The sequence below is a fragment of the Hemiscyllium ocellatum genome, chromosome 24 (genome assembly GCF_020745735.1).
Source record: "Hemiscyllium ocellatum isolate sHemOce1 chromosome 24, sHemOce1.pat.X.cur, whole genome shotgun sequence".
Taxonomy (NCBI): Eukaryota; Metazoa; Chordata; class Chondrichthyes; order Orectolobiformes; family Hemiscylliidae; genus Hemiscyllium; species Hemiscyllium ocellatum.
The window spans coordinates 22,782,065-22,926,243 of record NC_083424.1 but is presented as its reverse complement, the minus strand read 5'-3'; the positions used below and the strand labels follow the sequence as shown (position 1 = coordinate 22,926,243).

The 144,179-nt window shown below is 43.1% G+C and overlaps 1 protein-coding gene across 1 annotated transcript; it reads right to left on the bottom strand.

The window, feature by feature from the left end:
- Positions 1-70,597: 70,597 nt before the first annotated feature.
- On the bottom strand, positions 70,598-119,319 carry prodhb (proline dehydrogenase (oxidase) 1b). Its single transcript, XM_060843581.1, has 14 exons — positions 118,943-119,319; positions 117,236-117,444; positions 94,413-94,447; positions 92,777-92,929; positions 92,392-92,456; positions 91,696-91,812; positions 90,391-90,470; positions 87,826-87,907; positions 80,918-81,010; positions 80,460-80,606; positions 79,373-79,548; positions 78,467-78,565; positions 74,527-74,615; positions 70,598-73,737 (listed from the first exon to the last, which is right to left on the bottom strand). Exons 1-14 carry the CDS (start codon positions 119,240-119,242, stop codon positions 73,550-73,552), a joined length of 1,833 nt encoding a protein of 610 aa, XP_060699564.1. The 5' UTR covers positions 119,243-119,319; the 3' UTR covers positions 70,598-73,549.
- Between the last annotated feature and the right edge of the window lie 24,860 nt (positions 119,320-144,179).

Genomic DNA, 144,179 nt, shown 5'->3' with positions numbered 1-144,179 from the left:
AGGCCTTGGTAGATAGATTTTTAAACAGTAAGAGGATCATGGGGTATGAAGAAATATCAGGAAGGTGGAGTTGAGGATTATCAGACAGAGATAATCTCATTGAATGATGGAGCAGACTTGAGGGGTCAGATGATGTACTTCTGCATCTATTTCATGTTTCTTGGGAGAATGACAATGCCAGGATTATTCTCAAAGTAGTGATAATGTCAGTGTCAATCCTAGCATAGTAACCGTGTCAGTATAATCATCCTGAGGCTGGTGGCAGTATCAGTATTATTGTCAGAGTCTTGACAGGACTAGTACATTCTCAGGCTGGTGGCAGTGTCAATCCTAGGATTGTGACAAGAGTCTGTGAGATTATTCACAAGGTAGTGACAGTGTGAGTATTATTTATACACTGATAGAATTATTTGAAAGTTGCAATTAGCACCTTGGAACATGCCAGAGTCTATCCAAAGGGTGATACCCCTCCACACCAGCAGACTGCTGTAATGCACACAGATTCAGGGCTGGCATGGTGGCTCAGCAGTTAGCACTGCTGCCTCACACCGTCAGGGACCCAGGTTCAATGCCCACTTTGGGAGACTGCCTGTGTGGAGTTTGCACATTCTCCCCGTGTCTGCGTAGGTTTCCTTTGGGTGCTCTGGGTTCCTCCCACAGTCCAAAGATATGCAGGTCAGGTGAATTGGCCATGCTAAATTGTCCATAATGTTAGGTGCACTACTCAGAGGGAAATGAGTCTGGGTGAGTTACTCTTTGGAGGGTTGGTGTGGACTTGTTGGGCCAAAGGGCCTGTTCTGAAAATGTGTTGCTGGTTAAAGCACAGCAGGTCAGGCAGCATCCAAGGAACAGGAAATTCGACGTTTCGGGCCAGAGCCCTTCATCAGGAATGAGGAAAGTGTGTCCAGCAGGCTAAGATAAAAGGTAGGGAGGAGGGACTTGGGGGAGGGGCGATGGAGATGTGATAGGTGGAAGGAGGTCAAGGTGAGGGTGATAGACCGGAGTGGGGTGGGGGCGGAGAGGTCAGGTAGAGGATTGCAGGTTAGGAGGGCGGTGCTGTGTTCGAGGGAATCGACTGAGACAAGGTGGGGGGAGGGGAAATGAGGAAACTGGAGAAATCTGAGTTCATCCCTTGTGGTTGGAGGGTTCCCAGGCGGAGGATGAGGCGCTCTTCCTCCAACCGTCGTGTTGTTATGTTCTGGCGATGGAGGTGTCCAAATACCTACATGTCTTCGGTGGAGTGGGAGGGAGAGTTAAAGTGTTGAGCCACGGGGTGGTTGGGTTGGTTGGTCCGGGCGTCCCAGAGGTGTTCCCTGAAGCGTTCTGCAAGTAGGCGGCCCGTCTCCCCAATATAGAGGAGGCCACATCGGGACTCTCCCTCCCACTCCACCGAAGAAACGCTGCACCCAATGTGGTCTCCTCTACATTGGGGAGACGGGCCGCCTACTTGCAGAACGCTTCAGGGAACACCTCTGGGACGCCCGGACCAACCAACCCAACCACCCCGTGGCTCAACACTTTAACTTTCCCTCCCACTCCACCGAAGACATGTAGGTCCTTAGACTCCTCCATCGCCAGAACATAACAACACGACGGTTGGAGGAAGAGCGCCTCATCTTCCGCCTGGGAACCCTCCAACCACAAGGGATGAACTCAGATTTCTCCAGTTTCCTCATTTCCCCTCCCCCCACCTTGTCTCAGTCGATTCCCTCGAACACAGCACCGCCCTCCTAACCTGCAATCCTCTTCCTGACCTCTCCGCCCCCACCTCTCTCCGGCCTATCACCCTCACCTTGACCTCCTTCCACCTATCACATCTCCATCGCCCCTCCCCCAAGTCCCTCCTCCCTACCTTTCACCTTAGCCTGCCTGGCACCCTCTCCTCATTCCTGATGAAGGGCTCTGGCCCGAAATGTCGAATTTCCTGGTCCTTGGATGCTGCCTGACCTGCTGTGCTTTAACCAGCAACACATTTTCAGCTCTGATCTCCAGCATCTGCAGACCTCACTTTTTACCCAAAGGGCCTGTTTCCATATTGTAGGGAATCTAATCTAAACTGCAATCTCCTCTCCCTCCTGAATGTGTACAATCCTCTCTATCCTTCCGGAGGATAGTCATTGATGTGCTCTCCCAGACACTATTATCTCCTGCTTGCAACTGCACAATTCCCTCCTTGCATTCTGAGTTTATCTTCTGTCTTTAATCTCCAAATTAGTGCAATTTATCATCACTAGAACAAGAATATCATGAGGGAAAGTTTTTTGACTGAGCCTGCCACCCAGGTCACCAGCCTGTGGCAGGAACACAGAACAGCGATAAGAAACAGCAGAGTCAGACAGGTCGGGAGCTTCTGAGCACTTGTCCCTCCAAACAAGCGATGTAACAGGACAGGAAAACACCGCCATCAGCCTGGCTTGAGAGATGAATTACTCCAACCCTCACACTAGTTGAAGCCAAGTAATCAATTGCTGTAATTTTCTCTGCAACAAAAAGGTTTCTGAAGGTAGTGGCTTCATTTATCAGGATCATCCGATGCACGAGGTAAAAAAAAAGACTCAAGTTGCTGCCAAAGAGCTTAATCATTGTGTGTTTTACAGCTACAACACAGGAGCCTCCAACAACCCTGGCTGTGACTTCCCAACACTGCCTCCGTTCTATTCCATATGGCACCTTCTTTTCACAAAGAGAGAAGCCATTGCAGACACTTCCTTTCACAAGGCTCAGGGAGCAGCATTGTACATCGCAGTCTCATATTAAGGCCAAAGTTTAAATATACAAATAAAAAAAACAAAAAGGTGACAGAAAAACTCATTCGCTCAGTGTCTGTGGGAAGAGAAATGGAATTAACATTTCGAGTTCAATGTGACCCTTTCAAAGAGTCATACTGAACTCAAAGCATTAACTCTGATCCCAGATGCTGCCACACCTGCTGGGTTTCTCCAGCATTTTCTGTTTTTATTTCAGATCTCCAACATCCACTGAAACATTCTGATCTGGGCATGTGCTGAACCCGTTCCTATCTCCCTTCTTGGTGCTGGATCATTCCAAAGCTGAACAACTCCATTTTTATCCCACATTCGGTTCACAAAGCAACAGAAGAGTTGTCTTTAAACTTTCAATAATGGTCTAAGTATTAGCATCAATTAAAAAAAATGCTGAAAAAATTGATGGATCTAAGATGAAACAAATCCAGATAATTTATGAGCCAGAACAGTAAAGCAGGTGGCCAGGAAAATAGTGGATGATGCTTTTTGCCATCTTCAAAAATTGTGTAGATTGTGGAACAGTTGTAGCAGATTGGAAAATGGTAAATGTAATTTCATTATTTAAAATTTAGAAAGTAGAGGAGGGAGAAAACAGGACTTACAGTTAATCTCAAATCAGTAGTCAAGAAAATGCTGGATCTATTATAAAGGGCATGATAGCAGGACACTTTGACTATAAAATGGATCTGTGTAAGGTCAACTTGAAATCATGTTTGAAAAATCCTTTACGTTCTTTGAATATGTAACCACTAGAATAGATAAGGAAAGGCCAGTGGATATAGTGTTTTTTGATATTTAGAAAGGTTTTAAGAAAGTCCCATGTAAGGGGTGAAAGTGCAAAGTCAAAGCACATACAATTGGTGGTGATATATGGCATTGATTGAGCATTAGTTAGCAGACAGGAAGCAAAATGCAGGGATAAATAGGTTGGGTTCAAAATAAAAGGTTAGGTCAAATGTCATGCACAGGGATGAGTGCTTGGGCTCAGTTAGTCATAAGATAGCTCAACAAATTGGATGGAAGAATCAAATATAATGTTTCCACTTCGCTGATGACACAAAACCAGGTGGAATTGTGAGTGGTGAAGAGATATAAAGAGGTTTACGGTGATTTAGACAAGTTGAATGAGTTGGCAAATGCCTGGCAGATTGGTATAACTTGGGCAAAAGTGAAAATGTTCACTTCAGAATGGCAGAATACTATTTAAATGGAGATAAATTGGAAAATATTCTGGATAAAGGATGCCCTTGTATAGCAGTCACTGAAAGCATGCATAAAGTGCAGCAATACATTAGGAAGGTGAATGATTGCTGGAGGGATTGAGTGCTGGAGCAAGAAAGCCATAGTAAAGCTGAACAACGCCATGGTGAGAAATGACATAAAGTATTGTGTCATTGCTGCTCTCATTATCAGCGAGAAAGAGAGAGAAAGAGAGAGAGAGAGAGAGAGAGAGAGATGACAGAATAAGTTCACCAGGCTGATTCCTGTGATCAAAAACAGAAATTGCTTGGAAAACTCAGCAGGTCAGGCAGAATCTGTGAAGAGAAATCAGAGTTTCTGTTTCTGGTTTACAGCATCCCCAATTCTTTTGATGATCCTAGGGATAGCAGGTTGAATGAGAGGAGGTTTCATTGAATAATATAAAATTCTGATAGGGCTGAATAGACTGGACGCAGATAGATGAAGGGAAATGTCTTCACTGAGAGAGTGGTGACCCTGCAGAATTTCCTACCACAGAAGGCTGTGGAGGTGAAATCACTGAATATAGTTAAGAAAGGTATTGATGGATTTCTAGAAATTAAAGCTATCAAAGGGAAAGAAAGGGAGGACTTCATTGAGATAGACAATCAGCCATGATTATGTTGGATGCAGAGTTGAGCTGAATAGTCTATGCCTATTCTCTTATGTTCTAAGCGTACCCAGGCAAGAGATAGAGAAAATAATTCAGCCTGTGTTCCTGATCTCAGTGATGAAAGACCAGCCAGATGAGAGGGTTAGTTTGGATTAAATCATCTGGCCCATTGATTATATATTATGCAGACTCACACTTGAAATGGAATGATTTGGGTGAGGTATCAGAGGGACTAACACAAGACAGTGAATAAAACATCAAAATTAAAGGAAGCAACCTCCTCCAGAAATAGGGATGAGTGCTAAAACTATTTTAGCATACGTAAACGCACAGATGGGATTCTCTCCATAACCAGGTTTCTCAAGATAGAATAGTCATCTCTTAGTGGTATTTTCTTTTGACTAGTGAACAGAAGTCAGGATATGTTGTGTTTCCATATATATATGTATGTTATCTGAAATGCCAAATGCTATGCCTACCATATGCCATAAACTCCTGTGTCGCAAACCATACCCATAACAAGTTTGTTACTAAAATTCTCATTCATACCTCAGTTCTACCAGGCTCAATGGCTTCAACACTTTTCTGGCTTCTTCTACATATCATAAACTTGAGCTTATTCAAAATATTGTTTTCGCCACTACCTATGATTTAGATAACCTACACCAAGAATGATCACATTGATCATTGACAATATGTTCTTGTCATTCCACTAAGGATGCAAAGGTCACGCTGCAGTCATACAAAATCCTGGTTCGACCCCACTTGGAGTACCATGAGTAGACCTGGGCACATCACTTTCAGGAGGGTTTATTACCCTTGGCAGCAGTAAAATGTAGGTTTACAAAAATGATACCTGGACTTCGGAGGTTATGTTCTGAGGAGAGATTACACAAACTAGTTCTGTTTTCTCTACAACTGAGAAGGTTTAAAAGGATGATCTGATCAAAGGCTTTAGGATACTAACAAGAAAGTTATAGATAAACTATTTCCATTGGTTAGGATTGAAGAACTAGGAGCATTAGTGAGTTTTGAGAAGATTTGTAGCTCAGGTTGAGGTTCTGGATGTAGGTTTGCTCGATGATTTGGAAGGTTCATTTCCAGATATTTTGTCACCCTACTAGGTAACATTTTCAGAGGGCCTCAGGCGAAGCACTGTTGATAATTCCTGCTTTCTATTTATATGTTTGGGTTTCTTTGGGTTGGTGATGTCATTTCCTATGGAGAAGTCATTTCCTGTGGTGAAGTCACTTCCTGTTCTTTTTCACAGGGGGTGGTAGATGGGATCTAACTTGATGTGTTTGTTGATAGAGTTCCAGTTGGAATGCCATGCTTCTAGGAATTCTCGCACATGTCTTTGTTTGGCTAGAATTATCAGCAGTGCTTCGCCTGAGGTCCACTGAAGATGTTACCTAGCAGGGTGACAAAACGTCTAGAAATGAACGTTTAATTCAGTGAGCAAACCTACTTCCAGAACTAAGGGCAGTGTTTGAGAATTAGGAACAGACTGTTCAGGAGAGATGCTAGGATTCACTTCTACGCACAAAGGGTGATAGAAGTTTGGAATTCTGTTCTACACAAGGCATCCGATGCTGGATCAGTTGTTAATTTTAAATCTGAGATAGATAAAATTTTTGCTAATCAGTTGAATTAAGAGATATGGGCCAAAGGCAAGTTATGGAGTTAGGCCATAGATCAGCCATGATTACACTGAATGGTAGAACAAGCTTGAAGCGCTGAATGGCTTACTCCTGTTCCTAAGTCCTAATTTTAAAATTCTCATTCCTACATACAAATTATTCTTTGACTTTTCCCTTTCTCTTCTCTGTAACCCTCCTCCTGCCATACAACCCTCCAAGAATCTATGTTCCTCTAACTCCGACTGTGTCCAACCATCTAGGCACAAATTCCCTTCCTAAAGATTTTCACCATATTCTCTGTCTTTACAATGCTGCTTAAAAATTATTCCTTAAATATCTATTCCTCTGTCTGAATATGTCCTACATCAGATCAGTATCAATTTTTTGTCTGGCTATATTGCTGTGAAGAACCTTTCGATGTTTTACCATGTGAAAGGTGTTATATAAATGCAATTACTGCTAAATATTAACATTATCTGTTATTGGTATGGCTCATTTCACAGTCTGCCCTATTACTAAGACTAATAATGTAATAGTTGGATATTCTGAGGAGTGGCTGTCATAGTCAAATTGTTACGCTACGACTATTTACTTCCATTAGGATTGAGCTCTGTATTTCTACCTGGGAATTCCAAATTCGGCTCCATTAGTATTGTACCTGAAATCAAACAGTTCCCTCATGCTTTTGGGGAGTTGGGACATGTCAAACTACACAACCTATTTTATGGCAGTCAGTGTGCTGCGTTCTGCTATTTTAATGTCCAGCTCACACTTTGACAGCTGATGTGAAAGGGTAAGCATGCATGGTCGACATGGAGTTTGGATGGTGGCTCATTAAGGGGTTAGTGTGCCAGGTGGGTAGCATGCCAGGGTGTAGAGAGTGTGTTGCTAGAAAAGCACAGCAGGTCAAGCAGCATCTGAGGAGCAGGATAATTGATGTTTCAGGGCGGACCGCTTCATCAAGAAACGTGCCAGGGTGTGTAGTGTGCCAGGATGGGTAACATGTCAGGGTATGTATTGTGCCAGGTGCATAATATGCCAAGGTATGTAGTGTGTCAGGTGGATAACATGCCAGGGTGTGTAGTGTGCCAGGTTGGGTAACATGCCAGAGTGTGTAGTGTGCCAGGGTAGGTAATATGCCATGTGGGTAACATGCCAGAGTGTGTAGTGTGCCAGGGTGGGTAACATGCCAGGGTGTGTAGTGTGCCAGGTTGGGTAACATGCCAGAGTGTGTAGTGTGCCAGGGTAGGTAACATGCCAGGGTGTGTAGTGTGCCAGGGTGGATAACATGCCAGGGTGTGTAGTGTGCCAGGTTGGGTAACATGCCAGAGTGTGTAGTGTGCCAGGGTAGGTAGTATGCCATGTGGGTAACATGCCAGAGTGTGTAGTGTGCCAGGGTGGGTAACATGCCAGGGTGTGTAGTGTGCCAGGTTGGATAACATGCTAGGGTTTGTAGTGTGCCAGGTGAGCGGAGTCTCAGGTGGGTGATGTGTTGAGTCTGTAGGGTAGCAATTTAGTCAGGTGCTAAGTGGATGGTGGAAGCTGTACTCTCAAACTCTAATTCAATTTCCTATGGATTTTGCTGTATCTGGGATTCCAGATGGTGCTGCTCCTTCACCCCAAACTACATGATTCCTGAAGAAGGGCTCATGCCCGAAACGTTGATTCTCCTGCTCTTTGGATGCTGCCTGACCTGCTGCGCTTTTCCAGCAACACATTTTCAGATCAAAATATTGGGACCAATATTCTCTATTCGGTTTTTTTACATTATCTCACTACCAATGTTGCTGGAGCATGAGCTGATAACAATGTTGTGAGGAAACAAGTGCAAATGGGGACTTGTAGTATGTCTAGTAAACATATATCCTTCACCAAAGAGTCTTAAGGATTGAGAATGAATAGACTGAGGAAGAGTTGAAATGCAGTCAGAGGATTCTTTGTCCTATCAAGTACAGAAAGAAAAATACAAAGGGGAAAGTAAGAGTCAGTAAAGAAAACTATGAAATCAAATTTACTTTTAAAGATCTAAAATAATTTTTAACCTGAAAGAATGAGACTCCACACTTAGAATTTCTCACTCAAGAAGTTGAGTGGCAGTCATTAACAGGCATCACATTGTTAAAACAGAATTATAGTGCTATTTAGACTTGCTGTGCCAAATTTAATGCAATTAATGTGGAAATGCAAAAGTATCATAAAAGTCACAGGGTTGTTAAAAACAGAATGCTATTTTTATTGAATAAACAGTGGAGAGGCAGAATCCAGCAGTAATTTGTGGTCATTCATATTGAATATTCTCTCTCAACAAGCTATGGGTCAATTTACACATAATTAATGACCTGTGTCATTCAGATCCCATAATTCTTTATGGGATAATTTGGTTGTATATTAGAATACGATTGAACAATGTAGGGTATCTGTACACAATTGAAAATAAACCGTAAGCTGCTGATTTATTCATAATTCTATAATAAGTATGCTATTTTACACAAATCTGAATTTTGTCTACACTTGAACCTATTTTGTTCTCAATCATGTGCTATTCATCATAAAAAAGGCTGACACACGTTTTGCAAATGTCTTCTGAGTATATACAAGATTTGTTCCACAGCCTGTGCTATTGCATCCAATTTGCACATCGGCAAGAGTGGACCTCCGAATCTCGGAGGTATGGAGGGAAGTCATCAATGTTTTTTGATACTGATCACTATTAAGTGCTGATTTCTGGAGCAAGCCTTTGTGGATATTAGTGTTTGATTTGATTTAATTTGATTTATTTATTTTCACATCATGTACCTAAGTACAGTGAAAGGCTTTGTTTACGAGCAGTACAGGCAGATGGTAGTAAGAAAGGAAAGACAGATTCATAGGGTGAAACAAAAAACTTAGACAGAGGCATAAGGTTACGTTCCACAAGGCATGCGCTGGGCAAGATCAATATTGCCAAGGTCAGCATTAGTTGAGGTTAGAGAGTCCATTCATCGGTCTAATAATGGCCAGGAAGAAGCTGTTCTTGGACTTGGTGGCGTGTTCAAGCTTCTGTATCTTCTGCCTGACAAAAGAGGTTGTAGAAGAGCACTACCGGGATGTGGTGGGTTTTGGTGAAGTTGGCAGCCTTTTTGCGGCAGCGATCCATATAAATGGAGTCCATGGATGGGAGGTTGGCTTCTGTGATGGTCTGGGCTGTGCACACAACCTTCTGTAGTTTCTTATGCTCCTTGGCAGAGCAATTGCCATACCAGGCCGTTATGCACCCAGACAGTGTGCTTTCAAAGGTGCATTTATAAAAGTGTAGCGCAGGATTTAAATTATTCCATTTCAAAAGATGGGTTGTATATAAATGTAGTAACAGTAATGCTTCTCGACAACATCCTTCCCAACCTCTGTTTGGTGCAACTGAACTGGTTACAATCTCTCCCATTGTACAAATTGTCCCCCATTTTCACAATCGTTATGTTAACTTTTCTTTCAATCACGAGTCTAGCAATAGTCCTGAGTTCAAGAGAACCACATATGTGGTGACCAGCATTCTCAGTTGCAAAAACTGTCCATCTATGTGTTTATTTTGAGGCTTATGACTACAATTGTAAATTCATCTTGAGCTACCTTGCTCTCTCCCAGTTAAATTTTAAATTTAATTGTTTTCACGCAAGCTTTGGGACAATGCCAGGTTCAGACATGTCTGTTATGGCCCATGCTGTCATTTAATAGAATTGTTACACACTTTACACGCATTACATGAAGCACTCCAGGTACAAAAATAAATTGGATTGCAACAAAATTAATCATAATGCATTTGGAGAATTTGTCATCTCACAGTATTCATGTTTAAATCTGTTGAAGTGCCAGGGTGAGTCATGGTGAGTTATTAAAAATGCCTTTAATTAGATTACAGGATTATGGAATAAAAGATTAATCTCTGTGGTGGTATGGGTGTTATAATAAGCCTTGGCAGCCTTGGGCTAGAAAGGGGAAATCAGTTCATGTCTCTTCCTGGTCAGTGATATTTTTTCTGGAAAGTGTTGAAGTAAAGTGGAGCGTCAGGCCTAGGAAGGTCTTAACATTAACAGTAGGAATGAAAGTTAAAAGATAGTAAGTGAAAATGCAGCTGTTTGGATCTCCTCTGACCCTCCATTTCCCACTGTCTTCAGCTGACAGAAAACTGCAATGACCTTCTGTACTCAGGTCATCTATTAAAATTGCAGTCAGGACCTGATGGTCTGGTCTTTATGGGAGGGCCTTACTGGCTTCAAGTAAATGTCATTGCTGGCTGCTCATAAAAGTAAATTAATATTCTGGAAGGCAGGATGAGAGCTGGATGCAGTGGGTAGGTCATGCTGCTGATTTAACTGTCCTTCTGCCCGAACCTACCATGTAGCTAGGTTTATAATCACCTCTTTATTGTGGTGAAAGCATTTCAAACTGACTTCGCACAATGGAGTAAAGGGAGAAGCTTTCTACATGAAGGAAGCTGATGCACACTTTTCCTGTCTGTCATTTTTATATGTTCCTCTGAAGAGATTGAAGAAATACACGTGCAAATGAAACAAAGATCTGGTCCAGATCAAAAGGATCTTGTTTCATCCTTGGGCTGTTATCATACAAACACACAAATGTATGTGCGAATCAATTAACAAATAAGTAACCTGTCTTTATTGTGTGCAGGAGCACTGAACCTGCAAAGAGATTTAGGTCAGGCCCAAATTAATAATAATTATGGTGAATCCAGAACAAGACTGATGCAATCTCTCTATCCACATAATGCTCCTGACAGCCTCCATTATATCTGAGTGTGTTCAATAAAAGTAGTTTCGGTTCTGTCAGAGATGCTAGAATGTTGCTCCTGAGGGTGGTAAATCTTATAGAAATTCTGTCTCAAACTCATTCACTGGGGTTATGCTCAATATGGTACAAGGGGGGAGGACCAAGCAGAGCAACAAAGCTTCCTGAGTGGGGAAACTTCACAGTCCAGCTCCAGAGACAGACTTGTGTGGTCCAGAATGAATTAGTAAACTTACAAAACATGCCACAGACAGCTAGAGATCTGGCAACTATGTGGCTCTTGTGTTGAACCTATAACTGCAGCAAGCTTCTTGGACACCATAATTCTCTTGATACATTAATCTTCAAGTGGTGAGACAGCAACACCATGAGGGGCATAGATGAGGCAAATAGCAAAGGTCTTTCCCTGTGGACAGGGGAGTTTAAACTAGAGGGTACATTTTTAACATGAGAGCAGAAAGGTTAAAAAGGGCAACTTTTTCACACAGAGGATAGTTCATATTTGGAATGAACTGCCAGAGGAAATGGTAGATGCAGGTACAGTGACAATACTTAAAAGACATTTGAACATGTACATAAACAAGAAATGTTTAGAGGGATATGGGCCAAATGCAGGCAGGTGGACTGGTTTAATTTGGGAAACTTGGTTGGTATGGATGAGTTGAACTAGAGTCATAGAATCATAGAGATGTACAGCATAGAAACAGACCCTTTGGTCCAACCCGTCCATGCTGACCAGATATCCCAACCCAATCTAGTTTGACCTGCCAGCACCCAGCCCATATCCCTCCAAATCCTTCCTATTCATAAACCCATCCAAATGCCTCTTAAATGTTGCAATTGTACCAGCCTCCAAACCTTCCTCTGGCAGCTCATTCCATACACGTACCACCCTCTGCATAAAAAAACTTGCCCCTTCGGTCTCTTTTATATCTTTCCCCTCTCACCCTAAACCTATGCCCTCTAGTTCTGGACTCCCCGACCCCAGGAAAAAGACTTTGTCTATTTATCCTATCTATGCCCCTCATAATTTTGTAAACCTCTATAAGGTCACCTCTCAGCCTCTGACGCTCCAGGGAAAACAGCCCCAGGCTGAACAGGCTGTAGCTCAGATTCCCCCATCCCTGGCAACATCCTTGCAAATCTTTTCTGAACCCTTTCAAGTTTCACAACATCCTTCCGATAGGAAGGAGACCAGAATTGCATGCAATATTCCAACAGTGGCCTAACCAATGTCCTGTACAGCCGCAACATGACCTCCCAACTCCTGTACTCAATCCTTTGACCAATAAAGGAAAATATACCAAACGCCTTCTTCACTATCCCACCTGCCTGCGACTCCACTTTCAAGGAGCTATGAACCTGCACTCCAAGGTCTCTTTGTTCAGCAACACTCCCTATGACCTTACCATTAAGTGTATAAGTTCTGCTAAAATTTGCTTTCCCAAAATGCAGCACCCCACATTTATCTGAATTAAACTCCATCTGCCACTTCTCAGCAACTTGGCCCATCTGGTCCAGATCCTGTTGTAATCTGAGGTAACCCTCTTCGCTGTCCACTACACCTCCAATTTTGATGTCATCTGCAAACTTACTAACTGTACCTCTTATGCTCACATCCAAATCATTTATGTAAATGACAAAAGTAGAGGGTCCAGCACCGATCCTTGTGGCACTTCACTGGTTACAGGCCTCCAGTCTGATTAACAATCCTCCACCACCACCCTCTGTCTTCTACCTTTCAGCCAGTTCTGTATCCAAATGACTAGTTCTCCCTGTATTCCATGAGATCTAACCTTGCTCATCAGTCTTCCATGGGGAACCTTGTTGAACGCCTTACTGAAGTCCATATAGATCACATCTACCACTCTGCTCTCACCAATCTTCTTTGTTACTTCTTCAAAAAACTCAATCAAGTTTGTGAGACATGATTTCCCACGCACAAAGCCATGTTGACTATCCCGAATCAGTCCTCGCCTTTCCAAATACATGTACATCCTGTCCCTCAGGATTCCCTCCAACAACTTGCCCACCACCGAGGTCAGGCTCACCGGTCTATAGTTCCCTGGCTTGTCTTTACTGCCCTTCTTAAACAGTGGCACCACATTTGCCAACTTCCAGTCTTCTGGCACCTCACCTGTGACTATCGATGATACAAATATCTCAGCAAGAGGCCCAGCAATCACTTCTCTAGCTTCCCACAGAGTTCTCAGGTACACCTGATCAGGTCCTGGGGATTTATCCACCTTTAATCTTTTCAAGCACTTCCTCCTCTGTAATCTGGACATTTTGCAAGATGTCACCATTTATTTCCCTGCAGTCTATATCTTCCATATCCTTTTCCACAGTAAATACTGATGCAAAATATTCATTTAGTATCTCCCTCATTTTCTGTGGCTCCACACAAAGGCTGCCTTGCTGACCTTTGAGGGGCCCTATTCTCTCCCTAGTTACCCTTTTGTCCTTAATATATTTGTAAAAACCCTTTGGATTCTCCTTAATTCTATTTGCCAAAACTATCTCATATCCCCGTTTTGACCTCCTGATTTCCTTCTTAAGTATACTCCTACTTCCTTTATACTCTTCTAAGGATTCACTCGATCTATCCTGTCTATACTCGACATATGCTTCCTTCTTTTTCTTAACCAAACCCTCAATTTCTTTAGTCATACAGCATTCCCTATACTTACCAGCCTTCCCTCTCACCCTGACAGAATTATACTTTCTCTGGATTCTTGTTATCTCGTTTCTGAAGGCTTCCCATTTTCCAGCCATCCCTTTACTGCGAACATCTGCCTCCAATCAGTTTTTGAAAGTTCTTGCCTAATACCGTCAAAATTGGCCTTTTTCCAATTTAGAATTTCAACTTTTAGATCTGGTCTCTTCTTTTCCATCACTATTTTAAAACAAATGGAATTATGATCGCTGGCCCAAAGTGCTCCTCCACTGACACCTCAGTCACCTGCCCTGCCTTATTTCCCAAGTTTTGCACCTTCTTTGAATCAGAAAATTGTCTTGTACGCACTTAAGAAATTCCTCTCCATCTAAACCTTTAACACTATGGCAGTCCCAGTATTTGGACTGTTTGGAAAGTTAAAATTCCCTACTATAACTAGCCTATTATTCTTACAGATAACTGAGATCTCCTTACAAGTTTGTTTCTCAATTTCCTTCTGACTATTGGGGATCTATAATACAATCCCAATAAGGTGATCATCCCTTTCTTATTTCTAAGTTCCACCCAAATAACTTGCCTCAATGTATTTCTGGGAATATCCTCCCTCAGCACAGCTGTAATGCTATGCCTGATCAAAAATGCCACTCCCCCTTCTCTCTTGCCTCCCTTTCTATCCTTCTTGTCACATTTGTATCCTGGAACATTAAGCTGCCAGTCCTGCCCATCTCTGAGCCATGTTTCCGTAATTGCTATGATATCCCAGTCCCATGTTGCTAACCATGCCCTGAGTTCATCTGCCTTCCCTGTTAGGCCCCTTGCATTGAAATAAATGCAGTTTAATTTATTAGTCCTACCTTGTCCCTGCCTGCCCTGACTGTTTGACTCACTTCTGTTCTCAGCTGGACCCATCTCAGATCGACCTCTTTCCTCAATATCTCCCTGGGTCCCACCCCCCACCTCCACCTTACTAGTTTAAATCCTCCCAAGCAAATTTCCCTGCCAGTATTTTATTCCCCTTCCAATTTAGGTGCAATCCGTCCTTCTTGTGCAGGTCACTTCTACCCCAAACTAAAAGGTCTGTTTCTGTGCTGTATGATTCTATGACTCTATGGAAGCTGGGAGACACTCAAGGACAGAGTCAATGTACAACACTTTATAACAGCTGACAAAGTTCCTGGTTTCAACAGCTTGAAAGAAATATGCAATGTTATTCATTGAAAGAAAGGCTGGATTAATGTTAAGAGTCCTTAATCTGGAAATTTTAGGACTCATAGAATCATAATCATTATGGTGCAGAAAGAGGCAATTCAGCCCAGTGAATCCACACCAGATCTATTATACAGACAGAAGTCAATATTACATGAAGTTGTCAAACTTATGAAGTGACATGACAAATTGATTAACATGTTCACTCGTTTCAACACCAACAGATACATGTATTAAAAACAAAACGAGTGAAAAGGAGAGCAAGTCAAGAAAATGTTTCCATCCAAATTATAATCGAGGAATTTGAAGTAGGCAACAGAAATGGATCCAACAGGCAATTAAATACTTTCTGCAGAGAGATGGTGTTAAAGCATATGGTGAGAGGGTGTTAAATGCGATTGACCTATCATGAAGGATTGAGTTTGGGTGAAGCCAACAGCCTTTGCCTGTTCTTAAGAAATCTTGTTTTATGAACTGCCCTTAAGTGGCTATTTTTAAAAAACAATTATAACCCACAACAATTCCATTTGGAAACTAAAGAAGAGAGGAGAGAGCTATTTTTCACCTTCCTGAAATATTCAACTGGTGATTTGGAGAGGTGCACCTTGGTGCACCACACTTGTAATTTTATTTTATTTAGCTGTAAATAGTTAGCCAATCCCTGCATGATTCAATCTATTTTGTTTGTTGTACAGATGCTGTACTAGCTTGGGATGCTATTTCTTCAATAAAAAAATCACAAGCAAGAAGTGTAATGCATGTCTAATTATAGAGTAGCCATGAGGACTAATACACAAATTGCTCTCAAACTATTTCTGCGGTCACTTCTGGCCTTCGACATTTCATAATGATGGCTTGTCGATTTAAATCCATAAAATGGCTTACGATCATTCGTGAATAAATGAAGATATAATGTGGGAAGAAATTAAATAATGATTGGAAAAGCAGAAAACATCCTGACACTTAATCTTCCATGAATTGGAGAAATTGATTCATGCAGCCCAGAGCCAATGTTACTTATGTTGCCATTGAACACGACCTAAAGATTTCATAAATCAATTCATTTGAGAAATGACTTAATATCCATTAAATGTCACATAACCAGAGAGGAAGCATTTTACAGGCAGGCTATACTAACTGTTCCATATAAAATGAGTGTACGCTGGGGACTGCAATTGGCTGGATCATAAACCAATTGAGCAGTGTAGTCACTGGCACGAATAAAACATTCATTTACAAGTTAAGTAGAAATGAAAAAAGAGAGAGTTACGGTAGAGGACGGGAAAGAGGATGAAGATATGCTGCTGTGATTGACATTGAAAATACCAGCTGCTTCTGGCATGATCTGTATGGAGCTTCATCATGAAAAGAGATTGTTGACATGGTGTCTGAACATGTGATTAAATGTTTTGACCTGAGGCTATTATGATGCCCCTGGCTCTTCTAGTTGGTTTGATGCTCATTCTCCTCATTTGGATCAGGTACATCCAGCGTCATCTTTGTCTATCATTATTGGTTAGGCATTGGAATGTATCCTGAATCAAAGCACTTGGCTGAGGGGGAAAGGAGGTGTTTGTGATTCATTTTAGTCTTTGTGCAAGCAGTGTGGTGTATCTTTGGAATTGTTCTTTTGACAATCATTACTTACAGCCAGCAGTGAATCATCCCTGACCCAGGTATGTGTACTGTGGTATGTGGAGGAGGTGGAGAAGAGGAGGACAGTCCTACCTAACAAGAGTTTTCAGGCATCATTTCTCCTACCTTCACTTGGCTCTGGATAAGTGACTGAGGTGACTCAGGTTCAGCAAGAGCACTGATCTATGACTGTTACTTCACCACCAGCTGGAACTTCACAACAGGGAGAGAATCACCCTGTCAGTGGCTGACAAGATCATCATCACCCTCAAACATTTACATCTCCATGTCCTTCATTGCAGCAACTGGAGACAGTGGACGTGCATTGCAACAGAAACCATATGCTAGTGGGACAAATAGGGTGAACAATGAATATAGGAAGAGTGGAGCCAGCTTCACTACTCAACAAGATCATGGCTGCTCTGCCCCCACACCTCAACCACTCTTTCATACTAACTACTCATCATGGCTGCAATCCTCATAGTTCAAAAATTTATTACAACCTCTTTAAAGACCTTTAGTGATCTAACCTCCTCAACCCTTTGACAAAGAGAATTCTAGACATTCACTACTTTCTGAGAGAAGAAATTACTTCACTTCTCAGTATTAAATTAGTGTCTCCTTGCACTCTAGTTTGAGATCCCCTATTCAAAGAAACCTTTTCTCAACAGCTGCCCTGTCAAGCCTCCTCAGTATTTTGTATGCTTCATTAAATGCACCCATTATTGTTCCAAACTTTACTGAATAAAGAGCTGATTTGCTTAAGTGTTCTTGATAGTCAATCCCTTTGTCCCAGTAATTAGCCTTATGATTTTTTTTCAGAATTGCTTCCAATGCTAATATATCCCTTCTTAAATACAGCATTCAGAACTGTACACAGCACTCCAGATGCAGCCTTACAGACACACTGCACAGTTGTAAGAACATTTCTCTATTTACCTATAAACTTCAATCTCTGAGCAAAAAAGTCCCCAGTTCCACTTGCCTTCTCATTACTTGCTGCACCTTCATGGTAACATTTTCTGTTTCATGCATAAGAATCCCACTGTTTTGGAGTTTCTCTCCATTTAGATAACAGTTGGCTGGGGCTAGCATCAATCTCTACATCTGGTTACATTGAGTGAAGTTGGTGTCTACTTGAGAGCAATCAGTCTTGAAGAAGGGGGTTCTCAGACAGGGCTGAAGCTGCTTACTTGCACACTCAGAGAACCTGACACCTTTTTCATACATTGACAAGAGATGCGTAGATTTTATTCTTAAACAAGATAGCAAGCAGTGCGTTACAGGCCAGAAATGGATGCACACTTCCTGCCTATTATATTTGGGCCTTAAGTCTGTAAACCTAGTGCTGTGCAGACCAGTTTCTAAGCTGCTTTCAATAACAGCAAGTTACAGAAGATCTTTTTTTTATAAAATGGAAGCAGATGACAAACGGACCACTCGGCATCAAAACTTGCAAATATTATTTTTTTCACTCAGGCCCAACATTGTATCTGTTTCCCAGTGTTTATCCTGTCTGGCACAGATTTAGTGATCCAAATTTTAGCATTTTGTAAGTTTTGGATATGATTTCAGTAGTTGCAGCCTTAAAGGTTTCTTTTTAAAGAGATCTGAAATCTTTCCTTTGGCAGATGTGTTATGTTATTCAATTCAAATTATTCAAATAAATTCCAAATTGTCTATAGCTTGTTTGAGAAACTGTAAAATAAAGAAAGCAAGTGTTGAAAAGGCATTCAAAGAAATAAGATAAGATGAAACTGGTGAGGTTAGAAGATTGGAGTTTAGAAGATTAAGGGGAGACTTAATAGAAACTTATAAGATAATACATGGCTTGGAAAGGGTGGACGCTAGGAAATTTTTTCCGTTAGGCGAGGAGACTAGGAACCGTGGACACAGCCTTAAAATTAGAGGGAGTCAATTCAAAACAGAAATGCGGAGACATTTCTTTAGCCAGAGAGTGGTGAGCCTGTGAAATTCATTGCCGCAGAGTGCAGTGGAGGCCGGGACGCTAAATGTCTTCAAGGCAGAGATTGATAAATTCTTGATGTCACAAGGAATTAAGGGCTATGGGAAGAATGCGGGTAAGTGGAGTTGAAATGCCCATCAGCCATGATTGAATGGCGGAGTGGACTCAATGGGCGGAATGGCCTTACTTCCACTCCTATGTCTTATGGTCTTAAGGTGGACCTCAAGAAAATTTCTCAATTTCTGGGGTGGTACCTGGGATCTTTCGGATGGTTCTTATAATGATCATATCAAAAAAGGGAAAAAGTGAGGACTGCAGATGCTGGAGACCGGAGTTGAAAAATGTGATGTTGGAAAAACACAGCTGCTGTATTTTTACCAGCATCACATTTTTCATATCAAAAAAGGGGTCAAGACTCAAGGAATAAATGAACTGTTGGTCTGATATCAGTAATGAGGAAATGCTGAGAGCACAGAGAACACAAAGGGCAGTCACCATGGAGTTAGAAATGACCTGTCATGTTTCAGCGACCTGTTGCAATTCTTTGAAGCAGTATTTAATGCAATTGGTGAGGGCTCTGCATCCAATGGATATAATTGGATATTCAGAAGACATTTGAAATTTGTCTGCCTGAGGCTTCTAAAGGTTAAGGTTTTTGGAATTAATGGTAAATTAGCTGCTGGACTGAAAACTGGCTGAGCAATAGAAATCAGAAGATGATGACAAATTAGCACCCTCCAGGGAAGTGACTAGACAGACTTCCACAAGGGCTGTTCTTGGTCACCTATTGTTCAGACTGTTTCACAAAGGCAGTGCGGAATGCGACTTCTCATTTTTTAAAAAATTATATTTCGTTATGAGGTCAGGCAGCTAGGGGAGATGCTACAAATCAAGAAGATTCAAGCAAATTAAATCATGGGGTCTGGAATGGGCATGAATAAAAGCTGGAGTCTTGCAATATCAAGGGGAAGTGTGGGGTGTCTGACAGTATTAATAGCGATGACAGGAGTTAAGAGACAGTTTAATGTGAATAAATATGAGAAGTGCAATAAGGCAGAAAAGATGTACAGCATAAGGTCAGGTTTTGCAAATGGGAGGAGTAGGATTGAGAAGATTCAATTATTGATCATTCATTAAAACATCTAGCCATTGTGAGGTTGATATCAAAAGATGAAATTACAGTCTCTAACACTTAGTTATCAATTCAAGAAGTGTGTTTGAACTCATTATCTGAGCAACACGTTTCTACCAGAGAAAATACATGACAATCACAGATCTCAGAATTCCAATTTCAGATTCTAATCCGCACTCAGAGTGCTGCTCACCATGGTCCCAGGCTCTTTAACATATCTCAGTTTTCTGCTTATTCTTAGTAATGAATGAACAACTGGCAATAGGGCAACAAAGCAAGTCCGCAGCCACAATATGAAGATAAGGAATAAGAGCAGAAGTAGACTATTCAGCCCTTCAAATCTGCTCCACCATTCAATAAGAAAACGACTGATATGTTTGGTTTCGAATTCCATAATCGCATCTACCCCAATTATATTTGCTTTCTTTGTCTAATAAGGATCAACTGACCTTAGTCTTAAAAATATTTCATGATCCCCCCACCTCCACTGCCTTCTGAGGCAGAGAATTGAAAAGTTACACAACTCCTTGAAAGAAAAGAAATTCTCTTCAATTTTGTCTGAAATGGGTGATCTCCAATTTGAAAACAATCCTCTTGAGTTCTGGACCTGTCCACAAGAGGAAACATCCTCTCGGTGTTCACCTTCTCAAGATCATTCAGGATCTCATATATATTAATCAGGCATCCCTCACTCTTCTCAACTTCAGTGGAAACCAACCCAACCTGCCCAATATACTCTGACAGGACAAGCCACTCATTCCAGACATTAATGCAGTAAATCACCTCTGAACGGTCTCCAATTCCTTAAATTAGGAGATGAAAGCTGCTTTCACTTACTTTAGCAAGGATGTCGACGTTGTGAAGACTATGTAGAGACGACTCAGTAAAGTGATTGCATGGATGAGAGGCTAAAGAAGCTGGGAACTTTTCCATTAGCAACAGAAAAGTTGAGTAAATGATTGAGGTCTTCAAAATTCAAAGTCAAGATTTGTTGGAGCACAGCATGTGAGGCAGCGCTGGAAGTAGAATTCAGTTTTATTTTCCAAAAGGAAGTGGCTAGAGAATCATAAAAGTAAATAAGTTTCAATGATGTTGGAAGTGAGCACAGGAGTCTGGCTTAATCCACCAGACCAAACAGTCTCCTGCTGTGCTGTAACCATGATTTGATGTGCATCCTTTCCACTTCAAGCATCACAGCTCAGGCCTCAGATTTAGCATGTTCGGTATGTGTCATACCTGCAATCAATTGGCTCAAATGTCACCTTCATAAAACACCTTCTAGTCAGAGCTGAGAAGTCAAATCTTACTCAAGTACGATAAAGCAATAACGTCATTTCAGATTTTTAAAAGCTATCAATTATGTGATAATTAGTAATAGCAAAGAGAAAATGCTCTTGTATGTCACTTGTTTCCTTTTGCATTCACCTCCAATTGAGCAGTTTTGAGCATTTATAACACAATGTCAAATAACTTGCAACGGAAAATGCAAATTTTCCATAAAATTGCTCACTTTCTGTTGGAAATTAACCTATTAAGCTAACCTCGGTCAGGAGACAGAACCTTGAGTTTAGCCTTAAAGCTGCTGTTTGTGTTCTGGGTCCCAGATGCAGCAAACGCACTTAGTCCAGCTTCTCCATTTATCTACTGCTTCCTACACACTAACTTCTGAAGAAAAGCTGGTTAGACTTTCCATTGGAGGATTCAGAATAATGAGAGGTGACTTCATCGAGACAAAGGACTCTGAGGGGGTTGACAGGGTGAATGCGGAAAGGATGATTCCCCTGGTGGAAGGGACTAAAACTAGAAAAAATAATTTAAAAATTAGGAGTCTCTCATTTAGAATTGAATTTAAGAGAATTTTCTGTCAGAAGGCCATGAATCTTTGGAACACTTCCTCAGAGCGCTTGGAGATGGGGTCATTGAGTAGTTTTAAGGCAGGAAGTTGGTAGATTCTTGATTAACAAGAAAGACAATGGTTATTTTTGGAGTCAAGGCAGTGGAGTTAAGTCATGGTCAGATCTTGTCAAAGGCAGAGAAATCTGTTGGAGTTTTTTTGGCACGAAGCATGTCCTATGTATAAAGAAAACCAGCAGATGCACTGCACTTAGATTTTCAAAAGGTATTTTGTCAGGTGTCACTTGAAAAGTTATTGTAGAAAATGGAAGGTCATGGTGTCGGGGATAGCATATGGGTGGGGATAGAAAATGATTAGCTAACAGGAAAAAGAGAGTATGCACAAATAGGTCTGTTTCAGCTTCACTCGATGTGTCAACTGATATGTCAGACATCAGTGCTGAGACCTCATCTGTTTACAACTTATATAAAATGATTTAAATGAAGAGACAGAATGTATGATGTCAATTTTTTTAATGACACAAAAGTAAGTAGGAAGTAAGTTGTGAAGGGAACATATGTTGCAAAGAGATATTAGTAGGTCAAGCAAGTGGATAAACACTTGGCAAATGGAGTATAATGTGGGAAATTTTCCATTATGGCAAGAAGCATTTTAAAAAATGCATATTATCCAAATAATGAGGGATTGCAGAGCTCTGACATGTAGTGGATGTCCTTGTGTATGAACCATAAAAGGTTAGCATGTAGACACAGCAAGTGTTTTGCAAAGCCAATAGAATGCCACCATTTATTGCAAAGAAAATTGAATTCAAAGGTAGTGATGTTATGCTTCAGTTCTACTCGGTGAGACTGCATCAGGATGACTGTGCACAGTATTAGTGATCCTGGTGATTGGATGTCAGTGCATTGGAAACATTTTAGAGAAGGTTTACTGGACTAATGCTCAGAATGGGGGAAAATGTTATATGAGATTATGTTAGACAGGAGTTACAAAGAATAAGAGCTGACTTGATTGAAACTTAAAAGATATTGTACAGTTTTGACACAGAACCTTTGGTGGGGATGATTTCCACTATGGGAGAATGTGGAACTTGACATCACTGTTCAAAAATCAACAATGAAGAGGATTTTTTTTCTTTCCCTCAGAGAATCCTGAGTATTTAGAACTCTCTTGCTGATAACATAGTGGAAACAAGAATCCTCGAATATTTTTAAGGCAGGGTCAGATAAATTCTTTTTAAAGGCGTAACAAGTTATCAACAGTAGTTGGGAAGGCAGATTTGAGGTTGTAATCAGATCAGCCAAGAACTGATGGAATGGCAGAGCAGAATCAAGAGGCAGAATGGCCTTATCCAATTCCTAGATCATATCTTTCTATGTTGATTGCTGATTCATGTCCTGGTTTGTTCAGAGAAAAGTGTATGGAAGACTTAGATTAGCTGATGATTAGATTACTTACAGTGTGGAAACAGGCCCTTCGGCCCAACAAGTACACACCGATCCGCCAAAGCGCAACCTTCGCAGATCCATTCCCCTACATTTACCCCTTCTACTAACACTACGGGCAATTTAGCATGGCCAATTCACCTAACCTGCACATTTTTGGACTGTGGGAGGAAACCAGAGGACTCGGAGGAAACTCAGACAGACACGGGGAGAATGTGCAAACTCCACACAGTCAGTCGCCTGAGGCGGGAATTGAACCCAGTCTCTGGCGCTGTGAGGCAGCAGTGCTAACCACTGTGCCACCGTGCCGCCCATCTTTGGTGCCATTTTGCATCCGAAAGAAACCTTGCACATTGGTTCTTGAAGCTGAATATGTGACACAATGAGGCTGAAACAAAACTAAGATTCAAAAGGGAGTAATATTTTAAATGAAATAAGTTATGATGATCTGGAATGCACTGCCTGAAAGAGTGGTAAAACAAATTCAATGTTAATTTTCAACAGGGAATTGTAAGCACTTTTGAAAAGGGAACATTTACAGGGCTGGAAAGAAAAAGCAGGGAAATAAGACTTGTTGGTTGGATAGATCTGGTGCAAGCACAATGGGCCAATGGCTTCTTTCTTGGCTGTATGATTCAGTGAAATACAAAGATTCTGAGCTAGCATGCCTCACTTATCCTTCATAGGAAACAACATCTCTGAATAACAACATGATCTATTTATTGTTGTACAAGTTTTACTGGCAGAATATGCTTCTAGTACTTTCAGGTCAGCTAACAGATCCTCTTAGATTATAAACTTCTATTACTAATTGGTCTCCAGATGATGTCCAATTTAACACATCAAAACATTATAAAAATTATATACTTTGATCAAAACCTTCAAGATTCTATTCTGCCTTCAGTTGTCCATTCTCTATCAAGAAACATCTTCACAATTTCTTCAGCTATACTTCATCTTCCGAGAGCCTCTCCCCTGCTGCCTAAACTTTGCCAGTATGTCTGCCATAATCCAGTTGGCTTTACTTGTTTTCCTGGACAATGCTTTTGCTGCTGCCTTGCGTTTGTCATTTTCCAGATCTGGTCTTGGGTATGTGTGAGGCCAACATTGAGACAATTCCATCCTTATGCACTATCTTCCCAAACCCAGTCTCATGTATTGGTGTTAATTCACCTCAACTATTCCTTAAGTGTTGCCTTTCAGTCTCATCCCCATTCTAGGTTTTCCTAGTCTCTATTCCTTTTGTCCCTCTCAGTGTCCTTTGCTTGTGCCTTGGTCCTTTTATTATTCTGTGTCCCTATTTGTCATACTCTCTCTTGTATTTCCTACCACAAGCCACCACATTCTTTCCCCATTCAGCAACCCATCGAGGTTCCATATAGAATCAAAAATCCCTGTAAAAATAGAAATTGCTGGAAAAGCTCAGCAGGTCTGACAGCAACTGTGGAGATAAATCAGAATGAACATTTTGGGTCGAGTGACCCTTCCTCAGAACTTCCGTAGAATTTCTATATTGTGGAAATAAGCCATTTGGCCAATTAGGTCTACACCAACCCTCCTACATCATATCCCCCAAACCTATCCCTGTAGGCCTGCAGTTACCATGACTAGGCCATCTAGCCTGCACATCCCTGGACATTATAGACAATTTCCCATGGCCAATCCACCTAACCTGCATATCTTTGGACTCTGAGCAAAAACCAGAGCACCCAGTGGAAACTCAATGTACAAACTCCACACAGATTTCGCCCAAGGGTGAAATCAAACCCAGGTCCCTGGCACTGTGAGTCAGCAGTGCTAATCACTGAGCCATTATTCTGCACTAAGGAACCTTTCTTTCTGTTGCCAGCATTTAAATTCGTCCTGTGAATGCTGAAAGGTCCACATATATTCATTAGATGTTTAATTGCATTCAAGTGGCGTGCATTAACTTGCCAATTACAGTCCTATAAACAAGATCAGACTAGGTTTTGGTTTTGAAGGTGATTGGTTGTAATGTGTGAGTGAAAGCTTTTAAAAGGGAAAAAATAAGATAATAGTTTTATATTTCACCACTTAGTTATCTTCATTGTAACAGTCCATACTCAAAATATTAACTTAAATTCTCATATCCAGGTACTGTTTTGTTCTTATTGCTAAATTGTCTGTTTCTACGTGTCCAAAAAACAAACATGTGTGGAAGGGGTAGGTTTCTATAACAAGAGAATGGAGGGTATTTGTAGCTGATAGTTCCATATGGTTGTATCTGTGATAATTTATTCAGAACACACTGTTTAAAACCCAGTGGAAGAAGATAGTGTTAATTAACTTCCAGTGAAAGTATATATTGATGCTGAGACATGTTTTCAGATTGAGTTTCACACCTTGGAAACGAATGTACACGTTCTGACAGCGTATCGATGTAAAACAAACATTTTGTTTACACTCAAGGATCACTGAAAGGCTTTTTCTGATTATCACTTAGTATCTAAGCGGGAAGACCTAAGCCAGGCAAAGTTTTATGATTGGCTGAATACTGGTTTAATTAGTTCAACCTCAGGTTACTCCCTTGACTTTTAAAAGAACAACATTTGTTGTAAAACACCAAACTCCCTTTGATGATCAATGGCAGTCATAGAATCATAAAGTCATAGAGATGTACAGAACGGAAACAGACCCTTCGATCCAACTTGTCCATGCCGATCAGATATCCCAACCCAATCTAGTCCCACCTGCCAGCACTTGGTCCATATCCTTCCAAATCCTTCCTATTCATATACTCATCCAAACACCTTTTAAATGTTGCAATTGTACCAGCCTCCACCACTTCCTCTCGCAGCTCATTCCATACACGTACCACCCTCTGTGTGAAAATGATGTCCCTTAGGTCTCTTTTATATCTTGCCCCTCTCACCCTAAACCTATGCCCTCTAGTACTGGACTCCCCGACCCCAGGGAAAAGACTTTGTCTATTTACCCTATCCATGCCCCTCATGATTTTGTAAACCTCTATAAGGTCACCCCTCAGCTTCCGATGCTCCAGGGAAAACAGCCCGAGCCAACTCAACCTCTTCCTATAGTTCATATCCCGCAACCCTGGCAACATCCTTGTAAATCTTTTCTGAATACTTTCAAGTTTCACAACATCTTTATGATAGGAAAGAGACCAGAATTGCACGCAATATTCCAACAGCGGTGTAACCACTGTCCAGTACAGCTGCAACATGACCTCCCAACTCCTGTACTCAATACTCTGACCAATAAAGGAAAGCATACCAAAGGCCTTCTTCACTATCCTGTCTACCTGTGACCCCACTTTCAACGAGTTATGAACCTGCACTCCAAGGTCTCTTTCATGTTTCATTCAAGTCACCTCTTACTCTTGTAAGCCCGAGTGATCATTCTTCATCAGCCACAACCTGCGATTTATCATTGACCATGTCATGACTGTAGATGGTAGTCCTGGAACTCCCTTAGACATCGAGTTTTAGAGTCATATAGCATGGAAACAGATCCTTCTGTCCAACTCGTGCATGCCGACCAGACATCCTAAACTGAACAAGTCCCATTTGCCAGCATTTGGCCCATATCCCTCTGAACCTTTCCTATTCATGTACTCATTCAAATATCTTTTAAATGTTGTAATTGTACCTGTCTTTACCACTTCCTTTGGTAGTTCATTCCATACATGCAGTATGCTCTGCGTGAAAAAATGTTCCCTAGCAGAAGCAGTTGTGCAGAGATTCAAAAAAACAGATCTCCCAATCATCCAACCCAAACTTTGGGTCCACTACCTGGATAACACCTTTGTCATCACTAAACAAAACAAATTAGAGGAAACCTACAACACCATCAATAATAGCCTCACTGGCATAAAATACACAAAAGAGGAGAAAAATTACAACAAACCACTCGAGTGATGACCTCCTACCAATGACCACTCCCCCCACACCCCCACCCCCCCCACCCCCACCCCCAATCCCTGTGGTGCTCTCTCCCTGTCAACAATTCCAGTCAGTTCAGCTGGGAGGAAAGTCCGTACACACCCACAGCCATCTATGTTGCCTCTCCATTCCTCAGAAAGCACACTCTGATAAGGTCAGGACTGACATCATCATTCAAGAATGGATTAGACAGGAAAAATTGAAGGCACATTGGAATTGACACAGAGCAGATTGAGTGAAAGAGACTTCATAGAGGAAAAGTATCAAATAGGTCTATATAAGACTATTCCATGCTCATGTAGTGATTCTTATCAAATTCTATTCAAAAATTGCAGTGGAGTGCAGGTCTGAAGCTTCAGGAACCGGGCAGGGAATATTCTAGAATGTTCATATTGTTAATGAAATAGAGACAAGAAACACTGAATAGAAGATATTTTAGCTACTAGACGTGTGAGGTTTTGGATGTTAAAATAGTGCTGATATCTTGGAAACAGTTATCCTTTAGGAAAAATTTAAGGGTGTTGAAAGGTAAAAAACCATTGGTAATAAAGAGGAAACTAGATTTTGAGACGGTATCTGAATGCCTGATTACAGATAACAAGCTGTAGTTCTCTGCTGTCTATCCACTACACATCACTTGTAACCAGCATCATTCCAGAAGCAATCCCCAGAAACAGCAGTCACGACTGTATGAAGACAAGCAGTGAGCACCCTCCCTTCTCCAGTCATTAGTAATTCACAGCAGCTCCGGGTCAGTTTAGCAGCATCTCTGGTACAGTTCCTAGTAACTAGCAGTAGCACGACTATCACCCCTAATAACCATCAGAATCCTTGTGTGCAGCTCTTTGTAAGTAACGGAATCACTGGTACAGCTCCCAGTAACTGGCAGAATCCCTGGCCCAATTTCGAGTAACTAATAAAATTGTTGGGAGCTCTTGCTAATCGAGCAGTATTTCTCCTGCTGCCTTGTGTAACTAGCAGAGCCTCTATAAATCCTTTCATAACAGTTGGGTGAGCACCCTCTACTGGAAATACACCAGGTCTCTGATTTATATATTCAGGTGACTCCCAAGTGAAGGAACAACTTGGTAGATTGTGATCCATTTATTCTTGCTCTTGATACGAGCTTCCAAGCTTTGCCATAATGGTCCCTAATGTTTTTAACCCTGTCATAGAAACAGCAAATAGATGATGAACACCATCTATGTTATTTCTGAAGCTGAATCATAAGGCTAAACTGTTACTTGTCAGGAGGACCAATGAGCCACAGTGACGCTGAATCAAGGAAGGTATTAACAGACAATTTAATATTGTTTCTTCTAACTGGAATCTTACTTGAAGATGGAAATTGAAATATGCAGCAGTATGAAATATATAATATTAAGGTAAATCAAAGTACTTGTATTAAAAAAGACAAACTTAAAATTAGCCAAATCTTCTTATTAGTAACAGAAAAATCTTAAAACCTTCCCATGGTTTTTATTAAGATGAGAAAGCTTAAAACTTAAAAGAATCACAAAGAATCTTTTAGAAAACATACAGTTACCCCTTAGGCAGGCAGTCTAGATTGACAACAGTTTGATTAGCTCTGATCTTGTGTTATGAGGGTGTGGAAGTGTACTATACCTTTAAGAGAGTGAAGGACTTAGAAAGGCCTACAGAGTGTTGGAGAATTTACAATGCAACATGTGGTCCAGCAGCTAGAGTACCTGGTCCATTTTGGGGCTATACAAAAGGCCTTGTAGAATGTTCAGAAGGTCTGTGTGTTGAAAGGATTACATGATTTCCTGGAAAGAGAAAGGATTGCGACGGAGGATGAGACAGTCACTTGGTGAGATTAAACTTCCAGAAACTGCTAATCCTCAAGTAGCCAGGCCCTGTAGCAAGGATGAAGGTGGGCAATAAGACTAAAAAGTTCAGAGAGGTTGGTTTTACAGGGAAGTACAAGAACCTCATTTGTGAGACACTTCACACAGAAGTTGTATCACACATGAGCTGGCCTGAATCATCCAGCTGGTTCCCACCTCTGCTCATTTGTGGCCTGGACTCATTAAATATGCTGAGTGCGAGAGATGTTGTGTTTCCTAATGAACTGAATCCCCACCTCAGTCCCTATCCATGCAAACGCCAAAAGACTTTTGGGCAGGAACATGTTGAAGAGGCTTTCAATCCCAAAAGTTACAGTCATGCAAATTTGACTTAGAACATAGAACATAAAAGTACAGCACAAAACAGGCCCTAAGGCACACGATGTTATGCCAAGGAATAGTCCTAATCTAAATAAAACAACCTAACCTATGCACCCCTCAATTCACTGCTGTCCATGTAAATGTCCAGCAGTTACTTAAATGTCCCTATGTCTCTGGCTATTGACTCTATCCATGCCTCTCATTACCTTGTACATCTTGATCAAGTCATCTCTCTTCCTCCTTCTCTCCAGAGAGAAAAGTCCAAGCTTAGTCAACCCCTCTTCATAAGACAAGCCCTCCAGTCCAGGCAGCGTCCTGGTAAACCTTCTTTGCACCCTCTCCAAAGCCTCCATATATTTCCTATAATAGGACAATCAGAACTGGACGCAGTATTCCAAGTATGGTCTCACCAGGGTATTGTCCAGCTGCAGCAAAACCTCGCGGCTCTTAAACTCGATCCCCATCTTAACGAAAACCAAGGCACCATATGCTTTCTTAACAACCCTATCCTCTTGGGTTGCAACTTTGAGGGAATTGAAAAGTTATTGGAAACTTGCAGCTGATATAAACACATCTGAGGATGGGTTCGCATTTAAAGTGGGATGTTTCATCAGGACATAAGTTGTCTTGAAAGCCAAATTACAGAGAAAAACCAGCTGGGGTCATCAATATTAAGCACTAACTTTGCTGCTCTCTCTATGGATGCTGCCTGAACTGCAGAAGATTTTCAGCATTTTTTATTTCAGCTGTAGAAAAGAAGATGCAGAATACTTACAAGACCCCAATGACCAAGAATATCTGATTTGCAGTACTAAAATAACAGTATCAGCAGTATTAGTCCAGAAAACTAGCAGCATTTCTTATCCAACATCTAATAACTACCAGCAACTCTCTTAATGTCCCTAATGACTAGTACCATCCTGTGATATCCCATGGTCATTAACACTATTCCCTACTCTCTGATTCAGGTTCTAGGAGCCTGCAACATCTCTGTAAAGCTCTTCAAGCCAATAAACCTTAACTTCTACAGAAGGGGCTTCTATGGATCACAGAAGAATAGATTTAGATCAATTCAGCCTGAAGAAAATTTACAGACTCAGGAGTTAACCTGATTTGAGAAACAACTGAATAAAACCTCCTTAAAAATCTAAACATGACAACAGAAATCAAATACACACATCTCATTTCTTACATTTTGGGTTTGTCAGGCACTGGCAAAATCTTCTCTAGTTAGAGATCAAATGTTTAAAAATGTATTGATTATTATTCTGATTAAGACCTACACAGACAAAGGAGCAGAAAACTGAAAAGATTTGAAGATGAAAAACTGCCGAATTGAGTGCAATTGACCTTTGAAATCCTTGAGATGAGGATGAAGTGTAATTGTTAAGCTCATTTTTGATATAAATAAAATGACGTGCACTGAAAACCTGATTGGATTTAGTTGTAAAGAAGTTTGCATACTTGTCCTGATATTGCTAGAGTAGCCAAATCAGGCCTAAAGTAAAGTAACTCCCAGTTTTCTGAAAAGCACAACTTTTTGTAAGTGGAAGAGGCACCCTGTTAGAGATTTGACTCCATTACAACAGTCAGGATAAGAGTGTAGATCATAAGAACATTTGACTAGGAATGGGAAGAAACAATACAACCCCTTGAGACTGTTCTGTCATTTGGTACAATCATGGCCGATCTCATCTTGGCCTCTTCCTGCCAAGTCTCCTTTTAAATTCTAACTCTCACAGTAAGTTTTTTAGTTAGAGTCGTGGAGAGTTTAAAAATTATTAATTAAAAATCTGTCTATCTCCTTCTTAAATTTACACAATGTTCTAGCATCTACCACATTCTGGGAGAATGAATTCTACAGATTCATGATACTTTAGAACATAGAACATAGAACAGTACAGCACAGAACAGGCCCTTCAGCCCACCATGTTGTGCCGACCACTGATCCTCATGTATGCATCTTCAAATTTCTGTGACCATATGCATGTCCAGTAGTCTCTTAAATGTCCCCAATGCCCTCGCTTCCACAACTGCTGCTGGCAACGTATTCAATGCTCACACAACTCTCCGTGTAAAGAACCTGCCTCTGACATCCCCTCTATACTTTCCTCCAACCAGCTTAAAACTATGACCCCTCATGTTAGTCATTTCTGCCCTGGGAAATAGTCTCTGGCTATCGACTCTATCTATGCCTCTCATTATCTTGTATACCTCAATTAGGTCCCCTCTCCTCCTCCTTTTCTCCAATGAAAAAAGTCCGAGCTCAGTCAACCTCGCCTCATAAGATAAGCCCTCCAGTCCAGGCAGCATCCTGGTAAACCTCCTCTGAACCCTCTCCAAAGCATCCACATCTTTCGTAAAATAGGGCGACCAGAACTGGACGCAGTATTCCAAGTCCGGTCTAACCAAAGTTTTATAGAGCTGCAACAAGATCTTACGACTCTTAAACTCAATCCCCCTCTTAATGAAAACCAAAACACCATATGCTTTCTTAACAACCCTGTCCACTTGGGTGGCCATTTTAAGCGATCTATGTACCTGCACCCCAAAATCCCTCTGTTCCTCCACACTGCCAAGAATCCTATCCTTAATCCTGTACTCAGCTTTCAAATTCGACCTTCCAAAATGCATCACCTCGCATTTATCCAGGTTGAACTCCATCTGCCACCTCTCAGCCCATCTCTGCATCCTGTCAACGTCCCGCTGCAGCCTACAACAGCCCCTCTATACTGTTGACACCTCCAACCTTTGTGTCGTTTGCAAACTTGCTGACCCATCCTTCAATCCCCTCATCCAAGTCATTAATAAAATTTACAAACAATAGAGGCCCAAGGACAGAACCCTGTGGTACAGCACTCATCACAGACTTCCACGCAGAATATTTTCCTTCTACTACCACTCACAGTCTTCTGTTGGCCAGCCAATTCTGTATCCAGACAGCTAAGTTCCCCTGAATCCCATTCCTCCTGACCTTCTGAATGAGCCTACCATGGGGAACCTTATCAAATGCCTTGCTGAAGTCCATATACACCACATCCACAGCTCAACCCTCATCAACTTTTCTAGTCACATCCTCAAAGAACTCGATAAGGTTTGTGAGGCATGACCTGCCCCTCACAAAGCCGTGTTGATTGCATCTAATCAAGCCATACTCTTCCAGATGGTCATAAATCCTATCCCTCAGAATCCTTTCTAACAGATGACAGACGTGAGACTTACTGGTCTGTAATTGCTTGAGATTTCCCTATTTCCTTTCTTGAAGAGAGGAATTACATTTGCCTCTCTCCAGTCCTCAGGTACGACTCCAGTGGAGAGCGAGAATGCAAAGATCTTCGCAAGTGGCGAAGCAATTGCATTTCTCATTTCCCAAAGCAGCCGAGGACAAATCTGGTCCGGGCCTGGAGACATGTCAATCTTAATGTTTGACAAAATTTTCAGTACATCAGCTTCCTCTACCTCTATCCATTTCAGCACGCACACCTGCTCTTCAAAGGTTTCATTCACTACAAAGTTCATTTCTTTCGTAAAGACAGAAGCAAAAAACTCAGTTAGGGCTTCCCCTACCTCCTCAGACTCCACACACAAATTCCCTATGCTATCCCTGATTGGCCCTACTCTTTCTTTGACCATTCTCTCATTCCTCACATAAGTGTAATATGTCTTTGTGTTTTCCCTAATCCATTCTGCCAAGTCTTTCTCGTGCCCCCTCCTGGCTCTCCTCAGACCATTTCTGAGCTTCTTCCTCGCCTGCCTGTAATCCTCTAGAGCTGAGCTTGACCCTAGCTTCCTCCACCTTATGTAAGGTACCTTTTTCCTTTTGACGAGAAGCTCCACTGCTCTCGTCATCCAAGGTTCCTTTATCTTACACTTCTTGCCTGTCTCAGAGGGACATATTTATTCATCACTTGCAATAACTGTTCCTTAAACAGTCTCCACATGTCGATGGTGCCTTTACCATGAAACAACTGCTCCCAACCCATGCTTCCTAATTCATGTCTAATTGCATCATAGTTTCCTCTTCCCCAATTAAATATCCTCCCATTTTGCCTAATCCTCTCCTTTTCCATAGCTATGTAGAATGTGAGGCGGTTGTGGTCACTATCACCAAAATGCTCTCCCACCACAAGATCTGATACCTGCCCCGGCTTGTTTCCGAGCACCAAGTCTAGAATGGCCTCTCTCCTCATTGGCCTGTCAATGTACTGAGTTAGGAAACCCTCCTGAACACACTTTACAAAAACAGCTCCATTCAAATCTTTTGCTCGAAGGAGGTTCCAATCAATATTGGGAACGTTAAAGTCACCCATTACAACAACCCTACTACGTCCACCCTTTTCCAAAATCTGCCAACCTCTGCTTTCTTCCATCTCCCTGCTGCTATTGGGGGGGCCTGTAAACCCCTAAAGAGGTGACTGCTCCCTTGCTGTTCCTAATTTCCACCCATACTGACTCGGTAGGCAGATCCTCCTCGACAATGGAAGCTTCTGTAGCTGTGATACCCTCTCTGATTAGTAGTGCTATACCCCCTCCTCTTTTTCCCCCCTCCCTATTCTTTTTAAATGCTCTAAACCCTGGAACATCCAGCAACCATTCCTGACCCTGAGAAACCCATGTCTCTGTTATGGCCACAACATCATAACACAGGTACTGATCCATGCTCTAAGTTCATCACTTTTATTCCTGATACTCCTTGTGTTAAAGCAAACACACTTTAACTGATCCCTTGGGTCCTTCCCAGGAAAATCCTTCCCACTAGCTGGTCTACCTTTTGCTATTGCCTCATCTGTATCAACTCTCACCTCCTGTATACAGCTCAGGTTCCCACCCCCTGCCATACTAGTTTAAACCCTCTCGAACTACTCGAACAAATCTTCCACCCAGGACATTGGTCCCCTTCCAGTTCAGATGCAACCCGTCCTTCTTGTACAGGTCCCACCTTCCCCAGAAGGCATCTCAATTATCTACATAATTGAAGCCCTCCCTCCTACATCAGCTGTACAGCCACGTGTTAAGCTGCACCCGCTCCCTGTTCCTCACCTCGCTATCTCGTGGCACCGGTAGTAAACTAGAGAACACTATTCTGTTCATCCTGCTTTGCAGCTTCCATCCTAACTCCATGAAATCACTTTTTATATCCTCGATCCTTTTCCTGGCTATATCATTAGTGTCAATATGTAAAACGGTTTCTGGCTGTTCACCCTCCCCTTTTAGAACTTGATACACCCGATCAGCGACGTCCCAGACCCTGGCACCAGGGAGGCAATATGCCTTACGGGAATCCCGATCCTGGCCACAAAATCTCCTGTCGATTCCCCTAACTATCGAGTCCCCTACCACGAGTACTTTTCTATTCTGTCCCCTTCCCTTCTTTGCCACAGTGTCAGGCTCAGTGCCAGAGAACTGACTGCTGTGGCTTTCCTCTGGTAGGTCATCCCCCCCAGCAGTATCCAAAATGGAATACTTATTGCTGAGGGGAATGTCCACAGGGGATCTCTGCACTGTCTGTCTGTCCCCTTTCTTCCCCCTAACTGTAACCCATCCAGCCTTGTCCTGAGCCTTAGGAGTGACCAACTCCCGGTAACTCCTCTCAATTACCCCCTCAGCCTCCCAAATGATCCGTAGTTCATCCAGCTCCAGCTCCAATTCCCTAACATGGTTTTCAAGGAGCTGGAGTTGGGTGCACTTCCCGCAGATGTAGCCAGCGGAGATGTGTGTCGAGTCTCCCACCTGCCACATTCTGCAGGAGGAGCGAGCAACTTTGACAGAAGTATTTCCACATCATCTCTGTTTTAAGTCTTCTCCTTTTAGCTTAGAACTATGACTTCTCACTCTAGATTACCCAACATTAGGAAACATCCTCTCCAAGTCTACTTTGTCAATTCCCTTTAGAATTTTACATACCTCAATTAGATCGCATCTCATTCTTTTAAACCCCAGAGAGTATAAGTCTGACCTGCTCAATATCTCTTCACAAGAGAAACTCTCCTCTCTGGAATCAATCTAGTGAACCTCCTCTAAACTGCCTCTAATTTGACCACAACTCTCCTCAAGTAGGGAGACCAAAATTGTACGTAATACACCAGGTGCAATCTCACTAGTGTTTTGTACAGTTGAAACAACATTTGTCTACCTTTAAACTATTTTCCTTTAGCAATAAATGACAAAATTCCATTTATCTTCCTTATTATCTGCGGCACTTGCTTTGGGCAATAGAAAGGAAAAATGAAACTATGAAGAAAAATATCTGTTTTTTTGTTAGAAGAAGCTTGAGAGCTGACTTAATTGAGACATATAACATAATTAGAGGGTTAGATCGGGTGGACAGTGAGAGTCTTTTTTTCTCGGATGGTGATGGCTAGCATGAGGGGACATAGCTTTAAATTGAGGGGTGATAGAATAGGATAGATGTCAGAGGTAGTTTCTTTACTCAGAGAGTAGTCAGAGCATGGAACGCCCTGCCTGCTACAGTAGTAGACCTGCCAACTGTAAGGGCATTTAAATAGTAATTGGATAGACATATGGATGAAAATGGAATAGTATAGATTAGATGGGGTTCAGATTGGTTTCACAGGTCAGCGCAATATCAAGGGCTGAAGGGCCTGTACTGTGCTGTAATGCACTATGTTCTATGGTGCACACAGAATAGCCAATGATGTAATGGACCATGGAGGCAAGCCCAGGAAGATTAGATTAGATTACCTACAGTGTGGAAACAGTCCCTTCGGCTCAACCAGTCCACACCGACCCCTTAAAGAGTAACCCACCCAGACCCATTTCCCTCTAACTAATGCACCCAGCACTATTGGCAATTTAGCATGGCCAATTCACCTAACCTGCACATCTTTGGACTGTGGGAAGAAACCGGAGCACCCGGAAGAAACCCATGCAGACACGGAGAGAATGTGCAAACTCCACACAGACAGTTGCTTGAACCTGGAATCAAACCTGTGACCCTGGTGCTGTGAGGCAGCAGTGCTAACCACTGAGCCACCGTGCCACCCATTTTTAAATTTCTTTTTTATTTGTATGGGTATAACACCTCGTGAGCAATAAGCTCAGAATTGAGACAAATGCATGAGTGAGGAGCACAGAGGAGGTCACTCGGCCCCTTGAGCTTGGTCTGTCATTCAATGAGGCCATGGCTGATTTGAAAACTCCACCTTTCAGTCCATGGTAAACTTGGCAATCTCCTTTGCTTCTTAAAATTTATCTACCTCTGTCTCAAAGACTCTGCTTGCAATGCTTTTTGAGGAAGACCCTAAACATTACATTTAGATTAGATTACTTACAGTGTGGAAACAAGCCCTATGGCCCAACAAGTCCACACCGACCCGCACCAACCCAGACCCATACCCCTGCATTTACCCTTGCACCTAACATTACGGGCAATTTAGCATGGTCCATTCATCTAACCTGCACATTTTTGGACTGTAGGAGGAAACCAGAGCACCCGGAGGAAACCCACGCAGACACGGGGAGAATGTGCAAACTCCACACAGTCAGTCACCTGAGGCGGGAATTGAACCCGGGTCTCTGGTGCTGTGAGGCAGCAGTGCTAACCACTGTGTCACCCACTAAGACTTAGATTTGAGTCCTCCTTTTCTCTTGCCTTCATAGTTGATGAAAGCACACAGGAAGGTGCATAGAGCACATGGGCTGACAAATATACATGTACAATGACCATTTAATCTATATGATGCCATTTTGATGTGCCTCAAAACATATGCAATTCATGTGTTTTATCATGTACTTTCTTTGTGAGGCTTCCAGACACAGTGATTCTACAGTTCCCAGTCCCTCAGGACATAATGGCTGAAACAAATTAATCAAGGGTTGCACCTGATCCCAATAGCTCCAAGTCAAGTGTTAAATTGTAATCCCAAGATAACCTTGTGAACTAATACCCTAACTGCAACATGACCTCTGCTGATCAATGGCAAAGTTTTGGGACCTAGGTCCGAATCCTGCCAAGGCAGATCGTGGAATTTGAATTCAATACAACATGGAATTAAAAGTCGAATGATGACCATAAATCCATTGTCAAGTGTCAGGAAAACAAAACCCATCCGGTTGACTAACGTTCCTTAGGGAAGGAAACTGGCCTATGTGACCCACAGCAACGTGGTTGACTCTTAACTGTTCTCTGTGGAATTAGGGATGAACAATAAATGCTGGCCTGGCCAGTGATGCCCTCATCCCATGAACAAATTAGTAACTAAAAGAAAACGATGTGCTCAGATAATGGGGATTGATTAGTTCAGTTGGTTGGACAACTGGTTTGCAATGCAGAGCAATAGCAACAGCATGGACTCACTACCCAGACTGATGAGGTTCCCATGAAGGATTCTTTTTCTCAGTCATGCTCCTTGCCTGAAACCTGGCAACCCTCAGTTTAAATACCACCAGTCGTCTCTCTGTAATGAGACTCTGGTGAATTTAGTTTTATCTTTAGTGACTGTTAAATGTGTTTTGCATCTGATAAACACACTACTGAGAAACAAATTGTAAATAAACAAAATGGTTAACATAAAATCAATCATTAATTCAAGCGAGCAAAAATATTACTTCAAAGCCAATCGTAAATTTTCGTCAAAGGAGCAGCATGGACCATTGAGGGAGCAATGCATGGAGGACCAAGGAGACATGATGGAATATTGAGGGAGCAGCAAGTGAAGTTGAAGGAGAAACACAGACCATCAAGGGAGTAGCATACAGAATGTCAGGGGAGAAGCACAGGACATTGATACAGCAATACATGAAGTATTAAGGGAGCAGCAAAGACCATTAAAGAAGCAGTACATGGAGTCCCAAGGGAGCAGTGTATGGACAATCGGGGAACCAGCATTCCACATTGTTATCTTCGATACAAAAGGATGGTTGCTGCCAAGTGAAGCTGGGTAAGTCTCACATCTGTCGTCTGCAAGGTGTTAGAAAGGAGTCTGAGGGATAGGATTTATGACCATCTGGAAGAGCATGGCTTGATTAAATGCAGTCAACATGGCTTTGTGAGGGGCAGGTCATGCCTCACAAACCTTATCGAGTTCTTTGAGGATGTGACTAGAAAAGTTGATGAGGGTCGAGCTGTGGATGTGGTGTACATGGACTTCAACAAGGCATTTGATAAGGTTTCCATGGTAGGCTCATTCAACAGGTCAGGAGGAATGGGATTCAGGGGAACTTAGCTGTCTGGATGCAGAATTGGCTGGCCAACAGAAAACAGCGAGTGGTAGTAGAAGGAAAATATTCTGCGTGGAAGTCTGTGGTGAGTGGTGTTCCATAGGGCTCTGTCCTTGGGCCTCTATTGTTTGTAATTTTTATTAATGACTTGGATGTGGGGATTGAAGAATGGGTCAGCAAGTTTGCAAATGACACAAAGGTTGGAGGTGTCGTTGCCAGTATAGAGGGCTGTTGTAGGCTGCAGCGGGACATTGACAGGATGCAGAGATGGGCTGAGAGGTGGCAGATGGAGTTCAACCTGGATAAATGCGAGGTGATGCATTTTGGAAGGTCGAATTTGAAAGCTGAGTACAGGATTAAGGATGGGATTCTTGGCAGTGTGGAGGAACAGAGGGATCTTGGTGTGCAGGTACATAAATCCCTTAAAATGGCCACCCAAGTGGACAGGGTTGTTAAGAAAGCATATGGTGTTTTGGCTTTCATTAAGAGGGGGATTGAGTTTAAGAGTCGTGAGATCTTGTTGCAGCTCTATAAAACTTTGGTTAGACCGCACTTGGAATACTGCGTCCAGTTCTGGTCGCCCTATTAAAAGAAAGATGTGAATGCTTTGGAGAGAGTTCAGAAGAGGTTTACCAGGATGCTGCCTGGACTGGAGGGCTTATCTTATGAGGCGAGGTTGACTGAGCTCGGACTTTTTTCACTGGAGAAAAGGAGGAGGAGAGGGGACCTACTTGAGGTATACAAGATAATGAGAGGCATAGATAGAGTCGATAGCCAGAGACTATTTCCCAGGGCAGAAATGACTAACACGAGGGGTCATAGTTTTAAGCTGGTTGGAGGAAAGTATAGAGGGGATGTCAGAGGCGGGTTCTTTACACAGAGAGTTGTGTGAGCATTGAATACGTTGCCAGCAACAGTTGTGGAGGCAGGGTCATTGGGGAAATTTAAGAGACTCCTGGACATGCGTATGGTCACAGAAATTTGAGGGTGCATACATGAGGATCAGTGGTCGACACAACATCGTGGGCTGAAGGGCCTGTTCTGTGCTGTACTGTTCTATGTTCTATATAACAAGATGCAATTATCTAAATGCTGCAGGAAGTGGCGATGACAGGATGACCTGAAAGCATAAAGGTTGCACCTCTTACTGTAAGAGACTATTGGGCACGCAGACATGAATTGATAGCCCAAGATGGCATATTGTACAGAGCTAAAACAAACAGTCATTAATCTCCAGGGAAATGAGAAAAGAAAGGCTGAAACATATTTACAAAGCCATAAGGGAATTAAATCTAATCTGAGGAAGCCAAGTTTCCTGGCAAAACATGAGTATTCAATTAAGGACCACAACAGTCAGAGCAGTGCTTTTCAAGAGCACCAAGATAAAAAGCAGCTTATGACTCATGACATCAGACAGACCATGGGTGAAGCTTGGAATAGACCTCTTCAGTCTCACAGGAACTGATTATCTTGTCACTGTTAACTATTATCCTGACTATGGCAATTAAACTGGCTGACCTTGACAACTATGAGTGAGAGTATAGAATGCCTAAAAGCAAGCTTAGGACTTTATGGCATTGCAGATATTGTGATGAAGGACAACACCCCTCATTTTACAACAGAAGGATTTGACCTTCTGGTTTGGGAAACTCAATACAATGCAACATTTCCACACTATCCTCTACTGGATGGAAAGACTGAGGCAGCAGTGAAAATCATCAAAGAGATCATAAAGAAGTCAAGCAAATTCAGCACAGATTTGTACAAGATAATACTTGAGTGGAGAAATATACCTACTGAAGGAATGTAGTCCAGTCCAAAGACAATTGTCTGCATTCAAACTATACTTGCAATCATTGAAAAAAAAGCAGTCTGAAGTACTAACAGGAGTGAGTCACAAAGTCAAGGTTAAATGACAGAAGGCCAATTTTCATTTTTATAAACAAAACAGAAATTGCTGGAGAAACTCAGCAGGTCTAGCAGCATCTGTGGAGAGAAAGCAGAGTCAACATTTCGGGCCAAGTGACCCTCCTTCAGAACTTCAGTTTGATAAAACTGCCAAGTTATTTGCCAGATCTGAGCATTGGCGAGCCATTCAGAGTTCAAATATTCAACATTCTCAACAAAAGTGAGCCCACATGGCAACTTGGAATTTGTATGGAACAGTTGTGGAACCTCAATCATATGCAGTGAACTTGAAAGACCAGATATATCGCAGTAACCACAGATGTTTACATTCAATTAGAGAAGGTGTTACCTCATTACAGTCAGCTGATCAAGCAGATGTGATCTCACCATCTGCACAGAGTATAGAATGACCATCACTCCCAGAGGTTCACTGTACCCCAATAACAGAAATGGATCAGCAACAACAATTACCATGCAACATTCTTCACCACAGAAATAACACTCCCCAGAGAAGGAACATCACCCTATTAATGAGTAGATACTAGACAAACAGTCAATGACAACATGCGTATATGTCATTAGGAATTGTGCACAATTTAATGACTATGCATGCAACGTATTTGCAGAACTAATAGAAGTGGAACTGACTAGAATTAACATACAGTTGTGATAATGAATGATAATTTGTGACCAGATATGCTGGGCAACTTTGGTGGTTTATAATTGCAAACAATAATGCATACTCTTTTATTCTTTTATGAGAAAGGGAATGTTTGGAGAAATCAAACTGTATTTATGTCCTGGCTGACTTCCTGTGGTCATGTGACCTCTCCCTGTCCTTTAAGTGCAGCCTATGGGAGCTGCTAAACACACAAAAATGGAAACATTGTTATCCCTTTGTTGTGCTGGAAGAATGTTGCTCTAATTTACTGAGGAAAAATATACCTACTCAAAATAAATGCTGAAATCTTAGATATTCCACGCCCTCAGCGTTAATGTCTGCATTGACTAATACTGCCTGATTTGATCTGATTAACTGGTGGACTTCTGACATCCTGCTACTCATAAAGTGATACAATATGGAAACAGACCCATCGGTCCAATTTCTTCATGTTAATCAAATATCCTAGATTAATTTAGTACACCTGGTCAGCATGGACAAGTTGGACCAAAGGGTCAGTTTCCGTGCTGTACAACTCTATGACTCGATGACTTAATGATTCTATGACCTAGTCCCATTTGCCAACATTTGGCCCATATTCCTCTATAACCTTTCCTATTCACGTACCCATCCAAATGTCTTTTAAATGTTGTGATTGTACCCGCCTCCACCACTTCCTCTGGCAACTTGTTCCATAGATTCATCACCCTCTGCACAAAAAGGTTACCCCTCAGGTCCTTTTTAAATCTTTCTCCTCTCACGTTAAAGTTGTGTTCTCTAGTTTTGGATTCCCCCATTATAGAAAATATACTTTGCCTATTTCACCCTATCCATGCCCCTATTGATTCTATAAACTTCTGGAAAACGGTGACTGGACCTGAAACCAGATTTAAATCAGATTTCTTTTCACAGATGCCGCCAGACCTGCTGAGCTTTTCCAGCAATCTCTGTTTCCGAACCTTCTTCACAATTGATCATATCACCAACTTTAGTGTCACTTGCAAACCCTCTAACTATGTCTCCTAAATCCTCATTCAAATCATTTATATAAATGTCAACCAACAGTGGATCCATCATGATCCTTGCTGGTCACAGGCTTCCATTCCAAAAAACAACCCTCCACCACCACCGTCTGTCTCCAATTTTATATCCAATTGGTACACTCTTCCTGAATCCCATGTGACCTGACTTTACTAATCAGTATACCATGCAGAACCTTGTTAAAGGCTTTACTCAAGTCTATGCAGACAACATCTATTGCTCTGCTGTCATTAATTGTTCTGCTTACATCCTCAAAAAACTCAATCAAGTTTTTGAGACATGATTTCCCACACACAAAACCAAGCTGACTATCCCTAACCCCAGTCCTTGCTTTTCAAAATGCATCTAAATCTTGACTGTCAGAATCCCCTCCAACAACGTACCCAAGGGCATGGATAGGATAAACAGACGAAAGTCTGTTCCCTGGGGTGGGGGAGTCCAGAACTAGAGGGCATAGGTTTAGGGTGAGAGGGGAAAGATATAAAAAAGACCTAAGGGGTAACTTACTCAGACAGTGGGTGGTATGTGTGTGGAACGAGCTACCAGAGGAAGTGGTGGCTTCCTAGTACAATTGCAACAATTAAAAGGTATTTGGATGGGTATATGAATAGGAAGGGTTTGGAGGGATATGGGCTGGGTGCTGGATGGTGGGACTAGATTGGGTTGGGATATCCAGTTGGCATGGAAGGGTTGGACCAAAAGATCTGTTTTCATGCTATACATCTTTATGACTCTATGAAACCACTGACATGAGGCTCATCAGTCTGTATTCCTAAGCTTCACTTTATAGCCTTTCTTAACTAAAGGCACAACATTAGTTATCCTACAACAAACCAATGAAGGGGTGAAATGTATGGATTTATCTTTAAACATATATTGCAAATTTTCCTGCTTTTTGACTCAGTTAGGTGGAACATTTCTTGCATGTCCACCAAACTTAGTCCCATTCGTAGATTTATAGTTTCAGTTTTGTGTTCACCACAGTTTTGTGCTGTCAGATAAATATGAGAGCTTAGCTGCAATCTTCACACAGGCAATAATTTCTCATTTCCCTCACGTTCTCTGCAAAGAGAAACCACCTCACAGCAGACCTTACTGGCTTGCTTATTGGGCATGCTTAATATTTTCTTCAGGCAGACCAGGCTGCAGACAAAAGAATTTGGACCATTAACTCTCTGCTGATTTGTTTATTAATTGAAAGAGAGAAATATTCATGTTGCATTAGGATCATCAGTCAGCCAGGCACAGAATGGACTCCTCTGGAATATGTTGTTTTAAAATAAAATTACTATTCATAGACTAGGGTCTCCAAAATATGAGATGTCGAACATGATAAGAGGGCTTTAAGCCCCTTCAGATTGTGTTGGTGAAGTATGATTTAAAGGCATACATTATTAAAGCTGTCAATACTTTTTCATCAGGAAAGCAAACTTAAGGACTCTGAACAAGATCCTTTCCCTGCCCTACTCCTCTCCTGTCCAGATTTGATTGTATACAAAAGAATAGTGACTGTTGCCAAGAGCAATGCTACTTCAACAACATTTTAATTGATTTTTTCCAGACATAGTGGCTTATCTTCTGGAGCAACTATTAGTCCAGTCAGATCCAATAATTATACAAGCTTTGAAGTAATTGTTGGCCTTGGCTGAAGATTTCAAAACTATTCTTAAATATTCTCCTGTCTGTCAACTGAGGTAACCATTTATTCACCTGAAACAAATTAACAGTTCTGCTAACGAAGAATGTTAAAACAACATTATAATACTGCTAGTTGAATGTATTATTCTAATATTTGGAAGATATGAAGAACGTTACTTCCATAGATGTAAAAAAGATCAACAAAATTGACTTGTATAACTTAATATAAAACTGCCTAATGGATAACAGAAGCAGATTCAATTGTTTTTAATATATATTTGGAAAAGCAAATTTGAAAAACTATTGATGAAGAACAGTGGAATAGGACTAATTAGATAGCTTTCTTACAGGCAGAATAGCCTGAATGGACTTCTCTGCGATATGGTTCAATGGAACGCAAATAAGCTTAGTAAGAGCTTGGTGGAGGAAAAAGCTGAAAAAAAAAGAAATTGAAGGAACAATTGGTAGCTGCATGGGAGGAGGGCAGGATAGATCAATTAAGGTTGACTATGTTTCCTTTCCTATAACTGTCTTAGAATCCTGCTCTGTCTCTTTTTCTTCACCACCTTGATGACTGTCAGTACTTGACAATGGCACATGGTGGCACCAAAGACCAACACAGTATTATTAACAGTGTCAGGATAACAGAAGTACAGAATTGCTACAGATCAAAAGTCGGCTGTTTTATGCACTAACTCCACAAACATTTTAGCATAGCACCAATCTCCTGCCTTTTCCTGTGACCACTGACATTCTTTCTGCTGAAATAATCATCTAATATCCTCTTGAATGCTGAAGTTGAACCTGCCTCCACCATACATTCAGGCAGCGCATTCCTGACAATAACTTCTGGTTGTGTGCCTGCAGATTTATTGGAGGTATTAGGACTGACAGTCCTCCAGGGCTTAGTCTGGAGTTCCCTGGGAATTGAACATCAGGACACTACCATATGCAACCCTGGAGAAAAATCACAGGGACTTTATGGAAAAAAAAGACCGACTTTTGTTTGCAACTTTCATAGAGTCATAGAGATGTACAGCACAGAAACAAACTCTGCAGTCTAACTTGTCCATGCCAACCAGATATCCCAACCTAATCTGGTCCCACTCGCCAGCACTCATCCCATATCTGTCCAAACCTTCCTATTCATATACCCACACAGTTGCTTTTTAAATGTTGCAATTATGGCAGCTCATGACATACACTTACCACCCTCTCCATGAAAACGCTGCCCCTTAGGTTTCTTTTATATCTTTCCCCTCTCACCCTAAACCAATGCCCTCTAGTTCTGGACTCCCTCACCCAGGGAATTATCCAATCCATGCCCCTCATGATTTTATAAACCTCTGTAAGGTCACCCCTCAGCTCCAATGCTCCAGGGAAAACAGCCCCAGTCAAAACAGCCCCAGCCTATTCAACCTCTCCCTATTCCTCCAACCCTGGCAACATCCTTGGATATCTTTTCCGAACCCTTTCAGGTTTGGCAACATCCTTCCCATAGGAAGGAGATCAGAATTCCATGCAATATTCCAACAGTGGCTTAACCAGTGTTCTGTACAGCCACAATATGACCTCCCAACTCCTATACTAATACTCTGACCAATAAACAAAAGCATACCAAATGCCTTCTTCACTATCCCACTTACCTGCAACTCCACTTTCAAGGAGCTATGAACCTGCACTCCAAGGTCTCTTTGTTCAACAACACTCCCTAGGACCTTACCATTAAGTGTATACGTCCTGCTAAGATTTGCTTTCCCAAAATGCAGTGTCTCACATTTATCTAAATTAAACTCCATCTGCCACTCATCAGCCCATTGGCCCATCTGATCAAGATCCCGTTGTAATCTGAGGTAACTTTTTTCGCTGTCCACTACACCTCCAATTTTGGTGTCATCTGCAAACCTACCTCTTATGCTCACATCCAAATCATTTATATAAATGATGAAAAATAGTGGACTCAGCATCAATCCTTGTGGCACTCCACTGGTCACAAGCCTCCAGTCTGAAACACAACCCTCCACCACCACCCTCTGTCTTCTACCTTTGAGCCAGTTCTGTATCCAAATGGCTAGTTCTCCCTGTGTTCCATGAGATCTAACCTTGCTAACCAGTGTTCCATGAGGAACCTTGTTGAATGCTTCATTTAAGTCCAAGTAGATCATGTCTACTGCTCTGCTCTCATCAGTCCCCTTTTTTCACTTCTTCAAAAAACACAATCAAGTTCTTTGAATATTTCTCTTAACCAAGTATAAAAATAATGAAAACACTAAAACCAAGCCTATTCGGTGACATCCATTAAACAAAGAACTGTGGATGTCTGAAACAAAAACAGAAATTACATGAGAAACAGGCAGCTTCTGTGAACAGAAAGCTTGGAGAGCTTGAAGTCTTCAGGCCTCAATATCGAGTTGATAATTTTGGGCCTGAACACCTTCTTCCATGTCCTTTAAACCCCCATCCCGCCTCACTCCCCAGGCTCTGTCATCACATGGGCTGCTTTCAACACAGCCAGTTACACCTACTCATGGTTTCCATTAGCAGTTCTGCTTCCTCTTAGCTTACCATTGTCCATTCCTTTTTCTAATTATCTTTCTCTCCCTTTAGGCTCCACCTCCACCAATTCCTCACTCCTTTACACCTACTCCCCAGTCTTCAGTAAATATAGTACCTTTTCCTAGCTCCCACCTGTCCTGAAGAAGGTCCACTGGACCAGAAATGTTCATGCTGCTTTCTCTTCAAGATCCTGCCAAACCTACTGGGTGATAGTAAAGCACTATTTAATTGGACAATGAGTCCTTTCGCTTTTTAATTGGGTTACATAGAACATAGAACATTACAGCACAGTACAGGCCCTTCGGCCCTCGATGTTGTGCTGACCTGTCATACCAATCTGAAGCCCATCTAACCTACACTATTCCATGTATGTCCATGTGCTTGTCCAATGACGACTTAAATGTACTTAAAGTTGGCGAATCTACTACCGTTGCGTAGATGTGTCCCTATTAAGTCACCTCTCAACCTTCTTCTCTTTAACGAAAACAGCCTCAAGTCCCTCAGCCTTTCATCGTAAGACCTTCCCTCCATACCAGGCAACATCCTAGTAAATCTCCTCTGCACCCTTTCCAAAGCTTCCACATCCTTCCTATAATGCGGTGACCGGAACTGTACACAATACTCCAAGTGCGGCCGCACTAGAGTTTTGCATAGCTGTAGCATAACCTCATGGTTCCGGAACTCGATCCCTCTATTAATAAAAGCTAAAACACTGTATGCCTTCTTAACAACCCTATCAACCTGGGTGGCACTTTCACGGATCTGTGTACCTGGACACTGAGATCTCTCTGCTCATCTACACTACAAAGAATCTTACCATTAGCTCAGTACTTTGCATTCCAGTTACTCCGACCAAAGTGACTCACCTCACACTTGTCCGCATTAAACTCCATTTGCCACCTCTCAGCCCAGCTCTGCGGTTTATCGATGTCTCTCTGTAACCTTCAACATCCTTTGTCACTATCCACAACCGGCCTTAGTGTCGTCTGCAAATTTACTAGCCTACCCTTCTACACCCTCATCCAGGTTGTTTATAAAAATGACGAACAGCAGTGGACCCAACACTGACCCTTGTGGTACACCACTAGTAACTGGACTCCAGTTGACATTTCCCATCAACCACTACCTCTGTCTTCTCTCAGCAAGCCAATTATTAATCCAAACTGCTATATCTCCCACAATCCTATTCCTCTGCATTTTGTACAATAGCCTACTGTGGGGAACCTCATTGAACACCTTGCTGAAATCCATATACACCACATCAACCGGTTTACTCTCATCTACCTGTTTGGTCACCTTCTCAAAGAACTCAATAAGGTTTGTGAGGCACGAACTACCCTTCACAAAACTGTGCTGACTGTCCCTAATCAAATTATTCTTTTCTCGATGATTATAAATCCTATCTCTTATAACCTTTTCCAACACTTTACCAACAACTGAAGTAAGGCTGACTGCTCTATAATTACCAGGATTGTCTCTACTCTCCTTCTTGAACAGGGGAACCACATTTGCTATCCTCCAGTCTTCTGGCACTATTCCTGTAGACAATGACAATCTAAAGATCAATGCCAAAGGCTTGGTAAACTCCTCCCTGGCTTCCCAGAGGATCCTAGGATAAATCCCATCTGGCCCAGGGGACTTATCTACTTTCACACTCTGCAGGATTTCTAATACCTCCTCCTTGTGAACCTCAATCACACCTAGTCTAGTAGCCTTTATCTCAGTAATCTCCTTGACAACATTGTCATTTTCTAGAGTGAATACTGTTGAAAAGTATTCATTTAGGGCTTCCTCATCACCTCTGACTCCACACACAACTTCCTACTACTATCCTTGATTGGCCCAAATTTTACTCTCATCATTCTTTTATTCCTTAAATACCTATGGAAAGCCTTAGGGTTTACCCTGATCCTATCCACCAACAACTTCTCATGTCTCCTCCTGGTTCTTCTGAGCTCTATCTTTAGGTCTTTCCTGGCTACCGTGTAACCCTCAAGCGACCTAACTGAGCCTTCACATCTCATCCTAACATAAGCCTTCTTCTTCCTCTTGACCAGAGATTCCACTTCCTTAGTAAACCACGGCTCCCGGGCTCTATAGCTTCCTCCCTGCCTGACAGGTACATACTTTGAATAAGCTCCACATTTCTTATGTGCCTATCCCCTGCAGTTTCCTTCTCTATCCTATGCTTCCTAAATCTTGCCTAATCACATCGTAATTGCCTTTCCCCCAGCTGCAACTCTTGCCCAGTGGTATACAACTATCCCTTTCTATCACTAAAGTAAACATAACAGAATTGTGATCGCTATCACCAAAGTGCTCACCTACTTCCAGGTCTAACACCTGGCCGGGCTCATTACCCAGTACCAAATCTAATGTGGCTTCGCCCCTTGTTGGCCTGTCTACATAATGTGTCAGGAAGCCCTCCTGCACACACTGGTCAAAACTGACCCATCAATAGTACTTGTACTATAGTGTTCCCAGTCAATATTTGGAAAGTTGAAGTTCCCCATGACAACTACCCTGTCTCTCTCACTCCTATCGAGAATCACCTTTGCTATCCTTTCCACTACATCTCTGGAACTATTCGGCAGCCTATAGAAAACTCCCAACAGGGTGACCTCTCCTTTCCTGTTTCTAACTTCAGCCCATACTACCTCAGTTGATAAGTCCCCAAATATCCTTTCTGCAACTGTAATACTGTCCTTGACCAACAATGCCACACCTCCCCCTATTTTACCATCTTCTCTGTTCTTACTGAAGGTTACGATGGCAGGACATTGCAAAAATGGATGAATCACCTGATTAATGGCTGGAATATGCAGCCCCTTTAACAAGGTTATGTTGTCCTTTGGTTTTTTTTTCCAAGAGGGGTTGTAAAGTCAAATGGTACTGTAAATGGCTAACAGACACTGCCCAAGGCAACAATCAGAGGAGGCCTTTAGGCCTTGTTAAAAACAGTTGTACAATGAAAGGGGAGTGGCTGGTTTTCCCAGTTCAGGTACTTTCTAGTTTGGTTTGGTTTTGGCAGGGAGTTGGAAACTGCTGGTCGCAGGGAAGCAGCTGCAGTAAAAGGAGGTTCCATGCTTCAACAGAGGTCTTACCTGAACTTTCTCTCAGAAATCTTTCCTGTCCATAAGAACCTGTGTTTGAATTTATCATTTGCCAAGTGGCTTGTTTATGGGATGTTTCAGGAATTGGAACAGTGTCGTTTAGTTGTAATTTCAAGTCGGTTGGGTTTTCAAATACTTAAGTTATTCCAGATTATGTTTTCTTTTGTTTGTGTTTCAACTGTAGTTCATAAAAACATTCTATTTTGCTTGAAGTGGAGTTGTTTGACTAGCTGCATCACTCCTGGAATATCCACTTTACATCTATCATTTAAAAAAATAAAAATTAGGGTCTGAGCAACCTTCTTAAAATATTTTGAGGGCATCTGGCCTGGTCCATAAGAGGGGTCAGGTCATGAGCTGAAACCTCAATACTTTGACAATGCATAGATGTGTGTGGAGGTGCAGGTGAATTTCTGATGGATATTGAAGGATCCCTTGGGGCCTTGTAGGGTGCAAGTTTTGCATTTCTTGTGGTTGCAGGGGAAGGTGCCGGGAGTGGAGGTTGGGTTGGTGGGGGGTGTGGATCTGACAAGGGAGTTGCAGAGGGTGTGGTCTTTCCGGAACGCTGATAGGGGTGGGGAGGGAAATATATCCCTGGGGTTGGGGACCATTTGGAGGTGGCAGAAATGATGAAGGATGATCCAATGTATCTGGAGGTTCGTGGGGTTGTAGGTGAGGACCAGTGTGGTTCTGTCCTGGTGGCGATTGGAGGGGTGGGGTTCAAGGGCAGAGGAGCGAGAAGTGGAGGAGATGCGGTGGAGAGCATTGTCAACCACATCTGAGGGGAAATTGCGGTCTTTGAAGAAGGAGGCCATCTGGGTTGTTCGGTATTGGAATTGGTCCTCCTGGGAGCAGATGCGGCAAAGGCGAAGGAATTGGGAATATGGGATGGCGTTTTTACAGGGGGCAGGGTGGGAGGAGGTATAATCTAGGTAGCTGTGGGAGTCAGTTGGTTTATAGTAGATAGAGATGGAGAGGTCTAGGAAGGGGAGGGAGGAGTCTGAGACAGTCCAGTTAAATTTGAGGTCGGGGTGGAAGGTCTTAGTAAAGTGGATGAATGTGTTCACCTCCTCGTGGGAGCACGAGGTAGTGGCGATACAGTCATCAGTGTAGCAGAGGAAAAGGTGGGGGGTGGTGCCAGTGCAGCTGCGGAAGATGGACTGTTCCACATATCCAATGAAGAGGCAGGCATAGCTAGGGCCCATGCGGGTGCCCATGGCTACTCCTTTGGTTTGGAGGAAGTGGGAGGATTGGAAAGAGAAGTTAAGAGTGAGGACCAGTTCAGTCAGTCGAAGGAGAGTGTCAGTGGAAGGGTACTGGTTGGTTCGGCGGGAAAGGAAGAAGCGGAGGGCTTTGAGGCCTTCGTGATGGGGGATGGAGGTGTACAGGGACTGGATGTCCATGTTGAAGATAAGGCGTTGGGGGCTGGGGAAGCGAAAATCATGGAGGAGGTGGAGAGCGTGGGTGGTGTCCTGAACATATGTGGGGAGTTGTTGGACTAAGGGGGACAGGACCGTGTCGAGGTATGCAGAAATGAGTTTGGTGGGGCAGGAGCAGGCTGAGACAATGGGTCAGTCGGGGCAGTCAGATTTGTGGATTTTGGGCAGGAGGTAGAACCGGGCGGTGCGGGGTTGTGGGACTATGAGGTTGGAGGCGGTAGATGGGAGATCCCCTGAGGTGATGAGGTTATGGATGGTCTGGGAGATGATGGTTTGGTGGTGGGAGGTGGGGTCATGGTCAAGGGAGCAGTAGGAGGAGGTGTCCACAAGCTGGAATTTAGCCTCAGCAATATAAAGATTGGTGCGCCAAACTACTACCGCGCCTCCCTTGTCTACCGGTTTGATGGTGAGGTTGGGGTTGGAGTGGAGGGAGTGAAGGGCTGCACGTTCCGAGGTGAGAGGTTGGAGTGGGTGAGAGGGGTGGAGAGGTTGAGGCGGTCAATGTCATGGCAGCAGTTGGCTATGAAGAGATCGAGGGCGGGTAAGAGGCCAGCACGGGGTGTCCAGGTGGATGGGGTGTGTTGGAGGGGGGAGAAGGGCCAGAGGGTGGGCAGGAGTCCTGATTGAAGAAGTAGGCACGGAGGTGAAGGCGGCGGAAGAATTGTTCGACGTCTCACCGTGTGTTGAATTCATTAATCCGGGAGTGTAGGGGGATGAAGGTGAGGCCTCTGCTGAGGACTGATCTTTCATCTTCAGAGAGGGGGAGGTCTGGAGGGTTTGTGAAAATACTGCAGGGCTGGGAGCTAGGACCTGGTGTGGGGCTGGAGCTGAGAGTGGGGGTGGGGTTAGGCGTGGGGGCAGGGATAGGCGCGGGGGTGGGGATCGGCGCGGGGTGGGGATCGGCGCGGGGGTGGGGTTCGGCGCAGGGGCGGAGATCGGCGTAGGGGTGGAGATCAGCGCAGGGGCGGAGACACATTCGACGTGTAGGCGAGTGACGTCACTGGGGCGGAAGTAGATGATGCGACAGTGGGGGTGGAAGTGGCTGCAGCGAATGCAGAAACGGTATGTTCCCTGTAACTGTGGACCCTGCAGAGGCCGCGAATCTGTCGGCGATGGTCTTCCTGGCAATAGTGGAGGTGGTTGTCTGGGCGGCGATCGCGAACGTTGCATGGTCGGTGGGGGCGGAAGTGACGTCATGGTTCGTGGCGGTGGTTGCTGCAGCGGCTGCATGGTTAATGGCGTCCGAGTGCTTCCGGAGGCCAATGGAAAATTCTGGAATGGTTAAGGAATTCCTAGAGGCATGGCAGTCATCCACAGATTCAATCAATAAGCACATCGACCTGGACCCAATATACTGACCACTGCAACGGACAGCTGGAACTGACAACCACAAGCGGCAGATTCAAACCACTACAAATGCTGGAGGAAAGATCACAGAAGCGCTTCACAGGAGGCTCCCAAGCACTGAGGATGTCACCTAGACAGGGGACGAAATGTCTGCAACACAAATTCCCAGCTTGAATGGTAGCTTTTTGTGATTCCTAGATGAGGACTTCCAAATCCTTTTGCAGCTTTCTGCAGTCTTTTTCCATTTAAATAATAATCACTTCCTTATTCCTCTTGCCAAAATGCATAACCTCACATCTCCCTACATTCGATACCATTTGCCAAGATTTTGTCCACTCACTTAATCTGTCTATATCATCTATAGACTAACTGTGTCATCCTTATCACTTGTTTTCCCACTTATTTTTGTGTCATTTCAAACCTGGTAACAGTACATTCATTTTTCTCATCCAGGTCATTGATATACACTGTAAATAATTGATCCTGTGGTACTCTATTAGTTATCACCCTGGAAGGATGCCCTTTACCCTAAATCTTTTTTAGTTATCAAATTTCATGAGCTACATCTTGTTCAGACAAGAGCCCCTTCTTGTTAGGCTACCAAGTGATTTTCCTGTAGACCCCATGGAACCCCACCCTGAATGAATTTCGTTTCAGCAATTCTACCTAAGAGTAAGCAGTGGTATAGATAGCTCATACAATCTGATGAACAATGGTGCAGAATACTCATTCAACACCCAGACGTCAGGAGAGGTGAAGACCAGAAGCAGAAATTATTTATGATTCCTTGCATTGTCAAAATACTGAGGTTTCAGCTCATGACCTGACCCCTCTTATGGACCAGGCCGGATGCCCTCAAAATATTTTAAGGTAGCCCAGACCCTAATTTTTATTTTTTTTAAATGATAGATGTAAAGTGGATATTCCAGGAGTGATGCAGCTTGTCAAACAACTCCACTTCAAGCAAAATAGAATGTTTTTATGCACTACAGTTGAAACACAAACAAAAGAAAACAGAATCTGGAATAACTTAAGTATTTGAAAACCCAACCGACTTGAAATTACAACTAAACGACACTGTTCCAATTCCTGAAACATCCCATAAACAAGCCACTTGGCAAATGATAAATTCAAACACAGGTTCTTACGGACAGGAAAGATTTCTGAGAGAAATTTAAGGTAAGACCTCTGTTGAAGCATGGAACCTCCTTTTACTGCAGCTGCTTCCCTACTACCAGCAGTTTCCAACTCCCTGCTAAACCTAAACCAAACTAGTAAGTACCTGAACTGGGAGAACTAGCCACTCCCCTTTGTGGGTGGCACAGTGGTTAGCACTGCTGCCTCACAGCGCCAGAGACCTGGGTTCAATTCCCGCCTCAGGCGACTGACTGTGTGGAGTTTGCACGTTCTCCCCGTGTCTGCGTGGGTTTCCTCCGGGTGCTCCGGTTTCCTCCTACAGTCCAAAGATGTGCGGGTCAAGTGAATTTGTCATGCTAAATTGCCCCTAGTGTTAGGTAAGGGGTAAATGTATGGGTGGGTTGTGCTTCGGCGGGTCAGTGTGGAATTGTTGGGCCGAAGGGCCTGTTTCCACACTGTAAGTAATCTAATCTAATCTTTCATTGTACAACTGTTTTTAACAAGGCCTAAAGGCCTCCTCTTTCAACTTTCCAAATATTGACTGGGAACACTATAGTACGAGTACTATAGATGGGTGGGTTTTTGTCCAGTTGGTGCAGGAGGGCTTCCTGACACAGTATGTAGACAGGTCAACAAGGGGCGAAGCCACATTAGATTTGGTAATGGGTAATGACTCCGGCCAGGTTTTGGACTTGGAAGTAGGTGAGCACTTTGGTGACAGCGATCACAATTCTGTTATGTTTATTTTAGTGGTAGAAAGGGATGGTTGTATACCACTGGGCAAGAGTTACAGCTGGTGGAAAGGCAATTATGATGCGCTTAGGCAAGATTTAGGAAGCATAGGATGGAGAAGGAAACTACAGGGCATAGGCACATAAGAAATGTGGAGCTTATTCAAGGAAAAACTATTGCGTGTCCGAGAGAAGTATGTACCTGTCAGGCAGGGAGGAAGCTGTAGAGCCCGGGAGCCGTGGTTTACTAAGGAAGTAGAATCTCTGGTCAAGAGGAAGAAGAAGGCTTATGTTAGGATGAGATGTGAAGGCTCAGTTAGGGAGCTTGAGGGTTACATGGTAGCCAGGAAAGACCTAAAGATAGAGCTCAGAAGAGCCAGGAGGAGACATGAGAAGTTGTTGGTGGATAGAATCAGGGTAAACCCTAAGGCTTGCTATAGATATTTAAGGAATAAAAGAATGACGGGAGTAAGATTTGGGCCAATCAAGGATAGTAGTGGGAAGTTGTGTGTGGAGTCAGAGGAGATGGGGAAGCACTAACTGAATTCCTAGAGGCATGGCACTCATCCACAGATTCAATCAATAAACACATCGACCTGGACCCAATATACTGGCCACTGCAGCGTATTGCTGGAACTGACAACCGGAAGGGGCAGATTCAAACCACTACAAATGCCGGAGGAAAGATCACAGAAGCGTTTCACAGGAGCCTCCCAAACACTGAGGATGTCACTTAGACAGCGAACAAAATGTCTGCAAATTCCCAGCTCGGCGAACAAAACCACAACAATGAGCACCCAAGCTACAAATCTTCTCACAAACTTTGAACAGCTACCATTCAAGTTTAGTAGGTCGTAGGAAAAGCAAATAGAATATTGAACTTTATTTCAAAGGGAATGGAGTATTAAAGTGGGGAGGTTTAACTAAAATATACAAGGCACGAGTAAGACCACAGCTGGAATTCTGTGAATAGTTTTGGTTCTGAATCTAATGAAAGATACACTGGCATTGGAGAAGGTTCATTAGATTGATATTGGATATGGGGGGGATTTCCTTATGAGGAGAGATTGAATAGATTGGGTCCATTCTTGTTGAACTATAGAAGAATGCGAGGGAACCGTATTGCAAGATACAAGACTCCTGGAGGACTTGACAGAGTAGTTGCGGAAAGATTACTTCCTCTTGTGGTAGAGTTTAGCACCAGAGGGTGTAAAGCCAGAATACGGGAGTGCACATTGAAAACAGAGATGAGGAGGTGCTACATTCTCCCAGAGGGTTGTGAATCTGTGTAATTCTTTGCTGCAAAGGGCTATTGAGGATGGTTCATCTAATACCTCAGCCATGAATATACTAATCAGTTAGGGAATCCACAGTTATAGGAAAAGGCAGAAACTGGAGTTGAGAATTGTCAAATCAGCCATGCTCTCATTGAATGGTAGAGCAGATTGGATGGGCTTAATGGCCTACTTCTGCTTCTATGTTAAATGGTCTTCTAATAATGATGACCAAGCTACAATAATGTCATATACATTGTAACGGAGACAAATAGGAGGATGGTGGAGCTTACTCCTCTGAGATTCCAATCTATTCACCCACTAAGACATTTTGCAGGCAGTAACACTTTCAGAGCCTTATGTTGTTGTACAACAGACATCACCGTGAGAGAGGGTCCAGTGAGAATTGTTAACAGTTCCTCTTCAGTGTTGAGTGTACTGACTGGGGGTGAAATTGTCCTCTCGTGTGAGTTCTCATAGCCCAAGGCAGAAGTGAGATGGTATACGAGGATAGGGTGGAGGTGAAGCAGAGTGAGAGATCCATGATGGAGGGGGACAGAGGGCACAGGAGGTGTCCAAAGCAGTTGACATCTCAGAGAAGTTTGAAGGGATCGTGTCGGGTGAGTCCTCAGTCAAGCTGCACTTGAACCATTGACATTCTTTCATGTGGTGGGGAGGGCACAGCTTTCATTCAGTTATAACAGAAGAACACAGTGAAATCCCAGCAGGGTCTCTACATAAGTTGTCATGCTCCCAGATATCCTGCCTTGTTACAGAGGCAGAGTGAGAGCATTTATTAATTGTTGGCTTCAAGCATACTAAATACATGGTCAGTAGTGGATTGGTTGGAGGGGGAAACGCGAATGATTGAAATCAGGAATGGTTAAGAGGCAAAAATAGGTGGTGCTCAAAGATCCCAGAGAATCTAGTTTCGTATTAGAACCCTGTCAGCCAGGTTTCTTCAATTTCCAAAAAAAGTAAGTGTATTGTAAATAAAATTTAAATATGTTAAGGACAAAAGGATAACAAAGGAGGAAATAGGACTCCTCAAAGATCAGCAAGGTGGCCTTTGTGTGGAGCCTCAGAAAATGGGAGAGATACTAAATGAGTATTTTGCATCACTATTTACTGTGGGAAAAGGATATGGAAGATATAGGAAGTAGCAAAATAGATGGTGACACCTTGCAAAATGAGAATATGACAGAGGAGGTGGTGCTGGATGTCTTGAAACAACTAAAAGTGGATAAATCCTCAGGACCTGATCAGGTGTAACCCAGAACTCTGTGGGAATCTCAAGAAGTGATTGCTGGGCCTCTTGCTGAGATATTTGTATCATCGATAGTCACAGGTGAGGTGCCGGAAGACTCTAGGTTGGCTAACGTGGTGCCACGATTTAAGAAGGGTGGTAAGGACAAGCCAGGGAACTATAGACTGGTGAGCCTGTCAGTGGTGGATAAGTTGTGGGAGGGAATTCTGAGGGACAGGATGTAGATGTATTTGGAAAGGCAAGGATTGATGAGGGATAGTCAACATAGCTTTAGGCATGGGAAATCATGTCTCACAAACTTGATTGAGTTTTTGAAGAAGTAGCAAAGAGGATTGATGAGGGCAGAGCGGTGGATATGATCTATATGGATTTCAGTAAGGCGTTCGACAAGGTTCCCAATGGGAGAATGATTAGCGAGGCTAGATCTCATGGAATACAGAGAGACCTAGCCATTTGGATACAGAACTGGCTCAAAGGTAGAAGACAGAGGGTGATGGTGGAGGGTTGTTTTTCAGACTGGAGGCCTGTGATCAGTGGAGTGCCACAAGGTCCACTACTTTTTGTCATTTACATAAATGATTTGGATACGAGCATAAGAGGTAGGTTTGCAGATGACACCAAAATTGCAGGTGTAGTGGACAGCAAAATGAGTTACCTCAGATTACAACAGGATCTTGACCAGATGGGCCAATAGGCAGAGAAGTGGCAGATGGAATTTAATTCAGATAAATGCGAGGTGCTGCATTTTGGGAAAGCAAATCTTAGCAGGACGTATAGACTTAGGTCCTAGGAGTATTGCTGACCAAAGAGACCTTGGAATGCAGTTTCATAGCCCCTTGAAAGTGGAGTCGCAGGTAGATAGGATAGTGAAGAAGGCGTATTGAGTACATGCGTTGGGAGGTCATGTTGCGGCTATACAGGACATTGGTTAGGCCACTGTTGGAATATTGCATTCAGTTCTGGTCTCCTTCCTATCGGAAAAATGTTGTGAAACTTGAAAGGGTTCAGAAAAGATTTACAAGGCTGTAACCAAGGTTGGAGGATTTGAACTACAGGGAGAGGCTGAACAGGCTGGGGCTGTTTTCCCTGGAGCATCGGAGGCTGAGTGGTGATCTTACATAGATTTGTAAAATCATGAGCGGCATAGACAGGTTAGATAGACAAAGTCTTTTCCCTAGGGTGGGGGAATCCAGAACTGGAGAGCATAAGTTGAGGGTGATGGGGGGGGAGATATAAAAGAGACCTAAGGGACATTTTCACGCAGAGGATGGTACATGTATAGAATCAACTACCGGAGGAAATGGTGAAGGCTGGTACAATGCAGCATTTCAAAGGCATCTGGCTGGATATATGAATAGGAAGGATTTGGAGGGATATGGGCCTAGTGCTGGCAAATGGGACTTGATTTGATTAGGATATCAAGTTGGCATGGACAAGTTGGACTGAAGGGTCTGCTTCTGTGCTGTACATCTCCATGACTCTGGCTTGAAGACTGTTGACTTTGATATTGCTCCTGACAGTGGGAGGTTTGAAAGTTATGCTAACTTTCTGACCTCTTCAAATTAGTTGGGACAGCTCAGAGCACTCATTCAGAAGCTTTGGGAATGTGGAGGCTGGAATACAGCAGGCTTCGGTGGCCCCAGCAGTCAACCTCCACAACATCTTTGGAATTCGGACTCCATTCCTCGAGGCCGGTATTAGATAATGCTCCCTTATCGAACAGGATCTGGCTGAAATCAGATGTCCTGTGCCTAACAAGAAATCAGTGTTCTATCAGGGTGTAAAACTGAACTATGCTTTAGCCACTGCAATGACATTTGTAGGCAACTCTCTGCACTTGGGGTGAGTAGCCACATTGTACACCACTAAGCCCTTGATTTATAAGAGGAATGGAGGAAGCAGGGGCAATACAGGTGGACTGTATCCTCAATGCTCTGTGGCTGTAAATTGGCTCAATTAAGGCAACCAGAGAATTAACAAAGTGGGTCTGGATATTGAAGCTGAAATGTGCACAGCTGAAATATTCTGGCTGGTTGAAATCTCTGTTAAACAGTAATCGAGATAGGGAGAGTTGATGAAATAATTCAGCAGTTATCAGCCTCTCAATGTCATGAAATAAGTCTGTAAGTAATTGAGGGTAGCATGTATAATCTTTGAGCTCCTTATCATATCTTGCTGAAAAGCCAATTCAAAGATGGTATCCAGATAACAACTGTTTTTGCTCAGAGATCACCCAGTGAAACCTGCTGTGTTTGGTCCATATCATGTTATTGTTTCAGTCCCGTAGAACAACGTGTTGGATCTGCCTAATGAGATACCTGGAGCTGGAGGGAGCAGGCAGATCTCGATTAATTGCCAGTAATTGGAAAACGTACACCTTGGGTTCCATAGCCATGGGCAGAACTGATTGAATTGTAGTGGCAGCCTTTGCACATTTTGTACTAAACGCTGTGATAATGTTGCATGGTTAATAATATTTTGGAGCTCGGGCTGAGCGAATGGGACTTGTGTTATTAAGCATCACAGCTTGTGTCTATCTGCCTGATCATTATTAGCAGACTCTTGCCAGGCAGCAGAATTTGAGCTATGTACTTAATGCCTCTTTGTGAAGGTCGCAGGGTGCTAAGGATTGTACGCTAATGACAGCATTGTTCACACACACACACACTGATGGGCCTTGTTAGGCAGGATGCTCGACAGCCCAGAAGAGTAAACAGCACCAGTTTTTCCTCAACCAGGTAATAACAGAAAGGTACTGGCTTGGAAAATATTTTCTCTGAGGCACATCCACAGATCCCAACTTCATGTTGTGAAGCACATTAACATGTTCACTAAAACACAAGGGACGACAGTCCCAATAATTTCCCAATAATTAGCTTTATGCAATTGTCTCCTCACAGGCTTCCAACAGTAATCCAAAAGGACTTAAAACAGAATACACTGTCATGCTTGTCATTTCTTTTGGCTGGCACATTTACCCAAAGGCCTGCCTGCCCTTAGTAGATGTAGAAAGATCCAACCACAATATTTCAAACAAGTTACACGTGCCTGTGCCCTTAATCAACATCACGGAAACAAATCTGATCTCTATCACATTGCTGCTTGCAGTAGCTTTGATTTGGAGATACTGGTGTTGGACTGGGGTATACAAAGTTAAAAATCACACAACACCAGGTTATAGTCCAACACGTTTAATTGGCAGTACTAGCTTTCAGAGCGCTGCTCCTTCAGCCAACAACCTGATGAAGAGGTGGCGCTCTGAAAGCTAGTGCTTCCAAATAAACCTGTTGGACTATAACCTGGTGTTGTGTGATTTTTAACTTTGCAGCAGCTTTGTGTGTGCAAGTTGGTAGCCTTGCTTCCAACATTCCAGTGGTGGTGATTACACTTTAAAAGTACTTTAATTGAATTCAGTGTTCTTTGCAACATCTTGCTGTTGTGAAAGTCGCTATATAAATGCACGTCTTTTATTAGAACACGAGTTGCCTACTGTTTAAGCAGATGTCAGCCTGGTTAGTACTTAGTTGGGAGGGTGCCTGGGAATGTCAAGCACAATATTCTATCTGGTTATATTTGTGCCTGGATATCCTTGCAGGAGGAGTGCATGGTGTCCAGCAATGGTATTGCCACCTTTAGAGATAGGAATGCACTGCAGAGGATATACAGAGGAACCTCGATTATCCATCATTCGATTATCTGAATATCGGATTATCCAGCAGGATCGCAAGATCCTGATGCTTGGTTAAACTATGTTGTCCGGCATTCGATTATCCAAAATTCAATTAACTGAGCAAAATAGTCCCCGCACGTGTCCTTCAGATAATCGAGGTTCTCTGTCATGCTTTATTTCCGGCTCCAACTCCCATTTTGATTTAGTCCCTTCCCTCTCTCCCGTCTGCATTTGCACGGGGCTTTCTTTGGAAGTATTTAATTAGCTACACGAGGGTTTTTTTGCTGGTGATGTTACTAGATTGGGGAAAAAATGCTTTGGCGGCTTTGATGGTGGGCATGTCACTTAGATATGCATAAGAGCACTTCTGGGCAGAGAAGAATTAAAACAAACAAATGAGTTTTCCTTTCCACATGCAATGATTTGCAACAAAGGACTAAAACCTGGTGCTTTGATGAGCTTGACCTGTCCTAATGGGACAGAATGTCAAATTTGACTTGATAACACTCCTGTGAATAGCTTTGGGATGTTTTGCTGCATTATAGACAATAGGTGCAGGAGTAGGCCATTCTGCCCTTTGAGCCCACACCACCATTCAATATGATCATGGCTGATCATCCTCAATCAGTATCCTGTTCCTGCCTTATCTCCATAGCCCTTGATTCCACTATCCTTGAGAGCTCTATCCAACTCTTTCTTAAATAAATCCAGAGACTGGGCCTCCACTGCCCTCTGGAGCAGAGCATTCCACACAGCCACCACTCTCTGGGTGAAGAAATTTCTCCTCATCTCTGTCCTAAATGGTTTACCCCGTATTTTTAAGATGTGTCCTCTGGTTCGGCACTCACCCATCAGCGGAAACATGTTTCCTGCCTCCAGAAGGTCCAATCCTTTAATAATCTTATATGTCTCAATCAGATCCTCTCTCAGTCTTCTAAACTCAATGGTATACAAGCCCAGTCACTCCAGTCTTTCAGCGTAAGGCAGTCCCGCCATTCCAGGAATTGACCTCGTGAACCTACGCTGCACTCCCTCAATAGCCAGAATGTCTTTCCTCAAATTTGGAGACCAGAACGGCACACAATATTCCAGGTGCGGTCTTACCAGGGCCCTGTACATCTGCAGAAGAACTTCTTTGCTTCTATATTCAATCTCTCTTGTTATGAAGGCCAGCATGCTATTAGCCTTCTTCACTACCTGCTGTATCTGCATGCTTACCTTCATTGACTGGTGTACAAGAACACCCAGATCTCTTTGTACTACCCCTTTACCTAAATTGATTCCATTGAAGTAGTAATCTGCATTCCTGTTCTTGCCACCAAAATGGATAACCGTACATTTATCCACATTAAACTGCATCTGCCATGCATCTGCCCACTCACCTAACTTGTTCAGGTCACCCTGTAATCTCCTAACATCCTCATCACATTTCACCCTGCCACCCAGCTTAGTATCAGCAAATTTGCTAATGTTATTACTAATACCATCTTCTATATTATGAACATATATTGTAAAAAATTGCGGTCCCATCACTGATCACTGGGTACCCCACTGGTCACTGCCTGCCATTCTGAAATGGAGCCGTTTATCACTACTCTTTGTTTCCTATCAGCCAAATCAATTTTCAATCCAAGTTAGTACTTTGCCCCAATACCATGCGCCCTAATTTTGCTCACTAACCTCCAATGTGGGACTTTATCAAAAGTTTTCTGAAAGTCCAGGTACACTACATCTACTGGATCTCCCTTGTCCATCTTCAGAGTTACATCCTCAAAACATTCCAGAAGATTAGTCAAGCATGATTTCCCCTTCAGAAATCCATGCTGACTCTGACCTATCCTATTACTGCTATCCAGATGGGTCATAATTTCATCCTTTATAATAGACTCTAGCATCTTTCCCACCATTGAGGTCAGACTAACTGGTCTATAAATTTTCTGCTTTCTCTCTCCCACCTTTCTTAAAAAGTGGTACATTAGCCACCCTCCAATCCGCAGGAACTGATTCCGAATATATTGAACTCTGGAAAATAATCACCAACGCATCCACAATTTCTCGAGCCACCTCCTTCAGTACCCTGGGATGTAGACCATCAGGCGCCGGGGACTCATCAACCTTCAGACCTAACAGTCTCTCCAACACCAATTCCTTGCAAATATAAATTCGCTTAAGTTCAGGTCTTTCAGCCACTGTTACCTCAGGGAGATTGCTTGTGTCTTCCCCAGTGAACACAGATCTGAAGAAGTAATTCAATTGTTCTGCCATTTCTTTGTTCCCTGTAATATATTCCACTGTTTCTGTCTTCAAGGGCCCAATTTTAGTTTTGACCTTTTTTTTGCCTTCCACATACCTAAAAAAGGTTTTACTATCCTCCTTTATATTATTGGCTAGTTTACCTTCATAACTCATTTTTTCACTGTGCATTTCCTTCTTCGTAATCCTCTCTGTTGTTCTTTAAAAGCTTCCCAGCCCTCTGTTTTGCCACTTATCTTTGCTATTTTATAAAGTTAAAAGAGAAAAAGTATATGTTTCTTAACTTCCCTAGTCAGCCACAGCCACCCATGCCTCCTCCTAAGATTTTTCTTCCTTTTTGGAATGAACTGATCCTGCATCTTCTGCATTATACACAGAAATATCTGCCATTGTTCCTCCACTGTCATCCCTGCTAAGGTTTTGCACCATTGAACTTTGGCCAGCTCCTCCCTCATAGCTCCATAGTTCCCTTTATTCAACAGGGATATTGTCACTTCCGATTGTACCCTCTCCCTCTCAAATTGCAGATTGAAGCTTATTGTATTATGATCACTACTTCCCAATGGCTCCTTCACTTCGAGGTCCCTGATCAATTCTGGTTTGTTGCACAATACCAGATCCAGAATTGCCTTCTCCCTGGTAGGTTCCAGCACCAGTTAATCTAAGAATCCATCTCGGAGGCACTCCACAAAAGTCTCTTTCTTGAGGTCCAATACCATTCTGATTCTTCCAGTCTACATGCATGTTGAAATCCCCCATAACAACTGTAGTAACATCTTTGCAACAGGCCAATTTCAGCTCCTGATTCAACTTACATCCGACATCCAGTCTACTGTTTGGTTGCCTGTAGATAACTCCCAAGAGAGTCTTTTTACCCTTAGAATTTCTCAGCTCTATCCACACCGACTCTACTAGGCACCATAATCAATGCATGCAACTGCAGTAGAATATCACTGAATTTCCCTGTGTGTCTCATCCTAGCACAGTGGATAGCCTGACCAGTTCAGAAACATCACAGTAATTTTTCACAAAAGTTACGTACAATAATGTTTCCATATCCAAAATTCTTGCATACAACAAACCAACTATAGCTAGACCAGGTCACAATCAAATTATAATCCTGACAAGCCCTCCTGAAGATTTAGTAATTGTCAAGACAACAATATGATCACAAATTTACCAGCAGCGTGATAAAGAGAGTTACATATGAAGAGAATCACATATGAAGAGAACAAATATTTGAACATGCAGCGTGTGCTGCCAACACATAGCAAGTATCGAATAACTGTGAGGGGAAAATACTATAACCCATGGTGGTGGGGGGGAATAAGATACTAAAAATATAAGCAAATATTTTGTTCAGGGACAGGCAAGTAAATAGATTCCTCCAAATGACAGAAAGTTCACTAAGTTGAATGACATGAAACTGATTAATAATTTGAAAAAAGAAACAGGAAATTACCTGAAAATCAAGTCAAGGAAAAGAAAGAGAGGTATACTTATCTAATATTTTTCATAATGACAAGACATTCCAAAGCACCTAAAATCAATGAAGTGTATGAGAGGGGTGTTAAGCAATTAAAATAGTTACAATTATCTATTTGCAGGTTATGAAAAACAGCACAACATTAACAATTTTTAAAGCAACAATCTAATGAGATGTGTTTCACTGATTAGGTTAGTGTTGATGCTGCCTGAACTGCTGTGCTGTTCCAGCACCACTAATCCAGAAATTAGTGTTTTTTTTAAACCCATCTCTAATTGATCAGCGGGCAGTTAAGAGACAAATCACATATTGTCGTGGTTCTGCAGTCATAGGTAGGTAAGTATGACAGCTTTCCTTCCCTAAAGGGCATTAAAAATAACCTAACTGATTCAATAATGACAGCTGACAGCAATTTCACAGTCATCTAGTACATCACGTCTCAAATGTTTTCCTGCATTGACTCAACATGGAACATTGGCAGATGGAACACAAAGTGGGAAAGTGTGAGGTCATGCACTTTGGTAAGAAGAACCGAGGCATAGAATATTAGAATATTCTCTAAATGAGGAGAAAGCTCAGAAATTTGAAGTGCAAAGGGACTTGAGAATCCTAGTCCAGCATTTTCTTAATGTGAACTTGCAGGAAGGCAAATAGAACATTGGCATTCATTTTGACAGGGTTAGAATATAAAAGCAGGATGCACTTCTGAGGCTTTATAAAAGCTCTGGTTATACCACATTTAGAGTATTGAGAGCAATTCTGGGCCCCATAACTCAGGAAGGATGTACTGGCCCTGGTACGGATATAGGGGAGGTTCATGAGAATAATCCCAGGAATGAAAAGTCTTCATGTATGAGGAACATTGGAGGATTCAGATTTAATGGAGTTTAGAAGTACGAGAGGGTACCTAATTGAAACTTACAGAATACTGAACGGCCTGGACAGAGTGGACGCCAGGAAGATGTTTCCATTGGTAGGAGAGATTAGGACCAGAGGGCACAGGTTTAGGAGGATCATAGAATCCTTCCAGTGTGGAAACAAGTCCACACCAACCCTCCAAAGAGTAACCAGATGTATTCCCTTATTCTGTTATCCTATATTTACCTCTGAATAATGCACCTTACCCTACACATCCCTGGACACTATGGGCAATTTAGCATGGCCAATTCACCTAACCTTCACATTCTTTGGATTGTGGGAGAAAACAGAAGCACCAGGAGGAAACCCATGCAGATACGGGGGGCAATGTGCAAACTCCATTCAGACAGTCACCAGAGGCAGGAATCAAACCCGGGTCCCTGGCATTGTGAGGCAGCAGCGCACAGCCACTGAGTCACCATGCCACCCAAAGGGAACACCTTTTAGAATGGGAGAAAAGGAGAAACATCAGCTGAAGAGTAGGGAATCTATGGAATTGTCACAGAAGGCTTTGGAGACCAGGTCATTCAGTACATTTAAGACAAAGATAGCTAGGTTCGTGAGTATCAAGGGGCTCAAGGGCTACAGAGGGAAAGCGGGAGAATGAAGTTGAGAAACTTAACCAGCCATGATTGAATGGTGGAGCAGACTCGATGGGTTGAATGGCCTAATTTCTGCTCCTATGTCTTACGGTCTTAAAATGGAGATCAATAAAATGGTCACAATTGCTCAGTGAGAACTGAGAGTGTGGATGCTGGTTAGAGAGAGTATGCAAATATTATAATTCAACCAGTTACCTAGCCTCAGAGCTCATAATCCCAAAATCTGCTCACAACCTGACTTTGTTGCAGCCCAATTTCAGGAAGGCTCTGTGCTACCAGATTCCTGGTAGCTCAAACTTCAGGGTATAAGCCAGTACAGTGTATACTGCAACCAGATGGGTTTCCAGCCCCCAAAAAGAAATCACACTTTTGCATATACCAAGTCTATAAGATGGAGCCCTTTTTAAGGCAACGTCTGTTAAAATGACTGATTTTTAGTGAATATTGTGGCCTGGCGAAAAGAACATTGTCCACATCATATTATCTAATAACCAGCTGTCGGATAACACAACAGGCCGGGAACAGAGTGCCAAGTTGGCACAAACAGACAACTGGGCTGACTTTCTGCTGAATTGGTAACAGATACTTGAGCTGATCAGCTCTGCGACAGCCAGAACGGTCAATAAATGAGAAACCAGCTCACATCAGGGACGGGATTTGAAGAACTCATTGGCCTCAGGAGCTGGGGTGTTTCCTGTCCAGTTACCGATAATTTTAAGTCATTTCCCGACCTTGATCATTTGTGAGCGGAATTATTGTCTATCCCACCAGCCGAGAGTACATGTCAGTGTTCTGACTGACCTGCTGTGTATGTTCCGTGGAAAGAGTCACAGGAATGCAGAGTACTTGGTTAATGGTGAGATTCTTGTCAGTGTAGATGAACAGAGAGATCTCGGTATCCAAGTACATAGATCCCTGAAAATTGCCACCCAGGTGATAGGGTTGTTAAGAAGTCATATGGTGTGTTAGCTTTTATAGAACACAAAACTACAGCACAGAACAGGCCCTTAATCCTAATGTAAAATATAGTAACTTAACCAACGCATCCCTCAGCTCACTGCTATCCATGTGCATGTCCAGCAGTTGCTTCCACCACCTCAACTGGCAACGCATTCCATGCATTCACAACTGTCTGTGTAAAGAACCTACCTCTGATATCTCCTTTATATCTTCCTCCTAATACCTTCAAACTATGACTTCGCAAACCAGACATTCCTGCCCTGGGGAAAAGTCTCTGGCTATTGACTATCTATTCCTCTCATTATTTTGTACACCTCGATCAGGTCACCTCTCTTCCTCCTTCTCTCCAGACTGAAAAATCCAAGCTTCTTCAACCTTTCTTCATAAGGCAAGCCATCCAGTCCAGGTAGCATCCTGATAAACCTTCTTTGCATCCTCTCCAAAGCCTCTGTGTCTTTCCTATAGCAGGGCGACCAGAACTAGACACAATATTCCAAGTGTGGTCTCACCAGGGACTTGTAGAGCTGCAGCAAAATCTCGCGACTCTTAAACTCGAACCCTCTGCTAACGAAAGCCAAAACACCATGTTTTCTTAACAACCCTCTCCACTTGGGTGGCAACATTGAGGGATCTATGTACTTTCACACCCAGATCCCTCTGTTCCTCCACACTGCCAAGAATCCGTTCTTTAATCCTATATTCAGCATTCGAGGTCGACCTTCCAAAATGCAGCACTTCACATTTATCCAGGTTGAACGCCATTTACCATTTCTCAGCCCAGCTCTGCATCCTGTCCATGTTGCACTGCAGCCTACAGTAGTCATTTATACTATAGACAACACCTCCAACCTTTGTGTCATCTGCAAATTTATTAACCCACCCCTCAACCTCCTCATCCAAGTCATTTATAAAAACTACAAATAGCAAAAGGTACAAGAACAGAGCCCTGCAGGACAATGGTCAACACTGTCCTCCAGGCAGAATATTTCCCATCAATAACCACTCTCTGCCTTCTGTCAGCCAGCCAATTCTGAATTCTGATTGACAAATCTCCCTATATCCCATACTTCCTGACTTTATGACTGAGACTTCCATGGGGAACCCTATCAAATGCCTTACTGAAATCCATATACACCACATCCACTGCTAGACGGTCACCTACCTGTCTTGTCACCTCCTCAAAGAACTCAAGATTTGTGATGCATGACCTGCCCCTCACAAAGCTATGCTGACTGCCAGGGATTTCCCTATTACTCTTCTTGAAAAGAGGGGCAACATTCACCTCCTTCCAATCCTCCAGTACGACTCGTGTGGAGAGCGAGGAGGCAAATATCCTCGCCAGCAGCTTAGCAACTGCCTTTTTCACTTCCCGGAGCAGCCGATGTTCTGGTCTGGCCCTGGGTACTTATCAAGCTTAATGTTTTCCAAAATTTCTAGCATATCAACTTCATCAATCTTGATCTGGTCAAGACTGTGTTCAAGCTCCTTAAGTTTTCATTTACAAGGTCGCTTTCCTTGGTGAAAACCAAAGCAAGAAACTCATTTAGGGCTTCCCCTATCTGCTCAGACTCAACACACAAGCTCCCTCTGCTATCCCTGATTGGCCCTACCTTCTCCCCGATCATTCTCTTATTCCTCATATTCTCCCATATCCTTCTTGCCAAGCCTTTTTCATGTCCCCTCGTGGCTTTCCTCACTCCATTTCTGAGCTCCTTTCTTGCAAGCCTGTAATCCTCTAAAGCTGTGCTAGATCCTTGCTTCCTCCAATTTACGTAAGCTGCCTTCTTCCTTTTGACGAGAAGTTCCTCTGTTCTCATCATCCAAGGTTCCTTAATCTTACCCCTTCTCACCTGTCTCAGAGGAACAAATGTGTGCATCACTCACAACAACTGCTCCTTAAATAGTTTCCACATGCTTGCTGTGCCCTTTCTGTGGAACAATTGCTCCCAGTCTGTACTTCCCGATTCCTGCCTGATAGCGTCATAATTTCCTTTCCCCCAATTAAATATCTTCCCTCAGTAACTGCTCCTTTTACTCTCCAAGGTTTTGCTAAATGTGAGGCAGTTGTGATCACTTTCATCAAAATGTTCTCCCACCGCAAGACCTGACACCTGTCCTAGCTCGCTGCCAAGCACCAAATCCAAAATGGCCTCTCCCCTTGTCGGTCTGTCTACATACCGAGTAAGAAACCCTCCTGAATGCTCCTGACAAAAACAGCTCCATCCAAACCATCTGCACTTAGGAGATTCCAGTCGATATTGGGAAAGTTGAAATCACCCATAACCACCACCCTGCTACTTTTGCATTTTTCCAGAATCTGCCCACCTATGAAATCTTCAATCTCTCTCCTGCTTTTAGGTGGCCTGTAGAAAACCCCCAATGCAGTGGCTGTTCTCAACTTACACCCATACTGACTCAGTACACAAACCTTCCACAGCAATCTTCGTTTTTGTAGCTATGATACACTCTGATTAGCAATGCTGCACCCCCTCCTCTTTTTCCACCCTTCCTGTTCTTTTTAAACTTTCTAAACCCTGGAACATCAAGCAACCATTCCTGCCCCTGTGAAACTCACATCTCCGTTATGGTCACAACATTGTAGCGCCAAGTACTGATCCATGCTCTAAGTTCGATCCTTGTATTAAAGTAGACACACTTTAACCGATCCCTTGGTTTCATCGTGTGAGACACCTTCCTGATTGACAGGATATTTTGAATCTATGTCCCATCTGCACCTGACCCCCTCAGACATGTGGCTCCGATTCCCAGCCCCCTGCCAAACTAGTTTAAATCCTCCCGAATCACACGAGCAAATCTCACACCCAGGAACTTTGTGCCCCTCCAGTTCAGGTGCAACCAGTTCTCCATGTACAGATCCCACCTTCCCCAAAGTTATCCCAATGACCTAGGTATCTGAAGCCCTCCCCCCTGCACCAGCCTCGCAGCCACGTGTCAAGCTGCATTCGCTGACTGTTCCTCACCTCACTATCTCGTGGCACCGGTAGCAAACCCGAGATCACTACTCTACTCGTCCTGCTCTTCAGCTTCCAACCTAACTCTGTAGTTACTTTTCAGATCCTCAACCCCTTTCCTGGCAATATAATTGGTGCCAATATGTACCACGATTTCTGGCTGCTCCCCCTCCCCCTTCAGAATCTTGTAAACCTGATCAGTGACATCCCGGACCCTGGCACCAGGAGGCAACATAGCTTCCAAGAGTCCCATTCCTGACCACAAAACGTTCCGTCAGTCCATCTAACTATTGAGTCTCCTACCACTCGCGCTTTTCTATTTTTTCCCCCTCTCTCCTGAGCCACAGTGCTAGGCTCAGTGCCAGAGACCTGACAACTATGGCTTCCCCCTGGTAGGTGGTCCCCAGCAGCAGTATCCAAAACTGTATACTTATTGCTGAGGGGAATGGCCACAGGGGAGCCCTGCTCTGACTGTAGGTTCCCTTTCCTCGCCCTGACAGTAACCCAGCTGACCTTATCTCGTGTCTGGGGAGTGATCGTCTCTTTGTACATCCTCTCAATTTCCCCCTCAGCCTCCCGGAATTGGGTTTCAGAGCTATGAGTTCATGATGCAGCTGTACAAAACTCTGCTGCGGCTGCACTTTGAGTATTGAGTACCATTCTGGTCACTGTATTATAGGAAGGACGTGGAAGTTTTGGAAAGGCTTCAGAGGAGATTTACTAGGATGTTGCCTGATATGGAAGGAAGGTCTTACAAGGAAAGGCCGAGGGACTGGACTCTAGGTTTGTTGGAGAGAAGAAGGTTGAGAGGTGACTTAATTGAGACATATAAGATAATCAGAAGGTTAGACAGGGTGGATGTTTTCCTTGGATAGTGACGGCTAGCATGAGGGGACATAGATTTAGGACAAATGTCAGAGTTTCTTTACTCAGAGTAGCAGGGGCGTGGAACGGCCTGTCTGCAACAATAGTAGACTCGCCAACTTTAAGGGCATTTAAATGATCATTGGATAGACATATGGATGAAAATGGAATAGTGTAGGTTAGATGGGCTTCAGATTGGTTTCACAGGTTGGCGCAACATTGAGGGCTGAAGGGCCTGTACTGTGCTGTAAAGTTCTATGTTCTTTGAAGTGGGGAGTAAATGGAAAATCAAAACCCCTAACAGTCCATTAATATCTGAAAGTGATCCCAGGATTACAGTCCTACAGCATTTCTTCAAAGAGAATGCATGCAAAAATGTTCCTTTTATCAGACACAATGACCGGTTGTGTATTTGCACTGCTCAGTCACTTGGAGAATTAAGCAATGATGGCTTTATCAGGCAGACACTCTGCTGTAAGTATTCAAAACAAAACACGCTTTGGAACCAATCCATCCACAAATAGATTTATTGAAAACCTGAGACAGGCTGGAACACACAACCAGATCAATCAGTAGAGAGCATAGTAAAACTTTTGTAAAAAATCACTTAGCATTAGGATTACCAGATAAACACAGATCACACTGTGCCCCACCCCCAATCCTTCTGAATGATTCCCATTAGTGTAAGTAATCTGATAACCCAGTGAGTTTGCCAGCTGTTTGCTCACTGCAGGGTTGACTGTTACATCATCAGCTTTAGTATGTAGTCACACGGTGCTGCCAAGGACACCAAATCTCAGGTACATCTCCGAGAAAGGAAGGGTAACTTCGCAACAGCTTCATCTACATCTAGATCTAATCAGGTCAACCAAGGACCAAGAAGTTGCAAATGCACTGCTTGCCTAAACAGTTCACTACAGACACTGACATTTTTTAAGCTCATTTTGCTTCTCCTCTTATATAGCACAGGTTCTCCTTCCTCCCATCATGTAGCACTTCCATTAAGCTTCAAAAATTAGCATTTACCATCCTCCAAAACATAAAACATATTTAAAAAATCAGGGGCTGTAGATTACAATTATTAGCGAATTCTTCCTCCTCAGTAACAACTGTATCTTACCAATTCCAAATCAAACAGTGCAGTGCGATTCACGATTTTCATGAAAATCGTGAAAATAATACTCAACACCCCACATTAAAAAGCAATTGCCTCAACAAAAACAAAAAGACAAGGCATCATTTCACCTTCCCAAAGAGCAAAGGAGAAGTTGACAGCAACTTCAACGTCAGAGACAACAGCAGTCCAGTAGACTTCTGTAATGCAGTGGGTCTCCCTCGAGGTCCCTATGTACTTTTGAAAAAGAGGAGTGCAGCTCTGATTGGATGGGCTGTAGCTGACTTTGGAGAACAATCCAAATGAAGGAGTGCTAAAGTTGTGGGAAGGTGGCGACATCTTCATTAAGGATCTAAGTAAAAACCTGTTTACTTCAATAAATTAAAGACTCTTTACAAGCAACAGTTTCCCATTTTGATTTAGATTTGATGGGTAAGGATTTTGGATTGCAGGGTGCGGAAGAATGTGGTCAGAGATTACTAATGCATTTGAAGATAGACCCTTTAATCAAAAATGGTTAAGGACTGTTGCTGTTGTAATCCGACTTATTTCTCACTTCTCTCTGCTACTTACAACTAAACTCTTCTTTAATCCAACACCAAATGGTCACTGCTACTTGTTAAAAAACCACGGAAAGTTCAACTTTGAAGAACAGTCGTCATTTTCTGATAATCAGTGAGGAAGATGACTGGATTGTTGGGGTGGGAGGGTGGGATTATGAATGATCTACTAACCCAACAGACATTCTTAGGCTTGGCAGGTTTACTAACCTGCATATACAGTATTTGACTTCACAATGCACGATGAGATAATTCAGCCGGATTCTACCTTTGCATTTGGAAGTATCTGATGACATAGGCACTAAGAAAGGGAGTGGATAATTTCCTCATTGGTTACTGTGTGACATTAGATTAATACCAAAACATCACACAACCCATTGAAAGCTGGAAAATCTCTGACTAAACACATTTAAACACCTCCTGCAGGACATCTCTGTCCACGTTACACATATAAGTGGCAAAGTGCTTGTAATAAGGTTAATCCAGCAGCTGCAGAGAGTGTACATCACATAGGATAGCACTCAGAGGACAGTGGTTATCATCTATTTGTGCGCGAGTGTTTGTTTCCCTGATTTGAGGCAATAAACAGTATGTTAATGGTTAGATCAGTAACACATTTCCACAGAACTCTGAAAAATCAACAGTTAAGAACTAATTTGCACATTATAAATGAAGCAAAGTTACAATCTAAGATTATTCAATCCATTTCCAGTGTTGAGTTTGAGGTCACATTCATCAGTTCTCTGTAACCACAGTAATAACTTTATATATTCACATGGAAAGATACTGTCAAAGTCTAGCAAGGTCAGTCCAAGTGGAGCATGCAGCCTCATATGCCCCACAACAGGTTTTCTGCCAGAGGTACGCAAGTGTTCAGTGAGAGACGATCAGGCCCATTTATACAGTTACCAGTGTTCACACACGAACAGCAGAGTAATAATGTCATAGCAGACTCACCCCACACTCCTCCCAGCAGTCTGAAGGAGAAGAGCCTGCATAAGTTAAAATTTTAAAAAATCCTTTCTATTGCAACTTCATGTAAAAAAAGATGGAGGTGACTTTTGCATTACTAAACAAATGAGGTGAGTAGCAAAACCACACAGGGAGATATGTCTGTCCTCCTCATGATTTTCTGAGAAGACAATACCCCACATAAAAAAGGTAGTCGTCCCAACAAAAATAATGATGAGGCACCATCTCACCTTCCCAAGGGGCAAAGGTGAAACTGACAACTTCAACATCAGAGACAACAGCAGCCTATAACACCACTGCATTGTAGTGGGCTTCCCTTGGGGTCCCTACATACTTTCCAAAATGATTCACGAAATAGAAGGCTTCCTGCTCGCTAGACCTAACTTTTGAAGTTCAGAAGAAACACATGCATAGTCTCTATACGGTTTCCCTACAGCTATACCAAAGGGGAATGTCCCTAATGCCTTTTAGGACTCTTTATAATAATATGGTGCAAGATATTGTAATGTTAATGTATCCAACAGGCTTTGGATGGGTTGAAAGTATATAGATGGAAAGGGCTGCAGCGCACAACTGCTCTAGGAGAAAGAGCCAGATCCCAAGACAGCTCAGTCACTAAAGACCACCAGCAGAATTACTTTTGCTTTGAGCTTGATTTGTGGGAGACACTCGTTACCAAAGCTTTGAGTGCCTTAAACAAGTCACAGGAGAACACCTCTCCCCCAGCACTTTGTGCACCAATGTAGAGAACATGTCTCCTCTTCTACTCAGTGGGCACTTTGAAAACCAGACTGTCGGGCCCCCCTGCCATGCGTGTAGCTAATACACAGTTTTGAACAAGTCTCCCTGCAAGATCCTGCGTTTCAGCTCTTTCCACAGTAGGTCACGCTCCCGCTGGGTTCCTGCCACCATGCCTCTGTTTTCCTGTGCACGCCTGGACAAGTAGGGTAACACCTCTTCCACTGGGCCGTACGGGACATATTTGTATACTGGGTAGCCAGCCTGGCCTGTCAGAGACAGAATAAAGGAGGGTTAAGTTTATATATTAAAGAGAAACTCTCGCCAGGGCACTAGACAAGTCCAGGTTACATTATTATAGATGCCATGGTATCGTCCAATTTTAAAATTTGGGTTTGGCATGAAGTGTTCCGAATAGGTCCACTCAAAGTCTCCAGCAGTTAACACCACCACAGGCTCCCACTGGTTGGATCACATTCAGACAGTTGTAGAGTCATACAGATGTACAACTTGGAAACAGACCCTTTGGTCCAACTCATCCATGCCAATCAGATATCCTACATTAATTTAAGTCCCATTTGCCTCCAAACCCTTCCTATTCATATACCCATCCAGATGCCTTTTAAATGTTGTAATTGTCTCAGCCTCCACCATTTCCTCCGGCAGCTCATTCCATACAAGTGCCATCCTTTGCATGAAAAAAGTTGCCCCTTAAGTCCCTTTTAAATCTTTGCCCTAAAACTCAGTCACTTTTTTTAAAAGCCCAATTTTTGTAAAAAGAATATAAACTTTAGTTTGTGCCTCAAATCTCTATAAATTATATTCTAGAATCTCAATTGAGTTGAAATTTCTGGGGTACAACCCCAAGAAATGGGAAAGCCTATAGGAGTCAGGATCCTACAAGAATATCTGTCTATTCCATGAAAAGCAAGACCCCAAAGCAAGGCTAGCATGGAGTCATGTCGCTGGCAGGCAAGATTGCCTGGACATTGAGTTAACTATATGAGGGCCTATTAACCAGCAGTTAGTTTAGGATCAGGTGTCTGTGCTTCACATACCAAGGGGGAAGCTGATCTGATCAGACATGCCAAGCAATTGGCCAAAGTAGACCTTCCGAGATGATGGATGGAGCCCAAGTTCATGCATTCTGCGAAAGAAAGAAAGGGAGTTAGCAACTAACGAATAGAAATTCAAACCAACACACCTCGAGCAGAGGTTCTCCAACGGCAGAGCAGGGCAGGGCCATTGGAATATTCAGTCAGTTGGGTTACAATCTTAACAGATACCCCCTATTCATTAAAGCCTTGGTTTTTGGGTTCCATTAACTAGGGTCAGGGACATGAAGGGGTGAAATCAACTTGGAGACAGTGAGGTCTGCAGATGCTGGAGATCAGAGTAGAGTGTGTGTTGCTGGAAAAGCACAGCAGGTCATGCAGCATCCGAGGAGCAGGAAAATCAACATTTTGGGCCGGAGCCCTTCAGGAATTCTTGAAGGGCTTTTGGCAGAAATGCTAATTTTCCTGCTCTTCAGAAACTGCCTGACCTGCTACGCTTTTCAAGCAACACTCTCTCAACTCATGAAGGGGTGCACTAATACTAGACCCAGCAAGAAAACAGGAGAAAGGCCATGGCCAAACCATAACAAGGGCAAAAAGGAACAGTGGGAATCAGCAACAGAGAAAGAGTCTCAAGTAGCATCATCCCTCCCCACCCCCTCCCAAAATGTCAGCAAATAGCCAACCAGATTTCCCAGTGGGTCTCTTCGGAATCTCTCATTTTTGCAGTGGGGAGCGACAAATCAGGAAACCAGGAGGCATTCAGCCAAAACACCCAAAGGAAAGCCACAGCTAGCTGTGTGGACATGTCCAGTATGATGGAGGAAAATCAAATCCCTGCTGAGTGCAATAAAATTGTAGGGTTCCTGCAAACCAATGTGATGGACGATGCCAAGACTTAAAACCACTGAAAGAGGATGGCAAATAGAGTCAGAGAGATGTATAGCAGGGAAACAGACCCAACTCATCCATGCCAACCAGGTACCCTAACCTAATCGAGTCCCATTTGCCAGCACTTGGCCTATATCCCTCCAAACCCTTCTTGTTCATATACCCATCCAAATGCCTTTTACACGTTGTAATTGTACCAGCCTCCACCACTTCCTCATTCCATACACGTACCACCCTCTGAAAAAGTTGCTCCTTAGGTCCCTTTCACATCCTTCCCCTCTCACCTTAAACCTATGCCTCTAGTTCTGGACTCCCCCACCCCAGGGAAAAGGCCTTGTCTATTTACCCCATCGATGCCCCTCATGATTTTATAAACCTCTGGAAGGTCACCCCTCTGCCTCTGATGCTCCAGGGAAAACAACCCAAGCCTATTCAACCTCTCCCTATAGCTCAAATCGTCCAACCCTGGCAGCATACTTGTAAATCTTTTCAGAACCCTTTTAAGTTTCACAACATCCTTCTGGTAAGAGGGAGTCCAGAAGGGCTCACAATATTCTAGAAGTGGAGTGAGGGTGGTTTAAAACAAAGCAATCGCACACTTGTTACAGCACAGAAGGGGCTATTCAGTCACAAAATCACCTGGTGCTATAATCCTGCCTTCTCCCTGAACATTACTGCTTTTCAAGTAACAGTCTAAGTCCTTTCTGAATGCCTCAATTGAAACTACCTCCAGACTATGTATTCCAGACAGTAACAACTCACTACATACAAAAGGTTTTCCTTATACTGTTTTGCTTCCTTTCCATCAAAATCTGTGGCCTCCTTTTCTTGATCTTTTTATGAGTGAGAGCATGGAAGCTTAGAGCTAGGATGAACAGAGTGGCTGTCTCTGCTTTGTTGCCCGTGCCATGTGCTAGTGAGGCGAGGAATAGGGAAGAGAGGAGTTGAACATGTGGCTACAGGGATGGTGCAGGAGGGAGGGTTTTGGATTCTTAGATAATTGGGGCTCTTTCTGGGGTAGGTGAGATTTCAAAGCAGGATGGTCTGCAGCTGAACCAGAGGAGTACCAATATCCTGGGGGAGGGGGGAGGAGGGAGGAGGGCAGTTTGCTCAGGCTATTGGGGTGGGCTTACACTAATCCAGCAGGGGGAATGGGAACCAAAATTGTAGTTACAGAAAAGTATAGAAAGTAAGGGGGTCCGAAATCAAGTTTCAGGGTCGCAAGATGGCACCGGCAAGCAAGAAGTTGGTTTGAAGTGTGTCTATTTCAATGCCAGGAGCATCCGGAATAAGGTGGGTGAACTTGCAGCATGGATTTGTATCTGGGACTTCGACGTTGTGGCCATTTCGGAGACATGGATAGAGCAGGGACAGAAATGGTTGTTGCAGGTTCCAGGATTTAGATGTTTCAGTAAGAACAGAGAAGATGGTAAAAGGGGGGGGGGGGGGGGGTGGCATTGTTGGTCAAGGACAGTATTACAGTTGCAGCAGAAAGGATATTTGGGGACTCGTTAACTGAGGGAGTATGGGCTGAGGTTAGAAACAGGAAAGGAGAAGTCACCCTGTTCGGAGTTTTCTATAGGCCTCCAAATAGTTCCAGAGATGTAGAGGAAAGGATAGCACAGATGATTCTCGATAGGAGTGAGAGAGACAGGATAGTTGTCATGGGGGACTTCAACTTTCCAAATATTGACTGGGAGCACTATAGTACGAGTACTATTGATGGGTCAGTTTTTGTCCAGTGTGTGCAGGAGGGCTTCTTGACACAGTATGTAGACAGGCCAACAAGGGGCGAAGCCGTATTAGATTTGGTACTGTGTAACGAGCCTGGCCAGGTGTTAGACCTGGAAGTAGGTGAGCACTTTGGTGATAGAAAGGGATAGGTGTATACCACTGGGCAAGAGTTACAGCTGGGGGAAAGGCAATTACAATGCAATTAGGCAATATTTAGGAAGCATAGGATGGGGAAGGAAACTACAGGGGATAGGCACATTAGAAATGTGGAGCTTATTCAAGGAAAAGCTACTCTGTGTCTTAGATAAGTATGTACCTGTCAGGCAGGGAGGAAGCTATAGAGCGCAGGAGCCGTGGTTTACGAAGGAAGTGGAATCTCTGGTCAAGAGGAAGAAGGCAGCGTATGTTAGGATGTGATGTGAAGACTCAGTTAGGGTGCTTGAGGGTTACAAGTTAGCCAGGAAAGACCTAAAGAGGGCTCAGAAGAGCCAGGAGGAGACATGAAGTCGTTGGCGGATAGGATCTGGGTAAACCTTAAGGCTTTCTATAGGTATTTAAGGAATAAAAGAATGACGAGAGTAAGATCCTGATGAAGGGCTCTGGCCCGAAACGTCGAATTTCCTGTTCCTTGGATGCTGCCTAACCTGCTGTGCTTTAACCAGCAACACATTTTCAGTCCTTGCTCCTCTAGTCAACATTCCCACTAATAAAGCCAAAGATGCTTACAGCTCGGCATAATAAAACCATTAGCAACCTATGCACACATACACAGTCTCTCTATACTTGCGCCCCCTTTGGAGGGAGGACCCTTTATCTCAAATTGTCTCTGCATGTTCTTCCCACAATGAATCAGCTCCCATTTCTCTGCACTGAACCTGGTCTGCAATTGGTGCACCCACTCCACCAACTTGTCTGCATCCTTTTGAAATCCTACACCATCCTAACAAAGGATAAGTTTCTTTATAAATTTTAGACACTGTAATGAGTAACTTTGAAACCAGTAAGAACCCTTCCATGGCTGGCAGAAGCTGGAAAGAAGGTGAGGGAAGAGGCATCACAACATAGGACACCTTCAGTTATCCAAATTTCGGATTATCCGAACAAGATCTCAAAGTCCTGATGCTTGGGTAAACGGTGTTATTCAAACATTCAATTATCCAAACAAAATACTCCCCGTCCGTGTCGTCCTGTACATCAAAACATACAGGCACATAGCCTCGAGCTGTGAGGGGGTGTAAAAGCAGTCAAAATGTAACAAAAAAAAACTCAGTTCAGAATTACTCAAAAAAGATGCATGGCCCATGAAGAACCCCATTACCTGTGCAGTGTATAGGCAACTGTTCTCTCATTGTGCGATGCCACCATTACATTGGCCTTCTTGTTCACTTTGATTTCATCCAGGATGTAATCCAAACATCTGAAATGCACAACAACAGCAGATCAGAAGCTCCAGGAATCCAGCACATGCCCATCACATATAAAACGATAATAGGGAAGATAAGCAGAATGACATGTAGGATACCTGTAAACTGCTTACTTCTGTCAGTTTAACTGTAAGGTGGGGCTTAGGAGGGAAGAATTTATTCTCCTTAGCAGAGTTAGGCATTCAGCCCTTTGAGCATGTACTGGTCTCCTTACTTGAGAAAGGATGTACTGGCATTGGAGCATGTGCAAAGGAGGTTCATCAGCTCGATTCAGGAATGGAGATGGTTGGCTTAGGAGGGGGGATTTGGTAAACTGAGACTATGCTCATTGGAATTTAGAAGAAGGAGGTCTTGTAGAAACATATAAAATTATGAAGGGAATAACTAAGATAGAAGCAGGGAGGTTGCTTCCACTGGCAGGTGAAACTAGAATTAGGGGGCATAGCCTCAAAATAAGGCAGAACAGAGTTGAGAATACCTTGTTGTAGGTTTTAAGTCAAAAGATATATGGATTTTTGAACAGCCAAGGAATTAAGGGTGATGGTTAGCGGGTGGGTAAGTGGAGCTCAGTCCAGGAAAAGATCAGCCATGATCTTATTGAATGGTGAAGCAGGCTCAAGGAGCCAGCCGGCCTACTCCTGCTCCTAGTTCCTACATTCATGAATGAGGTGTTATGCAAATGCAATAGAAAGCACAGTGAGCACCCCAAATGATGGGTCATGGGTGAGGCTGAATCAGGTGTGGGGAAAGTGAGCACAGATCATTCATCAATCTTGTACAGTATCAGGATGGGAACCTACCTGTGATACATGGCATTTGTATCTTCGTAGGTTTTGTTGATGGGATCCTCATATCCAATCTCTCTGGCACGCTTGCGTTCCTGGGCCATATATGCTCCTCTCACCAATTTTGCCCCAAAGTACCAGTTTTCCCGGCGAGACAGTTCTACATCCATAGACACATTATCATAGGCATCCTGGAGTGGTTGAAAGGCAATAGAAAATCCATCAGAATGTCAGTGAGGCTTTGGACAGCAATACAGTAACAGAACCAACTGATGTTAAATTCTCTACAAACAAGACTTAGTTAGACATGAGCATTTCAGATTCAGCCTCCTCATAGTTACTCTGCCTATGGACTATCCAAACTCCAGTGATTTGTAAAAGAATCAAGAGGGCATAGATTTGATGTAACTGGTTTAAAATAAAAAGCAAAAAGGCATAACCATAAACTGACCTCCACCTGACCCACTGACAGCCCTTTCTGGTTCAGCTCTCATGGAGGGTTTAGTCTGCACCATAATTAACCAAGAGTTAAAAAGCTGGAGGTTCCAGTTCATTTTCAGAGTATGGTGTATAATCGAAGCTGGTAATTAGGTGTAGTACGATCAGCATTTTACTGAGACATTAAACCAAGGGCCAGGTTATTCTTTCAGCTGGTTGTAAACGATCCAACAGCATTAATTCCAAGAGCAGCAGGGTTCACCCTGATGACTGGGAAAATATTACTTGCCATTTGAGGGATCCGGCTGGGTGAGAAATCAGCTGTCATATATCCCAAAAAGTGAGAATACTTCACTGGCTCAAAAGCACTTCGGGGCGTCCTGCGGTCACACCCCATTTCAATGCAAGTTCTTTCTTCTCTCAAGGATACAGTTCCATGTGCATTGGTAGCCCTCAGTGACATTGTTAAAGCTTCAGTGTGATCAACCCTCTATCAAGAGTTAGGACCTGGAGAGAGTCTGCTCAGGAGCCAGCCATCACAAAACATGAGCTTTTCCTCTGTATCCAGCAAGTTTCAATCTGCGCACATGACAGTGACAGCAGCAGACAAAGAGGGATGACTACTCCCCCTATCCCAGGGGGAGCAGAGTGCATGCAGCCTTACCTTCAGGTAACACTGGTAGGTGTTGAAGATGACGGGCTTCTCAACGTTAAACTTCCGCTGCATCTCCAGGGTCAGTCTGCTGATAGCTGGCTGGAAGTAGGTCTGCTCAGCATCAACCATGAGGCGGACCCCTCTCTTCAAGGCTTCCTACCATGGGTGGGGATGTCAACAATTGTTTTGAAACAGAGGTTACAACATCTGCCTGCTTCCTTCAGTACAGTGAAACAAAAAAAAACTTACAGAGCCAAGTTATACCTTTGGCTGTTTCATCCTAAAACTAGCATTTAAACTTATATAATATAGTGACAACTGGCTTGCTGCCAATGGAAGTTCTTTGTTTTAGGAACAACACATGTGGATTAATACAATTGTGGCCGGGAATTAACATATTGCAATTCAAATGAGCTGGCAGTTTCACTTTCAGTCACAGACTCCAATGCCCTTTAAATATCTCCTACCTTTGCTAGGATATCCATTCTCTGCAGCATCCTTTTCATCTGGAGATCCTCCTCCTCTGTGAACTGTAGGAGAAGTGGTTCAATCTCACCAGTCTGCAACATAACCACAAGCAGCCATTATTCCAACAGTCAGAGCCCTCACTTGACATGGATATCGAGGCATACACATTCAGAAAGCACCTTCCGAAACCATATGTCATGAAAAGAGATCCTTACCTCACAAGCTGTCTATATATCCTTATAGACAAATTGAACTTCTAAGTGTAACATGTATTATTTCTTTAAAATGGCCACTGGAAACGAGATATATATTTCAAACTGGTGGAATATGGTGTTGATTACTTTTGTGCAAGCTTTTTAACAAAAGGTCAGCTGTCCTTCTGATCTGGAGCAGCAATCTAATGTGGTATGTGTCAGAAAGTGACTGATAGCTTGGAAGAATAGAAGAATGTTGATACTGTAGGATGTATGACAGCGAGAGTAAATATCGAAGAGCATTAGCTTGCTTATGGTTTAGAATAATCAAGGTTTATTTTAGCTTAAAGAACCCAGAGATTGAAAGTTTTAGGAGATACCTGAATGGGGTAATAAGTTAATGAAGATTCCCTCCCAGAAATGGATATAGGCCAATGTAGGGAAAGTTCAGTTATCTCAAATATAAAAGTTTAGCTTGTGAAACGTCGAGACCAGAAGTGTTTAGTTAAAAATCAATCTTTATTAAAAGACTAAAAATGTCTTAGCCTTCAGTTTCTGAACATTCACACAAGACAACTTTAGAGTTCACATTACAGACCTGGAAAGAAGTTTGATGTAGACGGTTAATATCTCTGGATTTGAAAACACTGAAGTAATGGTGGTGTTGGGGAACGGATGACACTTTGTTTTGCTGCATGTTTAAATATCTTTTGAACTATGTTGTTACATTTAGATTGCTTGGTTTGTATAATTTTATTTTCCTTTTTGTGTAATAAATGTTTTGTTCAATTCTTAAAGAGGATTTGCAGTCTAATGTGTCTGTGCTTCAGTAAATGACCACCACTTTAAAAAACAGATATCTATTAAGCCAGATTTCAATACGGGACCAGATTTGTTCAGTGTGTTCATAACAAACTCAACTGCCAAATTCATTGCTGCCCAAAATCATTTGGGTGGCACAGTGGTTAGCACTGCTGCCTCACAGCGCCAGAGACCCGGTTTCAATTCCCGGCTCGGGCAACTGTCTGTGTGGAGTTTGCACATTCTCCTAGTGTCTGTGTGGGTTTCCTCCGGGTGTTCCGGTTTCCTCCCACAGTCCAAAGATGTGCAGGTAAGGTGCTTTGGCCATGCTAAATTACCCCTTCACCTAACACTATGGGTAAATGTAGTGAAATGGATCTGGGTGGGTTGTCCTTCGGAGGGTCGGTGTGGACTTGTTGGAGCAAAGGGCCTGGTTCCACACTGTAAGTAATCTAATCTCCTGGAATCAACCAATTTAACGGTTGCAACATTTTAGATTAGATTACTTACAGTGTGGAAACAGGCCCTTCGGACCAACAAGTCCACACCGACCCGCTGAAGCGCAACCCACCCAGATCCATTTCACTACATTTACCCATAGTGTTAGGTGAAGGGGTAATTTAGCATGGCCAATTCACCTGACCCGCACATCTTTGGACTGTGGGAGGAAACCGGAGCACCCGGAGGAAACCCACGCAGACACGGGGAGAACGTGCAAACTCCACACAGTCGGTCGCCGAGTCGGGAATTGAACCCGGGTCTCAGGCGCTGTGAGACAGCAGTGCTAACCACTGTGCCACCGTGCCGCCCATAAATATCTATTAAGTCATATTTGTCATAGACAAGCTACAAATGGATGTTTTTTTTGTTTTTAGACTGGTCTCTCATTTCTAACCTGAGGACGCATGTTGCATTGTATCTTTTTTTTTGGTTTTTAAGGAATTCATTCATGGGATGTGAGCATCTCCGGCAAGGCCAGCAGTTATTGTTAATCCCTAGTTGGCCCCAAAAAGGTGGTGGTGAACTGCTTTCCTAGGCCACTGAGGTAATTAATAAACTCATTCTTCCTTGAACTGAAAAAAAAACCTGCTTAAGTTCTGCTCCTTCTAAGGCAAATCTGGGCTGGGAAAAGGTATTCATTTGAAAAGGGATTTTTTAAAGAATAATCTTGTTGTGACCAACTAAGGGAGATGCTGAGTCGGGGGGAACCAGCTCATCCCTCCTCACTCAGCAACATAACCTTTGGGAACATTCCGTGAGGAACCCTAGTGAAGTGGGAACAGTTGTCCAGGAACCAGTTGTTACAGGTTCATTGATACAACTTGGATTTAAACAGGACCTTTGAAATGCAAACACACCCCAAAGATGCTTCACAGAAGTGCAGTCAGTTGTGCAGCACAGTCACAGACCCTTCTGTCTAACTCGTCCACACTGACCAGCCATCCCAATCTGACCTATTCCTGATTTGGAGATGCCGGTGTTGGATTCGGTTGTACAAAGTTAAAAATCACACAAAACAAGGTTATACTTCAACGGGTTTAATTGGAAGCACACTAGCTTTCGGAGCGACGCTCCTTCATCAGGTGATAGTTGAGGGATCAATCGTAACACAGAATTTATAGCAAAAATTTGCAGTGTGATGTAACTGAAATTATACATTGAAAAACTGATTGTCTGTTAAGCCTTTCATCTGTTGGAATACAGTGATAGTTTCACTTCTTTCATGTGTAAATCACAAAATCTTTTTTTTAAGGTTGCATTCTCGGGTTAGCTGTTAACAATGGTGATAGCTAGACAATATGTTGAAGGTGTTAGCCCCCTATGTTCTCGGTCTATGACCTGATGTTTAGATTGATTCTAATCTAAAAAGTGAGAAAACAGAGTTTTACATAAATTCAGGCAGTTTTTGAGCTCAGAGTTCTACATGAATGTATGCAGTTTTTGAGCAAAGTGCAACGTAACTCTGCAATACAAATTCACCCCACAAACATATATGTGTGCATGGGTGTGTGTGTGTGTAGTGCAATGAACATAGAACATAGAACAGTACAGCACAGAATAGGCCCTTCAGCCCACGATGTTGTGCCGACCACTGATCCTCACGTATGCACCCTCAAATTTCTGTGACCAGTTGCATGTCCAGGAATCACTTAAATGTCCCCAATGACCTCACTTCCACAACTGCTGCTGGCAACGTATTCCATGCTCTTACAACTCTCTGTGTAAAGAACCTGCCTCTGACATCCCCTCTATACTTTCCTCCAACCAGCTTAAAACTATGACCCCTCGTGTTGGTCATTTCTGCCCTGGGAAATAGTTTCTGGCTATCGACTCTATCTATGCCTCTCATTATCTTGTATACCTCAATTAGGTCCCCGCTTCTCCTCCTTTTCTCCAATGAAAAAAGTCCTAGCTCAGTCAGTCAGTCAATCTCGCCTCATAAGATAAGCCCTCCAGTCCAGGCAGCATCCTGGTAAACCTCCTCTGAACCTTCTCCAAAGCATCCACATCTTTCTTATAATAGGGCGACCAGAACTGGACGCAGTATTCCAAGTGCGGTCTAACCAAAGTTTTATAGAGCTGCAACAAGATCTCACGACTCTTAAACTCAATCCCCCTGTTAATGAAAGCCAAAACACCATATGCTTTCTTAACAACCCTGTCCACTTGGGTGGCCATTTTAAGCGATCTATATACCTGCACCCCAAGATCCCTCTGTTCCTCCACACTGCCAAGAATCCTATCCTTAATCCTGTACTCACCTTTCAAATTCGACCTTCCAAAATGTATCACCTCGCATTTATCCAGGTTGAACTCCATCTGCCACCTCTCAGCCCATCTCTGCATCCTGTCAACGTCCCGCTGCAGCCTACAACAGCCTTTTATATTGTCGACGACACCTCCAACCTTTGTGTCATCTGCGAACTTACTGACCCATTCTTCAATCCCTTCATCCAAGTTATTAATAAAAATTACAAACAATAGAGGCCCAAGGACAGAGCCCTGTGGAACACCACTCACCACAGACTTCCAGGCAGAATATTTCCTTCTACTACCACTCTGTCTTCTGTTGGCCAGCCAATTCTGTATCCAGACAGCTATGTACCCCTGAATCCCATTCCTCCTGATCTTCTGAATGAACCTACCATGGGAAACCTTATCAAATGCCTTGCTGAAGTCCATATACACCACATCCACAGCTCAACCCTCATCAACTTTTCTAGTCACATCCTCAAAGAACCCTAACGTTTGTGAGGCATGACCTGCCCCTCACAAATCCGTGCTTAGTGAATTTAATCAAGCCATGCTCTTCCAGATGGTCATAAATCCTATCCTTCAGAATCCTTTCTAATACCTTGCAGTCGACAGATGTGAGACTTACTGGTATGTCCCGACAGGCAGCAGAGGAAAGTGGCCGAACAGAGGCTGATAGCTAAGTTGGTACCCATAGGGAGGGCCTCAACCGGGACCTTGGGTTCATGTCACATTACAGGGGATCACCATTGCACTACACACACACGTAAGACACTCTGCACTCACTACACACACAAAGACCCACATGCACACATATATTCTGTGGGGTGAATTTGTACTTGTAGAGTTACATTGCACTTTGCTCAAAAACTGCATACATTCATGTAGAACTCTGAACGCAAAAACTGCATGTATTTATGTAAAACTCTTATCTCACTTTTTAGATTAGAATCAATCTAAACATCAGGTCATAGACAGAGAACACGGGGGCTAACACCTTCAACATATTGTCTAGCTATCACCATTGTTAACAGCTAACCCTAGAATGCAACCTTATAACAAAGATTTTGTGATTTACACATGAAAGAAGTGAAACTATCACTGTATTCTAACAGATGAAAGGCTTAACAGACAATCAATTTTTCAATGTATAATTTCAGTTACATCACACTGCAAATTTTTGTTATAAATTCCGTGTTACGATTGAGCCCTCCATTATCACCTGATGAAGGAACGTCGTTCCAAAAGCTAGTGTGCTTTCAATTAAACCTGGTGTTGTGATTTTTGACCTATTCCTGTTTGTCAACATTTGATCCAGATCTCTCTAAACCCTTGTTATTCATATACCCATCCAGATGCCTTTTAAACGTTGCAATGCTACCAGCTTCCGTCACTTCCTCTGGAAGCACATTCCATACATGCATCGCCCTCTGAAAAATTTACCCCTCAGGTCCTTTTTAAAAATCTTTCCGCTCTCATCTTAAACCTATGCCCTCTTGTTTTGGACTCCCCTATCCTGGGAAAAAGACGCTATTCATGCCCCCCACCCCACCATGATTTTATAAACCTCTATAAGGTCACCTCTCAGCCCCTGATGCTCCAGGGGAAAAAAAAGCCCCATGTGTATTCAGCTTCTCCCTATCGCTCAAACCCTTTAGTCAGGAAAAGAACATGGAGGCATAAAATTGTGATATTAGGACAGGCAAACAAATGATTTAATGAGGATGCTTTAAGCAGTCTTTAAAAAAGGATTTGGAGATGCCGGTGTTGGACTGGGGTGTACAAAGTTAAAACCTGGTGTTGTGTGATTTTTAACTTTAAAAAAGGAGAAAGAGGGAGGGAAGGAATTCCCAAGATTTCAGTTTAAATTACTGAAGGTAAGGCTGCCAACTCAGGGTATGGTGTTGAATTATGAATGGAGGATGCCAAGAGGTCAGATTTGGAGAAACCCATGTTTGCAGGGCTGTGAGGCATCACGGAGCTCGGGGACAGTGAGGTATTCAAGAAGGAATTGAATAAATTAGCTGAAAGAGGAGCAGTGTTCAGAGGTGGGAGACAATGGTGGTATTGGGAAAGAAGACCAGGAACTGGATGAGCTAAATTGTCCCTGCTGAGAGCCAGCAGCCCACACTGACTGTGTGGTCCCTTCCTGTGCAGTGCCAATCTGTGATACGTGCCTGGATTTCACATCTCACTGAACATCTGAAATGCAGCAGAAACAGGAACGAGGGAGCTTTGCTCTGCATGTGAAGGGTAGACATGGGTTGTCGATTATGCCAAAAACTTCCAGTGAACAACATGGGGCAAAAACAAAGAATTTGTGAACAAAAACATTCAATGCAGCTTGGTTAAAAAACACAACTGAAGAAAAACAACTGTAACAGCAAAGCTTCACTGAAATACAAGAGCTTTCGCAATTCCAGGAACTTGAGAGGGTAAAAACCAACAGTGACAGGCAGGAGGTTAGAAATTTGAAATTGTGCGGTGTCCTGCTTGGATTGTGGCCTTTTAAATTCTGGCATTGAAAAAAAAGAGTGACGTCCCAGCACCTGTAAGCACTCACTTCAAAAAGGAGGCATTGCATCAGGGAGAATTCTCAAGCAGGACGTTCTACACAACGTGTTCAATCCAACCTACAGAGCTCTGAAGGCGAGATCAGATCCATGATTAGCTACAAGGTGGTTGCAAGAGTGTGCTGCAGTGAGGTAACTGGCTGCTCGATTCTAAAGAGGCAAAGCACCAATGGGAACTGAAGACAAATACCAGTCTTTTCCTGCAATTCAGATGGCAGTATGGGCACCTCAGGCAGAGGGGCTGTGGCTCATTCCGCTTGCTGGCAGATGACTGGGGTGGTCTGCACTGCAACACACTTCACAGATGGTGAGGCACCACGTCAGTTATGGTGCTCCCAAATCTCTGGAATTGGGGTCTTGAGCGAGAGCGGGAGGAAAAGGAAACAGCGAAGCAGACCTTGCCCCCCACCCCCTCTCCACTCCTGCCAACTTGTCCTGTATTGTAGGGTGGAACAATCTAACAAACTCAAAACTATAGACAGCAACAGGCAGAGCTCACTACCTTGACTTTCACAGGCATTATTTCAGCTGGGTTTGGTCAGAACCCTAGTGTATGCTGCTCTGGGAGACTCAAAAGATCTGTACCTGCAGGTTTGGAACTACAAAGAGTTTGGCAACTTCTGTCCTGTTGTCGATCAAATTGTTCCAGTCCAACAGGTCTACAGTGCTGAAAGAAAACAAAAAAAAAAGAGGAGAAAAGGGCACATAAGTCAGTGCTATGGATAAAGGCATACCCACATCAGTAATCTGTTGTATGATCCAACACTCGTGATGGATGTTCCACAGGGCATGCAATAGTGATGAGACATCGATGCCTGTTGACCATTCATCAGTTTGGCTTTTGCCACTTCCTCTCAGTAAACTTTCTTCTCTCCTGCAAGTGCTGTTTCTGGGACACGAACAGCCCTCTGTAATTCACCCAAGTGACCAAGCAAATAGTCATGCAGAGAAATGGGGAGTGAAACATTTTGGTTGGAACAATAGAGGAGAAAGAGGAAAAAAAAAGATATGATTTTATTGTGGGTTGAGCAGCAAAAAAGGGACTGGAGGTATACGTGCACAAATTGTTGAAGGTGGGGTTCAGGCAGCTAAAGATGCAAGTTTTAAAAGGTAATAAGTAGAATCATCAAGTATTGAAGGACATAATACTGAATCCTTAAAAAAAAAACACCAGTTTACCTCAGCTGGAATACTCTACTCCACTTTAAAGGATGTGAAGACAGAACAGAGGGAGCACAAAAGACTGGAGAATAATTCCAGGCAGGGATAATATATTTCAGTTGTGAGGATTGATTGGAGTAATGGGCTGTTCACTCTGCAGAGGAGACAATTTGAGAGAAGATCAAATGGAAATGTTCAAAATCACGAGGGGCCTGGACAGAGCCGTTACAGAGAAATGGTTCGCACTGGTAAACGGGCCAAGAACCAGAGGTCAAGGATTTCAGGCAATTAGCAAAAGAAGCTAAAGGTAACGGCATTTAGGACAAAAAAAAAACACAGTAAGCGGTTCAGATCCAGAATGAACCTGCTGAGAGTCTAGTGGAGACAGATTCAGCCTTACCTTCACAAAATCCCTACAATGTGGAAGCAGGCCATTCAGCCTATCGAGTCCACATCACCCTTCCAAACAGCATCTCACCCAGACCCAACCTCCAACCCTATCTCCAGTAACCCTGTATTTCCCATGGCTAATCCACCCAACTTACACATCCCTGCATACTATGGACAATTCGACATGGCCAATCTGCCTAGCCTGCACGTCTTTGGAACATGGGAGGAAACCAGAGCATCCGGAAGAAACTCATGCAGACACTGGAAGAGTGTGCCTGTGTGGAGTTTGCACACAGTCACCCAAGGCTGGAAATGAACCCAGGTCCCTGGTGGTATGAGGCAACATTACTAACCATTAGGCCACGGTGCCACGCTGTCTTTGAAAAGGAATTGGATAAGCAGTCAAAGAGATAAAAACCTGGAAGATAACAAGGAAACAGCAGGAGAGTGGAAATAGCCAGCATGGATACAACAGGCCAGATGACTTGCTTCAGGGTTGTAAGCATTCCATTGTGGAGAGAACCTGGATGACAAATGTCTTTAGACTACTCGGCTAAACAGGAACTCAAATTCACAACTTGATCCTGGCTTCATTGACCATTTACAAGTACTCTCCAGCTGTGATCTCTGAATAAGTTTCAGGAGCAGGAATGGCTGATTTGTGGACAGCTTGGCTGAGATCAGCTAAGTCAATAGAGAGCCTGAAGCCTTGCTAACTCATCTGAAACGCCACCACACTGATAGCTGCACTCAGTGAGCCAATGAGCTTTTCTTGGGATGGAACAACCCAGAATTTGCTGGAATGGAGCAGGTCTTGCTGTATCCATTAGTTAGACTTCCTCCCTCACCCTTTGCCTCAAAAAGCTGCCACAAGTGTGAATGGATAATAAGAGTAACGGGGCACACTAACTCTGGGGAGGAGAACAATTCAATTCCTTCATCAACAGGGTGGGAATGCAGACTTAATGGGCTGAATGATCTAATGTGGTTCCTAGTTACATTGAGATGTAATGATTGAGGAACAGATAGAGAATGACACAAGGAAATCAGACAAATTGGAGCCAAATTAGAGACTGAAAGGAGAAAAGGGAAGATAGGAAAGGAGAAACTTAGTGAAAATGTTTTGTTCAAAATTGTTACAATTTCTGATGACAAGCTGCAGGAATAAGATTCCAGATTTCAACGACTACATGACAAATTAGTAACCCTAGATAATAGGGGAGCTGTGTGGGAAGCAGGGCATGCGTGCAGGAAGCAGGGAGCAGTTGACCAGAGTATTAGCAGAGTTTGATCATACCTGTCAGTATACCTGAGGATACCTCTTTATGCTGGAGGATCCCCTCATGTGACTGATTGATAAAACCCGTTCACGCGCTACACCTCCTCCTGCAATTGCACTTCCCGAAGCGGCCTTCAGGTGGGTACCATGATTCGACCTCGTGTCTCTGCTGTGTGATCAATGTTAATGTCAGCACTGCTGAGTTACGGCCTATTGAACTGGCATAGAACATTCTTAAAAAGCAAAGGATGTCAGTAAACAGCACCGACTCCTGCACACAGAGTGAGATGCACAGAAGTGCGTTTGAACCAGGTGCTTACCCAGACAGTCCAATCTTCTCTCCATTAAACCAGTCGGTGATCTCTTCCAAGGTGGCTATGCCGAGTTTAACCAAGCTTTGCTGTGGGCAAAAGCAAACAGAAAATGATCTTAAACTTTAATGTAGACAACAGAGGGAAAAATAATCCTAACAGGCCTCCCCTCAAATCCCAAAAAGCTGCTTCATTGCTGGAACTGCAATGAGGCTGGTACTGAAGCGGTTATGTCCCTTGGTCAATAGGGCTATAATATGTTAATAGGTATACTCAATCACTAGCCTTCTGTCAGTCTGTGGGCCAAAACTGGCAAAAAGTATTTATCTACAGAGTTGGTAACATACCATTTTCCTCTTCCTTGATGTCCTTCCTACCAGGAGGCAATGAATGCCAATTTTGACAGAAAAATTATTGTTTTCAATACATTTCAAATCATTGAAGCAGCGTCTCCATACGGTTTGTGCCTCCAGTTTCTAACACTTCATGGACAGTTACTCTCTAAAGGCCACCATGTAACAACTACCTGTTGTTGTAAAGATCAATCTGGGTCACTACTGTCTTTTAGGGAAGGAAATCTGCTAACCTTGTGTGGTCTGGCCTACATGTGATACCAGACCCTCAGCAATGTAGCTGACTATTAACAGGCTTCTGGCAATTAGAGATGGGCAATAAACGCTGTTATGCCCCACGGTCACTATGTCAATATGCTTTTAATAGGCATGCGCTATCACTATCATAGCACGTCGTCTTGAGATATAAAAATCTCTTACTCCATTGGTGGCTCAAGAGTTAGCACTACTGTCTCAGTGCCAGGGACCTGGATTCCATTCCACCCTCAAGCTCTGTGGTGTGCCCATGTGGGTTTCCTCCCAGTCTAAAGATGTATAGGCTAGGAGGATTAGCAATTGGGAAGCAGGGTTACAGGGTAGGATAGGGCGTGGGTCTGGGTGGATGCTTTTTGGAGGGTCAGTGTGGACTCGATGGGCCGAGTGGCCTGCTTCCACACTGTAGGGATTTTACGTTCTTGCCTGAGGATTCTTTGAAGCATGACAGTACTGAAAATCTGGTGTTTTGTCTAATTTGCTAGGTTAAACACTAGCTCAGAAACTACATGCCTGAGGAATGCAACATTTGCATATTTAGCTCTGTTGGATTACTCACTGCCACTCCATGTCCAGTTACAAGAGCTATCATAAATATCACCATCTCGGGTAAAATGCCTTTACTGGAGGCAAAAATCCCATCACACCGCAGCTCTTTCTCTTTCCCACCCAGCAGCCCCTCACTTTGGCCAATCACTCACTGACCCACCTGCAGTCGCTCCATATCCAGCTTCATGTCCACCGCTGCCTGGCCAGCCTTTCCTTGCTCAGCAGCGAGCTGGCGAAAAAAACCACGCCATTTAACCAGCACCTCGGAAAACTGCAGCTACAAGGACAGAAGCGAGTAAGGATTAACTTTTACAAACAAACATACCCACTGTCCACCATTACCATAACTGGGTGCACAAACATCCCTTGCTTTCCTTACAGCATTGTACAGAACAAAGGCTCCTTTCACCAGCTTTGTTGCTGATGAGACCGTTACAGCTCAGAGGAATATTGCTGAGGTTTGATGATTGTTCCACACATCACCTTCTCCTCTGTTGTTACTCAGCCTCTAGTCAAAGCCTTTGATGTACAGAAATGGACGGCACAGTGGTTCGCACTACTGCCTCACAGTGCCAGAGACCCGGGTTCAATTCCCGCCTCAGGCAACTGTGTGAAATTTGCACATTCTCCCCGTGGGTTTCCTCCGGGTGCTCTGGTTTCCTCCCACAATCCAAAAATGTGTGGGTTAGGTGAATTGTCCGTGCTAAATTGCCTGTAGTATTTAGGTGAAGGGGTAAATGAATGGGTCTGGGTGGGTTGCTCTTCGGAGGGTCAGTGTGGACTTGTTGGGCCAGAGGGCCTGTTTCCACACTAAGTAATCTGATCTAATCTAAAAAAAATAAGATGAGAATCCTACCAGGAACTGTGGTCTCCCCAGTGCTGTCAGCTTGATGGCAGAAAATCCATCCTCAGAGCTCCCACCTGTGAACAGTACAGAGCGCAGCTTTAAATCAGAGAACTGAACTAATGCACCAGCAAGCTCTGTGCTGAAAATCACCAACAACAGTATGGATAGCACCAGTGAAGGGGTAACCCACTGAACATGAAGAGCCAACACCATATCATTCACCATTGTCAACAATTAGCTGCTACCCACCAACTGTATTGACACGGAAAGCAATACTCAAACTACTGCAGTTTGGAGAACGAGCCATAGAAAAGTAGAACATCAGCACCGAGTATATCCACAATGGGCCCCACATCAGTGGGAGCCCACAGCACCTAACCAAGTCGAGACATACCAGATGCTGCAATACACTTCAGGAAGGTGTCCATAAATTGGTCGCATTTGGACTCATCTGCGTAGAAGTATGTCCGAGCACTAAAGACATCTTCTCTGCGGTCTCCGAATTGTTTATGGGGCCGGAATTTCTTTTCCCTGTGAATATCATCATCTGTGGAGTGGAAAAAGTATGTAACAGAACACTTGGGAAAGGCAGGCCAAGCATTGCATGATTGAAAACAAAAATTGCAGGTAACTGCAACAAGCAGGCTGCTCATTTTATGACCCTTTTCTCTTTGATGGCAGCTTTCAGAAGTATCGACCGTGCTTCACTGTTTGAGTTTCAAAGATGAGATGATTGCAGATAAGCCCAATACTCTCACAATCAATTTTGATGCTCACACACAGGACAGTGAGAGCTATTATGGCTCAGAGGAATGAGATCCACAAATTATTTCTTTCTCCAAAGTGAGACTTATTTTCAATCCCCTCCCTATCCCTGGGGTATGAAGCCTAATTACAATAACCGAACTGCAGTGCAAGCAGGAACTGGCTTATGAGCATGGAATAGAACTGGGCATTGTCTGCATTACGCAGTTAAGTACACCTGTAGTCTGTTCACTTACAGATAATGCATCCAACACATTTCTTTCTTTTTTCAAAAAAAATCACTTTGGAAGAGCAGAGTCTGTTTCTAGACTGGGGTCTTCACATTGGTGACACATGGTGGGACCTCGTCATTCATCCCAGATGCTGAACACATATCACAACATTATCCATTTGTCAGCAGCCCAGACTGGAAGGACATCTCCATGGTTGAGAGAAAGCAGAGAGCCTTCAAAGCTGGATCACTAAGTGTATTCAAAGCTGAGATAGACAGGTTTTTATCTCCACAAGAGAATCAAGGTTTATGGAGAAAGGCAGGAAAGTGGAGTTGAGGACTCTGACACCAGCCGTGATCTCACTGAATGGCAGAGCAAACTCAATGGGCTAAAACAGCCTTTTTCTGATCGTGCGTCTTAAGTGAATCATTGGTTGGCAGCTAGAAACAAGAACAGAGGCTGATTTTCTTACCTTGTGCTTACCCGCGACTCTACCGTGTTTAGTGAGTAACTGGAACTATCTAAATCTGCTGAGGCGCCAGGGGAAAACATTTGATGTCAGTAGGCATCAGTGTGGGATGGGAGAAGATAAAGAAAAACTCAGTCAGAAGGTAGCAGGGTTTCTGAAATTGCACATTATATCTTAACTATAGCTGCAGAAGGTTCATGTGACTGATAGCTGGTATTGGGGAATTATCTTTTGAGGTAAGCTTAGACAGAATGGGCCTGTATCCACAGGGAGTATATAGAGGACCGAGAGGCGATCTTATAGAAACGTATAAAAGATTCTGTGGAGGATTGGCAGGAGGGCTGCTGTGAGGATAGTTCGCTTTGAGAGAGAAATGAGAACTACGGGAGAAAGTTTAAATATTTTTAAGAAAAAAAGATCTCTTGATTATGATGGAGGAGAAAGAACCTCTTCCCTCTAAGTCACACGTAAGAAATTTTTTAAAAGTCATTTTCTTCAAAATCACGAAAACATCTTCCAATGAAATCCCATGTCAAGTTTCAGAGGCCTAAACTTGCCCAGTGTAAAGCGAGTCTCAGACTTACCTGTAACTTTCTTCTCTCCTGGAGACTCACAGGACCTAAAGAGCAAAATAGAAAGGAAATGAAATTGGTGCGTTGAATTCAAACGCAGCGAGTGTGGGAGACTCAAATTAGCATCAATGCTTGTGGAGTGTTCGGCCATTGATGGCTCTCTCATTATGAAGGGCCTGTTTCAATGCTGAAGGATCCTATGATGTCAGTATCCTGTACAACAGGGAAGGGAAGAAACAGTTCAATTGTCATTCTGTATAAACAGACACAAACTACCTGTACAGCCAGAATATTGTCAAACCATCCTGGGTCTAGGTCTTGAGTACATTCCTCCAGTTGGCAGAAAGTACTATACATATTATAATGTATTTTTCCCCCACAATTATGTAACTATTTTGAGTTTGTTCCACAGGCCTAGACTAGAACTATGACAACATGATAAGTCAGCTGCCCTCCATATTCATACAAGCTTTCAATAAAAAAAACCTATCAAAGCTGGAATTCCCACTATTTGAATTATCTATGACCTTCTCACATGACTCTCATCTCAAGTCACAAGGCAGCATGTTGATGTGGTGACTGATATGGGCAGGCACAAGGACAAAAACAGAACACAATCGCAGTGTGGGTCCAACTAACCCAAAGACTTGCAGCAAGAAAGAGGCAGGAAAACTCTGGCAGTGCATGAGAAACTGAAATGGGGTTGCTTTATCCAACTGGTTCAAGTCCATGTCCTGACCGTAAAGAATTCAAACTATTCTGCTGCTCATGAACCGAAGGAGTGCAGCTACATTTTCTCCTGCAACCCTTCAGGACTTTCTAATCCAAATTGGCACTTACCCAAAACAACACATTCAGATTTAAAAGATCCTTACTCTTTTAGGTAAGGGGCAAATGTAGGGGTAGGGGTATGGGTGGGTTTTGCTTTGGCGGGTCGGTGTGGACTTGTTGGGCCGAAGGACCTGTTTCCACACTAAGTAATCTAATCTAAAGTAATCTAACCTAATCTTTTCAAATCTCATTGTGTCACTTTTGCTGGACTTTAAATTGTGCCGTTTTCTCCCCTGGGTTCAGCAATTCATGCCTAAAGCGTAATCCTCAGAGTGGGTCATAACTCGTCAATAGGTAGGTGAATGTAACAAGCCCAAGAGGCATATAGAAAGCCAAAATCTATTTCAGTTGCTAGTTATACCAAGTGAACAAAAAAAATCTTCAAAATCTGATTAGAAAACTTAAAAGGGTCGTATATGTGATTGCTGAAAAAGATTAACATACACACACAAAACCCAATAGATGTTTACATTCAAGTGGCTTGGCTGGATTCCTCACTCTGGTCCATGTCCAAGTTCAGCATTTGTATTGCTATATTTATACAACTGTTGTCATGCGCTGAGTAAATCGGATTCATTAACAGCATATGTACCATGTCAGAAAATAAGCTGCTTGGCACATTATGGAGAAGAATGTTCAATTTTCATCACAATTATGCTCTAATCTAAGGGTTGGGCCACACAGCCAGGCTTAATCAATAAAATCTGACTACCCAGTTACTACTAAGCATCTGCACCAATTTACACAACTTCTGCATGCAAGTGTCAACTAGAAGTCTTCGCGATGACAGGAAAGCTATTTTAAAATGGGAAACTTCAATCGGCCAAGTATAAACATGTGAAACCTAAGTGGCTTAGCTTCAGAGTTGGCAAAGGAGTATGGCATGAGCCAGTGCATCAAGAAAACACGAAGTAGTGTTCATTTACACCCCTTCTCTAAATCAGCTTGGAAATAAGCAGATTAAAAAAGGTAGGAGAATTAAGAGGACACCCATCACATTGGCCTAGTGGTTAGCACTGCTGCCTCACAACACCAGGGATCCAGGTTCAATTCCACCCTCAGGTGACTGTCTGTGTTAAGTTTGCATGTCCCAGTATCTGCCTGGGTTCCCTCTGGGTGCACTGGTTTCCTCCATAAGTCCAAAGATGTGCAGGCCAGGTGGATTAGCCATGGGAAAGGCAGGGTTACAGGGATAGGGTGGTGGGTCTGGGTGGGATGCTCTGAGGGTCAGTGTGGACTTGATGGGCTGAATGGCATGCTTCCACACTGTAGGGATAAATGATGATTTTCCCATCACAGACATTTTTTAAAAAGGGATTTGACTCTTTCCAGAAAAGCTCCAAATTAGTAATTCATATATCCTCAAATCAACTCAACACCATTGAACACTACAACACAGGAAAAGCCCTTCAGCCCATGTCGTCACGCTGAACATGACCACACATTAAACTAATTCCTTCTCCCAGCCCTTGGTCCATACCCTCCATTCCTATTGTATAGATTCTGCCTTTTGCTACTTGCTATGGCATATGAAAAGTAAGTGTTGAAACTCTTACCAGAAATGATAGCCAACTATACAAATTCACTAATTAAAAAGCTACCGTAAAAATCTGAAGCTTTAACAGTGCCACTATGTTCTCTCAGACTCATTACTATATCTGACATGCACCAAACAAGTCTCGTGACAGCTATCAATATGCACTCAATGCCAGCAAATCAAACCCTTGACTTTCCTACGATTGTGCAGCCTAATGTTAAAAGTGTCTTTGCGTATTCCAAACCACAAACCCTCAAGGATCTAAGCATAAACCCACCTACACAGCCAGATAGCTGGAATGGAGCTTGTTAGACGCAGCATGGTCAAATATGATACTTGTGAAGCTGTTGTAATGCCATATTGCTGTCAGAAGGCTTGGGTTCGAGACCCCTTGCTGCAGAGGTGTTATATAACACATTTGAACCACAGTTTGTGAGAAAATATCTAAACTGGTCAATTAACTAGAACAATTGTTTCCAATCTATGCGATATGGCTCTTCATAGATTAAACCTATTACACAACATGACCGTTAGTGAAAGCAACAAATGCTGGAGATCACAGCAGGTCACACATTATCCATAGAGAGAGCAAGCTAACATTTAGAGTCTAGAAGACTCTTCATCAGAGTTGAAGTGATGAAGAGTCGCCTAGAATTGAAACATTATCTCTCTCCCTCTCTCTGTCCTGGCCCATTGTGATTTCCAGCATTTGTTGTTATCAGTACAGATTCCAGTATCTGCTGTAATTTGTTTTTATATGACACAGTAAGCTGTGTCTATTCCTTGCATAAACATCCAACTGTAGGGTGGTTATTTGATCAAAATGGCTTTACAGGAGATTAATTAAATACTCCGGGCGGCATGGTGGCTCAGCAATAAGCACTGCTGCCTCACAGTGCCAGGCCGCCTGTGTGCAGTTTGCATATTCTCCCCGTGGGTTTCCTTGGGGTGCTCCGGTTTCCTCCCGCAATGCAAAGACGTGCAGGTTAGGTGAATTGGCACTGCTAAATTGTCCATAGTGTTAGGTGCATTAGTTAGGGGTCAATGTAGGGGAATGGGTCTTTGGAGGGCTGGTGTGGACTTGTTGTGCTGAAGGGCCTGTTTCCACTCTGTAGGGAATCTAATCTAATCAAACTCAAATTTGGAGTGATGGCAAGTGTAAAAATAGGCAATTATCCCTGGGCTGTTTCAGGTAGTGACTTACATCTCATCATCAGGATACAACATCAGCCTCAAGTATGAGTGTATGTATATATTGAGAGAAGAGCAAAAACGACAAGTAATAGTGTGTGCATTGGGCTGGTGAATGAGAGCAAGCGCGTTTGCGAGAGAGACTATGGGTGCATGTGAGAAAGAGAGAGTGTATGTCAGTGAGGTGGGGATGGAGGGATGGATGGTGTATTTCAGGAAGAGGAGGAGGAATCAGAGACCAGAGCCCAAAAAAAAGTGTGTTGCAGCCTAAGCTGTAGAATCCAATTCTATCATTTTAAATAATGTAAAATTCTTATGTTCACTATTTGCCTCTGAGTAAATGGAATTCAGAAATTTATCTTTCTGCATTAAAACTAAATAAAGCAAAAGGACCTTTTTCTAAAAAGACATTCAATCAACAAGCACAAAGTGCCCTCTGGTCTCACACATACAGCCACTGAAGAGAGATGGAAACTTTCTACTTGGAGTCAAGCCACAGGTTGTGCAACAGTCACATATTTGGCATCGCTGAATAATCTCTCCTCTCAATTCGCCCATTCAACATCACCTCCCCTTCCCACCCCCCAAACTCCTCTGTATCCAACCAATGAGAAGAGTCCCACCTCCAACATACTTAAGGTCACACATTTAGATTGAGGATCATTTTTAAAGAAAATAAAAACAGGATTCCTCCCCTCCACCTCATCCTCTTTAAGAGGAAATTAATGACCTTTTTAAGTATTGATATGCTTCTCTGAAAAGGTTGCTGATTTCAAAGGCTCATAAAACTCCAGGAGCCCGATCAGTAACTGAAGCACCATGTCTATAACCGAAGCAGGGACAAGGTACCTAAATCAGTATGGCTCCCCATCACTGTCCTGTTGCTGGGCAAGTTTCCCCAAACAGTGGGCAGGAGGTGAACATGTGCTCCATGGAAACAGATGATCAATTTGCATCAAGAACCTAATCACAACTTAATGATCTAATTACATTAGATCTTGTGAACGGCATATCAGCTGGAAAATATTGAGGCAGCTTTCCTCCCCAGGATGGGAAATGGCAAATTTCCCATTGTCCCAGTGATTCCCCAGGCAGGAGTCTGCTGTGCAATCGACTGGGCTTTAACATGGACTGATCTCTACAAAAAAGGTTCCTGGATTATGGGGGAGGCAGTGGCACAGATGGAAAGTCATGAGACTAGCAATCCCCATCCCCAGCCTAATGCTGAGGACATAGCTTCAAATCTCAGCAGGACAGATAGTAAAATTGAATGCAATGCATAAAACTTGAATTAGGAAGCTCACCACATTACTATGGTTCTGATTCACTAACGTCCTGGTGGCTCCAGAATCAGAGAAACATGACTGACTAGGAAAATGTTCTAACTACTCATTTAGTTGCATCAAGCCATTAAAGAAAAACTAAAAAAAAAGATGAAGCACCTAGCATCATCCAAGCCACCAGAAATGACAATAGCACACCAAATCTGTTCAACACAAAGTCCATGCTACTAACGTCTGGAGGTGTGTGACAAACTTGAAAGAGATGTCCCATTGCTTCACGACACCTTGGCCCAACAGTCATATGCTCAGGCTAACCTTCCCAACCCAACACTATCTTCCCCAGGTATCATCACCTTACTAAAGACCAGATCCACCAGAATAAGGAGGATTGTATACACAAAGTCAGGTGGGAGTGCTCCAGGAGCCCTCGGTATTAATTTTGGATCCCATTATGTTTCATGGCATCAGGTCAAAGATATACATAGACCTCTGCTACTGACCACCAACTTCTATTTTAGTATCAGGTCTACACTCAGGTTAAGTGAACATTAACATGTTTTATTGAACATATCTATTTACAAGGGATGGTAAGAGGACACCTTCTGGAACGTAAGAGTCTGGCTCTAGCTCCACATGATCTGACATCACTGTGGCATAGCTCAAGTCCTGCATATTCAGCAACTAATCATAGAGTTAATGTTTTTATTTTCACTCCTGAGATGTGGGCATTGCTGGGCAAGTTAGCCTTTAAATGCCAGTCTCAAGCTGTTCTAGAGAATAAAAAGGTACAATTTATTCTGATCCACACCCAACTCCATGTCATGATAGAAGAAAATTTGATGGACTATTCATCTTTAAAATCACACTGACGAAACTAGCTTGGACTTTGTTTTCCCTGAAAACAATTAAAAATGAGCTACAAAATGCTAAAATGACCAAAATCACCTGCTCATGAATTTACAAAGGGGGTCTCTAAATAACATGGTTGAAATCGTCTGCCACACCTAAAACAACTGTCCGAGGACAATTATCCAAACATTAAAATTATTAGTTGCAGGGTATGACTCACAATGAGTCTTAAATACTTCTGGGGACAAAACTTCAACCACAGGTTTTGACTAAACTAACTTTTACAAATTGGAAACTTCTTATGCAAACAGCCGGTTTAAATCTCTAATCTGGACATTCTGTTTGGTCAGTAGGAATAACATGAGAATCATAATCTCAGGGTTGTGGATGTGAGCTCCACACTGGGTGCAGTCTGTTTGCTGTCTCCAGAACCTCAGGTGGTTAGAGCACTGGTCTTGTAAACCAATAGCAGTGAGCTCAATTCTCACTGGTGAAAATGTGTTGCTGGAAAAGTGCAGCAGGTCAGGCAGCATCCAAAGAGCAGGAGAATCGACGTTTCGGGCATGAGCCCTTCTTCAGGAATGAAAGGGTTCATGCCCGAAACGTCGATTCGCCTCTCTTTGGATGCTGCCTGACCTGCTGCGCTTTTCCAGCAACACATTTTCAGCTCCGATCTCCAGCATCTGTAGTCCTCACTTTCTCCTCAATTCTCACTGGGACCTGCAAGAATACACACAGACCACTTCCTCCATTCCAACATCAAAATGCTTCAGGCACCCAGTAGGGAGGGGAGCGGGCAGGTCGGAGGATCCCCTTGTGGGTCTGCTCCTGGGCCAGGCCCGGCTGGCAGCAAAAAAGGACCAAGCAGCGGGTCATGGAGGACAGTCATTTCTGCTGACTGCCTCGATGCCATTAGGGACAGGTGGGCACCATAATGGGGGTGGCAGAGTGCTTTATTTCCCCCTCCAACTGTATTTTGATTTAATCCCCTATCCTTCCCCCTTCACTTGTTCCCTCACCCCTATATCAGCTTTGACTTAACTGTGCCTTGTTTGTTATTGGTTCCCTGGCCACATGGGCGATTTCCTGCTGGTGGCAATATTGAATAAAGTATTTTGTACACACAAAAAACAATTATACCATTACCTATTTATTTCAAGGAATACTGGGGAAACTCAGGAAATGGACCTCTGAACTCTCTTGGAAACTGATTTTTCTCATCGCAGGCCAACAGTCAGTATTCAGATATCACAACCTCAAGATCAACATTGGAGGGTTTAATTCCTTCAGTTTAGAAGCAGGATTTTTTTCTTTAAAAATTGCACCAGCCCGAACCCTATAACTTCTTGTGTATTTGCATTCTAGGTGTACATACATGCATGCACTTTGCAGAATTCAGGAGGGATTTTTAAAGATTTTAAAATATAGAGAAGTTTATAGTTTAGGAGTGATTAATAACATTAACTCAAAAGAAATCTGTCATGCATGTCCCTGATATTTAATGCATCAAAAAGTAAATATTAAATCCGCAAGAAAGACTGTTTAAAATTTTATAACTGTGTTAGACCAACCTCAAGAGTGAGAGGATAGGAGTTTATTCACCTGTTTAGAATTGGTAGCAACATGGCCTTCAGCAAATGAAACAGCGCTGCTCCACGCTGAACATCTCTGGGAGATGCAGGGAAGGTACCAAATATATTCTGCGTATGTGTTGTATGTGCATTGGGGGGGGGGGGGGGCGGGGGGGGGGGGATGGGATAGGACTTCAACATCCATCACCAAGAGTGGCAGGACAACTCCACTGAGACCTAAAGGATATAGCTGCTGCACAGTAGGTGGTGAGGGAAGAGGGAAACTTGCTGCTGATGACTTTTCCACAAATTGTAGAAGTGATCAGCACAGTCCTTGTGGAGACAAGGGCCCACCTTCACATTGAGTATACCCTCATTCATGTCATCTTGAAATGGAACAAATTTGAACTGAAGAAGAGGACAGAATGGTATACATGCCACTCATGGCATCAGACATACATAACAATGAGGGGTCAACGTGAAGCTCGAATGAAAGATGGACTGGTAGCCGAGCAATATTATCAGCATACAGCAGCCACGCGATCCCACAATCAGCGAGTCAGATTGAAAGTCTGCAGTCATGCCACATCTCAGCCACGGTGGCGAATGGTGGCATCATCGATAGAGGCCATAGAATGACGACACAGTTCTACCACCCAGAACAAGCCAGCAGATACACAGGAAGCGCTACCTGCAAATACCCCTCTAAGTCACACGCCATGCTAACTTTGAACTTTATTGCCGTTCCCAACGGTCACTGGGTCAAAATTCTGAAGCTCTCTTTCTGACCATCTCAATGGCAAATAGTAATGGGCAAGAAATGCTGGCCTAGTCATTGATAAGCATATCAAAAGAAAGAATTTGAAATCTCGATTCACAAGTTCATTAACTTTCCTGAATTTTGTCCATTGTCAGAGTTACTAAGCCCCAAGAACTTTGAGATTGTTTTTATCTCATGCTGTTCAGAGATGTTATGATATAGGATCAGACAGGACTTGAACACAGGCCTTCCGGCGCAGAGGTAGGGACACTTCCGCTGCACCACAAGAAGCCTTAATGCTCCAGAATTTAATGAAATGCCTGGATGACAGGCAGTGGATTGGGAGGTCACCCATAATTAAACCACTGAACCAGTCTTTTGGCAAATATACACAGGTCCAAGTCCTGCTTTTCAATTCATAGAATCCCAGTGTGGAAACAGACCCATCGGCCCAACAAACCCATACCGACCCTCTGAAGAGTAACCAACCCAGACCTATTCCCCTACCCTATTATCCTATATTTACACCGACTAATGCACCCAACCTACATGTCCTTGAATATAATGGGCAATTTAGCATGGCCAATTCACCTAACCTGCACATCTTCAGTTTCCTCCCACAATCCGGAGCACCCAGAGGAAACCCATCCACACATGTGGAGAATGTGCAAACTCACAGACAGTTGCCAGAGCCTGGAATTGAACCTGGGTCCCTGGCGCTGTGGGGAAGCAGTACTAACCACTGAGCCATTGTGCTGCCCTAACAATTCGATGTTGGAGACCCAAAGGTTGAGAAAAATCCAGCCAGTTTGTGCTTAATCAGCTGATTGTAAACCTGGTTACAACTGGGTGCATTCCATTGTTCTTTAACTGTGACAAAGGAAGAAAGCCTGAGACTTCCAACTAGGAACAGTGTTTGTACATACAGTGAGGCCAGGCCACTTTGGGCTTGCAACTGCCTCAAAAATATTGACAAGACTTGGGTGTTTAAAGGAATCAGTTCTTCAGCTTCTCCCACGGGAGAAAATATTCCATCTATTAATGTCGACGCTAGGTCCATTCCAAACAAAAATGCCAAATTAAAACAAAAACTTGCATTTTACACAGCACGTTTCACAACCTCTGGACTTCCCAAAACGCTTCACAGCCAAAAATGCATTTCTGAAACGTGTCACTGTTGCAAAGCAGTCTGAAAGCGGATTTATGTAGAGCTATTTACATTTTGCCGATACCCAGATGTCATTACTGTGATATAGTCAGGTCTCCTTGGATAAAGCAATACAGAGCAGAAATTGAAGCTGTTGTAATAAAGGAAAATTAGTTAACTGCCCTTGTGCAGAAGTGATTGTGAACTGATCTCTACTCTCAGAATCTGTTGTAGTTTTTGTTGAGTAACAATTCAACTATGAATTTCTGAAGAATTTAAAATGTAAACCAGAGAGTCTGGGGTTCATAAGAGCGGGAGTAGGCCATTAAGCCCTTTGAGCCTGTTCTGCTATTCAATGGAATCATGGCTGATCTGTGCCCTAACATTTCCCTGTCTTTGACTCATACATTTTTATTAAGCAAAGGTATTAAAGGGTATCTATCTCAGATTTAAAATCAACAACTGATCCTGCATCCATTGTTGTTTGTGAAAGAGAGTTCCAAACCTCTACCACCTGGCCTCCCAACCTCTCTCCTCAATGGTCTGGCCCTAACTTTGAGGCAATGCCTCCAGGTTCTAGAATCCTCAACTAGTGGGGACAGTTTGGCTTTATCTACTGTGTCTTTTCTCTTTTTAATTAATAAGATGAAATTCTTTGTAGATGAAGAGTCTTCTGAATCCAGAAGGATTTGTGGGTATTCCAATTACACACAATGTGCAATAAAAAGTATTTTGTCAGAGACCATACCCCATTCCCAATATCCTAGCAACATTTGAATTGCACAGTGGAAATCCCACTTCTCTTGAACTTGTAAATTAAAAGGTTTTTAATTTTGTGAATAAAGGAATTTTTTCAGCTCATCACATCTCTGGCCTGCACCCAATTTCCCCACCACCTCCTGCTTGCTATGCTCACATTGTGTAAAATAAAGTGTTATAATTTACTGCATAGTTGTGCTTCAGTTAGGAATAAATGTTAATTTTTGACAAGAAACACAGTTCATTTGTAGATGGTAATCAGATCACTGAATAAGACTGTAACATAGAAGAATGAACTTTTTAAAAGATTCTACAGAGAAATTTAATATAAAACATGGAATGATCAAGTTATTTTTCAAAAACAGATTCAGACTGGACTATGAGAAAGGGATAAATCTAAGTACAAGTCCAAGTCTCTGCTCTTACTTCACTTGCAAGAGGGAAAAAAATCATTTTCAACTGTAAAGATATGTGGGGGAGGAACTGTGTAGTAGTTATTTGTGGTTTAAATCTGAGGATGCGACCATCAGGCCTTGCCATTACACCATTAGACTTGCTCCAACTTCCAGTGATTCTGAGTGGTAAAGAATGAGGATTTTTTTGAAATAATTTCAATATAGAAGCAAGCAGATTTGAACAAGCTCAAAATGAAAGATACATTAATGAAAATGAACTGCCTAAGGAGGCTGAGACAGACAAGGATGCGATTTCATGAGGAAAGCCAAACCTACCAGAATTGCCAGAGTATAACTATTTAAAAACGACCAAAAAAAGTTGGAAAGTTCAAATGAGCAGCCAGACACCATGGTCACAAAATATAGCTCTCAGTATTTCAGAGTTATAAGTGCCGTTTTCCCTCGGAGTTAATAGCCCTGGTTCATAGGCACTTCGGTTACTGGAGACACTGGATGCCATGTTGTTGTGGGCTTTAGGTGACCCATCAGATTCATGTAGAGTAGGCAGATTGTGGTCAGGCAACACGTTAACACTGATTTGACACCAAATCAGTTGCCCTCCGAGAACTCAAAGCTGCAGCTACCACAATTGTAGCAGAGTCAGTGGTTTCAGAGTTACTAAAGCCTATTGGAGTGCCAAGGCAAGTGCTGAAGGAGTTTGTGTTGACTTCAAGGACTTGAGACAAATCACCTGCTCCCAGACACGTGCAGTGGTTTGGTGTGAGTGTGCGAGCATGCAAGTGTTCAACAGACAGCTTCAAGAGTTGTAGAACCCGCCTCAATGATCGGACACCCACACCACACCAATCCTCCAACCTACTGCAGGCCACTCATTCGCAGAGTACCACCACAGACAAATCCCACCTACACTCCCACACTGCTCTCCTCTAAACAGCGTGTAGAATCAGCATGAGTGTAACGGCCATGAGTTAGAGAATGATGGACTGCCTTGCTTCTTCACCTCGGCCTTCTCGCTCTTTCACGATCTTCTGAGGAGGCTCTAGATCTTTTATCTGAAAGAAGAGAAGCCAAAAGGGTATGTTTGTGGGGGGGAGACAAGAGGAATGCTCACTTTACACCATCAGCATTTGCAGATCAGAAGAGATCATGAGTTGATGGGGAAGTGGGACTGGAGGACAATGCTTAGTTCTCAGATCTTAGTTTCAGCCTAGCCACTGACCACAGCCTCTGGAGTATCCAACATGGAGGGCCACTTATCCAGCACAAGGCTGTGGGCATGCAGCCAGCACCATCTCCATGCAGTCATGTGCTGCAGCCAGCGGCTGACACCGTCTTGACTTGTGAGAAAGACGCAAGTGCGTCAGTCAGTGTAAAGCAATGCCTTTGGCTGTCATGGTTCAATAGCTGGCACTGTGTGCAAGCTGAGAGAATGTAAGCACGAGGTTTGCTAAAAAGTGAGAGAATGAGGTGAAGGGATGGATGCAAGGTTGTGACAAATGTTGTTAGTGGGAAATGATGGGGCATGTGTATGCACACTTTGAGCATTGACCAAGCCTAATGGTGAAATTAGCAGCATTTGAAAATGAAGTCACTGATCCCTCAAATTGTCAAGAAGTCACAATGTCTTGCAGCACTGTCTCTAAGTCAGCATGGTTCAACTGTTTGCATCTGCTCCACAGCTATCTACTCCCAAATCATTCATATGGTTCTTACTGAAGACTTTCTCTGGATAATGGACTTCTCTCTCCTTGATGATCTTCCTCAGAGGGGTGGAGCACAATGCCAGAGAACCTTAAAGTATCTTCTTGCTTCCAAAGTACCAGTGAATCAGTCTTCCTCTCATTCGCTTCTACGACAGACTCCAGCGTCTCCTCCAGTCAGAATCCAATCCTCCTTTGCAGACTAGTGTTAAAAAGGTGCCAGAATCTCTCAAACATGTGCCCTCTGAAGAAGTGGGTAACGCAGTGCTAACATGCAAATCAGGAGATGGCATGAAGTTTGCATGGTGCCTACAGCAAAAGCCATGAACATGTCAGTGATCCCCTGCAATAATCATAAACATCCTTAGAGCCTGTGAAGGGAGACAGATGTGTGATGATCCCATTCAAGAGCAATACTTATTGCAATCATTCAAAGGGACACAAAACATAGTTATAGTAACCTCCCTAATAGGAACTATTACAGTCAGTTCAGGCTCCTCTAGGAGGTTTTGGGATGTAACAGAACAGTTTCTGACATCGTCCCTTAGGAACGATGGTGGGTGGCACGGTGGCACAGTGGTTAGCACTGCTGCCTCACAGCGCTAGAGACCCGGGTTCAATTCCCGCCTCAGGCGACTCTGTGTGGAGTTTGCACATTCTGCGTGGGTTTCTTCCGGGTGCTCCAGTTTCCTCCCACAATCCAAAAAAAGTGTGCAGGTTAGGTGAATTGGCCATGCTAAATTGCCCGTAGTTTTAGGTGAAGGGGTAAATGTTGGAGTATGGGTCTGGGTGGTATACGCTTCGGCGGGTCGGTGTGGACTTGTTGGGCAGAAGGGCCTGTTTCCACACTGTAAGTAATCTAATCAAAGCAAGTAAAATTTTGCAGAATACCATTTATCCACTTCAGCCACCATTTAAAGTTGACACTAAATCTTTGGAGCACAAGTTTCCTTTTCTTCTCCTTAAGTGAGTTTCAAGAATGAGCATCACTATCACAATGCAGTGTTAACACATGTCTAATTTTGGTAAAATGCAAACTTCATACAATCAGCTGACATACTTTCTAGTTCCTGCCACCCAGGGTTAAATGCACTAACGCTGGTTATACACCAGGGTACCCAGGTGTGAATGATACTTAAAGTGAGCCTGTGCTGCCATCTCCATACTCTGCCTAATATTTTTACCTATGACTGCCCTCCTCTACTTCGACTTCAGCCCATCTGCTATCAAATCCTGAGGCCCACATGCAGACATGTCTAATTCAATTCACTCCTGGCTGTTTCGCATCCTCAAACAACATTACATCCAAAACTCAGGTACCTGTACGAAGCTCCGCATGCTCACTGATCAGTAATGCCCCCCAAATGTGCCACCTTTAAAATTCTTGTCTTTGTACAAAACAGAAATCCCTGCATTTGTTTCTATAATTTTTTCGAGTCCCAGAAAACCCTGTCCCAATCCTTCACTGCTTTGACTCGAACTTCCTATGAACCACTCCCTTCAATCACAGCTGTCATACAATCCCTACAGTGTGGGAGCTAGCCATTCAGTCTGAAGAAGAACACCCTCCTCCCCTATCCCTGCATTTCCCATAGCTAATCCACCTAGCCTGCACATCGTTGAACTGTGGGAGGAAACTAGAGCACCCAGAGGAAACTCACTCAGGCACAAGAAGAATGTGCAAACTCCACAAATCAATACTAACCACTGAACCACCATGCAGCCACTGTATCATCAATTACCCAGGAACTCGGCTCTGGATGCATCTTCTCGCCATTCCGTCTTGCACTTGGCACCTTTTACCAGACCTTATTTGGATTTACACTTTTCAAAAAAATGTCACCACTTTGAAGCATCACCTTTTCTGTTAAAAGTGGTCATTAATAAAGGATTGTTGTTACTGAAGCAACACTTTAGAATGCATCTTATGTCAGTCAATTCCCACTCACCAAGCACACCAACCCATACTGTGTGAACAAACTAAGTAAAATAATCAGTTCAGGTCTTCAAAGAGTACAATCTCCTCCAGCCTTTTAAACCTCTCAGCACCCATCCCTCCTCAGTGTAGTTTCTGAGTATCACCCTCACTACTGTTGTACAGCATTCATGAAGTTACTGTCTCCCTAAAACTCCCCTGCCTTTCTTGTTTTAAAATGCTCCTTAGAAACACACCCTTTGATTTAAATTTTCCACCACATCTCAAAACCCTCCCAACAGCATCTGTTTCTTGTTATTTGGCTGAATCTAGTGCTCACTGCATTGGTGCCATTTTGGCTCAGAGGTGAACTTTTAACCACATCTGCACGCCATCTGAAAATGACATGCACTCACCTCTGTGACATTCACCCTTACCTGAGCTCATCTGCTGCTGAATGCCTTATCCATAGTTTTACTACCTCTGCATTTGATTGTGAATACATGTCGAGAAATGGCTAGGAAGATTCTACCCTCCACAAAAACTTACACTCATGCAAAATTCTGTAGTCAGTGCCTTCACTCAGAGTCCTGTTCACTCACACTTCAGTTAGTTCTCATTTAAGTAACACCCCAACATTAAAATTCTCATCCTGGTTTGTAATCTTTCTGTGATCTTGCTCCTCTCTAGCCCCATAATCTCTTCCAACTCTGCAACTCAAAATAAATGCACTCCTATAATGTTGGCCTCAAGCATCTCCAATTTCAATTGCTCCACCATTGGAGATTATGCTTTCAGCAACCAAGTCCCAATCTCTGCAACTCCCCCTCTAAAACTTTTCACTTGTCTTTCCTTCAAGACGCTTCTTAAAGCTCAGTTCTTTGATCAAACTTCCAGTGACCTGCCCTCATATCTCATGACTCGGTGTCATTTTGTACTTTGCAACAGTCCTGCAAAGCACCTCTGGGAGTGTTTTGTGACACTGAAGACAAGTTGCTGTTTTTGCTCTTAAGAGCACTTTGAAACACTTTACTGTTGAAGGACTGGTCCCGAGAGGCCAAGAGGGAATGAAACTTTGTGTCAATAGTATCAGGGCAATGGATGGAAGATACCTGGATCAGTTAAATCAGAGATGAAAACAAACAGGAGTTAAAATGGTTAGTTTTTGGTTCAACATTTCCCTGCAACTTCATCCATCTGTGATGATAGAAGCTGAGAATAACAATGCAAGATGCAGTTGCACTTACAGACAAGAGAGAGCTACCAGAGCATCAAGAGAGAAATTCTAACATTTCAAGATTATGCATAGCAGTTCCAACAGCAGTGATAATATGGGCTTCAGAATGCTTCAGGCTGATCAAAACACCAGACGCAGAAGGCAGAATTTTTACAAAGAAAATGTATGACTGAACCCAGCTGCCGTAGAACATGAGGTCTGGCCAAAGAAGAGGAATGAAATAAGACACCTCTCAAGCTAATCAGAACATAAAATAATTAATTCATTGTAGTAAAGGTTGTTAAACAGGATGAAAATGAGCAAAGCATTGCCGCACCAACTGAGCTCCTTGATGTACGGAGCAAATTAAAAACATGACTGGTTTGGAACTCACCCTCGAGTGTACTGTTCTGATAGACTGTAACAAGAAACAACATTACACAATTATCACTGCTAAGGTTTAATGCTCTGTGAAGAACACAGTGAAATATCTAAATTGGTTGCTTTATGCGTTCAGGTAAAAATCAGAAGCAACAGAAAAGCCAAGGCAGTTAGTTAGAAATTGCTTCTATTTTTATAGCCAATGTGTCTTGAACCCCTCAATGTATTCATCGTCCATGCTGCTCCTCGCCTGTCCCCATTACTTTGGAATGCTTGTGGTTGAGGCAGAGGCACTTCATGAGAAATTTGGAGAGAAATGATCCAGAATGTTATGAGTGAGTGTGTTTTGGATTTTTTTGGTTTAGAATGGTTTATCCTGCTGGCCAAACTACCTATCTAGAAATCAGAAATGATTCAGCGCAAAAGTAGGCCATGTGGTCCATCTTATTCATGCTAACGCAAAGACAACCCGATACCCTTTCTAATCCCATCTTCCTCCACATGGCCTATAGCCCTGCAGCTTACAGGACATAAGGTGCAGACCCAGGTACTTTTTGGAAGAGTTTGGGGTCTCTGTCTCCAACACCAACTCGGGTAGTAAATTCCAGACACCCGCCACCCTTTGCATATAAACATTTTTCCTCACATCCCCACCAACCTTTCTTGCACTTAGCTTGAATCTACGACACTCTGCTAAGGGAAACAGGCTCCTCCTAAAGAGGATCAGAAATTGCTGGAAAAACTCAGCAGGTCTTGCAACACTTGTGGAGAGAAAGCAGAATTAATGTTTCAGTTCCAGTGACTTTTCTTCAGTTCTGCTGAATGTTTCCAGCAATTTCTGATTTCCAGCATCCACTGTTCTTTGGTAGTTCTGTTTAAACAGATTCCTCCTGTCTACCCAATCACTTCCCCCTCAATTTTGTACACTTTGATCATGTTGCCCCTCAGCCTTCTCTGTTTGAAGGGAAACAAGCCCAACTCCTCCAATCACTCCTCGTAGGTACAGTTCTCCAGCCCTCCCAACATTAGAGTAAATTCTTTCTGCACTCTCCCCAGAGAAATATCTCCTTATGTCCTGTTAACTAAAACTGCGCACAGTACTCTAGTCATTACCTCCCCAGCATCTTATACAGTTTCATCATTATATCCCTGCTTTGTATTCTCAATATTTATCAATGAAGGAGAACATTGTATCTGCTTTTTTTTAAAAAACCAACCTTACCTACCTCTATTGCTACCTCAGGGACCTGTGCACTTGCACATTAAGATATCTCATATATTCCCATTTATTGTGCATTTGCTTTTATTGTTGGACTTCCTAAAATGCATTACTTCACAATTAAGAGTTGAACTCGGTCTGCCATTTTCCTGCCCAATCTACCAAGCCTTCATATCATTTGAGACTAGAGCCATCTTCTCCACTACCCACGACAAGGCTAGTTTCTGTTTCTTCTTCAAAGTTCCCAACTGGCGCCGCATGTTCAAATTGTGAATGTATAAAAACTGCAGAGCCCCAACACAGAGTCCTGCAGAACATCAATTGAAACAGCTTTCCACTCGCGTGGGCAGCTATTGACCGTTACCCTTTGTTTCCTGTTATTAAGCCAACGTTGGATCCATTTCCCAGTCTGCTGAGTACGACCTTGTCAAATGCTTTATTAAAACCCATGTAGACAACTTCCAATGCACTAACCTCATCGATCCTGCTGGCCAGTTCCTCAAAAGAATTTAATCAAATTTGTAAAGTATGACCTTCCCTGAACAAAGCCATGCTGACTATCTCCGATTAGTCCATGCCTTTCTAAGTGATAGGATTGACTTTAACAATTTGCCCATCACTGAAGTAAGACTAAGTGATCTATAATTGTTTGGCATTTCTTTTTTACCCTTTTTAAACAACAGAACCACAATTTGTATTTCTTCAGCTCTCCAGCACCTCACTGGTGTCTAGTGAAGATTGGAAAATAGTCCTCAGAGCATCGGCTATTTCCTCCCTGATTTCCTTCAACAGCCGAGGGAACAAGGGAAGGTGATAGCCTAGTGTTATTATCTCTATACCATTAATACAAAACCAAGGTAATGTCCTGGGAACCTGGGTTCAAATCCCAACACAGTAGATGGTGGAATTTGGATTCAACAAAAAAAAACTGGAATTAAAACGAATGATGACTGTAAATTCGTTGTCAATAGCTGGAAAAACCCATCTAGTTCACTACTGTCTTTCAGGGAAGAAAATGGCCATCCTTATCTGGTCTGGCCAACATGTGACTCCAGACCCACAGCAATGCGGTGGAGTCATAAATTGCCCTCTAGGTAATCAGGGATAGATAATAAACACAGGCTGAGCCAGGGATGCCCTCATCCCATGAACTTTTTAAAAATTCATCCAGCTTTGGTGATTCACCCACTCAACTATTCTAACCCCTCTAGCATTTCCTCTCTCGGCATGGCAACTTTGTCCAATATTTCACACAGCTTCTATTAGATCATTATATTCATATTATCCCTTTCTCCTGCGAGTGGAGAGCAACAACATTAATTTAAAAAATTATTCCCATATCCTCTGCATCTTCACACAAACTCCCTTTTTCATCTCTGGTCAGTCCCATGCTTTTCCTGAACTATGCTTTTGCTCTTTATTCACAAAAGAAAAGGATATTTTTCACCTTCAATGACCCTTATATTGCTTGAAACCCAGTTGCTATTGAGATTAGTTAAAATCTGATACTATTGTTGCCTTAGTCCTACAGGCAGAACTTTCTCTGTAGATAAAGTGAGGACTGCAGATGCTGGAGATTAGAGTCAAGAGCGTGTTACTGGGAAAACACAGCAAGTTGGGCAGCATCCGAAGAGCAGGAGTATTGACGTTTAAGGCAAAAGCCCTTCATCAGGAATGAGGCTTGTGTGCCGAGGGGATGCAGAGATAAATGGGAGGGGTGTGGGAATGGGGTGAAAGGTAGCTGAGAGTGTGATAGGTAGGCGGAGGTGGGGGTAATGGTGCTAGGTCAGAGGGGAAGGTGGAGCGGATAGGTGAGAAGGAAGATGGACAGGTCATAACAGCAGTGCAGAGTTGGAAGGTTGAAACTGGGATAAGGTGGGGAAGAGGAGAAACGAGGAAACTGGTGAAGTCCACATTGGAACCCTTCAACCACACTGCATCAAAGTGGAATATGAGGCGTTTTTCTTCCAGGCATCGGGTGGTTAGAGTGTGACTATGGAGGAGGCCTTTGGCAGAGTTGGGGAGGGGGTGAGAAAGAGAGGAGGAGGAGGAGGAGGAGAAGAAGGAGAAGGAGAAGTTGAAAGGTTCGGCCACAGAGTGGTGGGGTTGATTGGTGCGGGTGTCCCAGAGATGCTTATCTAGGTGTGTTCTTCTATTTCCCTCTTACTATTGCGTAGTCTGTAGCATACTCCTAGTAGTGCGACAACTCTTTCTTATTCCTAAGCTCAACCTATAAAGCCTTATTTGTTCACCCGTTTACTATATTATCTCTTCTTACCACAGTGATTGATTTTTTAAGTAATACTGCTGCTCTTCTTCATGGTAACCCGCTCTATCCTGCCTGAAAACACTATAATCGAGGAATATTAGCTGCCAATTTTGTCCCTCCTTTAACCAGGTTTCCATTATAGCAATGATATTGTGCTCCCTTAGTTCATCTGCCTTGTTTATAATATCACTTGCATTGGTTGGTACACAGTTCAACCCTGTTAATTTCCTTTGCTGAACACATTTTAAATCCTCATTTCTTTTGTCTTTCCAAGTCACTGACTACATCACAAACTAACATTCTACCTTTCCTGATCTGAATGTGACCCATCTAAGGCTACACTTTGGTTCTGGATGCAAGCTTGCTCGCCGAGCTGGAAGGTTTGTTTTCAGATGCTTCGTCACCATAATAGGAAAGTGAGCCACTGGTGAAACATTGGTGGTATGGCCCACCTTTTATTTATGCATTTAGTTTTCCTTGGGTTGGTGATATCATTTCCTGTTCTTTTTTTCAGGGGGTGGTAAATTGTATCCAAGTCAAGTGTGTTTGTTGATACAGTTCTGGTTGACTTGACACAGAATGGATGTGTTATCCCAGTCGAAGATGTGCCCTTCCTCATCTGTATGTAAGTATACTAGCAAGAGTAAGTCATGCCTTTTTATGGCTAGTTGATGTTCATGTATCTCGGTGGCTCGTTTTCTTCCTGTTTGTCCAAAGTAGTGTTTGTTACAGTTCTTGCACAATATTTTGTAAATGACATTAGTTTTGTTTGTGGTTTGTATAGGGGCTTTCAAGTTCATTAGCTGCTGTTTTAGTATGTTGATGGGTTTGTGGGCTACCATGATGCCAAGGGGTCTGAGTAGTCTGGCAGTCATTTCAGAGACATCTTTGATGCAGGGGAGAATGGCTAGGGTTTTTGGATGCAATTTGTCTGCTTGTTTGGGTTTGTTGCTGAGAAAATCAGCGGACTGTGTTCATTGGGTGCCTGTTCTTTTTGATTACACTGTACAGGTGATTTTCCTCTGCTCTTCATAGTTCCTTCAGAGTCATTGGTCAAAAAGGCAGTAAACTATCCTCCAGTATATATGAACATCAACTAGCCACAAAAAGACATGACCCACTCTCACTAGTATCTTTACATACAGATGAGGAAGGACACCACTTTGACTAAGACAACACATCCACCCTGGGGCAAGTCAAACAGAGACACGCATGAGAATTCCTAGAAGCGTGGCATACCACCAGTGCTTCACCAGAGGCTCACTAATGTTACCTCGTATAGTGATTGGGCGGCACGGTGGCACAGTGGTTAGCACTGCTGCCTCACAGCGCCAGGGACCTGGGTTCAATTCCTGCCTCAGGTGACTGACTGTGTGGAGTTTGCACATTCTCCCAGTGTCTGCGTGGGTTTCCTCCGGGTGCTCCGGTTTCCTCCCACAGTCCAAAGATGTGCGGGTCAGGTGAATTGGCCATGCTAAATTGCCCGTAGTGTTAGGTAAGGGGTATATGTAGGGGTATGGGTGGGTTGCTCTTCGGCGGGTCGGTGTGGACTTGTTGGGCCGAAGGGCCTGTTTCCACACTGTAAGTAATCTAATCTAAAAACTACACCTAGTCAAACACAGCAGCTTTTAGGTACTAGTTGAGAGAACAGTTTAATTTCAGGGCTCATTTTCAAGGTAAGTTTAATCACCACTTATCCCTTGAAACTCCCTGCTTTTACCCAACTCCAAAGCACACCCTAGCTACAACATGCTCAGAAAGGAATGTTAACCAACATTTACTCACATCAAACTCTCAACCAGACAGAGAAACATTCAGTCATACAATTCTAATGACTATGCTGTGCATGCCAAGCATCAAAGAATATGGAATAACCTGCTTTTCCAGTTGCTGCAGCCAGTTCCGTGTTTAAGGCCAGAAAACATTGTTGCGATATGACAGACTTTTTGTTCTTTGCCAATATGGCCTGTTCGAAATTTGTTTGGTGCAAAGACAAATTCAGGAATTGCCTTATTGATGGATAAATTCTAAAATTAGGAATATGCTTGAGTAAATTAAACGTGTAGAAATGAACTGAGATAAATGGATTTAAAATCAACTCCCATCCCTACCCTCGAGCATTTTTCACCCATAGGCCTTGGTAGGAATGGAGCAGAAAAAGCGTTTAAAGATGTAGAGAGAAAATGTGTCACCAACAGGTCACTTTTGACTGCAGTGGATGGAGGCATTCGTGCAACGTTCTGGCAGGATGCCTCACTGAAATGCAAATGGGTGCCCCATAAACAAGGGGCTGATTTAAAATGCACTGCTGCTTGGGGGAGCAAAGTGGCGTGCTCACTAGGCCCTCTCAAGGATCTGTTCCTCGTTCTCCAGTTCCCAAAGGCCTCCACCCACCCCATCGGTCTCCCTCCCTGACCTGCTGCAATTATCAAATTCCTGCTCTCCTCGCCTCCTTGGATCAGCCCCTAGACTTCCTCATGCTGAAATTTTGGTTGCAAATTTTCCTTTTGAATATCTCAGCTGACTGATAATTTGATTGACTGCCAGACAAGAAACAAAAGAAATGGTTAGTGAGATTGTGGTGTTAAGTTTAATCAAGATAATTGTGACCACTAGCTGCAAATATTTGAGCCTACGTGCAGCCTCAAAAGCTTGATGTGCAATACATAGCTTCAATCGAGCATATGTCCACGTTTTCAATGAGCAAGGTAGGACAGAACATACTTGGGACCAGTCACCAAGCAGGCAGCAAGGTGTACATAGAGTAGTCTTTAACCTTTATTTGATTAGTAATTAAACTGATTGAGTAAACAATTAGGAACTGTAAGTGGAGTTAAACAAAGTTAAACGTAGTGCAGAATGAAACTATTTGTAAACAATATGTCCTATTTTGAAATTTCACTAATGATGCAAACGATATAGCTGATTCTATCAGTTGTTCCCAGTAAATTTCCAATGTTAGTTTTTGATATGGATCGTCAAATGCTGGAACACCGCGCAAGGACACTAGTTTGATAAGGTCATTTGTACTATATATTACTGAGCCAAAACAGAACACTCTAGGCAAAAAATTCCAAATCATACGGTCAAGCAGAGATAGCCAAACGTCAGAAGTTACTTATTGCTGGGACAAGTGAATTGGTGGTGCTTGGAATGCACTTCACTGGAAGTGAATAATGTTGGTATCAGCATGAAGAATATTCACACGTCTGACTCAAATTACTTCCAAAACATTTGCTTCCTGGGTTTTCAACGTGACTAGTCTAAGTAAATTAGGAACATTGATTGAGCATAACCAAGCCCAACACAAAAGAAATTCCAGCCCCTTTGAAGAGTGCACTGTCATCTAACAAAAATCCCTCCCACCCCAGTTATAATCTCTTCGTCAGGCACAAAATACAGACCTTAAAACACACTTATCAACAGGTTCAAGGACAGCTTCTTCCTTGCCGTTATTAGACTTTTGAATGGCCTTCGCAAATTTCAAATCTAATTCTGATCTTGCTTTTTGTATACCTTCTTGGCAGCAATAACCTTGCATTCCTTGCGCAGTTCAATCACCCTGTGATCTTTTTATGTTATGATCTGCCTGTACCACACGCAAAATAAAAAAAAAACTTTTCATTGTATTTAGGTACATGTGACAACAATAAGTCAAACCGTTGATCTGGAACAATTTGTTGAGAAGCTACAAGCCATCATTGTAAAGAATTCCCCCAGTGTACAGTCCCTTCTCTGGTGGTGTCTTGCCCTTATCTGATCTAGTCTATAGTGATTTGAAACTGACTTACTCCATTTCCTTTTTCTCTGCTTCCTCTTGGGTCAAGTCTTCTTCGACACTGTAATCTAGAATGGAGCCCACTCCAAAGGAGCGATTATGCTGGATCAATGGCTTGATGTCATCTTGGTCCTTTCCAGCAACAAACTGTCCATAAAAAGTCATCCTCATGACTTTCTCGAAGAGCCATTTCCCAAAGAAGACCCGACTGAGATTGATGAGCTGCAACAATAATCAAATAGTGTCACGGAATAGCAAATGATTGCACATTTCAAATTCCAAAACAAACATTCACCAACACAATGAACACTCCCACTTGAGAGGTCATACACCTCATACTCCAGCAACATCTGCAAAATGACATTGACCTGCAATACAGACAGGGAGAAATTGACGAATTGCAGAAGATGGGTTCCATATTTTTCCCTCAGTGAAGCAATGGGGCTCATGCCAACAGGCACTTTTGTTTTGAGTTACCAGGGAGCTGTTTGTCCAGATACCAGTGCTGCCCAGAGATACGCACATCCCCATTCTCCTGAATCCAGTGTTGCTGCCCATTTCCAAAGGGCTGACGAAGGGCTTTTACCCGAAATGCCGATTTTCCTGCTCCTCTGATGCTGCCTGACCTGCTGTGCTTTTCCAGCACCACTCTGATCTAAACTCTGGTTTCCAGCATCTGCAGTCCTCACTTTTGCCAAACCATTCCCTCCCAACCAGCCAGTATTGCTGCCTATTTCTCCAAACTCCTCCCTCCAGTCTTCCTTCCCACTTCCCCAACAACATTATCTACAGGCCTCTGTCTCCAATCAATACCGTTACTTGTGGGCCAGAGGTCCTAGAGCTAAGGTATTATGCAAAAACATGGCTCCACAGCCAATCTCTGGCCGGAGCTCAGCTATGAATTACTATTGAGGCCACGTAGGCCGATGGGCCTGTTTTTACAATTTTCCAATCAACCTGTGATCACACACCACTGGAGCAGGTGGGTTTTGAACCCAGGCCTCCTGATCCATTGGCAGGGACACTGCCACTGTGCCAAAAGAGGTACAGAATGCCTGACAACAATATAACCCTGAAAACAGAAATAATTAACAGATTGGCACCAAGAAATTACTCAGGAAGGTGAATCTGAAATCATTCTATCTGGATTTATGCAGTCCAACAAGATAAATGCCTTCAATTCGTTTCCCAATTTACGAAACTTAAACGTTTCGCAAGTGAAATAGACCAGCTGTCAAATCTTGTCATAGTTTTGAAACTTCCGATTCGATCACCTCATTGTTTAAGTCCCGAATCTAATGGCAAGTTCATTTTTGTTTCTCTAACTTCCCTGAACAACATAAACTCCTGACACTTACAACCCACTGGAGTGAAACAGAACATGGGGAAGCAAGGCAACTCGGTGTTGGAGAGGGGAAAGCTGTGTTTCCCTGGGATGTTTGAGACCATGCTTTATGTGGAGTGGGTGCGGCTGAGCTTCCACCATTCACAAGGGTGTGCGCTGCCCGAGGGCGGGGCTGTTTCCAGGAAACATGGGTCATTTCTTAGCAGACAGTAAAATTCCGCAGATTAAAACAGGGAGGAAAGAAAGAACAAGTGACGTCAGGAGCAGTTTTCTTTTAATTTGTATTCTAGATTATAAATATTGCACCACACAGTTTCTTGCCTTCTAGATAGTCACTCGGTGAATCTTATATGAATTATTGCAGCCCCCTCTCACCTCCTTGTGCCGGTCCACTAACACACTGTAGGAGCACAGCCGGAATACCAACAGGCTCCGTACCAGCTCCGCGCTGCTCTTGCTCCGATACGCCTCACGGTAGTTGCCGAAATCCGGGATGACAGCGGCGGTGGAGCCGGGGGCAGCGGGCGCCTGCGAGCGGACGCTCCCCTTCGGGGGCAGGTAGGGCCGGCGGCGGTCCGGGGGAGGCTCCTTCTGCTTCGGGGAAGATGCAGCGGCGGCGGCGGAGGAGGAAAACCTGAGGAGAGGGCGGCAATGCGGGAGGAGGAGGCTGGCCATCGCGGCTGAGCAAGGAGATACCGCTAGTGCCCAGATATTCTGATACACCGCATCCGCCTGCTTCCGGGTGGAGCGAACCCTCCACTGTATCCATTTCCTGGCCAATCAGCCGCCACGGCGCCAAACTTCCATTCACAAAAACAACCAGCCTCAGCCCCGCCCCCTCGCTGTTTTACTCCCCCTCCACCTGGAGGAGAGAGGTCTCAGCTTCATGTCTCCTTCAACCTTCCCCCTCCCCAGAGAGAGCCTGAGTACCACTGGGTGTCAAAGGCACCAAAGCTTGGAATAAAAACAGAAGATTACAACATCACCTGTTGATATTATGAGCAAGGTGGACAAGAGGGAACTAGTAGAAGTGGTGTACCTAGATTTCCAAAAGGCCTTCAAGGTGCTGAACTAGAGGCTGCTGCCTAAGATAATGATGCATGGTGTTGCAGGTAAAGTACTAGCATGGATAGAGGATTGGTTGACTAACAGGAAGCAAAGAGTGGAGATAAATGAGTGTTATACTGGTTGGCAATCAGTAACTAGTGGTGTGTCTCAGGGATCGGTGTTGGGACCGCAATTATTCAGGAGGGGAAAAAAGTGAGGACTGCAGATGCTGGAGATCAGAGCTGAAAAATGTGTTGCTGGAAAAGCACAACAGGTCATGCAGCATCCAAAGAGCAGGGGATATCGACATTTCGGGCATAAGCCCTTCTTCAGGATTCCTGAAGAAGGACTTATGCCCGAAATGTCGATTCTCCTGCTCCTGGGATGCTGCCTGACCTGCTGCGCTTTTCCAGCAACACATGTTTTAGCTCCGCAATTATCCACAATTGAAATAGATGATTTGGAGTTGGGGACCATGAGCAGTGAGTCAAAGATGAGTGGCAGAGCAAAGTGTGCAGAGGACTGTGAAACTTCGCAGAGGAACATTGCCCACTGACACAAAGGTATGGCAGATGGAATACAGTGTTAGTGAATGTGAACTCATATATTTTGGTAGGAGTAACAGTAAAATGGATTATTACAGCATGCTGCTCTGCAGAGGGACCTGGGTGTCTTTATGCACAAATCACAGAAGGTTGGTCTGCAAGCACAACAAGTAAGTAGGAACGCAAATTGAATTTTGTCCTTCATTGCTAAAGGGGATTGAGTCTAAAAGCAGAGAGATTAGGGTGCAGGTGAGGCCACACCTGGAGTACTGTGTGCAGTCTTAGTCTCCTTACTTGAGAAAGAATGTACTGGCACTAGAGAGAAGATTCACTGGGTCGATTTGGGAGTTGAGGGGGTTGGCTTATAAGGAGAGACTGAATAGACTGGGATTATAGTCACTGGAAGTTAGAAGAATGATGGGGATCTTATAGAAACATATAAAATTATGTAGGGGATAGATAAAATAGAAGTAGAGAGGATGTTTCCACTGGCAGGTGAAACTGGGACAAGAGGGCATAGACTCAAAATTGAGGGGAGCAGATTTAGGACTAAATTGAGAAGGAACTTCTTCATCCAGAGGGTTGTGATTCTGTGGAATTCCCTGACCAGTGAAATAGTTGGCAATACTTCAGTAAAAAAGTGTTAAAGTTAAGATAAATTTTTTGAACAATAAAGGAATTAGGGGTTATAGCGAGACAGTGGGTAAGTGGAGCTGAGTCCAGGAAAATGATTTTATTGACTGGCAGAGTGGGCTCGAGGGGATAGATGGCCTATTCCTGATCCTAGTTCTTATGTTCTGATCAGAGAAAAACCAGAGTTAACATTTCAAGTCCAGTTCTGAAGGAGGATCTGAAACAGAAATTGTTGATGAAACTCAGCATCTGGGGAAACAGAGAGCAGTTTTTGAGTCCAGTGACTTTTTTTAGAAGGGTCTTTTTTTTTAATCTTCGCAGATGCTGCTCGAGCTGCTGAGTTTCTCCAGCAGCTTCTGCTTTTTTTTTATCTCAGATCTCCAGGGTGCGTAGTTGGGTGTTTTTATTACACTAAAGTATGGGGTGGGCCCTGTATTTCTGTGCTTTGAGAATACTGAAGAATGGGGAATGGCATAAAAAAAAGGCCATTTAGCCCATCAGGTGACTGCATGTCAGATCTCTAAATGAACAACCTGATGCCAAACCCTGACCTTCTACTGTTTTAAAATTAACCTGTGCAAACAAACTACGGAGGCAGGTCGCCTCCCCCCCCTCGAGGGGTACTGTAATGAAAAGCAAAATATCAAAAGAAACTTATGAATGTAAATAAAGACATCATTACGAGGATTACTTCCCATTCTAACTGAACATTCTTTCCTTTCAGATATCAATCACTTCTGGGATGACTTGATTGAATCTCTCTCAGCCAGCTCATACTGGAAGCCAACCACACACTGCTTGAATTAATGTTACCAATGCTTCTTTTGCCAAAGGCCATCAATCTGTGTCCTCTTGTTCTTGATTCTGGGAACAACAGTTTCCTGTCTGTTTTCCAGTTCCGACTGGATTTTGAATGCCTCCATCAAATCTCCTGCTGCCTCACAGCACCAGGATTCCCAGGTTCAATTCCAGCCTTGCGTGACTGTCTGTGTGGAGTTTGCACATTCTCCCCCTGTCTGCGTGGGTTTCCTCCGGGTACTCCAGTTTCCTCCCATAGTCTAAAGATGTGCAGGTCAGGTGAATTGGCCATGCTAAATTGCCCATAGTGTTAGGTGCATTAGTCAGAGGGAAATGGGCCTGGGTGAGTTACACCTTGAAGGGTCGGTGTGGACTTGTTGGGATGAAGGGCCTGTTTCCACACTGTTGGTTATTCTAGTCTAAATTCAAGTGCCCAGAACAATTTCATTTCACAAAGTGACTCCTACTTCAAGGCATAAAGAATAAAATCCAAATTTGCAGGAAGTCTAAAGAAAAATGATCAAACTAATTCTCATTCTGTTTCTGGTGTCAATTCTAGGATGTTACCGGATGTGGAAGGTTTGAGTTATAAAGAAAGGCTGGATAGGCTGTGACGTTTTTCACTCGAACATAGGAGGTTTAAAGGTGATCTGATAGAAGTTTACAAAGTAATGAGAGGTATAGATAGAATTAATGATAGTGTCTTTTTCCCTACGGTGGGGGAATTTCAAGACTAGAGGGCACATTTTGAAAATGAGAGGAGAAAGATTTTAAAAAAAGACATAAGAGATAAATTCTTTCGACAGGGGGAAGTTCATGTGTGCAATGAACTTCCTGAGGAAGTGGTGGATGCAGGCACAATTACAACATTTAAAAGACATTTGGATAGATACATGAATAGGGAAGTTTGGAGGGATATAGGTCAGAAGCAGGCAGGTGGAACACGTTTGGTTTGGGGTTATGTTCAGCATGGACTGGTTGGACCGAAGGAGAAAATGGCAGGTCTTTGGCTTAACTGTATTGATCTGCTTTTGGCCCACGTTTCTTAATATCTGTGCTTCACAAAAAATTAACTATCTCAGATTTAAAATTAACACCTCTGAATGGACAGAATTACATATGAGAGGCAGACAGTTGAACAGAATGATCCGACCAAACACAATTATCTCATGGCCCCTCACAAAATCCCACACTATGGCTGGGGCTATTAATGGCCACTTTCGAGAGCAATGATCTCATGTGACCTGCCCACCGTACCCTTCCCAATCCGCTTGCTGGATGGCAAAAGACCTGGAGAATACGATGGAGTGCAGCTAGGAATTGAGAAGTAATCGCTACAAACAGTGAAAGCAAGGCTGTGGTCTCTCATGCTCAACACCAAACCATTAAATATATAGACAGAGACCGGGAGAGGGGGGATAATGTGACAAGTAACATATGGCTGCATTCTCTATGCTCATAACCTAAAATTTATCTAACATTTATACAGACCTTACCAAAGTTTGAAGGAGAAGGATTTAGATGTTTTCTTTCTACTTTATTCTTTTGAGGACATAACAAAAAGAGGTGGCTGATGAAAGACTAGACAATACAAAATGAAAGATTGAGCACCTCCTGCTATGTATACATGACAGTCAGAGGAGATTTATATGGATTATGACGCAAGAGAAGGGATTGCCATGAGCATGTATCAATAGTTCCTGAGGCAAAAGTTTCAAAATCTGAGGGAACAGCCTGTGCATACATGTACTGAATTTGAAAGGCTAAAGCAAAGTAATCTTGGCAGATGGATACGAGACTTAGCAGGAAACACCGCGCATGATTTTCTCAGAGCAATCATTTTGTTTTAAGAATTTAAAAACTAGTTACTTTTTGTATGAAGTACCCAGATTGGAGATCAGAGGATTGCCACTTCTAGACAATCAGCAATAATGGCTGACAATTATGAACTGAACCATAAAAATACTATTAATCCATAAAGAATTGAAGATGGGAAAGTGAAAGGAAGGGAAGTAGTCAGGGTAAAGAAAGGATAGCTGGAATTCCCCAAGATCTCATCGTTGGATTAGAAAGAAACGTGCTGAAGATGGAGGTGAAACTCAAAAATCTAAATATTTTGATTGTAGTAAAATGTGACATTTTTATACAGAATCCTGGCATTTTCATGGGAAGCTTATGTAACTTACTGAGGTTTTCCAGAATGAGTCTGAAAAAGGAACTCAAATATAGCTTCAACTATAACTGTGAAACTAAAGATAAATCCTGCTGAGTGTAGAACAGATGAAGAAGGTAAATGAGAAATACGGATGGCTTTTGCCAAGAGGAAATATCAACCCGTCTTTTTCAGATGATGTACGGAAACCAATAACAATATTAAGAGACACATATCAGTGCCAGATCTCGCTTGGGATCGTAGTGTGCCAATGATGATAGCTGTTCCTTCACTTCCCGAAAGGCTATGTTCTGGTGAGATCATTCCCCAGGCTGACCCTTTTTCAATAGAACAAAGAAAAGTATGGCACAGGAACAGGCCCTTCAGCCCTCCAAGCCTGCACCGATACAGATTCTCTATCTAAACTTGTTGCCTATTTTCTAAGGATCTGTATGCCTCTACTCCCTGCCCATTTATCTATCTGTCTAGATAGATATTAAATCATACTATCATGCCCACCTCTACCACCTCCGCTGGCAACACATTTCAGACACCCACCATCTTCTGTGCAAAGACCTTTCCACACATATCTCCCCTAAACATTTCCCCTCTCACTTTGAACTCATGACCCCAAGTAATTGAGTCCCCCACTCTGGGAAAAAGCTCCTTGCTAGCCACCCTGTCTATATCTCTCATGATGTTGTAGACCTTAAATCAGGTCCCCCCAAACTTCCATCTTTCTAAAGAAAATAATCCTAATCTACTCAACCTTTCTTCATAGCTAGTGCTCTCCATACCAGGCAATATCCTAGACAACCTTGTCTGCACCCACATCCATAAGCATCACATCCTCTTGGTAATGTGGAGACCAGAATTATGAGCAGTATTCCAAATGTGGCCAAACCAAAGTCTTATACAAGTGTAACATGACCTGTCAACCCATGTACTCAATACCCCATCCGACGAAGGAAAGCATGCCATATGCCTGCTTGACCACACTATTGACCTGCGTTGCTGCCTTCAGGGAAAAATTGACCTGAACACTCAGATCTCTCTGTACATCAATTTTATTCAGGGCTTTTCCATTTATCATATAGTTCACTTTTGAATTGGATATTCAAAAATGCATCACCTTGCATTTGTCCGGATTGAATGCCATCTGCCATACTCTCCAATCTATGTTCTGCTGTATTCTCGGACAGTTCTCTTCATTATCTGCTACTCCACCAATTTTAGTGTCATCTGCAAACTTGCTAATCAGACCACCTATACCTTCCTCCAGATCATTTATGTATGTCACAAACAGCAGTGGTCCCAGCACGGATCCCAGTGGGACACCACTGGTCATAGTTCTCCATTTTGAGAAACTTCCTTCCACTACTACACTATGTCTCCTGTTGCCTAGCCAATTCTCTATCCATCTAGTTAGTATACCCTGGACCCCATGTGACTTCACTTTCTCCATCAGCCTATCGTGGGGAACCTTATCAAATACCTTACATGTATATGACATCTACAGCCCTTCCCTCATCAATCAACTTTGGCACTGCCTCAAATAATTCTATTAAGTTGGTAAGACATGACCTTTCCTCCACAAAACCATGTTGTCTATCACTGATAAGCCTATTTTCTTCCAAATGGGAACAGATCCTATCCCTCAGTATCTTCTCCAGCAGCTTCCCTACCACTGATGTAAGGCTCACTGGTCTAAATTACCTGAATTATCCCTGCTACCCTTCTTAAACAAAGGGACAACATTAGCAATTCTTCAGGTCCTCACCCATGTTTAAGGATGCTGCAAAGATAAGACCCTAACTATTTCCTCTCTCACTTCCCTTAGTAACCTGGAATAAATCCGATCCGGACCTGGAGACTTGTTCACCTTAATGCGATTTTGAATACCCAACACTTCCTCTCTCCTTATGCCAAATGACCCAGAGCAATCAAACATCTATCCCTAACCTCAACATTCATCGTGTCCCTCTCCTTGGTGAATGCCAGTGCAAAGTGTTCATTAAGAATCACACATTTTCTCTGACTCCACACATAACACTTCCCTTTTGACCTTGAGAGCGCCAAGGCTTTCTCTAGTTACTGTCTTGCTTCTTATATACGAATAAAAGACTTTTAGATTTTCTTTAACTATGTTTGCTAAAGATATTACATGAGCCCTTTTTGCCCTCTTAATTCTTTGTTTCAGGTTGGTCCTACTTTCCCAATATTCTTCCAAAGCTTTGTCTGTCTTCAGTTGTCTAGACCTTATGTATGCTTCCTTTTTCCTCTTAGCTAGTCTCAATTTTCCATTCATCCATGGTTTCCTAATCTTGCCATTTTTATCCCTTATTTTCACAGGGGACATTCTGTCCTGCACTCTGATCAACCTCTCTTGGAAAGCCTCCCACATATAAGATGTGGATTTCCCTCAAACAGCTGCTTCCAACTCACATTCCTTAACTCCCACCAAAGTTTGGTATAGTTGGCCTTCCCCCAATTTAGCCCTCTTTCTTTCGGTCCACTCTCGTCTTTGTCCATTCTAAAACTTAAGGAATTGTGATTACTATTCCAAAAGTAATCCCCTACTGAAACTTCAACCACCTGGTTTGGCTTATTCCCCAACACCAGGTCCAGTATGGTCCCTTCCCATGTTAGACTATTTACATACTGCTCTAGGAAAACTCTCTAACCTCTAAACCTCTAACACTAAATGAATCCCAGTCAATGTTGGGAAAATTAATATCTCCCATCACTATCACCCTGTTGCTCCTACATCTGTCCATACTGTCTCTACATATTTGTACCTCTATCTCACGCTCGTTGTTGGGAGACCTGTAGCACAGCCCCAACATTGTTATCGCACCCTTCCTATTTCTGAGCTCTATCCATATTGCCTCACTGTTCGAGTCCTCCATAGTCCCCTCCTTCAGCACAGCTGTGATATCCTTTCTGACCAGTAATGCAACTCCTCCACCTCTTTTACCTCTCTCTCTCTCTCTCTCTCTCTCTATCCCGCATGAAGCATCGATATCCTGGGATATTTAGTTGCCAATCATGCCCTTCCCTCAACCAAGTCTCAGTAATAGCAATACCATCATACTCCCAGGTACTAATCCAAGCCATACGTTCATCTGCCTTATGTACAACACTTAGAGTAATAGAGATGTACAGCATGGAAACAGACCCTTCAGTCCAACTTGTTCATGCTGACCAGATATCCCAACCCAATCTAATCCTACCTGCCAGCACCTGGCCATATCCATCCAAACCCTTCCTATACATATACCTGTCCAGATGCCTCTTAAATGTTGCAATTGTACCAGCCTCCATCACTTCCTCTGGCAGCTCATTCCGTACACGTACCATCCTCTGAGTGAAAATGTTGCCCCTTAGGTCTCTTTTATATCTTTCTCCTCTCACCCTAAACCTATGCCCTCTAGTTCTGGACTCCTCCACTAGAGGGCAAGGACTTTGTCTATTTATCCTATCCATGCCCCTCGTGATTTTATAACGCTCTTTAAGGTCACCCCTCAACCTCTGATGGTTCAGGAAAAACAGCCCTAATCTATTCACCCTCTCCCTATAGCTCAAAACCTCTAACACTGGCAACATCCTTGGATATCTTTTCTGAACCCTTAGTAGTTTCACAACATCTTTCTGATAGGAAGGAGACCAGAATTGCACGCAATATTCCAACAGTGGCCTAACCAATGTCCTGTACAGCCACAGCATGACCTCCCAACTTCTGTAATCAATACTCTGACTAATAAAGGAAAGCATACCAAATGCCTTCTTCACTATCCTATCTACCTGCGACTCTACTTTCAAGGAACTATAAACCTGCACTCCAAGGTCTCTTTGTTCAGCAACACTCCCTAGGACTTTACCATTAAGTGCTGCTAAGATTTGCTTTCCCAAAATGTAGCACCTCACATTTATCTAAATTAAACTCCATCTGCCACTTCTCAGCGCATTGGCCAATCTGATTAAGATCCTGTTGTAATCGGAGTTAACCTTCTTCACTGTCCACTGCACCTCCAATTTTGGTGTTATCAGCAAACCTACTAACTATACCTCTTACGCTCGCATTGAAATCATTTATATAAATAGACCCAGCACCGATCTTTGTGGCACTCCACTGGTCACAGGCCTCCAGTCTGAAAAACAACCCTCCACCACTACCCTCTGTCTTCTACCTTTGAGCCAATTCTGTAGTCAAATGGCTCGTTCTCCCTGTATTCCATGAGATCTAACCTTGCTCACCAGTCACCCATGGGGAACCATGTCGAATGCCTAACTGAATTCCATATAGATCACTTCTACCACTCTGCCCTCATCAATCCTCTTTGTTACTTCTTTAAAAAACTGAATCAAGTTTGTGAGACATGATTTCACACACATAAAGCCATGTTGACTATCCCTAATCAGTCCTTGCCTTTCCAAAAACATGTACATCCTGTCCCTCAGGATTCCCTCCAACAGCTTGCCCACCACCAATGACACACTCACTGCCTGTAGTTCACTGGCTTGTCCTTACCACCTTTCTTAAACAGTGGCACCACGTTAGCCAACCTCCAGTCTTCCGCACCTCACCTGCGAGTATCGATGATACAAATATCTCATCAAGAGGCCCAGCAATCACTTCTCAATAGCCCATAGAGTTCTAGGGTACACCTGATCAGGTCCTGGGGATTTATCCACCTTTATGCGTTCCAAAACATCTAGCACTTCCTCCTTTGTGATATGGACATTTTTCAAGATGTCACCAATTATTTCCCTACATTCTATATCTTCCATGTCCTTCTCCACAGTAAATGCTGATGCAAAATACTCTAGCACTTCCTCCTCTGTAATATGGACATTTTTCTTGCATTAAAAGAAATGCACCTCAGACCACCTGTCCCTTTGTGTTCATCATCTGCTCCCTGTCTATTCTTCCCCTTAGTCTGGCTGACTTCATTATCTAATTCCTTACAGGCTTTAATTACTACCTCCTTACTGTCCACTAACTCCCTCACTTGATTCCCATCCCTCTGCCACATTGGTTTAAACCCACAGCATTAGCAAAAGCACCCCCAAGGACATTGGTTCCAGTCCTGTCCAGATATAGCCATCCAATTTGTAATAGTCCCACCTCCCCCAAAACTGGTACCAATGTCCTAAACGTCTGAACCCCTCCCTCCTGCACAATCTCTTGAGCCACACATTCATCCTGCCTATTCTTTATATCTCTGAGGTCCTACTATTTAAACTTGGTTCCTAACTTCCTAAATTCTGCTTGTCGGACCTCATCTTGTTTTTCACCTATATCACTGGTGCCTGTATGCACAATGACATCTGGCTGGTTCACCCTCTCCCTTCAGAATGTTCTGCTGCTGATCTGAGACATCCCTGACCTGTACTTCTGGGAGGCAACATACCATTCGGGAGTCTTGTTTTCGACCACAGAACCACCTACCTACTCCCCTTACAATTGAATCCTCTATGGCTATAGCCCTTCCACTCTTTTCCCCATCTTTCTCTACAGCAGAGCCGGCCACGGTACCATGAACCTGGCTACTGCTGCCTTCCCCTGGTGAACCATCTCCCCCAACAGTCTCCAAACGGTCTACCTATTTTGCAGTAAGATTACTGCAGGGGACACCTGCACTACCTTTCTGCTCTTTCTCTGCCTTTTGGTCAGCCATTCCCTTTCTCACTCAGCAATCTTAATCTGTGGTGTGACCATTTGTTAAATGTGCTATCCACACCCTCCTCAGCATTCGGGATGCTCCAAAGTGAGTTTGTCCACAGCTCCAGAGCCTTCATACGGTCTAACAAGACCTGCAGCTCGACACACTTCCTGCACGTAAAAGAGTCAGGGACATCAGCCGCATCACTGTGCTCCCATATTGAGCAAAAGGAGCAATATACTCGTCCGAAATCTGCCATTTTTAATCTTAAGCTTACCTGAGTACAACTATAATATCAATGATAGATAAATGAGAAAGGAGAGAAAAGAAAAAAAATTACTAATCAAACGATAAAAAAGAAATAGAAGAATCTTACCTTATTAACACACCACTGAGATAGGAGGTACAAGGGTGCCAGGATAAAGGCCAGATTATATATGAACTTTTTGTAATAATTCACCAATCCAAGGAAAGAGAAGTGGAAGCAAGAGCTACCTTTGACTGCTCTCAATTTATCTTCCAACACGTTAAAAATCAGTCTTGTCAACTCTGTACCCCAAGTAGGTCACTTGGGTGCCTGGAACACACACTTTTCCCTTCTAAGGCATACATTAGTGTTAGAGAAATGTCTAAAGGCTATGTCCAAGTTCACTAAGTGCTCTTTATTGGCTTTCTGTTATTAGCACTTCATTTAATAAATGGCAACCATTAAGGGTTAAACCAAAATCACATCTCTACCATTGGTCTTAACATGGCAAAAATCTCTTCATGGATTCTCCTAGTTCTCGAATTGCTAAGTGAAAATTGATTGTGTCTCAGAATTAGAGGCAACTTGGGATCATAATTTACTTTAACTAAAATCAGTCAGTATTTGAAAGGTTTTGGTATCTGGTGCCTCAGGAGAAGTTAGCTTTCTAATAACCAAAAAAGCTTCAGGTCCACAAACTGTTAGGTGAATTACTTGTTGCTTTTCATTTGCTGCAATGCCATTTGCCCAGAAAAATAACAAATTCCTTCCACATTGTTGACCCTGTCTTTAATGGCAGAATTGAACGAGTCAAATTTCCCACATAATGGTATGATACCAGAAAGGCTCACTCCAACTCAGACGGCTGTTGCAAGCAAATTTTTTCAGGAGCATTTTTTTTTCTCTATTTACCACTGAAATAACTTCACAAAGGCTAGTATCTTGTCATCAAGTCACCTTTTATTTACACGTGCATAACACTTGACACTGGTCCAGCTTCCTCAGAGCCAGCTCTCAGGAGGGAGTGGATGTTTGTGGGAGTGACGCCAATCTACAGTCTGCTTTGACCTGAATGGTGTCAATGCTCTTGAGTGTTATTAGAGCCGCTCTCATTCAGGAAAGTGGGTGTATTCTATCACATTCCTGATTTGTGCCTTGTGGACAGGCTTTGGGGAGTCAGGAGGCCCACTCTTGTAGCCACTGTGTTTATTTGGTGAACTTGGTTGAGTTTATAGTCAATGATAAGCTCCAGGATTTGGATGTAGAGAATTTAGTGACAGTAATGTCACTGAATGTCAAGAAGCAATGGTTAGATTGTCTTATTGGAAAAGATCTTTGCTGGATATTTGTGTGGCATGAGCGTTACTTACCACTTTTCAGCCCAAGTCAGGATATTGTCCATGTTTGGTTGCATTTGAACATGGACTGGTTTAGTATTTGAGGTGTTGTGAATGGTTAAACATTGTGTAATTAGTGAATATTCCCACTGAAATCAAAATACCCATGATAAAAATACCTTTCCAACTTATGGTCTGAACATTTGATTTTTGAAATTTGTTCACCCTGTTTATGTTCTTTTTCCATAGTAAATATGATAAATGTCTTTTGTCTTTTTTAATTGTGATTGACTGTGTTTGAGGGTTTTGAATAAGTTATTGATAAAGTTGCATTGTAGGACATTAGAAATCTTTTACTTCTTTCTTGTTAAAGTTATGTATGTTATAGTCAATAGTTATTTTATTGTCACTGACAAAACCTGGTATAAATTGATTTTATCCTGAGTCAGTTGGGTCATCTTAGTGGTCTTGTTGAGATTTTATACATTTGGGAAGGTGCGTGAAACAGTAGATCAGGGTTATCAGTGTACTCTTCCTAGTTAAGTCATGACATAATAAGTAACACAGTCATATTATGTGATAATACTATTTCACACAATAGACATGTCAGCAAGACTTAAAACCTAGATTTTAACAGGAGTGTACATATGAAATTGAACAAGGAACATGATTAGGCCTCAAGAATGCATTCAATTCTGGCACCGGCACTTTAGGAAAGATATCAATATCCGAGTGTCAATTGATGAAGAAACCTTTTACGATGTCACCTGAGCATTCTTTGACAGCACCTCCATGTGTGCAACATATAACATTTGCAAGAACATGATAGACATGCTTGGGAACAACACAACATGCAGAACCCTTCCAATTTACACACCATCCTGATCTGTAAATACATCACTGTACCTTCATCTCCACTGGGTTACAATATTGAAACTCACTAATCACTAAGACAATAATTGCAGCAGTTTAAGAAGACCTCTTATTTAAAGACAATCAGGGCTTAAGACTGAATATTGAACTTGCCAGTGATACCTGCATCCCATAAATGAATTTAAACTAGTGACGACAATATTGAACTTATTAATACAGCTTTGACAAAGGATCAGTTAGACTCGAAACATCAGCTCTTTTCTCTCCTTACAGATGCTGCCAGACCTGCTGAGATTTTCCAGTATTTTCTCTTTTGGTTTCAGATTCCAGCATCCGCAGTAATTTGCTTTTATTAATACAAGTGTTCTAATTGCATGGTTTTTATCAGATTTGCGTGTTTTGGCATTGTACTTTAATAAAGGGTAAACCAGAGCTTTGAATTTCAATTCAGCAGTCTCTCCATAAAATAACTTACTGGATAAAATGTCAAAATCAGAGTCCTCTCAAATAACTTTTGAGAGATTAAAAGCCAGATTAGGTGGGAGTGATACTTCCCTGGGGCCTAATGTCTGTAAAGGATATTGCCGAGAAGAAAGGTTGAATTTTTCCTTTTCCTATTTCTGTTAAGATCTTTTATGAAATGTCTTACATATAGATATCAACACTTCCTTATCGATCTTCTAAACTGGAAATCAATGTGACAGCATGCTGATTACATCAATCATGTGACTGCGGAGCTTAGAGGAAACATTGTTACATTTGATTTGCTTACTTTCTCTCGAGTAATAAACTGGAGTTCTTTTATTAAAAGAACTTCAGAAGCCCTGTGTGAATATGTTCAATACCTGACCACTTATACAGCAAAAATAAAGCTCACAATCTATCAAGTCAGGTTTTGTCAAAGATTTGTCTTGTCCAATACTACCATCAGCTGGGATCATAACAGCCATGAAAGAAAATAGAGATTAAGCATTCGACCAAGTGGTTCACAAACTAAGGAAAAACAAAAGGACATGCTGAAACTATGTTAAAAGAGCAGTTGTGAGAGGATTTTTGTCTTGATTTAAAGTTTACACTGAGTGGAATTCAAAAATCACAAAGACAGTTTACAAGCTGTATTCTCGACAGTTACCCAGACTGAATCAATTGAGCAATTTTTTTAAACTTAGGACATATAAAAGTTATAAAATTTGCTCGATATGACAAAGTTTCTTTGAAACAATGCAGAGCAGAAGATGAAGCCGCAAGCAGTGAAACAGATTCTCACTTATTCAAGAATAACTTTAATAATCCATGTAAAGTGGACTTGAGCTCCTGCAACTTATACTGAGCTGGATTGCTGCAAAGAATTCTTTAGTGATAACATTTGAATAGTTGAAGTAAATATTATAGATGTACTTATGGGGAAGCTGGATAAGAAGGAGGGGAAAAAAAAGGGCTATGTTGATAAAGATAGATTAGAAAGATAAGGTGAAGCACAATGACCTAAAATGCTGGCATGGACTAGTTGGGCTGAAAGGCCTGTTTATGTGTTGTATTTCATTCTGTGCATGGAATCAGTTTCTGACTTTATGTTAATGACATCCAGCTTGATATCACTACAGCCCTTCTCAACTTAGACCAAGTGGTTCACAAACTAAGGAAAAACAAAAGGACATGCTGAAACTATGTTAAAAGAGCAGTTGTGACAGAGGATTTTGTCTTGATTTAAAGTTTACAGTGAGTGGAATTCAAAAATCACAAAGACAGTTTACAAGAGCATTCTCGACAGTTACCCAGACTGAATCCAGAAGACATTCAGAATTGTGCCTATACAGTATTTAGTTAATACCGTATATACATTAATAAGTTAATGACGTAGTCTAAAATTTTTTTTGGCATGTATCTAAAAGCTGTTTTTGTTGTACTTCATTAAGCCAAAAGGTCAACATTAAATCCAAACTGGTTTGTCAGATACCGTCATTACATGAATGCCAGTTCCTTGAATATAGAAGTTTTAATTCTGAGTTACTCACTATTACATACAGAATCAGAGATTCAGCAGCTGACTGCAGAAATCTTTGGACAAAGTGAGGACTGCAGATGCTGGAGATCAGAGTCGAGAGTGTGGTGCTGGAAAAGCACAGCAGGTCAGGCGGCATCCAAAGAGCAGAAGAATTGACTTTTCAGGCAAAGGCCCTTCATCAGGAATGAGGCTTATGGGCCAAGGGGGCAGAGAGATAAATGGGAGGAAGGTAGCTGAGTTTGCGATAGGTAGATAGAGGTGGGGGGTAACGGTGATAGGTCGGAGAGGAGGGTGGAGCGGATAGGTGGGAAGGAAGATGGACAGGTGGGACAGGTCATGAGAGCACTGCTGAGTTGGAGATTGGATCTCAGATAAGGTAGGCGGAGGGGAAATGAGGGAACTGGTGAAATCCATGTTGATCCCGTGTGGCTGGAGAGTCCCAAGGCAGAAGATGAGATGTTCTTCCGCCAGACATCAGGTGGTTAGGGTTTGCATGTCCTTGGCAGAGTGGGAGCGGAAGTTGAAGTATTCGGCCATGTGATGGTGGGGTTGGTTGGTTGGTGCTGGTGTCCTGGAGATATTCTCTGAAGCATTCTACAAATAGGTGTCCTGTCTCCCCAATGTAAAGGAGACCGCATCATAAGCAATGAAGACATTAAATGACGTGTGGAAGTACAGGTAAAACTCTGGATGAGGAAGACTATGACTATGACTTGCCAAATTATGGCCTTACTGCCTATTTCCATCTCTATTCTCCTCTTTCAGTGATTTGTTGCACAGGTTGATCTGACAAAATTGCTGTTCTCACCAAGAAGCTGAGTAACAGTCTAACAAAATATGTATCAATCACATGTCATTGCTCATGAATTGGTCAAACAAACTATAACCAAGGGACGAATTAATTCTGGACATCTGGCCACAAAATCTGTTTGTACAGATTTTCACTGTTTGAGTGTTGGTTCAGTTTCAAAATGGCATCCTGTTTCTGGAGTAGGCCATGATGTATGGCATTCTGAGTGGCTATTTTAGATGGTATTTTGAGCGGCTATTTTAAGTGGTTTACAGCATGGGCAATGCGACCATGTGGAGGGGGCAGACTGCAGTGTCAGTTAGTGTGCAACAAGTTAGCATGTGATGCCAACAAGGACCATTTTTGATCTCAATGATCCAGCTAATGGCCCAGCTTAAACTTACACAGTTGAATGTGCATCCAGAAGCAACAAGGAATGGATGCAAGGGGATCATTAACCACTTTCAGATTTGTTGCTGTTTGATTTCTACTGTCTGTTGCTGAGTTAGGAGTGTTTGGATATTTGCATACAAAATACTCATTTATCCATGGAGAACTGGAGCAGAAATCTCCTGTGGAAGTCCAAAAGCATAGATACCACTACATTGTAAATCTCCTACCTACCACAGAGGACTGCAGCATCAGATTCACTGAATCTTGAGAAAAAAAATAAATGGCCTGAGGCTGACCTTCGCATAAACCAAATCATCCACCGACATTTCCGCCACCTCCAAAAAGACCCCACCACCAGGGATATATTTCCCTCCCCACCCCTTTCCGCCTTCCGCAAAGACCGTTCCCTCCGTGACTACCTGGTCAGGTCCACGCCCCCCTACACCCACCCTCCCATCCCGGCACTTTCCCCTGCCACCGCAGGAACTGTAAAACCTGTGCCCACACCTCCTCCCTCACCTCTATCCAAGGCCCTAAAGGAGCCTTCCACATCCAAAGTTTTACCTGCACATCCACTAATATCATTTATTGTATCCATTGCTCCCGATGCAGTCTCCTCTACATTGGGGAGACTGGGCGCCTCCTAGCAGAGCGCTTTAGGGAACATCTCCGAGACACCCGCACCAATCAACCACACCGCCCCGTGGCCCAACATTTCAATTCCCCCTCCCACTCTGCTGAGGACATGGAGGTCCTGGGCCTCCTTCACCGCTGCTCCCTCACCACCAGACGCCTGGAGGAAGAACGCCTCATCTTCTGCCTCGGAACATTTCAACCCCAGGGCATCAATGTGGACTTCAACAGCTTCCTCATTTCCCCTTCCCCCACCTCACCTAGTTTCAAACTTCCAGCTCAGCACTGTCCCCATGACTTGTCCGGACTTGTCTGACCTGCCTAGCTCCTTTCCCACCTATCCACTCCACCCTCTCCTCCCTGACCTATCACCTTCATCTCCTCCCCCACTCACCCATTGTACTGTCTGCTACTTTTCCCCACCCCACCCTCCCCAAGCTTATCTCTCCACGCTTCAGGCTCTCTGCCTGTATTCCTGATGAAGAGCTTTTGCCCGAAACGTCAATTTCGCTGCTTGTTGGATGCTGCCTGAACTGCTGTGCTCTTCCAGCACCACTGATCCAGAATCTGGTTTCCAGCATCTGCAGTCATTGTTTTTACCTTGTCTTTTTACATTGGTCAGTAGATAGTGAATTGATGGATAACAAAGAGCAAGTGTATTGCTACTTAAAGTTTCTGAAGTCTATAGGGACTGGTGTGGTATATATTGAAGGTCTTTGTTCTGCAATCAAGTCTCTGGCTGAGATTATTTGCTCACCGTTATGGGTGTTGTTGCTGCTATTTGTCTTGGCCTGCAACATGACAGGAAAAATGAACAAGGTGACACAGAGGAGAACAAACTGTTTGAAGACTGGGGAGAGAGAGGACACAGGAAGAGACTCTCCTTGGTAGGGCACATATATCCAGAGACTTCAGAGAGCAATTCATTTCCTTCAACACCATAGAGAAGCCGTGAGTGCAAGGTCTCCATTTCGCTAATGATCAGCTCTCTGAAACCAGAGTATCTGAAAAGATGACTGTGGCCATGAGTTTTAAAAAAATGAATGAGGCTCTTTCCCGACTGGATCAGGTGACATTGACAGCATCTCCCAGTTCACCATTCACTGTTCTATTGGGGCTATCACTGAGCCTGTGTAAACAAAATAAATTCATTGCACTCTCTCTTGCCAGAGACAAGCACATGGAGCAAGAAGAAAGCTTCAGTATGATAGCACTGAATGAGTCAGAAATTATGGATTGGATCAGTGTCAATGGAACCCAAAGTGTGTCCTGAATGACAGCCAAAGAAGACTCAATACTAGGGTGGGTTTTGACTACAGAATAATGAGTTCTGGTGTGATAATGAGACAGTAATGTGTATAATAATGTCTGCTGTCATGTGCAGGAGTCTGAAAGAGAGATGCAATTGGCTGTACAAGAGGGAGATGTATATACATAAAAGTATAGAATTAAGTATGGGTTGAAGCTTCATTAAGATCTTTGGATAGATTGTCACGATCAGACCTCATGAGATTTCTTGTCATTTCTTACCAAATGTGCCTCATTGGCAAAATTACCTGCTATGCTGTAACAGAGATTACTCTGTCCCCATTTTACTACATGCCATTCCTGGAATGACTCACCATTAATGCATTATCTGCTGAAAGACCTGCATTCCTGGCACCTCTGCCATGTTTTAAAGACTGCCGTGATGCTTCTGGATGAGCACTGGCATTCTGAAGCCATCTTGTTTGGTCAAGGATGGAGTTTGAACATGTCGGAGATGGGGAAGATGCTACTGCCGTTCTGTGATTGGAACCTAGAGGTCCTGGTGGAGGTGAGGTGCAAACAAGGGGCATGCTCTTCCTGGAGGGCTAGCAGATTAGGACAATGCCACCAAACCCCACCAGCCTGGTCTTCAGTCACTGCCAGGATCAGTGCCATAGGATCGTCCATTAGTGGCATAAGAAATTCAATAACCCTCTTTGATCAGCCAGGATAAGTGCTATACTCCTCACACTCTCTCTTGCATCTCTCACTGTTGCTACACCCATGTCCTCCTACTCCAGCTATTGTCTTAAGCATCTTCTGTCAATCACCTCACCTGCCCCCAATCTCCCACACCACTAACCATCCTGGCCGCTGTGCTGCTTACTAACTCATCCAGGACACCTCTCCTGCTTTCCACATTTCCTACCAATACTAATCACCCACTTTCATCTCACTCAATCCCACTTTTTCATTCCAGGAGAAGACAATCCACAAGAGGGCAGGTGGTAGAGTGTCTGAAATTTGTTTCTTTGTCCCCTATGAAGAAAAAAATCCTGAACATCACAGAAAAAGACTGAGATTCCTCCTGCAGAGATAGCAAGATATTCATGTTGGAGAGTTTGAGCTAAAGGGAAAGGTTTAATAAGCTAGGGCTGTTTTCGCTGGAGACAGAGGGGTGACCTTATTGAGGTTTCTAAAATCATGAGGGGCATGGATAGGATAAATATACAAGTCTTTTCCCTGTGGTGTGGGGAGTCCAGAACTAGAGGGCATAGGTTTAGGGTGAGAGGAGAAAGATATAAAAGACACCTAAGGGGCAACTTTTTCACACAGAGGGTGGTGGGTGTATGGAATGAGCTGCCAGAGCAAGTGATGTAGGCTTGTACAATTACAACATTTAAAAGGCATCTGGATGGGTATATGAAGAGGAATGGTTAAAATGGTTATGGCCCAAGTGCTGGCAAATGGGACTAGATAAATTTGGGATATCTGGTTAGCATGGACGAGTTGGACTGAAGGGTCTGTTTCCATGCTGTACATCTCTATGACTCTATGTCCCAGCAACTGAGCCATCCCAGCCTTCATTCCACTGTGACTCTCACAATAACCTCACCGTGAGGGCCATTCATTGCACACCACTCCGAACCACTGGCCACAACTATCCTCTCCTTTATCTCATACAGGTGATACAAGCATGGCTACTACCTTTGCAGAGAATGGGCTTGCTCTAGAAAACACCTTCTGTCACAAAGCTGTTTCTTTTTCTCAAAGTTACTGTGTCTTCGAGCTTTCTTCAGAGGTTGTAAAACAACCCAGGCTCTGAAACAGCTGAGTTGGTACAGAGACGAATGGTTTATTGGGGCCCTTGTTTACCCCTAAACAGATGATACTCAGGCCAAAGGCTCTCATGTTTTAGAAATAATTTATATAATGAAAAGGGGAGTGGCCAGTCCTTGTAGTTGAGGTTGTGTGGTTCAGTTATTGCAGGGGATGTTTGAAACAGGCTGCTGGCTTCTCTCTCTCCTTGCAAACTGTAAGCCTTTGTTTGATTTTACCTTCTGTGCTAAAGGATGGGTGCACTGGGACTGTTGCATGTGTTTTCGGAACAGCATCATTAAGTCAGGTTTGGATAGGATAAGTTATTGGGTATTGTATTTTCACTTCTGTGTGTATCATTCTGTAATTTTGTACATAAATTTTGTTTGTTTAAAACTTGGCAGTCGACCCAACTAGTTTACACAGGAAATATCTATTATACACCTCGGTAAACAAATAGCAAAGTTATGGTCTGAGCTACCTGCTTAAAAATGTTTTGAGGGGTCTGGCCTAGTCCATAACACTCCTCAACGTCTGACAATATAAAATGGAAGCCTCAGAAGAGGCATCAGCAAGGCTACTCTTGCAAGATCCTCACCCTGACCTATTCAGACACCTTGATGGGGGAACGTTAGTGTTCGAAAGTTTAGGAGCCCTCACTGTGACTGCCCTAAGTTTGGCCAAGGAAAAAAAGCCCCCAGGCCACTGGCATTTGGAGGACTCCTGGAGACCAAGCACCCTCTCAGTCCCAGGCAGGAGAGGAGCATGTGATATTGGCACCTCTGTGGGGTGCAATGGCCCTTATTGTGCAGAAGCTACAACAGCAACAGAGCCACTCATGCCAATGTCTGTCTGCCTCCATGAACAGGTCAATGGCTGCCATAGTAAGCCAGGCCCAGCACATTCAGGCTGCTATGCGTGCCTCTGTAGTCATCCCTTTAGAAGTTGAGTCATCGCAGTGGAAAGAAGAGTGGGACTTGCTCAGTTGGTGCAATGTGGATGTTGCATGATCCCAGCAGGAATGAGGTGCCTCCTTATTCACAAAGACAGTGTGGTCCCATAGATTGATGTCTCTGTTGAGGGCCTGCTGCAGCACCTGGAAGCAAAGGAAATGTAGTGTCTACAGGCTATTAGGTCTTACAGACATTACTGATCCGTATCCTAAAACAGCCCTATTCTTTTCCTGGTCAAATGTGTCGGTGTGAATGCCTTGGTCAACGGTATCTGGACAGTGAAGCACACAGCAAACAGGGAGTCAATCTTTTAGGATAATCAGGAATTGGGGATTCTGCAGGTCTGTGCAGTGCAAGGGTGTGAATGTAATATTCGTTCTCTTCAAAGAACTTTACATTGGGTGTTGTGCAGCTCCCTCCCTCATAAGTCACAATAGTTACCCTACTCACTGTGAGTATGGTCATGGCAATTTTCTTCCCTTTTATATACTCTCAATTTCTAGCACGCTGACAGTGAGTACTCTTTGGTCAGCGCTTTCCAGCTTCTGCTTCTCCATGCCAGTGATGCCCTGAGCATCCAGAGTGAGCCGATATTTTGGTCTTTTCTGGTAACCCCACAGACCTTACATCTTCCTAGATCTCCAGCCAAATTGTCTCCATGAGGCTGCAGCTATCTGTCTTACCCCACCATCAGCTGGCAAACCATGTGATGACCATGTCAGTCATGGTCACCCTTGAAGCCAGGGGTGTTCCTGACTGTGGACAGAGCCCTTCTCATCCACGCATTACCATATCCCCATTACAAACAATGTTGGCCTCTTCGCTTTTGTCACAGCCACCTTTTCCTTCTGCCTGCAGTCTCCAATCCTAAAGAATAGGTTTCTGACTGTCTTTTCTGTGCTAGAAGTCTTCCCCTTGAATCCTGCCTCACACCACACCCTCCACCACTCTTTCCCATTCCTTTCTGTGACAGATTAACTCATACCCTCAAGTGACCAATCAGGATGGCCCTGAGTGAGGAGATGCCAAAGTTCTGATTGATGCCTGTACATCAGCTCACCCACGTTAGTCCTGACCCTGGTCTGGCTGCTTTGGAGCCACCAGACCACCACCCCTCCTCCTCCCCCCAGGTGCCTGAGCGGGGCAATCCCCTCGACTGGTATTGGAAGATTCCATTCATCTACTACACTGGGATCCCCTGACAGATGGGTGCCTCCATGGGCTTTGGTGAGGACTATTCCCCGAAGACTTTGAGTCAGGCCGCTTGCTTGTTGCCCACACAGTGTGTTTCCCATGTCACATATGGGTGCAAGTGAGAGATTGAAGTAACATACCACAACATGGCAAAGTGACTGAGCAGTGATGACCAGTGGGGCAATGCAAAACTTGCGCCCACACCTCCCCCCTTACTTCCCTCCAAGGCCCCAAGGGATCCTTCCATATCCGCCACAAATTCACCTGCACCTCCACACACATCATTTACTGCTTCCGCAGCACCCGATGTGGCCTCCCACACATTGGGGAGACGGGCCGCCTACTTGCGGAACATTTCAGAGAACACCTCTGGGACACCCAGACCAACCAACCCAACTACCCCGTGGCTCAACACTTCAACTCCCCTTCCCACTCCACCAAGGACATGCAGGTCCTTGGACTCCTCCATCACCAGACCATAGCAACACAATGGCTGGAGAAAGAGCGCCTCATCTTCCGCCTAGGAACTCTCCAACCACAAGGGATGAACTCCGATTTCTCCAGTTTCCTCATTTCCCCTCCCCCCACCTTGTCTCAGTCAAATCCCTCGAACTCAGCATCACCTTCCTAACCTGCAATCTTCTTCCTGACCTCTCCTCCCCCACCCCCACTCCGGCCTATCACCCTCACCTTGACCTCCTTCCACCTATTGCATTTCCAATGCTGCTCCCCCAAGTCCCTCCTCCCTACCTGTTATCTTAGCCTGCTGGACAAACTTTCCTCATTCCTGAAGAAGGGCTCATGCCCGAAATGTCAATTCTCCTGCTCCTTGGATGCTGCCTGACCTGCTGCGCTTTTCCAGCAACACATTTTCAGCTCGGATCTCTAGCGTCTGCAGTCCTCACTTCCTCCAGTGGGGCAATCTGCCTGGTTGTGTGAACTATGGTACTTGGCTGTGGTAACAGCACCTTGTCTTGCTTTGTCATGCTATGTGAGTGAAGCCGAAAGGGAGAATGTGGGTCGTCCTGAAATGCAGCCTGGTCCAAACTTTGAATTGGGTACCTGTCCACAACCTCTACCTAAGAAGGCGGCACAGAAACCTGATCACACACACACCAGTTGGTTTCGAAACAGTTTCGACCGTACTGTTGTGAGAATACTGAATGGACTCAAACTCTTAGCATTCGCCTGTACCTGTGTTTTTGTTTTTGCTGCTGTTTACCTATTATTTAGGTATGTATGCAACTTAACTGCATGATCTGCCTGTATTGCTGGCAAGCCAAAGCTTTTCACTGTGCTTCAGTACATCTGACATTAGATTCAATTCAATTCCACCTGTGCAAAGACTCCCTGCTGCAGCTTTCAATACCAGCTGCAGAAGCATGCTACAATGTAAGTCTGTGCATCCTAGTGGCCTGCAAGTGGATTGGAGAGGTGCCATAATGGTCACAAAGGCTTGGCAACTGTCAGATTCCAGTGTCAATGGATGACTGTGGATGAAGCTTGTTCTTGTGGATGGTGCCCTGCAATGCAGTTTGCGATTGAACAATGTGGAGTCTGATCACAGCCAGTGGAAAGCTGAAGTTGCTGCTTTCCCACTCTGAGCATTCTTGACATGGGAGTCAGAGTCCAGCTTATTTTGTGCATTTGGTAAGAGTGGAAGCAGAATATTAATGAACAGATTTGAAGTTTTAATCAGGTTTTTAAACATGCTATCATCATCTTTAATCAGCAGCTCATTGTTACCTAGTGAGAAACTCACCTTGCTGCTCACAAATGCATAAAAGATGCAATGAAATGCTTCTGATGTCAAGATAGGTCTGACCGATTCCTCACCCAATCCTGCCACAAATCACGCAGACCACGATAAGATAATATAAACAAAGGCGTTCTGAAGAAACATCAAATTTAAGTTACTCTTGGTTAGATACAAACGTTCCTGACATACACTAGGCAACAACTATTCAAAGTGGACTCAAACTTCAAACTTTGGTAGCAGTGGTGTTGGCATGGTGATACAAATCAAACAACAATTTGTGTCATTGCTAAACACAATTGGGAGAAATCAGAAGATTCTTCAAAAGTCCAATCTTGATGGCAGACTCAACAATTGGTCATGATGTCACCACTGCCCCTCCTACAATCAGTGGAAAACCCCATAGGTCCACAGATGGTCCAGTATTGGGGTTGTAGAAAAAAAACTTCCAATCGAACAGCATTGGGTTTGCAGGTCAAAGGGCAGAGGCACCTTGTAATACATTCCAGTAACGAGTTGCATCTATAACTGACAAAATCCGTGAGAAAGGGGTATACGAGGTCTCTGCAGATTTTGAAACTACCCTAAAAATCACTCATAATTGAGTAAGCATGGTTCAAACAGATTCCAAAGGTTATCAAATTGACCATTAAAGGCCTGTACGGCTTAGCCAGTTGTTGCAATTTGGTGTATGCAAGGATGAACTAATTCGTGACTGGATCGTTGTTAGAGTCTGTGACTAAAATTTGTCAGATCTTTTGCAGAGCAAAGGCAACCTAAAATTCTAACAGGTGGCTCAATACACTACACAAGGCAAACATATGGAGAAAAATTGGAACATAGTCCCTGGATTGCCAGGGCTTTGGATGAATCTCTTCGCTGGTAATGTTTAGAAGCAGGACTCCACCAATTCAAAAACCTGCCAAAATAGGGGAAAACGCAGGAAACCCGGCAGTAGCCATTTTAAAGGTTTTGTATTATGAAGCCAGGAAGTACCACTGAAAGCAGAGGGCATAGAATGGTTCCAGTGTAGAAAGGTAAGACAGTTCTACAAACATAACTATGCAATTAAGGGAAGAATACAAGGGAAAGTCACTGAAAGCAGACAATTCAGGAAATTAGGAATAAGGAAAACATTGTGAATACTGATTGCTTCAGAGGAGCACGGGATCAAGAACAACAACAACAAAGGGTCATAAGCTGTAGAGGTTAAAAACCTTTCAAACTGAATTCAAACTTTATTCCTGTGTATGTTTCATAAAACTGCCGATCATTTGGAAAGTTTCAAAGCAATAGATGTCCAAAGACCAAAACTTAAAGTGCAAAATCCAGGTGGTGTAGATCTCCAACTAAAGGGTTGAGAACTACCAACATTCTCAGCCAGAGATTAACAAGAGCATGCGCATCTTACAAAACGCACAGCTCAGTTCAGCAGAAATGTATACGTACAACTGGGCCTTCTGAAGAAAAGTAGACAATGTCTTACAGCATGTCAACAGGACAGATTCCCATTTCTAGCAATAA

What these genes read in the sequence shown, in the direction of transcription:
- prodhb (XM_060843581.1), bottom strand. Translation starts at nt 119,242, where the DNA reads ATGGCCAGCCTCCTCCTCCCGCATTGCCGCCCTCTCCTCAGGTTTTCC. An exon ending in TGGGGAGACCACAGTTCCTG is followed by an intron (nt 91,813 to 92,391) that starts GTAGGATTCTCA and finishes CTGTCCTTGTAG; the next exon opens with CTGCAGTTTTCCGAGGTGCT. An exon ending in TGGATATGGAGCGACTGCAG is followed by an intron (nt 90,471 to 91,695) that starts GTGGGTCAGTGA and finishes TTTTGCCCACAG; the next exon opens with CAAAGCTTGGTTAAACTCGG.